Source organism: Saccoglossus kowalevskii, chromosome 15, assembly GCF_978046115.1.
Source record: "Saccoglossus kowalevskii chromosome 15, keSacKowa6.1, whole genome shotgun sequence".
In the NCBI taxonomy this organism is placed as follows: Eukaryota; Metazoa; Hemichordata; class Enteropneusta; family Harrimaniidae; genus Saccoglossus; species Saccoglossus kowalevskii.
This window is the reverse complement of record NC_140655.1, coordinates 27,934,886-28,079,064: the sequence shown is the minus strand read 5'-3', so window position 1 is coordinate 28,079,064 and position 144,179 is coordinate 27,934,886. Positions and strand designations below refer to the sequence as shown.

The 144,179-nt window shown below is 34.0% G+C and overlaps 7 protein-coding genes across 15 annotated transcripts in view; 4 read left to right on the top strand and 3 right to left on the bottom strand.

Moving 5' to 3' along the window:
* Positions 1-2,693, bottom strand: part of LOC100368817 (patatin-like phospholipase domain-containing protein 4) — a 3,517-nt gene extending 824 nt beyond the window's left edge. Inside the window, exons 1-3 of the mRNA XM_085490674.1 lie at positions 2,625-2,693; positions 1,031-1,284; positions 398-715 (exon numbers count right to left, since the gene is read on the bottom strand). Of these exons, the coding sequence (XP_085346800.1) occupies positions 398-715; positions 1,031-1,225 (513 nt within the window). The 5' untranslated portion in view covers positions 1,226-1,284; positions 2,625-2,693. The remainder of the gene's footprint in view (positions 1-397; positions 716-1,030; positions 1,285-2,624) is intronic.
* Positions 2,694-5,662: 2,969 nt separating this feature from the next.
* Positions 5,663-39,857, top strand: LOC100368661 (uncharacterized). Of its 7 annotated transcripts, XM_006811501.3 has the most exons (10): positions 5,670-6,071; positions 21,807-21,990; positions 25,925-25,957; positions 28,991-29,050; positions 31,357-32,196; positions 33,344-33,513; positions 34,112-34,159; positions 35,530-35,660; positions 36,254-36,374; positions 38,212-39,857. In XM_006811501.3, exons 2-10 carry the CDS (start codon positions 21,816-21,818, stop codon positions 38,338-38,340), a joined length of 1,707 nt encoding a protein of 568 aa, XP_006811564.2. In that variant the 5' UTR covers positions 5,670-6,071; positions 21,807-21,815; the 3' UTR covers positions 38,341-39,857. The 7 variants fall into 7 exon arrangements, with proteins under 7 accessions (XP_085346795.1, XP_006811564.2, XP_085346793.1 ...); XM_085490667.1 differs by lacking the exon at positions 25,925-25,957 and having other exon boundaries at positions 21,807-22,122; XM_085490670.1 differs by lacking the exon at positions 25,925-25,957 and having other exon boundaries at positions 5,671-6,071.
* Positions 39,858-42,771: 2,914 nt separating this feature from the next.
* LOC100368508 (tumor protein p63-regulated gene 1-like protein) lies at positions 42,772-60,018 on the top strand. 2 transcript variants are annotated; one of them, XM_006811499.3, is made up of 6 exons: positions 42,772-43,111; positions 49,693-49,784; positions 54,415-54,591; positions 56,303-56,459; positions 58,748-58,822; positions 59,518-60,018. In XM_006811499.3, exons 1-6 carry the CDS (start codon positions 42,809-42,811, stop codon positions 59,707-59,709), a joined length of 996 nt encoding a protein of 331 aa, XP_006811562.1. In that variant the 5' UTR covers positions 42,772-42,808; the 3' UTR covers positions 59,710-60,018. The 2 variants fall into 2 exon arrangements, with proteins under 2 accessions (XP_006811562.1, XP_077864478.1); XM_078008352.2 differs by lacking the exon at positions 58,748-58,822 and having other exon boundaries at positions 42,774-43,111.
* A 5,203-nt stretch (positions 60,019-65,221) lies between these two features.
* On the bottom strand, positions 65,222-67,152 carry LOC100378751 (large ribosomal subunit protein mL51-like). Its single transcript, XM_002730701.4, has 2 exons — positions 66,923-67,152; positions 65,222-66,093 (listed from the first exon to the last, which is right to left on the bottom strand). Exons 1-2 carry the CDS (start codon positions 67,005-67,007, stop codon positions 65,741-65,743), a joined length of 438 nt encoding a protein of 145 aa, XP_002730747.1. The 5' UTR covers positions 67,008-67,152; the 3' UTR covers positions 65,222-65,740.
* An 11-nt stretch (positions 67,153-67,163) lies between these two features.
* On the top strand, positions 67,164-83,156 carry LOC100368359 (WD repeat-containing protein WRAP73-like). Its single transcript, XM_006811498.3, has 13 exons — positions 67,164-67,345; positions 69,491-69,586; positions 71,627-71,683; positions 72,982-73,171; positions 73,772-73,875; positions 75,778-75,864; positions 76,187-76,321; positions 77,154-77,231; positions 77,572-77,662; positions 78,662-78,787; positions 79,738-79,821; positions 80,356-80,463; positions 81,353-83,156. Exons 1-13 carry the CDS (start codon positions 67,277-67,279, stop codon positions 81,460-81,462), a joined length of 1,335 nt encoding a protein of 444 aa, XP_006811561.1. The 5' UTR covers positions 67,164-67,276; the 3' UTR covers positions 81,463-83,156.
* Positions 83,157-84,633: 1,477 nt separating this feature from the next.
* On the bottom strand, positions 84,634-131,146 carry LOC100368061 (coiled-coil domain-containing protein 150-like). The gene is made up of 24 exons (XM_085490666.1): positions 131,012-131,146; positions 124,048-124,605; positions 114,725-114,793; positions 113,510-113,626; positions 112,964-113,093; positions 111,439-111,482; positions 111,217-111,309; positions 110,536-110,643; positions 109,570-109,673; positions 108,600-108,777; positions 106,597-106,758; positions 105,672-105,863; positions 104,850-104,912; positions 102,143-102,271; positions 100,963-101,132; positions 99,996-100,089; positions 99,704-99,873; positions 96,683-96,809; positions 96,016-96,210; positions 93,873-94,039; positions 92,308-92,458; positions 88,727-88,915; positions 87,923-88,066; positions 84,634-86,025 (listed from the first exon to the last, which is right to left on the bottom strand). The coding sequence occupies exons 2-24, from the start codon at positions 124,594-124,596 to the stop codon at positions 85,954-85,956; spliced, it is 3,417 nt and encodes a 1,138-aa protein (XP_085346792.1). The 5' UTR covers positions 124,597-124,605; positions 131,012-131,146; the 3' UTR covers positions 84,634-85,953.
* Positions 131,147-139,745: 8,599 nt separating this feature from the next.
* LOC102806502 (uncharacterized) overlaps positions 139,746-144,179 on the top strand; it is a 16,773-nt gene continuing 12,339 nt past the window's right edge. For both annotated transcript variants that reach the window (XM_006811510.3, XM_085490665.1), the window contains exons 1-5: positions 139,746-139,856; positions 140,358-140,960; positions 141,071-141,146; positions 142,237-143,082; positions 144,114-144,159. In XM_006811510.3, coding sequence (XP_006811573.2) covers positions 139,783-139,856; positions 140,358-140,960; positions 141,071-141,146; positions 142,237-143,082; positions 144,114-144,159 — 1,645 coding nt within the window. In that variant the 5' untranslated portion in view covers positions 139,746-139,782. The remainder of the gene's footprint in view (positions 139,857-140,357; positions 140,961-141,070; positions 141,147-142,236; positions 143,083-144,113; positions 144,160-144,179) is intronic.

Here is a 144,179-nt window from a genome sequence, read left to right as displayed (position 1 = left end):
CGTTATAATATGGAAATCATTGACGGATATATCAACACATCCGGGTTTAACGAAGAGTGAATATATTGCGTAACAAACATTCTGAACAGAACATTGGCATGAATACTCATTCTTCCGGAAATAGCTTAATTATTACGATGTTATTATCCTATTTTTAAATTGATGACATTAACCCCTATGAATAAAGTTTATTTTTACAATTTCCGCGTTGAGATCTCATTCTGCAATGCAAATTATGTACCAAGTCATTTGAGAAATAATTCGTATTTTTTTTATCCAAAGTGTTTTGGATTACTGAACGTTTTAATATGATTCATGCTGAAAATGAAGTATGTGTACTTTAATGTGAAGTACATGCAATATTGTGACATACAATGAATTGATGCTGTTGACTTACCTCAACGAGTTCGTCATTTGACCCGAAATCTGAAATGACTTCCTCTGAAAACTCGTGGATATCGACGAACGTTTTCCATGCTTTCTTGCCCATCTTCCGCCACTCGGCCGGGTCGTTGACGTCAAACAAGGGATCCTTTTTCCGTTCGAAAGTTATCACTTTTATGTGCAATTTTTTTTCACCAATTTTGGTGTAAGCATCTTTGGGTAGTTGTATTTTTAAAAGTCGTTTAATTCTACTGGTGAAGTCGTACGCCGGAGTCATGCCTTTGCTTTTGTAGATATCATCCACCAGTTTACGTGTTCCAGCTAAAAATGGCTGAAAAAATATACAATTTAACATAATTAATGAACTTGTTTGAGAAACATGGTGTGATTATTATACATTCAGCTAACACACCGTAGTGACGTGGATAAGTAATGTCTTCTGCATCTCCTAGGTAACACACAATATCATTATGTTTTTCACATGTGTATGTAACACTATAACTGCCATTCCAGAAACCGCTACTAACTGTCCTCTACCAAATTTATCGTTACCGCCCTCTAAATTCAAGCTGGATAGTATCGGTGGTAACGCATGCTTAGTTTTATTCATACGCCGCTAATGATTTATTGTATATCCAGTCGTTACCTGTATTTTATTGGGCGCCGTCAACAACAAAGCGCTGACGATGGCACCAGCAGACGCCCCGGCGAAGTTTCCCGTCTTTTCAAGCGCTTTCTGTCCATGTCGGTGAAAAGCCATTGCTACGCCGATCTGATATACTCCCAATGATCCGGTCCCGCCGAAAGATAAATTGATGTTATCGCTGCCTGAGTTCGCCATCTTCGAGTGTCGATGTGTGGAAGTTCCAGTGATGTTCTGCGTTATGTCAGTTGTTCCCACTATTATATAAGTGAAAGACAAGACATGGGAAGTGTCCCTCTGTGAATTGGCATGCGTAAAAGAATGTCACAGTTCCGTTAACGATACTTCCTGTTCTTATCAAATTTGGTGAAATTCAACAAAATAGTTTCCCTACTATGCTAAGGGCGTGGGATGGTTGACTAAATCGTATCCACCCTTTCTAAAAATAGCAGTGTGCAGGTCAAAGGTCATAACATAGACATCAAACAAATCAATATTTTGGTGTAAATTTGTAAACATGTAAAATTGTAAAATATTTAAAAATCAAATATACTTTGACGCAAAAAATGGATGCTGAAATCAACGGCGTCCGGGTGAAAGGCGTTATTTATAAAAGCTTATACTAGTAATTTGCTAGGATGGTTTTCCGTGGATGACCTCCCACGTTCTTGAGTGAAAACTGTTTATTCCGTCTCTATATACATATAAATTGAATTACTCATATATTCCAGAAAAGTATACATCTATCATGTTCACATGATTAAACAAACTGTCTTATTTCCATGTCAACGTACGTGGAGTCATCCAATAATGAGTGAAATGGCGATGACGGCGTCCCATCGCTGATGACAACGAAAATATGGCCGTTTCACCTCTGACTCATTCCACGATTCTCGTTCGCAGACCCAATGAATTGATTCAATTGTGACTTCAAAACACCCTACACTCGACTGATTCATGATGGTTATCACTCCAGGGCCATATATTGTGTAAATGTTAAAAGTTGCGAATAATTCCTCCCCCGATTTTAAAGGGTAACGATTGTGCTATGCTTGTGAAGAAAAAAAATACCATTTTTGAGATTTGCTTTGAATTATACGTCATCACCACTATCGAACTGGCAGAATTGGAGCCTCGTATTTATTTATTTTTTGTAAGATTCGATAATGTGCTTTAAAATATTAGTATATGTTATACATTAGAACGTCTGCTCTCGGTCAGTGTATGCCGCGTGTACCAGAACGCCTTGGCGTACTGTATTAATGATTGTCAAGCCTCAATATATAAGCAAAACTGATACGAGTATAATTTCATTTACAGTGTATTCCAAATTTATACCACGTGTATTAATAAAACTATCAAAGCGAATTCTCGTCGAATAAGTTGGAAATGAGTCGCCCGTTACTCGGGATATGTGTGGGCGGTGAAAATATGGTAACGCGTTGGAATGTCCCAAAAAAAAGTTCCCGCCAAGAATTTGTTCGGTCCCAACACCAATGTAATGTCCCAATAGCATGACATTATCTAGATCAACTGCGTTTTGTGTTGTGGTCACCATACCAGGGCACAACATATAAAAAAAAACGGGACAACTTACCTGTAAGACGAACAAGTCTATACTATCTGCGTCGGCTCGCGAGGCTGGTATATCATTAAATAGTCATAGTACACGATTTGCATATCTGTGTTCGGTTTTGTTGAACCTAACCACAAAAGCGGCATTCATATATTTTTTTTGTCGAACAACCCGAGTAAAAGAATCGCCCTTTCAAAATAGTTGTTTGTCAGCCTTTTAGCTTATTATTCTGGATGTAAATGCCCGCTGCAGCTTATCATACCTGGCCTTCATCACGCTAAAGTTATCGTGTTGGTTTACGTGAAATGAGAGACTGGAAACTCGGACGAGTCCCAGTTTACAGAGGTCACTCGGGGTCATTTAGCGAATTAAACCCTTCCACAATAGTCTCATTTTTATGGTGAATTAGACTTTTACATTGAAACTGATTAGTCCTAATTAGTGTCACAATTTTTTTTTATTTTCTACGAATATTAAACTTACCAGTGTTTTATCCTACAATCCGGCAGTCTTTTGTTCGATCGAACAATTGTTTTCTGATCACTACTTTTTTATTGACAACGGAGCAATGATCATCTCATGAAACGAGGTGAAATGTTATTTTTTCAAGGTAAGTGATAGGTCAGAATTCGGAGAACAAAACCAAAAAAATGTCTACCCCAAAAAGTGCACGCAATGAGTGCCTTGGGGTCATCACGCATGTTCCGGGCTCGGAGACATGCGGCTTTCAAAAAAAAAAAAAAAAAGTTATGGCAATAAAACATAATTTTTCCAAAAAAAGCTTACTCGCTTCTGCAATAGGAATTCGTCTTAAATCGTTCCACTATGATATGTATTCGTTCAATTCAAGTTTTAACATTTTTAAAAAGTTGTTATCTTTGTGTGTAAATTTATTGGTTGTCTGAGGTACTACGTCACACTCCGCCTTAGCGTGTTCATTTCAGAATGCTCATAAATACTGGAAGGTAAAGCACCTAAGTCTGGGCTTCTGATGACAAATACCAGTGATATATTATATCCATACTCAGATGTGTAATCCCAGGAAAGGATATTCAAGTCTTTAATTGACATCCGGGTCTTTGAGACTTTAGTCAATTGATAAGCGACTATCGAACTCAGAATGGAGTAGAATGAGTTGAACTTAGCTGAAGTCTGAATATGTGAACTGTCAGTCCACAGGCAAGTTCTTTGGAAGTTATCCCCTAAATCACTGGCTCACTACATTTTCGGGATATCATAAACATAATAATAACAACAATTTGCTGGAGGAGAAAATGAAGATTACTGACAGTATCAGAACCAGCAAAGAAATGTCAAATATATAATCATGTAACTAAAGGCATTGTATTACCATGGAATTCGTATTTATATTCATTCGTTGTTTTAAATTGTGAGTGTCCATCGGAAATTACATGGACCAGTCACTCAGTGCTACCACACCATCTTCTCACGGTATATTCACTATTTTCGCACTCAAAGTGTACAATGGTTATCGTTGAGACAGAGCGGTCTGTGTCATGGGCTATACGAACCTTTGTTTGTTTAAACCGTTCGTATGAGTCCCACGCCCTCTAACGACGTAGCGGTTTTGTAACGTAATTGAGTGTAATGAACGCTTGTCAGCTCCGTTAATGTTTTGACTTGCGGTGTCCGTCAATAAAAACAAATACCGTTTTTAGGGATTTTCTATTTTCTAAATGTTGAGCACAATACAAGTAGAGTTGTCTATTTGTACCTATTGCTAAAATTCGTCCACGTCTTGTTGACGTCATTGATGCGCTATATCGATTGGGCGCGACTAATTGGAAGATATTGAGTGGGATTAGCATATTCTTAGGGACATTTCTTGCTAACTTTACATAGGGAAGGAATGGTTAGGAAGACTGAAGGTCCAGTTGCCTAAAGTTGCATGATCATCAACTTGAGTCATTTTGAAATTTGAATTACGTGTACTAATATTGCCAGTAGTCTTTGAAAGGGTGCCTGCGTTCTTTGCACGATAAAAAAACAATTCGGTTCACGCAAAGAACGCCAGGAGCCAGCGAACAAATAGAACTGAACATGGCCGCCATAATGTGCAAGTCAATTGATATCCCCCCTCAAGCTCGGAATTTTTCCTTAAATGTGCCAACTGTTGCGGGGATGCAATCGACAATGTTGTTCGGCATAAGTTGGGGCAGTATCCCTGCATAGTTAAATGACAGGTGCATACAAATTTGCTTACTTTCCCGGATAGATACTCAGTTCAATTTGTTCTGATTTACATCAAGGGTTTATAAATCAATGACTATATACATTTTTGTCAAGATATCTACACATTTCGTTTTTTCTGAGAGTGTGATATTAACGGCAATACTGATAAACAAACAACTACATTGTAATTGCCTACACGGTGGTTGTGGGAAAAAAACGAACGGGTAACAGCAGGACAATTTACACCGCACGGGGTCGCTCGTCACAACTGGGCCGCGAACCAAGATGTCATAAACTACAGTCACGCGTTTGCGATGTTGTGGAGTCCCGGTTATAGCGAGCATCGAGAGAGGGGTCCATACTACTGTAAATTTCAGATATAACACCAGCCCAGGGCAAATTATCTGTGTGTATTGGAGGGAAAGGGGAAATATACAGAGGAAATCAGGATAATTGAATGAATAATTTTCAAGCAATATTACAGAACAATAAAGTAAATATATTCCGTGAAAACAGTGATAAAAACACAGCGTGATAGAGGGATGCGAACATACAAAACAGCTGTTATTGACGACTCAAATTGACTGACTCATTGCTAACACTCAACTTATTGTCGACACAGGGAGTGCCTTCAGGTGACGTCACATCCACTTTCCAAAAAAATTAAATACATTTTAAAACCATATTCAATTACAGTTCGAATTGATGTGTTTTATATAATAGTATTTATAATATAAGATTATATATTTACTCTAGACTGATTATTTGAATAAAGCGTTGAATTGCATTCATGCAAATGTGTGTATCTGTACAAATGCTTGGGAACGAGGTGAAAATATCAGTGACGTGTGCAAGGGTGAAGCACCACGAAGTGACATCATCATCAACATTCCTGAGATTCCCTTGGACCTCTTTGCATGTTTTGAATAAAATAGGTCCATACATTGCCAGTGCTTTGTGCAAACTGTCCGAACAATACACTGTTCATGAGTAGGAAGCGAATAAGACAAATAGATCAGACTGATCATACTGAATGAGTATTTTGTGACGTGCTTGTCGAAAGAGGTGGGCGTCGGCTCGGAGTGATTTCCTTTTTATGTATTCAGTGGTGAGTCATAAACAAGTCTAAACTGTGCAAGCGTATCACCATTTTTGGATAAACGCAACAAGTTGTGTAGGTTCCACTGCCAGCCAAAACACACTCAACGCATCGAAGAAAACACATTGCTGCATTGACACCGAAGACTGTACAGATACTACGAACCAGGTGCTAAGGTAGGCAACGAACGCGTCGAGGGCCATGGTTTCGGGAAAACTCGTAACTGGGGCTCTATCAACCGATGTTAGATATCGGGGAATCAGCTGGACAGCCCCTCTGATTAGTGTCACCATGTCTGTCTTGAATCACATGTACGCACACGATTGTTTGATTGCGTTTTCCGACGATCCGTATGTCCCAGTTTCAGTTCCCGTATCTGAGAGATCAATACCATAATGATTTCACTTACGGTGCCAGCTGACGGTGCTAGATATGTACATGTGCGTTTCGGTGATCAAAGTCCAGATCGCAATTTCTTACTAAACTCTGCTCAAGTATAAAGTCAATGACAAAAAGGTCACTTAACAGCCAGGTGTCATTATTACTCCTGCCACGCAATTCCAAGGTCTGACATTCGAGCCACACACATCGAGCTCAGCTGTCATCGATACTGACAAATCATGTTTCTAAGTGATACAATATTGTCGTGGTAACTTTATTTCATCGAATCCCGTCACCAAAAAATGAAAACAAACGAACTATTGTCTTTGAACTAGAGTAGTTACCAAATTACTAGTAGTATACTTCTTGCCTTGTATTTGCGGCTAGGGTTCAGTAACAGTATGTTTTGTTTTTTTGCTGTAAAGCATAGTAACTGTGGTATGGCAATCAGTGTCATCATGGTCAACATTTCCGTCCATGGTGTCACGAACTTTGACTGCCTGTTTGATGTAACAGCAATTACTAAAATTCCTTGAAACCAAAATAACGCTCCTATTTTCACCATACAACTTTTCAAGGACTTGCAACTAATCCAGGACAACAGAAGGTGGTTTGTTCTATATACTGACAAAATACATAGAACATTCATTTGGTGAAATAATGAACTTGAACAAATAATTCCATTGTTTGAATTTCTAGTACATACCTTTTATTAAAAATCCATCTGTGAGAAAATTAATAGTATGAATATTTATTTTCTTCTTTAAAATTGATTGAATAGTAATAACATGCAATTGTTTTTAATTCCAAATGTTGAAAGGATTTGCAACTTCTAATATAAATGACATCCAATAGATATATGTTTTCTGGTTGCTTTAATAGCTGTCATTTGTGCAAAATGGGTGAGGAACAACACTGTCACATTTCTGATCTTTGGGAATACGCAGTCTTTAGGCAGATATATTACTATACCTGCTTCAGTTTTGTACAAAATATGTTGATTTTGCATTCATTCAGGTTACCTAAAGGTTTACAAAATATTTGTAAAATATGGAAAAAATCTATTTTTTTCATTTGTACACACGCATCCACAATGAAGCAGGACAAACAAGCATGTTCTTTTTAACTCAGCAACTGTGTAAATCTAGACTTGTCTGGTATGCAAAACACCTTTCAAATGTTTACAAACTTTTGGCAAAAACTTATACAACACATTGAATATGATAATAAAACTACAATTATTGAAGACCAATAGAACATAAAGAGAATGTGTAACACTTCAAATAAAATAAATTCAGTTTTAAAAAAAAAAATAATAATATTAATTAATATTTCACTATTGGTTCTTATAATTGTTCTACTGTATTTGCTCTATTCCAAAAATAGAAGTGCACAAAAACCAAAGAACAAATTTGTTATATAGTGAATCATTAAAAAAATTACTTATTTTGACCATAAAACTCCTTTATTATTTATGTAAATGTTGGACTACTAATAGAGCAAATACGGTGGTTCAAATGACTGCTACTGCCATTAGTAAAAACACTTAGGTGAGATAGAGTACATATACTGCCAACAAAATTTGAGTAGGGTCTCATTCATATCAGTAAAAGTAAACATTGCAATTTGTCCTTTCATTCATTCATTTTTATTGCATGTGTAAATTATCCAAGAATGCAAACTGTAAAATACTTAAAAAACTGAATAGAAATATTTCACATCCCACCTAGAATATGTAATGTACAATAAATGCAATGGAATATGGGTACCAGGTAAGGACATTACTGGGTACCAGGTAAATACATTACTGGGTACCAGGTGAGGACATTACTGGGTACCAGGTAAGGACATTACTGGGTACCAGGTAAGGACATTACTGGTACCAGGTGAGGACATTACTGGGTACCAGGTGAGGACATTACTGGGTACCAGGTGAGGACATTACTGGGTACCAGGTAAGGACATTACTGGGTACCAGGTAAGGACATTACTGGGTACCAGGTAAATACATTACTGGGTACCAGGTAAGGACATTACTGGGTACCAGGTAAGGACATTACTGGGTACCAGGTAAATAAATTACTGGGTACCAGGTAAGGACATTACTGGGTACCAGGTAAGGACATTACTAGGAACCAGGCTTGGAAACTCTTGATACTGGCCTAAACATTACTGATTACCAGTCATGGAAATTACTACAATGTAGGTACCAGGCAAGAACATTATCGGGTACCAAGCAAGTATGTTACAATAAACCAGTCATGGACATTATCGGATACCAGGCAAGGATGTTACTGAGTACCAGACAAACACATTACTGGGTACCAGGCATGAACGTTATTTGGATAAACTTATAACATCTAGTTATGTTCTCAGTGACATCTTTATTTGTCTAATAATATCCCGGATCTGCTGTATTAATTATCACCTTATAAGGAGTATAATTTTTCCCTGTTTCCTGCACAGCCGTTTTCCTTTAGGGGGTTATGCTACTTGTCTTGAAACTTTCCCTTTGGTATGATAGTTAATTAGTAGCCATTAAAATTATATACAACTATTAGCCAAAAGTAATTAGCAATTGATTTGTAAATGAAAGTGATATTTACTTTTAACTATAAAGTTAATCTTGTAGGTATTTAATAGTTTCACATTACAGAAATGTTTAACGCTTTGGTTGTAATGTGCTATATCAGTAATTACCAGTACTGGTCTGTAGAATGGATCATGACTTCTCTACTTGGCCCGCATTAATGTATGCATATATTAATGCCCATCAATAGTTCTGTATATATACTGTAAATTACTTTATTTTATTCGGAATTAATTTTCACTGAAATGGCTTTCTAGGTCTTTTGTATGGAATTTATTTTCAGTGATTGTTTATGAGTTGAATGTAAAATATAAGAAAAAAAGGTATATTTGATAGATTTTATTTTCACTGAACCATCCTTTTCATAGCTAAAAAGTATTTACAGTAGATGTAAGATGCCATTGTTGGTTTTTGAAGAAAATGATGTCTGTATTAATAATGTCATATTGGATGATATAATCTTTCAATCTGTGACTCATTATTTGTACGAGTAATACAAATACTGATACGTATGAATTACAAATATCTACATACTTCCTTATTATTTCCTCATTCTTTTGTCACTGATGTGGTCTAATTGTATGCTCATATTTATTAATAATCTACTAGTAAGTTACTTTGGGGCTTGTGTTTAAAGGGGAACCTTCCAAGCCCAGGGATTGCACCAAAGAATCATGGGACACTATTGTTTATGTTGTTTACAAAGTTAATCTATCTTTTGTTATCCAATTTTAATCCAGAAAGTAAATTTGTTGTGAGATTAGGCTTAACTGGAAGTGCCCCTTTAATGAATATGTGGGTGATAACAGCACAGATGGCTTTCTGGGTTAAAATAATCAGTCATGTGTTGTCTGGCATAGATACTACTCTTAGCGTTAACTAGTCATTCCCTTCATCTTTATAAATATTTAAAAATTCTCAGGGCAATTAATTCCAACAAGCCAATCAACACACATAGTGCACACCAGATGTTCCAGTGTTATTCAGTCGGCCAATAGAAATCTCTCATTTCAGTTTGAATTGTGAAATTTATAAAAGATGAAGCAATGTACTATGAGTACATAATACCGCTATAATCTGATTAGGGTTAGATTATTTAAAACAAAATCTATTCTCTCTGCTGCCATTTGTCTGAAATGATACCAAAAAAAGTTAGGACAATTTGAATAAATACCAGAGAACATCTGAATCACTGATGAATCACAGTCCAACGTGTAATCCCAGATTATGTAATTGCTTGTTGAGTGCCAAAGTTGTCAAATTTCCATTCTCTAAAAAGACACCAAAGGCATTAAATTTAAAGGGCGCTAGCCATCGCGCCACGCATGTACGAGATATATGGGTCTCATATAAACAAAGATGGCGATTTTAAGAAGTTGTGAAGATCAACGAGCACTAACTGAGATGTTACCAAAATTTAATTAGGTTTTTTTAGGTGATTGGAAGTTATCAAAAGAATCACCGACAATAATTAGTGTAAGTCGCGCCCAGGTCAAACCTCATACGTGTGATTTCCATTAGAAGAGCGCATTGGATTGTGGGAAAATCGATGTTTATCAACACAAATGTCACATTTGCACAGCGTGACGACTACCACCCTTTAAACAAGTGTGTATATGATGACTAAAACATAGACATCAGCAGATTAATTGCTTAAAGGTGAGGGATAAGAAACAGCATGTGTGGTGTACATGTTCCTTTGCATAATCAAAACACGTAAATGGATTATTTTGGTAGAAAAAAAAAAGAGTCAACTTGACTTGCCTCTTGAGTCTACGCTTAAAGCTGTTATTTTTATCTCTATTTTGTTTGAAACCCTTGGCATGTAAAGTATTTTGCATAATTTAATAGTTGCAACGGTTACCGTATTTGTAAAATACCTGGGTTAAAATGCTCTTGCCTGTAATCAGAAATCAAAATTTGATGTTATCGAATAAGCATTTTCCATCGGTTAAAATGGCTTTTCAGGTTCTTAATTTGTTCCTCTACAATACTACTTTACATCTATTAGGTTATACTATTAAATTGTGGGTGTTTTAAATCGGTGACAAATCTAAGTTGATGTGTTTGTATGTGTACTGTTAAACATCAGGCAACAATGTTTGATTTAGTGTGTATTTCTGGAGACTAATTCCATGGATTATATTTAAAGTATTTGTATTCAGTAACTGATTTATCTGGCATTCACATGTGTGCACACTCACATTCTAAACCTCAGTAGTGGGCATTGCCCTGGTACCATAATTTAATTGGATGATTGATGTTCAATGAATGTTAGTAGTAGACCCTGGGAACTATTTGACTGACCAGAATACTGAAAAGACTGATCTAATGTTAGAGTGTTTGTTCTTTGATACACTGTATGTGTCACTTGTTGCCATGGAGGCCGGCACACTGAAAATGTGATCGGTTAGTCTGGCTGATATTTGCTCCCAACTTATGTAACATAAGAGTGCAGGTAACAATGATTCAGTGTCAACATTTCATATTAAACTTTTAATTCCATCAGAAAAATTATTTTGTTTATTTAAATTTAATGCACTGATCTTAGTATAAATAAAATTAGTGTCTATGATGGTTAAACAAAATTGTATTTCTATGATTCAGCATTCAATAAATACAATTTTTGGTTTACGTGAAAATACAATGTATAGTATAGATAATATACCTGTATATACATGTATATACAGCGAGGACTGGAAGTGGCATGATATATATCAATATTGATTGTTGCTGGATCTCAAACCCACCGTATTATAATAGTTTGGTACACATTATTTTTGTTGATCATCAATAAAACTATCATAAGCTGAATTTTGATAGTTGATTAATAAAGCATTTGAACCATAGCAGCCATTTTGACAATTTCAATATTTATGAACTGATAATGCAACAAGTCTAATTCCACCATATCTTGTATTTGAGCTGACTAAATCAGAATACTGGGATCAGAATACTTGGGTCAAAACACTCGGTTCCACACACTGCGCTATGCTCAAAATACTAGGCTCTGATTACTATTTTAAACATTCAGCGAGTTATTAAGAGATCAAGAAACCACGTCTCCCAAGAGAAACACTTGAGTTATGGCACTTCATGTGTCCACACTCTCTTGAGAACTTATCCCATTCTTTATTAGTCCCCGTTCGGACGGAGTCCGAAAACGGGGACTTATGTTTTGCCCTGTATGCGTCCGTCCGTGCGTCCGTGCGTCCGTGATCACCTGTATCTCGAACATGCATGGACCGATTATGTTCAAACTTCACTCATACATCACACATTATATGGGACATATGCACATGCATTTTTTTCATGATCCGATTAACGATAGCCGAATAGCGGCCATTTTAAGGCCGAAAATGCATCAAAATGGCACATTTTCACCATTCCGGACCCGGATCTCAGTTATGCATGGACGGATTTCGTTCAAATTTGGTACATACATTAAACATAATAGGACCTTGATGCACGTCATTTTTTTTTTCGGATCAAGTTCGAAATGGCCGACTGGCGGCCATTTTGTTTTAAAGAATTCAGTTCTGGATCCGTATCAGAGACATGTCTGGATTGATCAAGTTCAAACTTCACACACACAAGGTACATCATGTCACAAATATGTATGTGCATTTGTTTCATGATCCCATTAACGATAGCCAAATGGCGGCCGCTTTAAGGCCGAAAATGCATTGAAATCGCACATTTTCACCATTCCGGACCCAGATCTCAGTTATGCATGGACGGATTTCATTCAAATTTGGTACATACATTAAACATAATAGGACCTTGATGCACGTCATTTTTTTTTTCAGATCAAGTTCGAAATGGCCGACTGGCGGCCATTTTGTTTTAAAGAATTCAGTTCTGGATCCGTATCCGAGACATGTCTGGATTGATCAAGTTCAAACTTCACACACACAAGGTACATCATGTCACAAATATGTATGTGCATTTGTTTCATGATCCCATTAACGATAGCCAAATGGCGGCCGCTTTAAGGTCGAAAATGCATTGAAATCGCACATTTTCACTATTCCGAACCCGGATCTCAGTTATGCATGGACGGATTTCATTCAAATTTGGTACATACATTAAACATAATAGGACCTTGATGCACGTCATTTTTTTTTTCAGATCAAGTTCGAAATGGCCGACTGGCGGCCATTTTGTTTTAAAGAATTCAGTTCTGGATCCGTATCCGAGACATGTCTGGATTGATCAAGTTCAAACTTCACACACACATGGTGCATCATGTCACAAATAGATATGTGCATTTGTTTCATGATCCGCTTAGCAATAGCTGAATGATGGCCATTTTAAGGCCGAAAATGCATTAAAATCACGTATTTTCACAATTCCAGAACCGGATCTCAGTCATGCATGCATGGATTTTGTTCAGATTTAGTACAATGTGTTGTACATATGCAGGTGCATTTCGGTCATGATCTGCTTTGAATGTATATGTCACTCAAATATGAACGGAACGGGGACGTGTCATTGACAATGACTTGTTTACATATAAACCATTACTTGGTGTATATATGAATATTTTGGGTCAGATTTTGAACTCCACTTAAACATCATGCATCAGAAACACTTTATTTTTTGGTCTATGGTTTATTTCATATCCAACAAAACAATGATGTAATCTTTTGTAATGTATGATGATAATACTAGAGATGTAATAACACTATGTACTTTCCAGGAATCTATTTTTAAATACCAAAATTTACGAAAATAAGCATATTTGAACGTAATTTTAGAAGGACACCAATGCAACTTCCTTATGCATCTGGGAAATTGCCTTTGAAACCTCTGTGAATTTCAAATAACTTACTTTCAGTGCAGTTACATAGAAGTGGCTAACTTGAAATATTTTCCTGCCATATGCAGCAGCCATGTTGTTTACTGTTGCTTCACTGTTCGCTTTTTCACTGATAGAAATTCAAACTTGGTGAATATTTGAATTGAACCATAGAAAGAAAGAAAAATTTTTTTCACACGAACGATTAAATGTAACATCTACTAAAATTTACTCCCAGTGAATATTTCTCCTTCATGTTTTCTGAAAATTATAAAAAGTGAGCTTTAGTTCAGGAATGCGAATGAGCATGATGAGTTAGTCTCATTTTTATTTCTGTTCATTACTATGAATATACTACATGCATTCATGCAAAAAGTCATGAAAAAAATGAGTGATAGTTTTAAGGAAAATGGCTTCACCTTTTTGTCCAATCACCTCTCCTAGCATCTGAATTTAAATATAATCTTAAATCAATCATGATTTATATTTCCAGTCTTATATGTCCTCTTTTCAATTGTAAAATTATATGCAATGGGTGATATCCATAGCAGCTGTGCTGTTTTGTAGTTATAGGAGGTACTGGTCATTGCCATGGCAACCGTATTATGTTATCACCTGAGATTTGTTACACTGCTTTTTCACAGTGTAGACTGAGTTTTACTAAATTGCAATGCTTGAAATCCCAGATACATGTGTATCTTCATTGAAATGGAAAACTATTTATTGCCCCTGTCGCTAGAAATCTGATGTTGTAATGAAATACAGTTTGACGTCCCCTCTGAAGAACCTTGGTGAAATATTCACTGCTATGTAATTTAAAGCGAGGGGGAGTTGACACCACCACATATGGCAGACGACCATACCGCGTCGTTTACAATAAAAAAAAAACGTTTTTAGCATGTGGTGTTATTGTTGCTTAGGACTTTGCAAAATTTATGAAAATTCATTTCACAAATTTACTATGGTTTACTCTATCTTACACTTACCAGCATCAGTGTGCTACGCCAAGTCAAATCTTATATTTCTTATAGTCTTGTACTGAAGAATATTGATGTACGTTTCATACCTCTAATACATAATGCATGATGCACTTAGCGTAAGTATTTGCATAGGTTAAGCTGGATAAATAGGTATAAAGGGTCAAAAAGGGGATGGGTCACCTCGGATGTCAGCAAATTTCCTGTGCTCCTCTATGTTTACTGTAAAATGACTAATTTTCACTGGGTTTAAATTTCACTGATTTATCATTTCAGGCATATTCAGTGGGTTTTAAATTCACGGTTTTGTCATTTAGATAATGCGTTCTATGCTAAATTTTACATATTCACTGTGTTTTAATTTAGCGCATTTTTCCAGTCAGCGAAATAAGCTAAATTAAAACCCAGTGAATAATTACCCCCTTTACAGTATTTCGTCGGTCCAATTCGAGCATGCATTTTAAGGTCAGTGCAAATACTAGAAAGCATGTGAGGTACCTAGTACACATGGAGGTGCTATAAATACTGATGACAGTTGAACAAAATACTTGTCAGTTGGCTACTTAAAGGTACTATAGTAAGCAAATAACCATTATCGACTTGAATGTGTTTCCACTAGAGATACAGGAAGTGTGCGTCTGTTTCTGTAAAATATTTCTGGTAGCTTCTATTCATTGCAAGTCGGTGTGTTCTATGTATAGAAATACTTAATTTTACCAATATACTGTAGAATACTTTATTTTCGCTTGGAATTAATTTTCGCTATTTTCGGTGAAGGAATGATTCAGTGAAAATAAAATCCAGCGAATATACCTTTTTTCCTATATTTTACATTAAACCCATCAAAAATCAGTGAAAATAAATCCTATACAAAACACCCAAAAAGTCTTTTCAGCGAAAATAAATTCCAGCGAAAATAAAGTATTCCACAGTATTAAAAGTTGTCATAATTTAAATAAACTTCCACCGCTACTATTTTGCTTTGTCTTACCCTCAATCTAAAAAGAAAATTTTCTTTGGAAAAATATTGATTCTTTATCTGCGTGTATAATTTTGTTGTCTTTGCTTGTCCATATCTTGTTCACAATTTACCTTGCCACTCTATCTATATTCATTTTTATATCTGGGAGGTAATGTATCACATGTCTCAAGCTCTCTCATATAATGGAAATTATTGTTGATATTACAAGATCAAATTACTGTCAAGCTGGGTTCCTGGGTTCTTGATCAATTATTCTTTTTCACAAGTCGTGGACCATGATTCATATTGTGTGTAATGAATTCCGCACGTACATATCGCAAACTGAGATGTAGTCTCCGGGACGTTTTAATCCCCCTTGTGAACTTTGATTCATTGCGTTTGCAATGAAATTACCAAGTCACGGTAATTCAGTGGAATGTTTTTTTTATTTGAAATTTGATATTGCCGTTTAATTTCTGAATTCAGAGCTGATCAGTCTTCAAATGCATGTACATTTGTAACAGCTATATGTTCACCTATATATATATAAACGCTGACTAATAATAATAATATAATATATAATAATAATAATATAATAATAATAATAATATAATATATAATAATAATAATATAATAATAATATAATAATAATATAATATATAATAATAATAATATAATAATAATAATAATATAATATATAATAATAATAATATAATAATAATAATAATATAATATATAATAGGGCTAGAACTTCATAGAAGCATCAAAGACATTTGCCTTGGTGCCTGTCGCAAATATATATATATTTTGTACAAGGCAATTTTATCAAATTTTGAGAATCGGTGTCAACTCAATAGTTGGTCAGGCTCTGCTTAGTACAGAATCATACAACTCGGCTCTGAGCGTCAGGCACAATGGTATATATCTGTAGTTCAAACCATTAAAACGTACACCCGTGTATTAAGTCAAGGTGCAGGTCTTGTTCAGTTTACATTCACTCTATAGGTCATTGTGAACATTGAAAACTATACCAACTATAGAGCACTCATTTCTATATACTACATGTACATGTATGTATTAAGCTTATTTTATCGAGCTCATCTTTATCATCTTTCGTAAAGGTTAACCTTTTCACCACCAGTTCCCGCTTTTCATCACAAATTCAAAAATAGTCCAGTTTATAGACTGCACTTTTCTTCAGAAAGTTGAGACCAAAATAGCCAAATTTTTTTTGAGTGAAAAAACTGAAACTTTACCCAAATTTTGTTCATCGGCTCCAAAATTAAGGTTCATTTCCAGAAATATTGAAGAATACATGTACCGGTATAAGAAAAAAAGTGATGACAAATTTTGGCCAGAAAGTCTGGAAGTGAAAAGGTTAACCATTAGAAAATTTTACTGGGATATTTTTGGAGATTTCAAGAGAAAAAATCTACAGAAACAAATATATTCATCAAACAAAACCCACACATATTTGATAGAGCAAAAAGGAAAGATGAATTACAGCAATATCATGTCTCAAAGATTTTCTAAATGCTTAGTATTCTGACTTTGTTATATCGTTTGTATTGCTACATTTTACAAGTAGCAGTAATCGTTACATTGTGCTCCATAGGGACTTTTTCATTAGATTGCTTTTTGCTTTGTAAAATAACTAAGTTCAGTCAAGTGAACAATCCTCACTCCTTGCTTTCAAGATTGGGAAACCCTTTAAAGACTGAGAAACCCCCTTGAACAGACAACTACCAACTAAAGTAGTTAATTTAAATGGCATTTACTTAAAAATAGTTAATGAATGTTGTCTGATTAGCAGCGTCTCATTTCACTTCTTCACCATAGCACAGTATTGCCATGCGACATACTGGATTAATTTGGACTCAGACTTCTACTCTGTAACATAGATGTCAAAGGTCAAAAGGTCAGACTGGGGTCGCACCACAATTAAACTGTCAATGGGCAAGCAAGTTTGTAAAAAAAAAAGGGAGTCTAGTCTTGTACCCAAGGTTCACAGCAGTTCAAAAGAAGTGAAAGAATATTTGGTCTATTACAAATCCAAATCCAAGTCCAAGTCCAATAGAGGCATGTGTAAACCTCAAAATTTTTTGTTCATTTTTTTAGCTGTAATTTTTACTTTCTAGTATATCAAACTTGCATTAAACATTTAGACTAACTTTTTATAAGAGATCATATACTATAAAATACTTTATTTTAGCTTGAATTAATTTTCACTGAAAAGACATTTTGGGTGTTTTATATGGAATTTATTTTCAATGATTTTTGACGAGTTGAATTTAAAATATAGGAAAAAAGATGTATTCGTTGGATTTTATTTTCAGTGAAAACATTCCAAGCAAAAATAGGAACTTGAAGTAATTGTGAATGCTACTAAGAGTATTTTGAGATTGGAACAATTCTATCGTTATATATCCCATAATTCAAACTGATTCAGTCACGCTGATTCTGGCAGTATTGATTCTAGCAGGTGTCCACCATTTTAAAACACAATTTATTTTTTTTTTCACTAAATCCTATTCAAAAACGGTTTATTCTGTTTATCTTATATTATAAAACTTTTCAAACATATTTAAAAAGTAAAATAAATGTTTGGTTTCTGCTAAGGGTAACATATTTTTAGCCACTGTGGCAAATAATACTGTAAAATACTTTATTTTCGCTTGGAATTAATTTTAGAAATGATTGAAGGAATGATTCAGTGAAAATAAAATCCAGCGAATATACCTTTTTTCCCATATTTTACATTCAACTCGGCAAAAATCAGTGAAAATAAATTCCATACAAAACACCCAAAAAGTTGTTTTTTCAGCGAAAATTAATTCTAGCTAAAATGAAGTATTTCACAGTAATTCTATTATTAGTTGGTTACCAACCTGTATAGGTACTCTACTAACGTTGGAAATAATGTGTGTTCATGTTTAAGCAGAGGCCAAGAATTGTATACATTTTTACAGTAATTTTTAGTATACTTTATACCATTAGAATATGAAATCGTTTATGGATTGTGTGATAAATCTCAAGTCTCAAATGGAATTGACAAACTTTCGACATGTGTGCATGTGGGTTGTCAATGGCTTTCATTTGTATTTTATGTCAGCAATCTATTTGAACACTCAGGTATTTACTCTGTAAACAATTGAACAGGAGAAAGGGAATGAGAAAGTTAAACAAAAATCAAAGTAATTAATCTTTCTGATGATAAATAGCAGAGAAGTTAATGTTTCTTGTTCACTTATAACCCTGTTTGCAGGAAATCTAATCTATCCTTTAAACTTCCTATGAATTATCATCGGCAATTGAATAACCATGTCCAATTATTTGGCCCCTCCCATATACTTACATTCTTATTTAGTCTGATGTATAAAAAAAAAAAAAACTATGTTACGTGATGTATGTTCAATTGTCTTTATTATTTAGTATAATTGGGTCAATTTTAAAATTGTTTATACTTATTACTGGGTAATGTTGTAATTTGAAATGATGAAGCTCAGCATTGAAAGTAGATAAATAGATGTACATGCAAGTTATAATGGTGTACATGGCAGTTTATGTTAATTATTCTCCAGTTTAATTGCAAAAAAAATTGTTGGACTCAAGTCTGAGTAGCTATTGAATGCCAAGCCATGTTTGCAGCAATATTAACAGGCTTCTTCCAAGAGCATTGTAGAATAGGGGCCCTTCTACTCCTTCAATTTGGGTACATAGCAGAACTCAAAATCACTACAATGTATTAAATAGAAGTAATTTACATATTCTAGTGTTATGCAAATTAATCACAGGTTTCTCAGTAAAATTTGACAATCTGACAAACATTTCTATAATATTTAATACATTTTGTATTCAACTAGATATGATACATGTACAAGATATTTCTAAGATGAAATCACCTTATTTATCGGCAATCAAATTTACTTGGGGGTAAGATTGGTCATAATACTATAGTATTTTCCAGGGGAAAGCATTTCTATTTCATTATTATTTTCAATTAAATGTTGTCACAGACATTTGCTTGAGTAGATCTAATTGCAGGCATTGAAACTGACAAGTAAAAATGTGCGTGGCATGTGAACAAAAGACACAGCCCTGCACTTGCTTGTTGTTCATATCCAATCTCATTTTGGAATCAGCTGCCCACAATAGATGCAGAATCTACTAATGAATATAAAAAAGTTAAAAACAAATATGAAAGACCACAGGGATATGGCAGGCTTTACTATTCCATCTAAAATATTTACACTAGAGAGTATGAATCCTGGAGTTGAAAAAGCATGTACTATGAATAAAAATGAATTATTAGTCACTGAACAATGAACAAAGTAGTTTAGTGCATCATTTGCTATGTTGTGTGGCAGAAACTATGGTTACTGACTGGCTTTTGCTATCACAGAATCAAGCAGGTCATGTTATTAAGTTGAAATCAAGTAATCAAGTTAGATCAGTGTGACATAACGTACTGTAAAATTACTAATTTTCACTGGATTTAAATTTCGCTGATTTACCATTTCGGGCATATTTAGTGGGTTTTAAATTCACAGTTTTATCAATTAGATAATGTGTTCTATGCTAAATTTTACATATTCACTGGGTTTTAATTTAGTGCATTTTTCAGTCAGCGAAATAAACAAAATTAAAACCCAGTGAATAATAAACCTTATTACAGTACATTGTACCCGGTAATCACGTAGGTCACATTATTAGGGTAAAAGATATCCAGATGATGTAACATTAACCACGGTTACTAATAAAGACGGTTAGGAAACGCTATTGTTAAAAGGTGTGAATCTGCCTAATCCCTCAAGGATGCGTGTCGCGCTGTGTACGCCCTCTTGAGATTTCAAGGTCTACCATTTTGTTTAATTTTTGTGTCGATCACTTGATGTTCCGCGAATTTGAAATTTTAAGCTCGTTTTCGATAGAATATCCACGTTTAGTGCACAAGCTCTACAAAGAACTACACATACTTTTCGGATGAGTACTCTTTGTGACTGTGATAACATTCAGAATCGAGAATCGTCATTTATCGTTTTCACTGTCATGAAAGTAAGCTTGGGTCTCGGAATAAAAAGTAACGAAAATTCTAACCCCTAAGTCACTATTTTAAAATACATTATATTATAAAAAATACTACCAAATGAATTTTTAGTATACTACTGTGCGTACTTATGAAGGTTGTGTGCGATTTGGGGTCTGATTAGATTAAATGTTATCGTTTTGCATTCGCGTCACTTATCAGCCATTCTGTTTAAGGTCATAACACTTTTTTTGTAGACGCCGTAGAAATTGTTGAAAATGTATTCAACATTTTCCGCCAGTTTCATAAAATGCCTGTTTAATTGTTCTTGTCTGTCCTTGTTTCAGTTTTTTGTAAATTTTTCATGTTGCAATATTCAGCGTGCCGTTAATTATGAGTTTTAATACTCCACGCTACAATTTTTGAACTTTCTAGCAGTCTCTTCGCCAAATCAATTTTTCGGACCCTTTTTAATCGTTTTAATTTCATTGAACTGCCTGTTGTTGCACATTTGGTGTGCTTACATGCATTTTGTAGAGCATGGGCGGGTTATTTCAGTTATCTTATCGCATATTTTGTTTATTTCCAACAAAATGTATGTGGTATCATGGCTCCTCATTAAAACTTTCACATGGCTGAAATATAAACACTTGTATGGTTTCATTGACGTCTTTTTTTCTGATCATGTTTTGTTGGTTTTTTTATTTCAGTTTTCTGCCGATCTTGTTCTTTAGAAACGAAAATGCCATACAAGACAGGCAAATTTGTATTGAGTTTAAACCGAGCGACAGGTTTTGTCAGGATTCACTGGAACAACTTACACTTTAGTATTACTTAAAGTATCGACAGAGACACAATAAAATGGCGTGCAGTTGTTGATTGCAATGAACTCTGGGAAAATGACGTCATATTTGCGTGATTTCCTGTCTACATTTTATGTTAATGAGTTATCACAGATTAGTACGTCTTTTGTTTCAAATGTTTGCCCGCGACACGCATCCAATGAAAAGAACATGGTTTGTTTCCTAACCGTCTTTTTTAGTAACCGTGCATTAACCTTCATTCTTTGCCTCAATCTAGTAAATTAAAATCCATGTACAAACACAAAATGTCAGTGATGAAAAGCTAAAGAAAAACCATTCATGTTTTATTTTATTCTTTTTTTTCAAATGCAGATTCCTTCAATGATGGATGTACGTAAGGGTGGAACTCAACAGCGATTGGAACAGCAGCTGTCATCCCTTAACGTGACAGAGCCAGGGACGGTCACGGACACTAGTTACTCCTACTCTTACAATCCGCCGCAATTCCAGAGCCAGCCCAAGAAGTTTGCTCCAGTCACTGCCCCCAAGCCAAAAGGTCAGAAAAACGGGCGCATTACAAAATCCGTCCATCCACCACCTCCTGGGCCTGAATCATATTCCCAAATAACTGCAAGCATGTGCAGTCAGCCTAGTGCTATTACAGCAGTGACGCAGCATGGCAGCCAAGGTAGTAACTAGATAATTCACCGTTTAATCATTTAGTGCTATAGTGTTGCTTTCACTTGTGTGGATTTATCTTAACATTACCAGCATGTTTCATCTCTCATTTCTTATCTTTCTTGAGAGCCATTGCAAAGCAAAATCTTGTTTAATAATAATAATAATAATAATAGACTTCAATGCAAAATGGGTGAATTTTTACAGTAAACAAGAATTGTTTTTGATGTGGCTGCATCTTTTTTTTTTTCATCTGGAACTTTGTCTTGCTATTAATTTTTTCAGCGCCATTATCAACTTTTGGCGCCAGCAGCAGAATGATTGTGTACAGTCTGCTCATATCGTATACACATGAATGTTGATGAGAATTCACTAGAATACTGCAGTAATTCTAACTGTCCGTATGGATCAAAATGATGATGCAATTTGGTGACAATTTCACAAAATGTGAAAATATTTGCAATCCAGTTTGGGCAGGAAAAATATCTGGCACTCAAGGAGTTAAAGTCGTGCAATACTGTATACCTTTTTCTTTTTTTTCTTTAAATGTCTTTTCTGCTGAATTATGTACATGTAACCATGGTGACAGAGAACACGATGACAAGAGGAAATGGAACACTATTTTCTTACTCTCAGTCTCTTGGCCATGTTTGTCTATAATTTTATCAGTTTACAAAAGGTGACTAATGTTACCAAGACGATCGCAAAAATGATTGGAACGAGATAATCATTTACCACAATACATTCTTATGGAAATTAATTGCGTGATCTGTCAGTATATAAGTTCCAGATGAAATATATTTATAAAAAATTGTTGAAGAAATTTTCTGCGTCGGTTGCAACATTTAGGTTGAAGTGAGCTTTGGCCTGATGTCCTCAGTGTGGACCTCGCTTGCCTGAACTCTAATACCTAGTGTGAATCTACCTACTCTTTTGCATAATGAAATGCTAACTTCGCTATTTAAACCCAATAACACTTCCACTGCTTAAAAATTGCTTGTAATGTGCGAGTCCACCTAATTACATGTATACAAGTTCAAAACCACCACAGGTAATAAATTATCAACATTCATAAACATGTAAATTTTTTACTATAAAATAACTATTATTTGTTTATGTTGAAATCTTTTTAAAAAGGTTGTCACATCTCTTTTCTTCATCTGTCACATCCCACCAATTCTTGTACATGTATCATGTTCAATTAAATAGTATCAATGTGCATTTGACCCCCTAACTGTACATTTGTGTATGGCCACCTAACTGTATTAAATTGTGTGACCACCTAACTATAATAAATTGTGTGTGACCACCTAGCTATATTGAATTGTGTGTGACCACCTAGCTGTATTGAATTGTGTGTGACCACCTAACTGTATTAAATTGTTTGTGACCACCTAACTGTATTAAATTGTGTGTGACCACCTAGCTATATTAAATTGTGTGTGACCACCTAACTATATTAAATTGTGTGTGACCACCTAACTGTATTAAATTGTGTGTGACCACCTAACTGTATTAAATTGTGTGTGACCACCTAACTGTATTAAATTGTGTGTGACCACCTAACTGTATTAAATTGTGTGTGACCACCTAATTGTATTGAATTGTGTTGTGACCACCAGACTATATTAAATTGTGTGTGACCATCTAACTGTATTGTGTTTTGATCACCTGTTTTAAATTGTTCGTGACTACATAACTGTATAAAATTTTGTGTGACCATTTAATTGTATTAAATTGTGTGTAACCACCTAACTGTATTCAAATGTATTGTGACCACCTAACTGTATAGAATTTTGTGTGACCACCTAACTGTATTAAATTGTGTGACCACCAGCCTATAGTAAATTGTGTGTGACCACCTAACTGTATTAAATTGTGTGTGACCACCTAACTGTATTAAATTGTGTGTGACCACCTAACTGTATTAAATTGTGACCACCAGCCTATATTAAATTGTGTGTGACCACCTAACTGTATTAAACTGTGTGACCACCAGCCTATATTAAATTGTGTGTGACCACCTAACTGTATTAAATTGTGTGTGACCACCTAACTGTATTAAATTGTGTTGTGACCACCAGCCTATATTAAATTGTGTGTGACCACCTAACTGTATTCAACTGTGTGACCACCAGCCTATATTAAATCGTGTGACCACCTAACTGTATTAAATTGTGTGTGACCACCTAACTGTATTAAATTGTGTTGTGACCATCTAGCTATATTAAATTGTGTGTGACCACCTAACTGTATTAAACTGTGTGACCACCTAACTGTATTAAATTGTGTGTGACCACCTAACTGTATTAAATTGTGTGTGACCACCTAACTGTATTGAATTTTGTGTGACCACCGAACTGAATTAAAAAGTGTGTGACCACCTAGCCATGCATAGTTTATGTAAGACAACCTAATCTTGCCGAGTTTGTAAGACCACTTAAGATTGCAGTTTATGTAAGACCACCTAAGATTGCAGTTTATGTAAGACCACCTAAGATTGCAGTTTATGTAAGACCACTTAAACTTGCCTAGTTTGTAAGACCACCTAAGATTGCATAATTTCTGTAAGACCACCTAAGATTGCATAATTTCTGTAAGACCACCTTAGATTGCATAATTTCTGTAAGACTACCTAAGATTGCATAATTTCTATAAGACCACCTGACATTGCATAATTTCTATAAGACAACCTAACATTGCATAATTTCTGTAAGACAACCTAAGATTGCATAATTTCTATAAGACAACCTAACATTGCATAATTTCTATAAGACCACCTAACATTGCATAATTTCTATAAGACAACCTAATATTGCATAATTTCTATAAGACCACCTAAGATTGCATAATTTCTATAAGACCACCTAAGATTGCATAATTTCTGTAAGACCACCTAAGATTGCAGTTTATGTAAGACCACCTAACCTTGCCTAGTTTGTAAGACAACCTAAGATTGCATAATTTCTGTAAGACCACCTTAGATTGCATAATTTCTGTAAGACTACCTAAGATTGCATAATTTCTATAAGACCACCTAACATTGCATAATTTCTATAAGACAACCTAACATTGCATAATTTCTGTAAGACAACCTAAGATTGCATAATTTCTATAAGACTACCTAACATTGCATAATTTCTATAAGACCACCTAACATTGCATAATTTCTATAAGACAACCTAATATTGCATAATTTCTATAAGACCACCTAAGATTGCATAATTTCTATAAGACCACCTAAGATTGCATAATTTCTGTAAGACCACCTAAGATTGCAGTTTATGTAAGACCACCTAACCTTGCCTAGTTTGTAAGACAACCTAAGATTGCATAATTTCTGTAAGACCACCTTAGATTGCATAATTTCTGTAAGACTACCTAAGATTGCATAATTTCTATAAGACCACCTAACATTGCATAATTTCTGTAAGGCAACCTAACATTGCATAATTTCTATAAGACAACCTAACATTGCATAATTTCTATAAGACCACCTAAGATTGCATAATTTCTGTAAGACCACCTAAGATTGCATAATTTCTGTAAGACTACCTAAGATTGCATAATTTCTATAAGACAACCTAACATTGCATAATTTCTGTAAGACCACCTAGACCACCTAAGATTGCATAACTTCTGTAAGACCACCTACATGTAAGATTGCATAATTTCTATAAGACTATCATGCAATTGTAAGTTCGTGTGACATCACCTACACGTAGTTGTAAGTTTTATCTGAGATCGCTTAATTGATGATCTGTGTATCTTTCTTTTTTCTATTTCTTTCTCTTCTTTCTCTTTCCAAGTAGGACCCCTTCCTCCTGCACCACCTCGTAATAAAGGTAACCCTCAACTCTGTACAAGTGAATCTTTTTCTTATTACACCTAATACTTGCACAGTGTGTGTCTTGGTGTACTGTTATACTCATACATATGCATGTTGTATGTTTCAGGAAGCTTTGTTTTAAATGCGCTGTTTGTTACGCTTTGTGGAGCCTAATGTAAACAGTTTAATTTTTACTATTGGAGAAAAAATATAGAAATTTAGGATTTTGACACTCCATGTCATGGAATTTTCACTGCTACAAAATTGTTCGATTTTCACTGACCTGCGTAATTCATGAAAATGTGTCTATCAAAGATAATTATGCAGATTCCACTCGCACTCGTCATTCTTAACGGTCAACTATCAACCATCATTTTAGTTAGTCCGCTATTTTAAAACTGTTTCATAAATAAGTTTGAAATATAAGTGTATTGCATCTCTTGTGAAAATCTATAATCTAATGGTAGTGTGAACCCTATAATGTAACATGACTCATTCATAATATTACCATGGATACTTAGTAACTTGAAACTCTCTTTCTGTGTAATAAAAAAACATAATTATGACTCAAAACTAACATAGTTAATTTTCATCGCATTTCTTCTTATAAGGCTATCAATCATTATTTCTATGGATGACCTGCATTTGACCTTTGAATTTTAGGAAATATTTGATGATCTGAATTTGCACGCAATTTGGGAAGTATTTAATGGCCGTTCAAATATCAGTGCTTTTTGTGACATTCAAATGCTGACGATTATTCATTTGAGCTTGCGTGTTTACTGGTAAATTTATTTTTGAATAGCGTTCCAATCTAACATTCATTGATTCACAAAGCTTCCTCTGTTTTGAATTACTGCAAAATCCTAGTGAATCATTTCATTGTGCAAATTTAGACTATCACATTTGTCGCGTAATAGTCAGAATCCAACTCTCATAAAGTGACTGTAAAGAATGTTAATTCACACAGCGGTTATGGGAGACTTGCATACGTGTGTTAGAGTGATTTGTGTGTTTTGGCATGTGAACAGTATTTATGTAATCTTGTTTGGTGTGGAATATGTGTATTCATTGATAAATCTGAAAGAAACTTGCATTTTGTCTTTATAAATAAATTTTTGAAAATAAAACTAATTTAATTTTTCTCATTTTCTTGTCCATTATTGCCATTATTACTGGCCACCTAACTGTATTAAATTGTGTGTGACCATCTAGCTATATTAAATTGTGTTGTGACCACCTAACTGTATTAAATTGTATATGACCACCTAACTGTATTAAATTGTGTGTGACCACCTAACTATATTAAATTGTGTTGTGACCACCTACCGGTAACTGTATTAAATTGTGTGTGACCACCTAACTGTATTAAATTGTGTGTGACCACCTAACTGTATTAAATTGTGTGTGACCACCTAACTGTATTAAATTGTTTGTGACCACCTAACTGTAATAAATTGTGTGTGACCACCTAACTGTAATAAATTGTGTGTGACCACCTAACTATAATAAATTGTGTGTGACCACCTAACTATATTAAATTGTGTTGTGACCACCTACCGGTAACTGTATTAAATTGTGTGTGACCACCTAACTGTATTAAATTGTGTGTGACCACCTAACTGTATTAAATTGTGTGTGACCACCTAACTGTATTAAATTGTGTGTGACCACCTAACAGTATTAAATTGTGTGTGACAATCTAACTGTATTAAATTGTTTGTGACCACCTAACTGTATTAAATTGTTTGTGACCACCTAACTGTACTAAATTGTGTGTGACCACCTAACTGTATTAAATTGTGTTGTGACCACCTAACTGTATTAAATTGTGTTGTGACCACCTAACTGTATTAAATTGTGTTGTGACCACCTAACTGTATTAAATTGTGTTGTGACCACCTAACTGTATTAAATTGTGTTGTGACCACCTAACTGTATTAAATTGTGCTGTGACCACCTAACTGTATTAAATTGTTTGTGACCACCTAACTGTATTAAATTGTGTTGTGACCACCCAACTGTAATAAATTGTGTGTGACCACCTAACTGTATTAAATTGTGTTGTGACCACCTAACTGTATTAAATTGTGTTGTGACCACCTAACTGTATTAAATTGTTTGTGACCACCTAACTGTAATAAATTGTGTGTGACCACCTAACTATATTAAATTGTGTTGTGACCACCTACCGGTAACTGTATTAAATTGTGTGTGACCACCTAACTGTATTAAATTGTGTGTGACCACCTAACTGTATTAAATTGTGTGTGACCACCTAACTGTATTAAATTGTGTGTGACCACCTAACTGTATTAAATTGTTACTTAGCAAGTATAGGGTGTAGTTTAAACTGTAATTAAATATTTAATTCTGAAAAAATTTGTTGTCAAAGTTCTGTTTTACCCATCTATTGCATGTTGTGCATGAATTGGTATAAGCTGCAATTTATGCTGATTTTAGAGCAATTTATCAATGCATTTAATAGTTTGCCAGAAAATTCTTAGTGGTATCAAATGAATATATAGGAAACAATATCAGGATTTACATACTTTGTATAAGTAAACATGATACTTTCCTATTATTTTGTTGATCCTTTTGCCCTCTCTTTATTAGTCTGGATACATTGCCTCGATTTTCATTCTCCGATCGATGGGTGACCATGGCATTGATTAGTTGATAAATATAGATGTGACGAGTGACATCAACAAATAGTTGCTACAGAAACGAGAGTCCTACAGTCCCTTTTTCGTGACGTTGAAATAAATTTACATTGTTATTATAAAGCAAAATCGAGCCAACATTTCTAGACTAGTATATAGAAAGGGCCAAAAGACCCACGAAATAATAGAAAGGTAACTAGCCTACATTAAAAACATAAAACACTGCCTGATTTCTCATTTTGTACTACAAGAATCTTTTTGATTAATCATATTATACAAAATATTTAGTACTGACAAACTTGCAGCTAACATGTATGTTGATTTTAACACTAGACTCACAATTTAAATATTTGAATTGTTGTTCTTTTCTGTCTTGCTTCCTATAGGGCAGCCTCCACCACCGCCTCCAAAGCCTAAAAAACATCTGCCATATTATTCTAACCAAGGTATTAACCCTTTAGCTAAAAGCACCACGCACACACACGTTAAGGACAACTATTAAAGCATGCACCTTATTAACCTATTCTGCCTGCTATTTGCGTTGTGTTTATGTTGTGGGTTTTAAATGGTTGAAATTTGCTGAATTGTTTGTTTTTGAATTCATGTGTCACCAGTTACAACATATTTTTGTGTTTCTAACAACTGACTGTTGTTATTTTATTTTGACATGTTGGCTGTGAAAGGGGAACCATATAGTGCTTCCCAAATGAAAGTGTATATACACTATTTATATTTACACACTATTTATTGTATGGTGAATCATTAATATACACCCTAATTATACACCATTTATACACTTTTGTCGTCTACTAATAGAGCAAATATGGTAATTTCATAATTTCTTAGTAAGTACTGTTGTTGCAAATTGTTGTGCTATGGTATGCTATGTTATTCGTAAAATATCTGCATTGCCAATAGCGGAGCATCACTGAGTGGTTTTGATGATTCAGTTGTATTTTATCATTAGCGTCTTTTGACAGCATCGAATCACATGCTGGATTCTCTGTTCTATGATCAAATTATTATTACAGAATTAATATTCAATATGAAACTAGATTAGTCTGAGAGTCTTCAGTTATTTCGTGTATAGCCTTTAGAAATTTATAGGACGGCTATTTTTAGCTACCACTGCCAGTGAGCAAACTTGGAACATTGAGTATTGCATACTCCCTAGGTTAGTTGTGTTTAGCACACACCCAAAGTAGAATTCTAACAGCAATGCATGATGGGATTTATTGGAGTGAAGACAATAAATAAAAGACGTAATGTGTCAGCTTGCAATTAGTGAAACTCATGAAGACCGTAATTTTCAAATTTGACTTTTGGTCAAGTTACTTTTAACTGAAACTTGGTGACAATACAACTTTCAAGGACAAAAAAGAAATATCCATGTAAAATTGGTACTAGTAGATATCAACTGCCAGTTGATTGAGGCTGATACTTGAGATTTACTGATTTAACTTTGATTTATTTTGGTGTACACACTTCTTTGCATCCGTATATGCTTCAGGAAGTAAGGAGATTTAAATTGTAGAATTACAGATTGATGTCTCTGTCCCCGGAGTACTTAAATTTTTATTGCCTGTAAAACTTAGTTGAAAGCCACTTCAATTTGGGGTAACTTTGGTCGTAAATTATCTTTAAAATGTTTCGGTTATCAGGTTGAATGTTGTTGTGCATTTCTGTTTAAATTCTGCATTGTGTACGCACTATAAATGCAACAGACCAAGTAATTAGTATTTCAATGGTTGTAATTTCACTCAGACACCGTGGAAACTTGAGTAAAATAGCTATTCTATAATTTCAAAAAGACCTAATGGCTATACAGAAAGCAGTACAGTGTGGTATGCATCTCAAACTCATCTTAAATGGAAAATGCTTCACATCAAATATTGATTCGGTAATATCCTAAATACTGTGAAATACTTTATTTTAGCTAGAATTTATTTTCGCTGGAATTTTTGTATGGAATTTATTTTGACTGATTTTTGATGAGTTGAAGGAAAAAAAGTATATTTGCTGGATTTTATTTTCCCTGAAGCATTCCTTCAGCGAAAATAGCGAAAATAAATTCTAAGCAGAAATAAAGTATTCTACAGTAGTTGAACAGAAAATCCTGAAAATACCTAATATTTCAAAAGATTTTTCGAACCAAACTTTGACAACAACACTAGTTGTATGTAACACTAGTGCATAAATTATGAGATTTCCTGGTTACCATCTAGAGGGCGCTATCTCCTGGCATTTCAAAAATTGCAACATGTCTTACATCTTGGTTTATGGTGTTGTACTATGTTAATTCGTCAGAACTTTTATTTCCCCTTTCACAGCACAGCTTAAAATCGGCATTGGTGTAGTTTAATTGTGCGTAATTATCCTGTCAAAGGGATGTTATTGCGCAAGACATCATTTAGGATTATACAGTTTTCAGGGAAGGGGGATTTAGGGTGTTTATTTTAAAGATTTGGCATGGTTTGGGGTTAGAAACATTGTTAAAATAATTATTCACCAGCGTATTGTTCAAAACATATACCAAACTCTGCACTTCTCATCCTAGACCAATGCTAGTAAATGTTTTCTTAAAGTTAATGAACTTGTCTTCTACAATTGTTTTTCTTGTTCAATTCAAAATATCTTGAAATTAGAGAAAATCAAGCATTATAAATTGAACAAAGAATGTATAGTATATAGTCCACTGATTTAAAGCTCTGATGTTAACTTTTTGTCTTGTGAATTTATTTGTCATTTTCAGGTCTACAAACATACAGGCCTGCTGTGTATCATAATCCTGCAGAAAACGAAGACCTTCCCCCACCCCCTCCACCACCCGAGCCAGCAGAACCCTACCACAGTAGCCACTCGTTCCCTCCACCGCCACCTCAGGATGATCTACCTCCGCCACCTCCGCCCGCTGCTATGACATACTCGTATTCCAGTAGAACAGATACTCAGTATAGTCCGCGACAAACGTCTGCGTCCCCACCTCCACCACCTCCTCCCCCTCCTGCACCTCCAAGCTTTGATTCACAGCCCAGATACAGCCCAAGCCATCAATCGTACAATCAGCCACGATCTCCACCTACTTCCACTTACGCACCACCCCCTCCTCCTCCTCCACCACCTGCTCAAGTATATCGTCCAAAAGAGCCCCAACAACAGTCGTATGAAAGTAGACCCCAGCAGTCACCCTATTCACACCCACCTGCATCACATACCCCAACAAGGGATGTTTACCAAACCAAACCCAATGACATGTATTCACCCCCAGCTACGCAACCTACTGCAACATACACACCACCAGTAAACACTTACCAGCAGCAGCCCACCAGCAAAAACTACCAACCATCTGCCAGTTCCTACCACCAACCTACGAGTTCCTATGCTTCCCCGAGCTCTCACACACAGTCTAGCAGTGCCTATTCACCATCCTCCAAACCCGCCTTCCAGTCAGGCCCTGGTATTCATTCAATACCCCGCCCCACTGACCAACCGTTATCCAAACCAGATAAGGTAGGGACAGAAGCAGAGGTGGATGCACTCACAAATCTCCTGGTACAGAACATGGAGGGAGCTGTAGAACCAGACTTCTTTGGTAAGCAAGACGTTTTCCTATGTTAAGCGGTACTTGCATTGCATCCAATTGATAGAATGAAATCGATCGAATATTTTTGTCGTTACTCCATCATTCCACCTAGTATTATTACTATCAGTATACAGTCATAAGCAGCCACTTTAAAACATAAAATCTTGCGACAAGTATTTGAAATTATCAGAAGTTTAGTAGAAAAGGAGGGATTTAAATTTTATGGCTTGTTCTGTGGTAGAACTTGGCCTCTAAATTTCTGTAAACACAGTTAACATAAAATGCTATGTAGACAATTAGCAGCCATTGATTCTATAGTTGTTTTTTAGATTATTTTCCCATGTGGTCATAGGAACGTATTTTGTTTTTGACCTAAAAAACAAAATAAATAAAGTAATTTAAAACATAACTGAAATACAGTTGCTATATTTTTTTAAAAACGCTGGATATGTACAACCTTATCGGCAAAATACATGTGTATATAAAGTATTTTGAGTCTAGCATGTGCAAATATTTAGGAATGAGTATGGTTTAGTGGGGCACATGTTCGCCTCACATCAAGGAGGTTAAATTTCCAGAGTGGACTTGTTACTTAGTATACAATAAAGTGTGTTTTTCCTAAACCACCAAACATAAACATTACGGTTTAGAATAATAATGTTCTGTTGGAAATGGACGTAATACCTGTGTATTCTACATGTTTGTAATTTTTCAGTTCTCAGTGGTAGTAATTTGGATCCAGGTTTGAATACTGTATCACCCACAATCAAAATATTTGTCATGCCATTACATTTCTGGAGAATTTTTACTGTTTTTATTGTACTCTCTGACGAGATTCGTAACATTTTGCATACTTTCTGGCAAATCTAACTGTCGCACTGCCGTAAGTAAGCAATATGCCTGGATCTGTCCGTACATGCGAGTGGGATCTTATCTGATGGGGCCTGCATTCATCCAAATAAATTTTAAAAAAGTGTGATATTTTTGCTCGATTACATTATTTTATCAACAAGATGTTTAAGAATACACATAGTGATACATATATTAGTTTAGCTAAACTTAAAAAAAACATTTTTTTTCAACTATTTAGAAGATTTACACACCTTGACTTGACTTGATATTTCATGTTTTTTTGTTTTGTCTTTTCTTTTTATAGGTACTTGTGGCAAATGCAACCAAAAGGTCATGGGTGAAGAGAACGGATGCTCCGCAATGGATCAGATTTTCCACATAGATTGTTTTACGTGTGTGACATGCAACGGGAGATTACGTGGGAAACCGTTTTATGCGTTAGAAGGGAAGGCATACTGCGAAGAATGTTACTATGTAAGTTTTTTTTTGATATTGCCCGCATTTTAGATGGCTGTATCACCCGATTCTCTATTGCCAAAATACCAGATTTATTAACCTTTTCACCACCAGTTCCATCTTTTCATCGCACATTCACAAAATAGTCGTGTTTATAGTCTGCACTTTCCTATCAGAAGATTATGACAAAAATAAGCAAATTTTTTGAGTAAAAACAGAATTTTTTTCTGTTGGCTACTAAATTAGGGTTCATTTTCAGAAATATAAGAAAAAAGTGCAGTCAAATTAGTGACAATATTATGAATCTATTGACATGGGAAGTACCATTAATATACTTATATGACAGTTTGTTTTAAATTTTACTAAATGCATTCAATTGTGGTTGTGTACTGTAGAATCATTTATTTTCACTGACATTTAATTTCACTATTTTGATTTTGAGCATATTCCCTTTGTTTTAATTTAGTTTAATTTTGTTTTATTGTTGTTCTACATGTTCACATAGATTTAATTTAGTGTATTTTACTTATCAGCAAAATTGAAACATAGTGACTAAACATAGTTTTTACCGTATATGCAATATTAATAATAGTATGTTTGTTTGTTTGTTTTTTAGGCTACTCTTGAGAAGTGTTCAGTTTGTTCTCATCCAATCATGGACCGGGTAAGTGTCAGCTTAAAAAAAAAAAATATGTAATGCAATTATTTGTTTTTATATTCTTCATAGTTTATCCAAATCTGTAACCCTATTAGTAAGCATGAGAATTCAACTTGATATTTGAGAAATATATACCATACTTACACAGTCATATAAGCCTAGGGGCCTCAACATTGGGGAAGTATAGGGTGGGTTTATAGCCAAGGACCACCTCCCAAAAGATGAATTTTTTTGTTTGTTTAACATTGTAACCATGTTACCAAAAGAAGAAGAAAAAACCATGTTGTCAAAAATAGGACTACCATACATATCATGATTTTTATGCAATGAAACACACTTTTTCTACACATATTTCAATAAATGTTAAACTCCCGGTAAAAACACTCTGGGCCTATAACCGGGGATGCCCTCAATTTGTTAAATATCTAAAAATAAGGGGTGGGCTTATACCCGAGCAGGAGCTTATGGCTGGGGAAGTACGGTATATATATATCAGTTACACATACAAACTTGCTTTTCAAACTAGGTGTTGGAATAGGGTAGTGTATTAAACGTAAGAGTGTTATACATGTTATAGAGTAGACTTGTATGTAAAGCCGAACATTTTCCTTTTATTTCGAGCAATGTATTAGCCTAGTGCTCGTTTTGACGGGCGTAATCTGATTTTTAGCGCTGTATTTGTGAGTGTTACACATGACTGGTTGTATCACAACATCATTATTGTTCTCCGCTGTATGGTCGTTGACTGACCACCCAAACACCCTATCTGGCTGTCACTGATACATAGCTCTAGAAATGCACTCAACCGTAATATCATATCCCCAGTTAACAGTAGCCTTATGTGATATGGGTATCCAGAATATCACTACATCTTACATGTGACACGTACCTGTTCACACTCTTGACCTTTTGATGGTCAAAGTCAACTCGTGTCACTTTTTATCAAACATCCGACATTAGTTTTTCCATGTTCCTCGTAAATTTTCGTCAAGAACTGTCGATAATGGAAATGTGATGAAATTATTTCTTTGTAAAATATAACTATTTCACCTTTTTATTTGCATTCACAAAAAGATTATCATCAGCTATTGATAACGTATTTTAAAACTTATTTACCAGTTAGAAGAAATTATCACAAAGCACTCTAATAACAAAAAAATCCCAAGAATATGGGAAGTAAAAGTCTTGTGGTGCTTCACCACAAAATTGTGGTGTGTGGTGGAGAAATATTTTTGGTGTTCTACCCGCAAAGAACTCTGGGAACTCTGGCTATATATTATTAATATTACAAAAGATAGATGATTACCAATTCTACATTTAATTTCAAAACTTAATTTACCCATCTGTTAATTTTCTTCTTTCTTTTTTATATTCAGATTCTCCGCGCCACTGGCAAGCCATACCATCCAGCTTGTTTTACCTGCGTTGTGTGTGGTAAGAGTTTAGATGGCGTGCCTTTCACTGTGGATGCAACCAATCAAATTCACTGTATTGAAGACTTTCATAAGTAAGTAACTGATATTTTGATTGGTTTGATGAGTTTTATGTGTTCTAGGGTTTCCATTCAATTTGCATATTGCTTTGAACAATGTCAGCATGCTGAATTGTTCCAGGTATTGAGGTCAAAGTTCGTATAAAAATGGTCTTGGACGTGACCTACTGTAGAATTAATTCTAAATAAAATAAATCAAAATATATTTTTCAATACTATTTTCTCTAGTTACCCACACACTCATCACACGTACACATTATATGCGAAAGAATGAAAGGAAATTGTACGACCTCAACTCATTGATGACATTTAAAAAATAGTTGCATATTTTCGTAATAATCAGAAAGACATTTTCATAAATTCTGCTCTTGAAATTGGGTGCCCTTAATCCCTGTGGGCTGTATGTGTGTTTGTTATTTGTTTGTTTCTACCTTCTTGGAAACAAATTAAGCATTATGATCATTGATAGTTTTGCAGGTGCTAAAATGCCTTGGAGGAGCACTGTCACATTTTTTCACACAAGACTACGTCTATCGTATACATTTCACATGAACTGTACAAAATCCAAAGCCCTATAGGATAATTTTTTTTATTTGTTATCTTTTCAGGAAATTTGCTCCTAGGTGCTCTGTCTGTCATCAACCTATCATGCCGGAACCAGGTCAGGAGGAGACTGTCCGAATTGTTGCCATGGATAGAAGTTTTCATGTTAGCTGTTACAAATGCGAGGTAAGAGGTGGATTTTTGTCAATATTTTAAACGCAGAAGCAGCTGGTGATATTGTTATACAGTAAGCACATGATTGCATAATATCATCTTCTCAAATAACTACTAGTATGCAATTTTGAAATGTGTATTTATAAAAAAAAAAAAGAAATCTGTAATTATATTAAAAAAAAACTTCTTGGCAGAAACTTGTCTTTGTGTTAGATACGCCGTAGGTTCGATTGTGAGCAAAACCAAGAAAGAACTCATTATTTGTTGTATTTTTGTAATTTCCCCAGCATTGACTCTTTAAAAACCATAATCTTCTCACCAATATTTTGACGTACCATTTTGCTTATTATGTATTTCTTAGTATTTATTTGATAATATTAGACCAAATTAACATAATGTTCTACTGACGACAAGTCTTGATCAACATTTGTAAAAATAATAAATAAAGAAATTATACACATTTTAATTTGTGAAATTGACTAAACTTGATTTTGGTGCTCAATATGGCATTTATTTTTAATACGAATGACTGAATCTGGGATACTTATAAATCTTGAATATGATAACAAGTTTTATGATTCCGGGTTTTGTAGGGTATTACAAAATATATTATGATAAAGTGTACTTGGAAAATATAGAAGAAATCTGACAATTCGCTTTTTTCCCTCTTTCCCTTCCCTCCACACAAAGTAGTAAGTTGATATTTGCTCACTTATTTCATTAATTTCAATCAAACTCATCAACCTATGATTATTTGAAATCAGAAACAAATTTTTATAAATAAATAATATACTTAGCTTGCCTAGGTCTGGTTGCAAACTGATTTTAACAGCCTAACAGTCAAATTGCCCACAGCTGTTGACATTTGTGAACATGATGTTGATAGTCTTCTTGTCAGATTTCTGGATTTATGACGTTTTCTGGAATTTGTGACATGATTTGACATGTAGTGTGACTAACATGGATGATGAATGTTAATTACCGGTAACCTGTGCACCACCAGTTCGTTCTTTTCAACACAAATTCACAAAATAGTTCCGTTCATAATCTGTACTTTCCTTCAAAAGATTGGAACAAAAATATCTAAAAAATTTTGACTAAAAACTGAAAATTTACTAAAATTTTGTCTGTTGGCTCAAAAATTGGGGTTTATTTCCAGAAATATTGGAAAATTACAAGGAAAAAAGGCAGAAAAATATGGGCGAGAAAGTCTGGCGTTGAAAAGGTTAAAACAAGCATAGGACGCACAACTAGAATTAAGTGAAATCAGGCGTCATGTGCTGCGTCTATATTGCAGTCATTTCCTCTGATCATATATTTGTTATTCTGATTAAACTGGTGTGTTTTTCTGATATATTATTTCACTGAGATAGTAGAAAGCTTTTTACCCAGCTACCTGTATACCTATCATTTTAAACAGGCATTCCACATTTTAGAAAATAATCATAAATAATCACCAAAAATAGACCAAAAATATGTAGCTTTTATTCTGATATTGTTTTTAGATTGGTACTTTTCATTTTCTGGCTGTATAACCCTAGATAATAGGGTTGTTTTAAGTTAATTTAATATGCACCTAGTTTGTAAGAATTTGAAGTCATTTGAAATTTTGTAATAGTTTTACCCACAGTCCTCTTTTTTTTTTTAAAAAATCCTTAAGTCGATGTATTAAAATATTTAAGTTTTGCTTTGATTTTAAAAAATATTTTGGAGTTTTTACTTCCAAGAATTAGTTCAAGAGATTTTTACGATGATAAAAACAGTTTGTTTATCCTGCCTCACTGCAACCTGGTTGAAATTTATCACGATTCATACATTTCAATTTTCAAACCATTCTTTGATCTTTCAGGACTGTGGTCTATTATTGTCATCTGAAGCTGATGGACGGGGCTGCTTCCCATTAGACGATCACATCCTTTGTCGTGACTGCAATGCTCGTCGAATTCAAACGCTGACTTCAGGAATCTCGGCCCAGTGAGACATGTGACAGTGGTTACTGTGATACAGAGACAAAACAATCATACATTGGTACAAAGAAATAGCCACAAACATTGTTATGCAAAAGATGATATTTTTTATTTCTTACGTAGAGTGCCTCAACTTCATCTTACTACAGAGATGCTTCCAAAATTGAAAAGAAAGTCGGGTATCCATGAAAAAAATTGTCCAAAAAATAAAAATACTATATTCTTTAAAAATAGATTTCCAAGGATGTTCAGGTGCACTTTTATTTCTGGTGTAAGAAAAAAAATAGTTATAATTTTATTTTTAATTATTCAGATTAGTTGTAATTAGTGCTATTTTCAGTTTTTGAAAAAGATAAGTATTGAGCAGAATTTTCATGTGAAACTGATGAGATAATAAGATGGGAGTGGGTTGAAGTCACCAACTCTTCAAAATATGTCAGCAGATATTCTTTAAAACTTGTATCTGTTATATTGGAAATAAAAAAATAGTATGAACCAAAAGTCCGGAATACATGGGTGTACACCTCTGACATTTCAAATGGTTAACCTTTCAGTTTCTGGAAAGTTTGCTCATCACTTATCGCTTACAAGAAGAATGTCTTATCTGATTTGGTGAACCAGACTGTGCTCACCTCTTATCCAATCTCTTTGAAACCATGTATAGATAAGATTTTTAGTTGAATTTCAATCAGGTAGAGTAAAGTCATACAGAAATATTGAAAAAAAAAAAATATTTAAGTTTCACATAAAAAAAGAAAAAAAATTATTTTCTAATACTCCATGTCAACTACCGTATTTACTCTATTGAAAGCACATAAAAATTGCATTTATTATGTGGTGCTGGATTATTAAAACATGACTTAGTTTGATCATTGACATGCGCAAATATGTGCCACTAATAGAGCAAATATGGTAAAAGTGTTTGCAAGAAATAAATAAAAATTAAAAAAATGACTGCATGAACATCTTAGCAAGATTCCAAGACTTATGCTTTTGTATTTAGCAGTATGTTTAGGAAGCGGTGCGTGCAACAATAGTGAAGAAACAAGAACAAAAAATGATTTTTTTCTAAAAAGTGGAACAACACTAGAGTTGTAAATCATTGTAAAAAACAGCCTGTGTTGTTGTCATGACAACTACTGATTTTGTATTTGTGAATTTTTACTAGCTAAAAATAGACTATAAGGTGTTCACTGTGTAGATTATATTTTCTTATAGAACAGATGTAAATTATAGGGACAATAATTTTAGGGAAATTTGACTGGTAGGCATGGCAACAGAAATGCATGTTTGAAATTGGCATGCAAAAACGTCAAATTTGATATTATTTAAATCATATATCGTAACGTTATTGATTTGTTTTGTTTTATGAATGAATGTATGTATGTATGTGTTGTGTTGTTATATGAGACTGGCGTTTTAAACATACCAATTTCCTACCTAGAAACCTTTGTACATTTTGTACTACCAGTAGTTTATTATTATTTCCTAAAAATAAAAGATAATAAATTGTGGAAGATGAACATAATTTTATTGATGTTCTGCGTCACTGAATTGTTGAAGAGCCTCTGTATTCTATAACAGTAATCGCCTTTTTAGATGAGAAGTCAATTCTATGCAAGATACAAACCGCAAGAAACCATACTATCCAGTTTATAATAAACTTGTACAATATGGTTTATTATTAGAACAGGTTAGATGTAGTCAAAAACAAGGACTGTGTATAATAAAGCCCTCAAACTCTTCAGGGAATTTAAAGTCTGACCCAAGATAAAATGTCAAGGCCTCAGACCAAAACTTCTATGGTGGGAAGAACTTTATATCTCAGAAGAGTCTGTGTAAGAGGGCTTCATCTGACTTGTAGATATATATTTTGCCAAAATTCTCATACTTTTGTGGAATTTTTGCACAAAATTTGTAATGGAGGGGGGGGGGGTTAATCCTCTATTCTTCTATTCAAGCAGAATATGCTTTACGAGTTCTCAAACATTTGTTTTATGCAATGTGTGAATCCAGTACCTGTGTGTATGAGCGTTGACGTTTCAGAATTTGGGGTCATTGTTCTTATACAATTTGCATACTGAAATTAGGGCAGGTGGGTCGTTTACTCCTACAGTGAAACGTTTACTCCTACACTGAGACGTTTACTCCTACACTGAGACGTTTACTCCTACACTGAAACGTGCAGAAACGGTGAAAAAAGTAATAAGACACATTCTCTACATTTCAATTTGTTCAGATTATTTGGTTTTGCATTTTACATTTCAATTGAACAAATAAGTTAGACACATTAATTAATACATGTAAATACAACGTCAAATTTAGAATTTCAATATTATGCTGATAATCTATAGCAATGATATTATCGTAGAACCTGGAATATTCTAATATTTGATAGACCATCTTGATACAAAAGTTGGTTGTAATATTCCAATAATGTAAAGTAAATGTAGAAACTGTAAACAAAAAGTCTACACTGCCGCTTGGCTGTCAAAACCATAATATAACACCCCCCCCCCCCCCGTAATAGGGAGATGACAGCGCCCTCAACAGATGGACAGATAAAAACAAAAGGATATTCATTATCGTCCCATGTCAGAGTTTTGATTGGAATTTACCAAACCCACCAACGATGCATGGGAGCACTACTAGATTGGAAATTTGCACATTACAAATTCAATTTCAATGTGACCGACCAAAGATATTAGAAAAGTTGTCCTTGGACTGACATAGGGGGAAAATAAAGTATTAGTATGACTTGAACGATGACAAACGTCACGGAAAGGTGATAAACTAAACTGCACTAAACTGTTCGGTGTACTGATTGATATGAATATCGTTATTGTTTTATCAATTTAAAATGAGTAGTATAGAGTGAAATTGCTTTTTGTTGACACAGCAAATGAGAATACGCGTGGTGTACGCGTGAGTTCTAAGCTATGTAATATTTGGTTGTTTGATTACAGTAATATGTCGGCAATTAACACTTTCAAATTTCAGTTAGTGTCTAAAGCTTTACGTGAGTTTCAAGTTTACATCCATTTTTTTATTTCTGAGTTATGGTGAAATATTCCATGCATGTAGTCAGCAAATCCGATTTAAACGTTTGTGTCGTAACTGCAGTAGCTTTCAGTGTTAATTCGGACCATAAGGAAACATTCTTCCCGAATTGCAATGTTTTGTACTACCTTGTGAGTGTATGTAGACAACGGATGTAGGCAAAGTATGCAATTTTACTTTTACTCTTGTGTCGATAAACATTGATTTTCCAACTATTCAATGCGCTCTTTTAATGGTAATCACGGGTACGAGTTGTGACCTGAGCGCGACGTGCACGAATTACCGCCGGTGATAAATTCCAATCACAAACGATTACGTAGTTCAAGCTTGGTAATGTCTCAGTTTGCACTCGTTGGTCTGCGCAACAGTCAAAGTCGTCCTTGTTGTTCATATGAGCCCCATATATCGCGCATGCGTGGCGCGACGACCACTGCCCTTTAAACCATCAGCTAAATAAGCGAAAATAAAACACAGTGAATAAATGAGCCACTCACAGTATTGCTATTACGGCCACAGTTACAGACACGAGCTTTCTGTCTTTTCATCGCGACAATACATTATTTTAGTACGGTAGCATTACCAAAAATCATAATGGAAGAAAAGATACAGATGAAGTTTTTTGATACTGTATATTTACTTTGACAATTGTTAACTAAATTGGTGTTGTAAACGACATTGAATTTAATCCCCGTCGTATGTATATCTTGTTATCGCTCTTCGTGTGTGTACCTGATATATATACCACGGGGTCGATGTCCCGTGGCCATGAACTCCACTATGTTGAGCAGTTCAAGAATAGAATAGAATAGATTTGTTTTCGTTTGTTATTGTACATTGACTTATTTCGTACTAGTTTTTTGGGAGATCATTGTGTCATTTTCTAATTTTAAAATGAAATATTCCATTTTTGGTCAAGCTACACATATTTCACACTATAATGTTTGTTTTTTTACTATCTAGTAGTGGATAGAGAAAGAAAGCAAAATCATTATATATTATTAGGAATGTATAAATTCTAACAAGAGTAAAATAATCACTTGACTCATACTCACACTGCTGATAACATGCGTGTTTATTGTTGAAAACAAATGTGCAAAGTTCGCAATGGTTCGATAAACGGGTTGATGGTTGGTCGCGTTGTCAGTCATCATCATCGGATCCTTCAGATAAAGTCTGACCATGGTCTGACTGACTCACAACAAAGATTAAGACACATTTCCATGCAAAATACCAAAATAATGGATAACTTTTGCAGTTTAACTTATTCATTCCAACAAATATCCTTTTTCGTGTTTCCCAAACCATCTTCGGTGTTGAAAAACAGAGTAAAAACTTGGCGTAGAAGCTGAAGACTGGCAAAGCACGCCCCCACACGCCCATCTTGGATGCCATGACGTCACCATTTAATCGGGTTATAAAATGGCGGAAGATAATTTAGCCGAACTCGAGATACACGCAGATAGCCAGGCAACAAAGTACAATCCACACCACTCTGAAGAAAACCTTGAAGACAGACTGGTCCCGGACGTTCAGTTCAAGACCTCTAGACTAACAGTGCGAACCGACTCAATGGATAACAAGCAGAATCTAGGCTCTGGTGACGGTGGATCGTCTCCAGCAGAGACCGCGCAACAAGATCAGCCACCAATCGTTCCGAATATCGGGCGTCCTAAAAGTGCCCCGATGTCAAAATTTCAACAGAAACAATTCTTTGCCTACAGGGTAAGTAAACAATTCTATGTGAATAATGGCTGCCATGTTGTTTACACAATATGCGCCGTCGTATTGATCATGAACAGTTGAATGCACAAAAATGAAAAACGTCATAAGATACAGTTCCTGTTATTATGAATGCATGTACGCATACCAAAAAACAAAAAAACTCGTCACTTGAAAAATAATACATTTACTTCTTTTTCGATTTTCGTTAGTGTCACTCAGTTTACATAGCTGCCATTATTTAAAATTTATTGCTAGAAAATTCCACTTAAACTGTAAGTTTGAAATGAAATCTGAACCTTCATATAAACAGCAGTGTCGGAGATTTCTATGTTTCGTTAGTAATAATGCCTGGACTGACACCACAACAAGCGATGGATTAACCGCAGAGGGTGGATTAACTAACAAACAAACACCAACCATGTTTTTTTCGTTCATATATACATGTATCTGCGTAGTGATTTATGAGAATTTCCGTGACTCATGTACACATGTTGAGTATAGATAGTTCTTATAATGGGTGTAGTATGTTAAAATAATAAATAATTGCATATTCATAATTATGGTGACTTGTGCGACAGATACAATGTATGTGGGTTAATATAATGTAATAATGTATGTATGTGTATTATGAAAAGTAAACATACATTTTTGAATATTGTTGATATTTCATACTGTAGACCAAATTGTATTATAATTTATAACTAAATGTGATTGCAGCAAGGTACACAATTATAGTATATTTGTTAGATAAAAAATCAAAACTATTAATACACATGATGTGCAGTGATTGTTATTGTACGTACCTAAACAACCAATATACAGATTTATTTGAAAATGGACAAGGTGTGTTTTTCAGGTCACAATAAATCATAGTCCAATGTATCATTTAATATATGGTATTAAACAACAATACTTAAAATTACATGTTCTTGTCTATATTGCATCTTCACTGCCTATAATTTATAGTAAGTTCTGAACAATTTTGTTGTTTTGCAAAAAAAAAAAAATAACGATACTAGTGTTGCCATGTACATTCATTTTAGCCCACGAGATCACTCATATCAACCAGCCGTTCAATCAAGCAATACATTCTGATAATCTTAAATATGATATATATTATTATAAATCTAGCACCAAAAACAACATTTTTTGCATCACTGTAATTAATTTTTGTTACGGTATATATCATAGTCGAAGCATAGAAGCAACCTGTCTGTTCTGTCTGTAGTGATCTGCTATAAATAAACATGCTGGTTGGTTTAGGATTTATAAATTTAACCAAATCATTGTTTTCCATACGGCTTTATCTTGTTCTTCCACCATGTTTGTTTTTAAACACGAACATTTGTCTAGGTTGTATGGGAAGTTCAATTTGGGTTGTGGACACCAATATTAGTTTTGAGAGAACATTATAATACTAGTAATTAAAAGAAAAAGTAATATAGTAAAATAAAATGTTTCTTGCCTTCCATGGGTATTGATGTTAAAGTAAACCAACATACTTATCATCATAACAGCCTTTTAAAATTTGCACGAGATTCTGCAAATTATCTTTGGCTATAGCGTATTATTTTTTGCGGCTATTTTGGGAGTTGAAAAAACTATGTCACGGTCATATTTACTCCGTAAAACACACAAATACCATCTCTATTTCAGTTCATTTTGGGGAAAAATCACACAAAAGATAACAGGTAAACAGAATCTAAATAATATACTCTTAACAAAATTTGATCTTTTAGTAAATTTTTGTAAAATAAAGTTTATCCTAACATAAATACACCTTAATTGTCACTACATGTCAGCTTCATCATTGCCATTTGATGACATCTGGTACTTTTTCACTGTGCATCCTATGAAAAGAATAGAAAAATAAACAATACAGCTTATGTAGAATGTCATATACTGTAAATTACTTAATTTTAGCTAAATTTAGTTTTCGCTGGGTGTTTTATATGGAATTTATTTTCACTGATTTTTGACAAGTTGAATGTGAAATATAGGAAAAAAAGTATATTCCCTGGAATCTATTTTCACTGAAGCATCCAAGCGGAAATAAAGTATTCTACAGTAGTTGACTTTAAGAATTATTAAAGATGCAATATTGACATTCAATTTTTAGTATTGTTTAATACTGTATATTGATAGATACATTGATACTATGATTTATCATGTCATGAAAACGCTGTTCTTGTACCACACAATGACATTTGAATATTCATTTGATGAAACAATGAAATTTTCTAATACGGTAATGCACTGGTTGTTTTAGTACGTACTCTACACGTACGATAACAGTCACTACATATGCGTATTAGTGGTTTTGATTTTTTATCTAACAAATAGTTTTGTCTCCTGCAATCATAACATTTTTTATTTATGATAAATCATAATCTGATTTAGTCTAAAGAATGGAATTTTTGAACAACAATATTATGAAATATGTTTTCCATATTTCATTAATTTTTAAAACAAAAATTGGTTAAGGATCAAGGAATTTCTTCAAACAGCCAGTAAAGGGGCTTTGCTCAAACTAAGGCCCATCCGTCATGATGTGAATTGAGGCCTGGATCAGGTTTCATTAAAAGTACAGCACCTAGTTCTACATAAGTAAATTATTTGGCTGTCAGAATATAAATGTGGAGCATGTAGGCATGAAACATTGACCTGTCTGTGAACTCTTCACAGTGATACATGTAATATTTCATGCAACCTTACACATATTTATGTACTTGTACTGTAAAAACATTAATTATTCACTGATTTTTAATTTCCCTATTTCCACGGATACTGTAAAATACTTTATTTTAGCTGGAATTAATTTTCGCTGAAAAAACTTTTTGGATGTTTTGTATGAAATTGATTTTCATTATTTTTTGACAAGTTTATTGTAAAATAAAAGGGAAAAAAAGGTATATTTGCTGGATTATATTTTCACTGTATCATTCCTTCAGTAAAAATAACAAAAATTAATTCCAAGCAAAAATAAAGTATTCTGCAGTAACATCATGTGAAATAACAATAAAACTCATTTGTGAAATTAAAACACAGTGAATAGTGAGAGTAAATATCAGTGACAATAAATTGTTTCTATAGTACCTCATTTCAAATTGGGGTTTGCCTAGTGTTGCCATCACTATGTCAAGTCATGGTTTTAGATGACAGCTAATATGTTGAGCATAGCTGGGCCTCTCTCTCAATGTCAAGGTTCTTTGCAATAAATATTGAAATATTGAGTTGTATATTTTTGATGGCAAATTTATGAATCTGATAGTGTTTTGTGAATGAGCAGAATGTAAACATATGAAGCATACTGTTATGAGGATTTTATTTTTATATCTTGCAAATAAATTGCTTTATTGCTATACAAGGTCAAATTTGGAAAACAAAATTGGGGTCACAGACTGAACTTTTTTAGATAAACTAAATAATATATGGATTACAGATTTAATACATTGTATGGGCAGGGGGTAAAACTTGACCCAATGAATTAAAACATTTCATTGCTTTTCAAGTTAATGAATGAGACAAAGTCTTTGAAACTATCGGTATATTTAAAAAAAGAAAGGAGTGGGGTGCTGACCTTATAAAAATAGGGTGTTTCAATACTTGTCATATGTGTGATGGAACATGTTCTCGGGTAAAAATACAAATAAAAATATTGTTCTTTTTTGCATTAAAAAAAAACATTTTTTATGTGTATGTTGGTCAGCAAAGAGATTGGACATTTTTGTACATCAGATATCATATACATGTACTAATAATAATGAATTTATTGCATCCGTAGAAATAGTTTCCATTCATTGAAGTGTATGTGCAGTCTTAACCCTTAGCCAGATATTTTTCCAAACCCAAATTCAGTAAAAATATTTTCACATTTTGTGAAATTGTCCATACAGACTGTTTCAGATATTGCTTTTAGTTTTTGACCAAAAGGTTTGTAAATTTTTCTCAACATTTCATGTGGGTAAGGAGAATACTAAAAAAACATTTTGTTGATGGTGCCAAAAGTTGACAATGGCGCATTCAAAGGGTTAAAATTAGAACTGTTTGTACAAGTGGAACTCCCAAAGAGCCAAGTAAAGTGTTCTCTGCTCACCAATTGTGATTTGCATTGACTACGTGATTCATAAAAATGGGTTTTTGTTGCGGTTTACAAAACCATGGAGTTGAGTTGAAAGGGTTGAGTAGAATATATTTGCTATACATGTAATAGCAATATGTAGGAATAATGTAAACTGATTTATAATTTCACCACTGACAAATGCTGATAAAATTTGGTGGTCAAAGCAAATCACCAAATTTAACAGTCATTTCATTTTAAATCTTTAATTCTTTGAATGCTGAAGTTCATTCTTCTTTCACTTTCACACATTTGCAATTATATTTGCATGTCCCCCCCCAAAAGCTTATGTAGTTGTATTTAATCGATTGAAAAAAAAATGACATGAAAAAAACATAAAAGTATGCAAACTTATGGGAGTAAGAATAATGCCGTTTAAAGGTTAGGACAGTAAGGCACAGTGCCTGGAACAAATTTTCAGCTTCACAAATAATGTATTTGATTTAACACCGAATAAACGGCAAGGTGTTATTTGCTTACTTTACTTCCTATGTCGACAGCAACTATGAGTTTAAATGTATTTGATTTGATGTGATAGTAATGCATATGCTTACATAAATTACAGAGGTGTCAAGTAATATTTTAAGTAATAATAATAATAAGTAATATTTTAATGATTCACTACAACAAATGTGATTTTTAGTTTATGTGCACTTCTATCAGTAATGTGCTTCTCGTAGACTAAATATAGTGCTCTCAAACGATAAAATCTGGAAAAATAGCAAAAATAAAATTGTTTACAGTATTTACCTAGTTTGTTTAATTAATATTTTCAAGAACATTCTGTTTTGAAACGTTTTTCCTTTTGTCAACATTGAGTATGGGATTTTTTTTATACTTTCTCATCTATAAAATGAGGGTACACAGAATCAAACAAGGGTAAATTAATTAAGTACTGCAAGTTGGTGTATGTAAGTGATTTTCAAAATTGACAGGTTTTCTACACCCATGAGGGTGCAAAATCAAATTTGAGGGTGAAATACCCTTTGTAGAAGGTGAATGTTCACTGAACTGTAAACTGGAAAGAAAATGAGCCGCATTGTTTGGCTGCCATGTGGTGTGCAATATTCCAATTGTAGTGGCCGATAATTAATCATCAGTCAATTATAAGAAGTTTTATTATCGATTCTATTTTTAAAATGGTCATTTTTTTGGGATCGTGGCTGAAGAAAAGGTTACTGTGAGTCATAGCTAGACTAATTTGCACGTGAACATAATGCGGATGAGTGGACATAATGACATCATTGTCTGCCCATGAACCACATTGTCATGCTAATGACTTTCTAATTTGCATGACAATGCATTATACTCTCAGGGAATACATGTTCTGTCAAGCTCTGTTCTCAACCGTTTTGTGAAGTTAGGCAAGTCTTGTAGTAAAGCATAGCCAGGTACATTGATGTAAGCATGCATTATGTCCATATATAATACTGAAGATGTATTCATGATCTGAAGTCATGAGGGCGTTCATAAGGATGATACAGTAAACAGTTACATTTTCATATTGCGTTCATGAGAAATTTCAGTTGATGTGAACCCCAGTGAAATTTTCATAGCTACAAAATTTTTGTATTTTTCCTGACTCGTGTAATTTATGGAATTTTTTCTCTGGTGAAATTAAGTCATTGTAATTACACAATTTATCTCACAATATTTGCCAAAACTCGTACTGCAAAAGAACTATCGGGGTATTGACACAACAATGATACTCAGAAACTGATATTCAAGTTAAAACAGAAATGTCAACCAGGACTACATTTGTAGTGAACTGAAACATCACTTGCAAGCTGGCAAATTATAAAAAAGATTGCCTTGGTTTGTCCATTGATATAGTTACCTTTAAATACACACAGCCTACATGTATTAATTGTGATGAAAAATAAGACCTTGCCTGTAGGGTGAACTTAAAGTGAATAATACAAGGTAATTATCTAAAAGTCTACACAAATACAGCGATAACGAACAGGTTGATATAATCCTGTACTGTCAGGGCGCATAACTTAGTGATATCCTCATAATAATCTTTCAATTATTGTCATACATCTACTTGATCCAACCGTTTAATTACCAAACTTTCCTGCTCTATTTCTATTTTCAAAATCGTTCCATATTTGGAATTTGTGTTTCCTAATAAGGTAGGATGTACAATGTAGATCCCCTCTGCAATACCACAAAATTACGTCACGCTGTAACTTATGGAGATAATATGACAAATGTAAAATAATATCCTATACAGCATAACAATACCCAATTAGCCTACGAGTAATAGCATTGAACTTTTTTTTGGAGATGGGAGGGGGCATTAATTTTCTAGGCTCAAATCTGAGAGCCCCTCTTGCTTGAATAGGTTAGAGTATACATTGTATAACCATAAACATTTCCTTTTGTTTCCTTCTCGCAGATAGATTTTATTTGCATCAATCATTATAAATAAATTCAACATCCTCTCTGTTAATTTCAGCCCGGTGCCATTGAAGCTGCGGTGAATGAGTCAAAGTCAATAATAAAGCCAGAGATTGACGGTGAGATTCGTGGTGTGTGGCTGCTCACTGAGTAAGTAATACCATCTCAAATCTTTTTTTGTTTTTTCCCAACACATGTACCCCTAGTCCTTGATGCCTTCCAAATGGGTGCTTATGGATTGACCTCTGTATGTGTGTGGTTGCGTCCAGACCTGCCTGGACCGATTACATTCAAATTTCACACATACATAATATTATACATATGCATATCAATTTGTTTCACGGTCAAGATGGGTGAATGGCGGCCATTTTCGTGCTGAAAAATCGTCAAAATCAAGCATTTCTGGCATTCCAGTACTGGATCTCACCTGTGTACAGATGGATTTTGTTCAAACTTAGTACATACATTAGACATTATGGGATCTTGATACACGTCGTTAGACTTGACTTTTTCTTTAAATTTACCATATTACAGGTTTTAAATAGCTTATTTATAGAAGCCACAATGTATCAGATAGTTGGATTTGTGCTATAAAATAGCTAATTTCCAACTTTATGACCGCCAACTTTGTAGCTCCGCTGTCGACTTTGTTGAGCGAAGCTTATCATATGAGTGATTGTCCGTCATTGTCCGGCGCCGTTCGTGTCAATGTTTTACTTTTTCGACTTCTTCTTGAAAACTGTAAGCCTGAATGCTTTGATACTTGGTGTATATGTACCCTGTGTAGACCTCTCTTAGATTTGTTCATTTCATGATGATATCTTCAATTCTCTAATTTTGGTGAATATTTTTGTCATTTTTGGTAAAAAGTGATATTTTCGACTTCTTGTTAAAAACTGCAAGTCTAATTGCTTTGATATTACATATGTAGGTACTACATGTGATCCTCTCTCGGATTTGTTCATTTTGTAATGATATCTTTAATTCTCTAATTTTGGTGAATATTTTTGTTATTTTTGGTAAAAAGTAATATTTTCGACTTCTTGTTAAAAACTGCAAGTCTAATTGCTTTGATATTACATATATACCGGTAGGTACTACATGTGATCCTCTCTCGGATTTGTTCATTTTGTAATGATATCTTTAATTCTCTAATTTTGGTGAATATTTTTTGTCATTTTTGGTAAAAAGTGATATTTTCGACTTCTTGTTAAAAACCACAAGTCCAATTGCTTTGATATTACATATATAGGTACTACATGTGGACCTCTCTCAGATGTGTTCATTTCGTGGTGATATCTTTAATTCTCTAATTTTAGTGAATATTTTTGTAATTATTGGTAAAAAGTGATATTTTCGACTTCTTGTTAAAAACCACAAGTCTGATTGCTTTTATATTACATATATAGGTACTACATGTGGACCTCTCTCAGATTTGTTCATTTTGTGATGATATCTTCAATTATCTAATTTTGATGATTATTTTTGTCATTTTTGGAGAAAAGTGATATTTTTGAATTCTTGTTGAAAACAGCAAGTCTACATATTGTTCATTTTCTAATGATATCTTCTGTTCTTTAATTGAAATGTGCATTGCTAACAGCGGAGCTATCTCAGCCGACAGGCTGCTTGTTTAAAGTCAATATTCTTATATTGCCAGGAGGACCAATTATTGCAAAATAAATTAATTCTGGGTATTTTCATTTACTTTAAGCCATAAGCAGGATTTGAATTTCAGAATTGTGAGGGCAATCGTTTTTGCGTTCAAAATGTTGTGAAAATGATTTTGTCTCATTGAAAAATGTGTGGGGTAACCTTAAGGCATCAAGGCAAATGCCTTCATGACTTCGGTGAATTTTGAACTCTGAAAATGTTTTCCTGGATGAATTTATAGAAAGTTATGATCTTCTATACTGTTGCAACCACTGCTATACTGCTATTTTGTGACAACTAAACACTGTGCTTTTACATGCGTGTTTGTAAAATGATTTGATGTTGTATCTCTTAAAGTTTATAAATAAATACACAAATATGCTGGTCTGAAAAATGTATGTTTGACTGAACATGTGCATCTAATCCCATTCTCTGTAACTGAGTATAGTACATAGCTTTTATCAATAGAAAACAAAGTGATCATAATTGTATATCATTTGCATCTATCTGTATATTAATTACGTAATCGTAAAAAAAAAACTATCAATAACTATGTTTTTAATCAATAACTGAATTCCATTTTGTAATCATTTCTTGGCCAAAATTGCCAAATTTGGGCAGATTTTTCTCCAAATTTAGTGTTAAATGATCAGATAGAACATAATATTTATACTCTGGTGGATCACTGCCAGAGTATTTTATCATTCCGAGTCATAGGCTACTTGATGCTACTCGAGTGGTAATCACTGATGTCAGGCGGTAATCTGCCTAAAAGAAAATATCGTGGGATTATATATTTATCACATGCATATTTGAACAGTCTGAAATAACATCAATTATGAATATATCAGTGTGCTCGCCTATATGCAAACGCTTTCCATAAGCTTTGTGGTGATTTTGTTCCTTCTTTATCAGGGGTCAAAATTAAGGCCTGTCCACCTGTCCATATTTTACTTATGACAGGTAAATGAACAAATTGCCTGTCCCTGTGGAAAGGGGAATAAAGATATCAAGTTTTAGTTCACTAACCAAAGGGGATAGTCCCAATGTTCAGAAAATTGTTTTCAGTATTTATAATATTTAAGAAATGATAAGATGAATAATTTCACTGTGAAACTAAAAAAAGATGGGGAAAATTGATTTAATTTCAACAAATAAATTATTTAGATACTTGAGTACATTGTAGCATTGTTGTTCTGCTGGAACTGAACCAGTGAAAAATAGCAAAACATCAAAGTAACTGTGTCCCATATTATTGTACCCTTTTATAGTGACATCATTACTGCACCTTTATGTTTGTATAGTAGTATATTTATAGGTGTATCGTATATTTGATTAGTGGAAATGTCATTTAGCCATCATTTGTCATTAAACTACTTATGTATTCATTACCGCAAAAATGCGATAACAAGCACCCAAAGGCTGTATGATCAGCTTCAAAGTAATTTATACCTCATCATTTTTTAATTACCTTTAATTAATAGTCATCAGTGCATGAATAATATATTAGGGTAATCAAAAAGAATGAAATATTATGAAAGTATATGTCTTTCACTCCATCAGTCCAAACTGTGTATGATTAGTACAGTCACAATTATTTGGTGGATTTTCATAATTTATATCTTCATTCTAACGGGGTGTAAAATTACGCATATTTTTGTGCTAAAAAAATTATATCCTGCCTTTTGTTTCTTGGACGATTGTTCAAAATCTTTTTTTTTTTTTTTTTTTTTCAATGAAAAAAAAAACAAAACAAAAAGTGTTACCAAATTTATTCTAGGTGATGAAATTAATTAGTATATTATCTTACTTTTGTAGGTTTTGGGTGAACTAATGATAAGTTGCTGTAATAGAGCTAGTGCAGTATGGTTGTCATAGTTATGATACCATATTTGTTTTATTAGTATCACTTGTGTTTTAAAATTACAAACTTAAGGTGTTTCTATTGGGTTGGTATACAACACATGCAGTTTTCCGTTCATATGTATTGCTATTGGAGATGCACTTTCAAATTCAACGCTATACGTGTAGCTTATACACAACATGACATGAAGCTTGCCTGGACTGACACATTAACATGTATTATAATAGTTATGTAGATATGATAATGGTGAAAGAAAAAAATTGCCACCAATTGCAGTAACTTAAAATGGCTTGCCAGGCTAGTCCAGGCTCACCCTTTCTTGTATCTGATGTTTTGCTTGTACTGTCCTAACACCTACTGTCGGAGAATGTATCGTAACGTAATGTACCCCACGGTAAAATACTAACCACATCTGGGATTGTAACAGTTGTCTTGTCCCAAGCGTCATTTAATGAAATATATTATACCATGGTTGATGAATTTTTGACTTGTAATTCTCAAGCTCAGGCAATAGTTTTCATTGTCATTTCAAAATGACAGTCAATGTATCAAATTATTATTTATGATTATTATACACCCTACCAGCCTTTCACACACAGTGGATAATAATATCAATTTATTTGATGAACAAATACTATTTAAAATTATAATTTTGAATTAACCTTTTAACACATACACATCACACAGTCAGGCATTGAGTCTAACAGCAGTAATGGCTAGTTGTTAAATTTAATATAATGACAGCTATCAAATTTGACTACATTCATTAGGCCAAGTAAAATTAAAATTCTGTTTCTAATTTTGCTTATTTTATTGGGTTGCACCCGCAGTGTGACTACAATATTGTGAGATAATAAAAACAAAATAGTACGAGGTATGAAGCCGTGCGAATTCCAGTTGTGTATGTGTGAAGCCATGAATATGTTTTGGTATCGACAGTGATGTTATTTTCGCTGAACGTAATGTGTAATCTTAATCAGGTGACATAACATACTGAGTTTGATCCACACACACACAAAGTGGGAATGCTAACAGGGGTCAGTGAGAAGTTTTCTATGAATCGTACAAAGTCGGAATGCAGCTTTAAGGGTTGGGTCTGAATACCACCATTAGCTGATTTCATTGGTCTAATCAAACATAATCTCGTGATCATCTCCAACCAATCAGAGCATTATATTATGTGTCTTTATTAATTCTCTAATCAATATACTATCTATCTGTTTATTTCTATTAAATCATTTTTCTACTTTCTTATATTTTCAGAATTGACCATTGGGACAACGAGAAAGAACGCATTGTATTGGTGAATGATTTCACCTTACTGACATTGAAGTATGACTTCGTGGCCTGCAAGCTGCATGAGTTTAAAAGGATAATGCTGAAGGCAATTGATAAAGTGATACTTGGGTTATTTGAATACCCTGGCAGGACAATAGCAACGTAAGATTAGTTTGTTGATTATCTTTTCTTCCCTCGCCTCACTTTTGTATTTGTATTGTTAGATGCTTGCATAAATGAACTAGTAAATTTGTTATGTCAGTAAAATTTTGTTTGAAGCCTTTGGCATTACCAGTAATATGTGTACTGTAATAAATACAGCAGCCAAGGCATTGCAAGATATCCACCTTGTAGGCAAATATCACAGAGCAGTTTCATGGATTTTGTTGTAATTTGTCACCGAAGTTCATGCTAAAATCTAAAATGAATTATATGACAAAATATATATAATATTTGATGTGAAGAAGACTAGTGAGTCGTTTCCTGTATACTAGTAGCCATCCGGTCCCTTCCTTTTGAATAAATTAATCCCCATTTGGACATACTTCAAAAATGGGGACTGGTATAATAATTTCACCTTTGTGTATCAGTCTGTGTGTGCATATACCTGTATTTCAAACCTGCTTTGGCTAATTTTATTTATATATCACACTCACATCAAATCATACATATAAGCACAATTCAATATGGCCGAATGGCGGCTATTTTAGTGCTAAAAATTCATCAAAATCAAACATTTCTGCCATTCCAGAACTGGAGTCTGGTCATGCATGGACATAATTCATTCAAACTTGGTATGTTCATTGAATATAATGGGTTCTTTGATACACATCAAAGTGTATTTTTATATTGGATTGAAGATGGTCGACTGGCGGCCAAACAAATGCAGTTCCAGGGTCACATCTCTGACATACTTTGACTGATCACATTCAAACTTGACACGTACATCATATTGTTCTCGGTCACGCATAGACTTTACATTCAAACTTGACACGTACATCATATTGTTCTCGGCCACGCATAGACTTTACATTCAAACTTGACACGTACATCATATTGTTCTCGGTCACGCATAGACTTTACATTCAAACTTGACATGTACATCATATTGTTCTCGGCCACGCATAGACTTTACATTCAAACTTGACACGTACATCATATTGTTCTCGGCCACGCATAGACTTTACATTCAAACTTGACACGTACATCATATTGTTCTCGGCCACGCATAGACTTTACATTCAAACTTGACACGTACATCATATTGTTCTCGGCCACGCATAGACTTTACATTCAAACTTGACACGTACATCATATTGTTCTCGGCCACGCATAGACTTTACATTCAAACTTGACACGTACATCATATTGTTCTCGGCCACGCATAGACTTTACATTCAAACTTGACACGTACATCATATTGTTCTCGGCCACGCATAGACTTTACATTCAAACTTGGTACAGTTGTATGTCCATCAAACACATTGGGTCCTTGATGCATGTCATTTTTGCTCCAGATTTTATTCAAAATTGCTGATTGATGGTCATTTTGTTTTCAATTAATGTTGTTTTTGAAGCCATGTTGGGCTGATCATGTTCAAACTTCACACATACATTATGTAAACACATTTGCTCATGCATATGTTTAATATTTTGATTCAAGATGGTTGATTGTCATTTTTGTGCTAGAACAGCATTATAAATGTGCAGAATAAAGGACGGAATCCTACATATACACTGGCTCTACTTTGTATCATGTCTGTCATACGAGCGTAAATAGTTATTTGGCACTAAGATTGACAGTCAATAAAAACTAGAGGAGTATTTTCAACAAAGCATAATGATTAAATCTGCTGTAATATCTTTTGAGTAGAACCAGAGATGGTGTTGGTTTACGTGCATATTGGAACAACGGGATAGAGCCAACATTTGCTGCAAAGTGGAATCCCTGGAGTAAGCAAATTCCGTGGATAACACTGACTTCACATCCCCTGCAGTTCAAAGAAGATAGAGATACAGATTGTTACAAGGTTAGTTGTTATCATAGACTTGCACACTATTTCTTGTTTATTTTTTGGGTGTTTTTTTTTCAAAAAAATAAAATATCATGGGAGTGTGTAACTGGCAAAATAAACAATGGCTTTTGACCCTTATACTTATAGATGCCCTCATGGAACACCGGTCTGGGTTCAGTGCATGATGCAATGATTAATTAATATTCCACCAATCAGCGTTAACTCTTCAAAATTGGAATTGGATTCTTCTCGCGGCAAAACTGCATTATTTATCGAGATTTGTTTATGATGGCATTGCAAGACAGTAGGGAAGATGAACTAAGGATACTAAGTTATTCATTGTTTTGAGAGTTCTTGATGATATGACAGTTATGAAGGTTTTTTTTGCCAGCATGCTAGCGATTCACTGCCATCTTGAAAAAATGTAAACTTGTATGTACATGTATGCATGCTCTGCTCATCAAATCCTGTGGTGTCATTGAAATGCTTGTTAATATCAATTAATAGCAAGGGAACCCTTGCAAGGGTCACATGTCTCTTGTTTATTTCACGATAACACGGCATTCGCCATTTATACACTCCCATATTTTATTTTATTAAAAAAACACAAAAAACATAAACAAGAGACTGTATGCAAGTCTATTGTTATGACCAATATTGACAGTTCTCTTTCTTAAATTTGAAGATTGGGATTATTCTTTAAGCTTCATTGGGATCTCTAGACTATCGCATTTTATTGTCTGAATTTACATGATTACAGAAATACTTCTGCTCTTTCAAATGTTGCTGATAATCGCAGTTTCTCATAATTATTATTTGTAGGTGTTTTTATTTGCCATAATTATTATGATGGTTTTTAAACTATTCTTGCATTAACAACAATTCTGTGGTGAGCTGGAATTCAGAGCAAGGATGAAACGTGAAATGTTTCCAAGAATTTATTTATTTATGTGTGTTTTGCATCATACACCGTAGTTGCCAATAGAGCTACATGGATGATCTCAGAGTCTAGCTTTTCAAAAAGTGAAACATGTGACACATGTTGTGGTGTCTTTGATCATTTGCTCAGTTCTAAGATTCATGTAAAGTAGTCAAAAATGAGACTGAAATGCATTGCAATTTCACACTGTATGACTTTAGTTTATTTATTTATTTAGGGCAGCTGTTAAATAAAAAAAATTTTTTTTTTTTGACAATTTAACTATCAATAATTAAGACAACCTCCATGATGGTGTTCATTGTTGAACATTGGATTATGATGGACCAATACTGGTCTTGAAACTGATCCTATGGCTCCTGTGTGACATACAGCCCTGTACATACATGTATATGAAATTATGGACAAATTTACTGAGAATGAGTTGGTAATATCACTGAGCATGTCCATACCTTCACTAAGCTAGTTGCCGATGTATTCATCAAGTTGGTGTTCTCATTTGTGATGTCACTGAGCAAGTTGGTGCCGTCATTGGTGATGTCATGGTGATGTCACTGAGTAACTTTGTGATGTAAGAGCAATTGTTCCTAAGCAAGAGAGTGATGTCACTAAGCAGATGTTTATGTCACTGAGCAAGAGAGTGATGTCACTGAGCAAGATGTTTATGTCACTGAGCAAGAGAGTGATGTCACTGAGCAAGATGTTTATGTCACTGAGCAAGATGTTTATGTCACTGAGCAAGAGTGATGTCACTGAGCAAGAGAGTGATGTCACTGAGCAAGAGAGTGATGTCACTGAGCAAGAGAGTGATGTCACTGAGCAAGAGAGTGATATCACTGAGCAAGAGAGTGATGTCACTGAGCAAGAGAGTGATGTCACTGAGCAAGAGAGTGATGTCACTGAGCAAGAGAGTGATGTCACTGAGCAAGATGGAGTGATGTCACTGAGCAAGATGGAGTGATGTCACTGAGCAAGATGGAGTGATGTCACTGGGCAAGAGTGATGTCACTGGGCAAGAGTGATGTCACTGGGCAAGCGTGATGTCACTGAGCAAGCGTGATGTCACTGAGCAAGATAGTGATGTCACTCAACAAGATGTTGTCACTCAGCAAGAGTGATGTCACTTAAAAAGTTAATGTCACTGAGCAGTGACTTTTTTTTTATCAAAAGTACTAATATCATTTCTGCTCATTTCTGTATTTGCTGAAAGAAGTGATTTTCAGAGAATATAATCAGGTCTCTGGTCTAAGACTAGTGGATGGTGAACTTTTTAGTGTGATCTTATAATGGTTTTTGTGACATTCTTTTCTATCATCTTTTTTGCCACACTGTATTGCAATATTGATTGTTATGTGTTTTATGTTAGCCCATCAAGCTGAATTCAGTGCACCTTGAAATTGGGAGCAAAGTTCTGAATATCGAACAGAGCTCAATTTTTGAGGTATGTGTCCATGTTGAGTTTTACAGCTACATTGAATGTTGTTTGTGTTGGTTGCTAAGCATATGGCTCGTGGTTTCGTCATTGCCCTGCTCTTGTCTTATAGTAAAAACTGTTAGCTTCTTCTTGTCATGTAATTACTTTTTAGTCATACCAAAATCAGTTCTATATAGAAATTTAATTTTGGCAGTCTTTCCAGGCTATAACACCTTCCTAGGACTATGTACAACTGAGGACTGAAAAGCGTGTACATTACATGTACTTACAGGAGTGGATACATGTGTATCAATACTTTCTGTTTGTTATTTACCACCATACCTCATCTTATTGGCAACACCGCAAGCAATGCAACACACAGTGTGTGTTCATGGCAAAACGTGATGTACAAGATTCGGTCACGCTACTCTGTCCACGGTTTTACATGTATATTCAATTTCACAAAACCTTCAGCATATATTTCCTCATTGAACTAGCCTTTGTATATTTCTGTTCTGGACTGAATTTTGGGGTTTGTTAAGTGGCATGCTTGTGACTTCATTGTGTGTCTAATTTTGACATCTTGGATGTTCAGTTTTGTAAGAAACTTTGATCAACCTTTATAAATTCTATGTAGGATATATGCACGGTTATTTTTACTCTTCTTCAAATGTAGCTATCATAGGCGTGCAAGATTAAAACATTTTCTTTCTCTTCTTCAGCTTGAAACCTTCAAGACAGCCTTCATGCAAGCTATACAAAATGCTCAAGAACAGAAGAATTCTGAAGGAGCAACTGCATTGACAATCCACGAAGCGCCGATTTTTATTGAAAACTATTTAGGATTTGCATCAATGGTCCACAATCAAAGTCATATTGGATTCTCGCGAGAGAGGGGTGGAGTCAGTTTTTAGACATCTTGCATCTGCTTATTTCCCTCAGTAAATTGTAGCTCTGCAATGGTCTTTTTCTAAACGTTGCTGAAATCTCTGTCTCGTTGAAATGCAAGATGCTTGCATGACATTTCACTCGGCACATGTGAAAATGTGTATTTATATCGTCAAAAAACAATGTACGTTGTACAATCAAAAATAGAGGCTTTCTTGTGTATTTATCGTTACCAAAGTAATTTCTTTTTTCTGTGTTGCAATTTAAGAATAATCTTTGAGGATATGGATCGTTGCATGGAGGAATAGTAAACTTAATATAGCCTTACAACTGAAGTTACCCATGCCATTGCGGTCATTTTTCAAAGTGCATACATACGTAATATATATATATAAAAAAAAAATACATGTATGTTTATAGTAACTTGAAAAAACTTAATGCAAATTTTGTTGATGTGTGTGTTTTTTTTGCGGATAAATATTTATTTTGTATGGGTGTCTGTAGCTTTGGTATACTGATTCAAGTTAGCAAAATTTGGACATCTCTTAACACCGTCCTCCTCTTTGCTCACTCTATCATTATTATTATTGAAGAAATTGTTAGGACACATCTCTGAGGATCTCACACTTGCACTTGTTCTGCATTAGGTGTAGACTCGGAACACCACTGTCATGAGTCTTTATTGCTGTGGTTCTTAAAGTTCACCCATTGAGTATGTTACAGTCAGCTGTTTTTAATAGTATTGTATGCAGAGTGATGCTACACAAGACGTCCATCCAGTCAGACGTGTTTGTGATATTTTATTTGATGTTAGTATCTGTCATGTATATGTAAGTCCACTAGTGGTTTGTTTTTAAATTGCTCCTTCACCATCAGTTAAGGGTATCTATACGTTCAAATTTGTATCGATGATATCATTTTCACTTGCTATGAATTAATCTGGGACAAGGATGTCTATACATAAATAAGCACACAATAATAAACAAAAAAACTTGTATAGTTTTAGAAATGTAAGCTACTTTTCAGGTCAAGCATAGGTTTAGCCTGGTTTATTCTGTTTTTATTATGACAACAATTTTTTCCTGTTTTTGATGAAGGTAGTGACGCTAATCAACTGTCTACCCACAATTCCTTGTACATCTATCATGATTACCCCAAACAAGGAGAACAATTGTATACAGCAACATAAAGTGTGATGATTTTTTTTTAAAGAGTCTTGCACATGTCTGTGATGAATGAATTTGTTTTCAGTATTTATCAGAGAATTGTTTTGATATGTTGATGTTAATCGTGTTTTAGGCAAGTGCAAAATAAAAATGAGAACAAAGCCTGGCTAGCAAGCTATGACTATACAGTAAATGTCGAAGAACAATTTTGAAATAGTGAAAGAAAACTCCAGCTAGCAGTTCTAAAACTATTCAATTATTTAATACTAACCAGGGATGAGACAGTATTTACAGAATTGTACTCTTGTTCAGCATGATGGTAGTAATGCTTCCTTTAATAAAAGTATGTCACAGGTGAACACAGACTGCAGAGTTTTATTATACTGCCCTCTGTGCCATGTTATTACATTTCACAATTTGTCACCAGAGGGCAGCATTGTGCACCAAAATTAGCTCTTGAACTATTCATGCAAGACTTATAAAATGTGCATTGATGTACTTGCATTGTTTTTACTGGTAGTCTACTTTGGTGTTCAGTATAAATCACATATTCATTTCTACCAAAGAATATCATAAAAAACCAAACAAATGCCACCCAACTTTTTTTTTTTTTTGAATGTAAAAAAAAAAAATTGTATAGCACCCATGAGCAAACTTTCAACTGATTCTGGCAATACATGAGTGAGAAATTAACATGGACATGAATAAAAAACAAAATGGCTGTTAGTCAGTTACTTTTTGGAGTCTCAAACAAAAAATGACATCTGTAGCTTAATATCCATGATCATCATACAAATTTTTCATCTTCAAAAATAGACCCAGACACATTTATCATAAGTACCAGTAATTAGCAATTTTCAGGACTAATTGACGGCCATTAAGTTTGAATGTGATTGTTCAAGTATTTTTGACTCCCGTGTGCGTGCGCGTGTGTGTGCGTGCGTGCGTGTGCGCGCGCGTCTGTGTGTGCGCGCGCGCGCGTGTGCGCTACTGATATCTCAAGAACCACACATTGATTTTTGATGAAACTTGTGCAGATTTGCATTGGTTTTGGATAAAATATTAATTACCTAATTTGCAAAATGATTAATCAATTTTCGGCTTTTCTACTGATATCTCAAGTACTAATCATCACATTTCAATAAAACTTGGTACATAGATGTCATAGTACACTGCACAAACCTGATAGTTTTTAGGGTAATATCAGTACATATTAATTACCTAATTTGCATAATTAATTAATTTTTAGCTTTTGATATTTCAAGTAGTAATCATCACATTTCAATGAAACTTTGTACATAGTTACTTAAGGACTATGCAGACACCTGATTAGTTTTTGGGTAAATATTTGTACATATTAATTAACATAATTAGTTAATTTTCAGCTTTTTGCCTGATATCTCGAGTACTAATCATCATATTTCAATGAGACTTGCTACATAGATCTTCTAGGACTATGCAGAGACCTGATTAGTTTTAATTGGATATTAATTACCTAATTTGCATAATGTTCCACTGATATATAAAGAACCACAAATTGGATTTTAATGAAATTTTTTAAAGAGAACTATGCAGAGACCTAATTAGTTTTTGGTAAATATTTATGCTTATTATTCACCTAATTAACATAATTAATTAACACTGATATCTCAATTACTGATCATCACATTTGAATAAAATTTGGTACATAAATGCTTCAGGACAATAGACAGGTCTGAATAATTCTGGGTTAAAATTTGTTCATATTAATTCTCTAATAATTTTTTTGTTCTGTTCTGTTCATATTAGTTACCAGATTTCCATCAATATCTCATGTACAAGTAATTTTGAATTAATTTTTAATGTGTCTTCAATACTCTCAGCACACAGGAGTTCTTTCTAAGCTTTCTTTGATTGAGAAATGGCCCTCGATGCATGCACAGAGGGTGGGACAAATGATGTAGAACCCAAATTAAAAGTCTCTGATTTCTGAGTTTGTCCAAAACTAGGATTAAAAAATTGGAAAAAAACTTCAGAAAAACGGTCCAACCACAAAATGTATTTGTAGCTAAAATAATCAATAAAGTGCAATCCAAAAAATAAAGAATATGATCAACACCCAGTAAAAACATTTCTTACTAAAATTCAAACATTTAATCTGGTATTGTGAATTTGCCATTGCTATAGTCATGAATATTACCTTAGCTATGTCTGAGTTTTGATACTTCACGATGAACATTAGTTAGTATTGTTACTATCAGCATACTGTAGAATACTTTATTTTTGCTTGGAATATATTTTCGCTGAAGGGATGATTCCGTAAAAATAAAATCCAGCGAATATACACTTTTTTCTATATTTTACATTAATCTCGTCAAAAATCAGTGAAAATAAATTTCAAGCAAAACGCCCAAAATACTTTTTCAGCGAAAATAAAGTATTCCACAGTAATATAATTTATCAAGTTAACGCGCATGACAGAGTGGATTTGCAATTAGCATAAGCAAGTGGAAACCCCCACTTCCCAAGGCTAAATCAAATTTGTAATTCAATGGGTCAAGCAAGCTCACATAAGTCTTCAACCCTCAAGACCACAAATACAATGACACTCTATTAATTTAGTATAGCGCCACCTAGCAATGCAGTGTATTTTCGGTTTGTTTTTAGGTAGATTAGGCAGGGTGCAATAACGTTCATCACTCGACATTTTATGACTACATGAGTGAGTTAACTTGATGAGTTATATGGGACGACTCGAGGAGTTAACAAGTTGAGTCATACAGTACGAGTTTACCAGATGTGTGAATAACACAGCATATATGTTGGTGAACTTTATTATTAATGAACGGCATAAACTCATTCGTTGACAACTAGAAGTGTGTTACTTATAACTGAACAGAACGTAGCACCTACACTTTCATTCTTGAGAGGTGCTGTGTATTTGAGGCGATACTTAGTAACCATTGGCTCTTTATCCTGCATCATAAAAGCCAAACCAAAACAAAAATAACTTGATTGTATTTGCATTATTGTTTAAAAGCTGGTATTATGAAAGATGTACATGAGTAAAATTAATTGCATACATCAGAGGAAACCAGGGGGGAAAATATAAATTAGATTCTTCTATACTCTCACATAAAATGGAATGAAGTATAATTCCCAAAGGAGCTTTTAATTGAGGGTTTCACATCTGTTCAAATAAACGACAAAAGATGACATGCATGTAACACCCAATACTAGCACTAGTCATGTAGCCGAATTTGTTTTTTACTGTAGAATAATTTATTTTCGCTGAAGGGCTGATTCCGTGAAAATAAAATCCAGCGAATATACTTTTTTCCTACATTTCACATTAAACTAATCAAAAATCAGTGAAAACAAGTCATGGAAAATGACACACTCCCCGTAAAATTTTTGAAAGTTCTCTTTGTACTCGTCATATTAAAGCGAAGGGGTTGTTGCGAGAGTGTCCTTGAAACTTGAGTTCCAAGTGGCGTATACAGAGATTGTTTATTTACATTAAAACGCGTGTTCCGTGTAGTAGTAATATGGCCAAAAATAAAAACAGCTGTTATTTGACCATCTTTGATCTGATATTGAAACAAAGTGACATGTATGATGTATGTGCCAAATACGAATGAAAATGGTACATAAATTGTGGAAGTATAGTAGTAAGGCCAAAAAGTCAGATGGCTGTAAATCGGCCATATCCTTGACCAGATTTTGAAACAAATTGTCATGGACATGCATCCTAACATGTATAAAGTACATGTATGTGCCAAATTTGAATGAAAACTGACTGAGCAAATCTAAGATACTGCATAAAAAAAAAAAAAAAGATGCCTGCCAGTCAACCATCTTTGATCCAATTGCGAAATAAATCGTCATGGACATGTATCCGAACATGTATAATCTATGTACCAAGTTTGAATGACAACTGACAAAGCATGTCCAAAATACAACATTTTTAAAAAACAAGATGGCTGCCAGTCAGCCATTTTGAATCGAATCACTAAACCACTGCCAGTGCATATGTCCCACATAAGGTACTAGGCACATGCAAAGAATGAACGGAATCGGTCCACAGGATTCTGAAATATGACACTGGACAGACTGAGGAACTCATTAACGGCCGGGGACATGTATCCTAACATGTATGATCTATGTACTAAATTTGAATGAAAACTGACAAAGCATGTCCAAAATACGACATTTTCCCTTGTCCATGTTTTTTCAATGGGGTAATGACAATCTATTCTTCAAAATACCGAGTTTGTTAATTAAAACAAATCTGATGCAAAAATTGCATGTTCATCAGGTAATATTATTTGAAATAATGGTATAACATGTATATTCTAGGTGGTTCACTTTCAGAGCCATACAGCTCAATAACTTGTGGTGCAGAAACGAAAATATAATTTTATTCAAACCACAGCATCAATATATCGTCCTTTACTATGCAAATATTACACTCAACATGCTGACCAGACATTGTACAGAATGGCAGAATTGATGTAGAAATACCTGCCTGCACATAGAAAATAACTCATACTATGATAACATCTCAAATATGCTGAATTAGTACAGCATTCATCATATATTTCTAGTAGTTTTACATCGTGGGCAGAATCATGCGTATAGTACGGGGGGAAAAAACCTTAATTTTTTTCAGGGACACAAATGTATTACATGTATTCCAGTGCAACCAATGCAAACTCTGTGGACATTGAAGTTTTTGATTCTCATATGAATTACAAGCTCATAGCTCTGTGCTTGTAGGAGAGGACCTCTTGAAAATAAAACAGTCAGTATAAGATATCTGTACACAGAAATCCCCAACAGTATTCACAGGTCAGTGTTCCAAGTATGTTACAGCCGCAGCACCAATATTAGTCATTTATCAATGTAGAAATTAGAATTCATATGCTTTTCTGTTAGTCATTCTCGTTTTGCCAGTGCCTCTATTTTTATTCATTTTTTTGTAAAGAAATCTAATTCTCTTGATCATTTCTTTGTGTTCCATTGGACCCATGGTCGGTCCGATCATCTTCTTTTTTCGCACCAGACGTTCGAATTCATTACCACGCCAGCCTTTCATCCACCATGGCCCTGTAGTTATATTCTTTTTCAGGTGATAGGAGCCATCTCCTAGAATGTCCTTGAAGTCATTTTCACCAAACAGAGCGTGTTTTTCATCCCATCTGTCCACTACTGGTTTTATAGGACGAGGATCTCCGCGTGGTCTCTTTCCCAGCAATGAGTAACCTATCGATAGATAAATGTAGTATAGTATAGTATAGTATATTTTATTTGACACTAAATAATATATTTTGTTACATTATCTGTGGTCAAAAGACATTAAATATAATAAAACACAAGTACACACACGAGACAAAGAAAATACATAAATAACTAAAGTCTAAGTAAAATTACTTATAGTAAAATGGTATGCTGTCAATAAATTTGCTAACACTATTGGCAATGAACCCATCTCTTGAACTTAAAATTTTTGTAAATTGTATGTATATTGTAATAAATAATTGGAGCTTGAGTATAGACCAAATAACATTTTGGTTTTGCCGTAACTGGCTAAAAATACTGGGAATGGTCGACAGGGTCATTTATTTCTAAAAATTGAATGCATTTATAGTTATTCTGCTCTAACCACAGACAGCCTGGAATCTAGCCATTCTGAGTACCGGTACACTCAAGAATGCATGTGCAAACCAATTCACTAGATTAAGTCTTATTCATTGATTTCCGAAGCCTAACTATCACAGACAGCAACTAGTCTAAATCACAGAATGTTTTTTTGAAACTACACCTTATTTATTAAGAGTGCATTTGCGCAGTAGTGGATGTTGAACATTATTTTATCTTTCTCAATGTGGCCATCACAAAATCACACTACCCCCCCCCCCCCTGCCCTGTCCGGGCACTCACTCAGACGTGATCAAATATCACGACACCTGCAAAGGTGTACCCGTAAGGGCTGAGACTCAGACAGAAACCATTTGAGTCATTGCAATATTAGCATTTCACGGGTTAATTTGCATATATGCAAATACTTCTCGAAAATAAAAACAAGACCTACCGACTGAAAATGCTCTTGTAATTTGACTTGACGGTCGAAATGCATGACTTGCAAATCTTAAAAGTGACTGCAGCGTTCCTGTCATTCTATGACAATCGCGTATGTACCGAACGATACAAAATAAGTAAAAAACAACTTTATTCCAAACGCGAACGTTCTCACATGGTCGCCGACATTTTTGTATTTGTCGTTTTCCGGTCCGTTATTTCTCACCTCCATTCTAGACCCAGAATCCTTTGCAGGTCGCGGTAGGTTTGAACATGACTGTACTTCCGGTTGGCAGTGTTTTAGAGTCGTGGTGAGAAAAAAAGTTGAATACGTACTATTCCGAGAATCAGATTGAAAGAAACCAAGATGAACTTTTCAGAACTATTCAAACAGACTAACAATCTGTGCAAATTTTCTCCAAACGGCCTGTACTTGGTGAGTATTTCGACGTTTTTTTCTGACGATGACTTGCTATGACAAGGTCGGACATGTTGTTATGTTTACAAATTTTAATGTACGTACATCAACTGTTTTTAGTATATATACTCGTGTTGACTGCTGATATTCTACTTGAATTTGGAATTCAGAGTGAAAACTGCCATCGTGATGTTTTGCATTTGGCACGAGAATTTACTTTCACGATTTTAACAGACCTAACCCAGGCCACAGGACACCTTCCAAACTCTGGTACTGTTTTAGTACGAGAGGGGGCTGCATGTATATATATATATATATGTATATATATATCAGAGGTACATTACTTGGGGTTTGCAACTACGATGACATGATACCAAGATCCCGTTACAATCTCGCTCTCGCATAAGCGTTCTAACTAAAAAAAAATGTGAATGCGCATGCCCGAGGTAACTAGGATACTGGGATGTCCAGGTGGATCAAAATAGCTGCTTACGACATGATGGATTATGATAGCTATATTTTCCATACATTTTCGATGTATTACATTTTTTCACTATCAATGTGGTAATACATGTTTTATTGTTTTATTACAAACCGCCTATGTCATGTCAGTCTCGCTATCTATGAGATGAGACTTGAATGGGATCTTGGCATAATGTCACCATACAGTACTATGCGCGTTGCAAACCCGAAGTAGTGTACCTCTGATATATATATATATTGTTTGATTAGTCAGCACACTTTTACAATGATTCATTCCCGTGTTGCATTATGGACGTATGGGAGTTAGTGCGGCACGCACCTCTAAATCTACCCCTTCCTGTATTTGTAGTTTACATTACAGCCTACAGGTGTTCGCTAATAACCAGTGTGCCCTCTAAGTAAAAGAACTGATTTTGTCAAAATGAAATCCTTCAAAATTAGGTTGAGTCAGCTTGTTGACTGCTGGGAAGGTCGTTCTTCAAGAAAAAATAAAATTATATATGTGACTGTTTAGCTGACTTGAGGCACAAATAAAAATGTTGTGGTTCCTTATTTCCTTCGTACCGGTATTTACTTATTTTGTTTATAAAATGTGAATTTCATTTAACAAAATTATAAATTTCATAACTATAATAAGATTTTTTTCAAGATCACTATATCAATGTATGCTATTCTGTTGCACCAGTGAGTCAGCACAACTAATTACGTCACAGAAAATATTTGTGCATCAGTGGCACGCCTCATTGGCTTAGAGGCAACACTGCTCTTTGTGTCACTTAATTATTAAAAGTGTTTATCTATGTTACGTCATTATATGAACCTTCAAACAGAAATGATCCCAGTTTGCCTGTTATGACTGTGAATATGGTTTTTCATTAATTTAAATTGTATTTACTGTCACTGCCTTATTTTGTGCACCAAACATTCTTAACTAAGTTGTAGACTGGTTTGCTATAAACGTCTCCAGATCATTACTGATTATAATGGTAAGATCAAACCATTGTTATAATGGTGTGCCATTCGCTAAGTATACTGGCAGTAAACCACAAAGTCAGAGAAGACAGTTTATGGAAACTTGAAACAGATCAACAATCAACGTTCAAAATGAACGAGACGATCACTGACAATTTTTTCATTAAACTCAAGAATAACAGTGGCTACATTGGAAATAAAATTATGATTTTACTTGAAGATAAAATTTTACAAAAGTTTGTGACACTTTGTGTCGTAGGACCTCAGTTAAATTGTCACTATTACAAAATTCCACAATTTTTACTGACATGACATTTTGAACACATTGCCTTCCCAAACTGAATGGGAAAAAATGGCTTCAGCATTGGGGATGTGTTAAATTTCACAGTATTTCTACTTATAATGTTGCTATCCCATAACAAAAAAAAATGCTTACTTCAACGAGTAAGAAGTGTGATTTTCTACATGTACTGTGATGTTTAAAATTTCAAGGTTGGATGATGATGTAACATAGATAAATGCTGTGTTAGTTAACCTGAAAAATTCTTACGTGTACCTTTAAGTGTACCGGTATATATGGCATTATTAGTGAGTCCCACATAAACGTCATGCTGACTGACATCAGTGGACAATATTGGCTCTGTATGCATGTAGCATATTTTGCGGTGTTAATTGATCATCACAATTTACCATTGCGTTCATTTACAGGCCAACTGTGTACAATACCGATTAATAGTTCGTGACATAAAAACGCTGCAGATTATACAGTTGTACACGTGTCTGGATGCTGTTCAGTTCATTCAGGTAAGAGCCACAATGACTGATATCACTACATTAAGGATGCTGTATACGTTTTTTTTGCTGGACTACAAGGAGCAAGCACTTGGCTTTCTGTGTTTACACAGAGATCACGTGACTATACACGTCCATACACACACTTCATATTCAGTGTGAAATAGGCTTTCCGTCAATATTTTATATGAAAATATCAGTTTCGAAAATCAATACCAAAGACATATACAGCATCCTTAAGCTAGATACATCCTTATTATATCTTAGTCAAACCAAGAAACACCAGATTTTGTCTTTTAAATAACAAACTAATGATAATTAAGAGAAAGGAAATATAGTGAGAAAATTCTATTTTGGCTATCATGCATTGAATGCTGGTAAATACTGCCAAAACTTATCTGTGGGTAATTTAAGGAGTTGTAGACTTAATTGAAGATTACATGGTTTTTTTTCATGCTTACATGTAACTGAATTGGGACAATTGACTTTTTTGTGTGCAAAATTTATTTATAAATAACATTATGAAAAAAATCAAGTGAAAAATGTACATAAATTAAATAAACAATCAATAATAATGTTCTGTATAAGGAAACGCCCACGTCCAATCTCTTGGCGAATAATTTGTGACGTCGCAGGAGAATTTGTCATTGTTTCACAATAACCGCTATACGCATGTAGCGCTCGGAAAGCGACACGGAATATATGTTATCATTGTCTGACGAGAGTTATGAGATCGAGGAATATGATGACAACGACAGATGTCACGATTTTGTTTTAGAGTGACAGGGACAAATTGGCCCATACAGGTTTGCCCCTGCGAGAAAAGTATGTGATGTGGGTGACCGTGTACCTCCCCAAAATGACCGTGACGATTCAGGCACAGGCACAGAATTTGAACAAAGTGACCAGCTTGGCAACTCAGATCAGTGTTTTGTAAAAATGCAATTTTCAGTTTCTTGATCTTCTGATGAAATCATGTAAAAAAGACACAAAGTACGTGAACGGTGAATGCGTCCAGTGCCAACATTTTCCAATCGCCATTTTGTGCTCTGTTATTCCACAATCAATCTAGTCATTTTGACTCCGGCATAATTACCTGAATTCATTCTAAACTTTTCAAGCAAATTAATATTCATATTCAACATAGAAAATATTGTTTTTCTGGTTATTTACTTTGCAAAGCTGTCATCTGTCAGTGAAACATGTACTGAAACCGGAAATACTCCACATCTTTTGAGAACGCATAAAGACTTGCGTGATCACCATGTGTGTTGCTACACCCGCCACGCGATTGCCGAGTGTGTTTTCTACACCCGCCTACAACACAGCGTTTCCCCATGATAACGATCGTGGTAGCTCGTTGTATATGCTGGTTTACTAAACGCGTGCGTATGGAAAATGGTAAACAACCCTGTCTGCTCGCTATCTCGTGCTTTATAGTCTCATTGGTGGCGCCATTTCGACAACACCCATAATGCCGAAAAAAATCAAAGGTGACGAGAGATGGGGGCGTGGCCGGATTTTGGAATATCATTGACTGTTTACCCAATTTATATACCTTTTTTTCTAGAAACAAGAGTTGTTGTGTCATGGAAAGTCGTAAACGTTTTTCACCAGTTTCTATGATGATTTTGTTTCTCCTATTCAATTCATGGGATAAAAAAAGACAGATGTAAAAAAAATAATTACCTTTAATTTAGTGAGCTTCTTATGTCATAATCGTTGTATACAATGTGAACTTCTCACCCATAATGCATTGCATATATGTTCTGTAACATGCTTAGTGGTGGATGATTTGAACTACCCCGTTTTAACGTCGCTTTATATCAAATGTTTTACATTCACACATATTGAAATGTATACTTGTGGTTTGTGAATGTAAGCGTGCATTCTGTGCAAAAATAACGTATTTTTCAGGAATTTTTTACATGTTCTCAGTACTTCCCTCTGTGTTGTCACTATTTTTCGATTTGTTTATTGATAATAAAATTGTATTAAAATCTAATTAATTTTGCTCAAAACTAACCTTCATCTGTTTGTTTTCACTGACAGTGGTCGTCAGATTCCATGTTTATTTTATGTGGTATGTATAAAAGGGGAATAATACAAGTAAGTACAAATGTTTTTTAGTTTTTTTTGTCACATGCGTTACTCTGATACCTGTGTGTTCCTATTATGTTACCTTTAATAATTATATCAGTGTTATGATTTGATCTTACAAATATCTTGTGACCTTGGGTCCAAAGATACCCAGCATGCAATGAAAGCACTGTGTACCAGCAGTATAGCTAAGCTTTCTAATTGGTATACACTCCAAACTACTCTCACTTACTAGGCCAAAAAATAGATTTGTTTCAGTTTGAAAGACGTATGTAACACCTTTTTTCTTTGGTGTTTACTAAATTATTGTAAAAAAAAAACAGAATTTCGTGGCAAAAAAAAAAAAATGTTTCACCATATCTAACTAAGGCTCAGAAAAAAAGCTGTTTTGGGTCCTATCTATTTACCGGGGTAAGTACAGGTAAACTCCTGCATGTATATGTGTCAAAGTCAAGGATTACAAAGTTGTTTAATTTAAATTTAAATTTAAATTGATTATATATTCACTAAAATTGAGGGGCATCTTTTCACCCTCAAGTTTACACATCACCTGCTTTCGTCATTTTGTACTATTACATTTTTGCTACCTGTGGAGGTTTTTAACAGGTAATGTGTTAAAACTTCATCCTATAAACTCCCATGAGTTTACCAACTGTATTTGTGTTTGTTAACTGTACATGGAAAGAAATACAGATAATGCAATATCTTTAGAAACAAGCTCAGAGTTTAATTTTCTTTTTCTTTTTTTTTTTGCACACTAAATTAAGTGACAAAATTGTTTAAGAAAATTTATTATTCATACTGCTAGACGTAAAAACAGTATGCTAGTCATCTTTGAAAACCTGTGCGATCATGTTTAAAATTAGTTATTTAGGAAATATGTGTTACCTTAGATCACATTTTAATATAGCGTGAAAGAAATGTATGTCACTGAATATAAATGATTGCACAGGTATGAATTTATTAAAACGCTTTCTTTTGCTGCTGTATCTCATAAAATGGTGACTACGACAAGCAAAGATTTTTATTAATTAATATTAGGGCAATTACAAGAATATCACAAAGTAGGCAGTACAGGATCGCATCGATTTCCACTGTGTTGGTTGATACAATTATCGTACAGCCATAAGTTACAGTTTTTCAATCTTATTAGTGTTAGAGTTATCAAGTAAATGGCAAAATTTATTGTGATCTAATTGCCATAGCAACATGACTACCAACTGCAGTTACGTACAACTTTAAAAATATCGGATAATATAACATTTTTGAAACAAACTTAAATTTCCCACCTTTATCATTCATTGCAGGTATGGTCTCTAGAACAGCCCGAATGGACGTGTAAGATTGATGAAGGATCGGCCGGATTGACAGCTGTTCAATGGAGTCCAGATGGCAGACATATTTTGACCACAGCAGATTTTAATCTCAGAATCACTGTATGGTCTTTAGTCAATAAATCAGTGTCATATATCAAGTATCCTAAAGAGGCTAAACCAGGTAAACGTCAACGAATTAAGTTACTCCCTTGAGCAAGAGAATAAACATAAAATAGGTGTCAATAATGACAAATATTGGTACAACAAAACAAGACTTCAAAAAGAAGACAACAAAAGAGAAATAGAATAGAATAGAATAGAATAGAATAGAATAGAATAGAATAGAATAGAATAGAATAGAAATAGAATAGAATAGAATAGAATAGAATAGAATTGATTTATTACATCCTTAAAGAAAATTGATATTTCTTCTTTTTGTTCATAGCTTAGTAAAGCTTAATTATAATAAGTACAGAAGTTACAATAGAAAAGAAAATGTTAGTGTAACAATACATAACAATTGTATTTCAAATGATTATGCAGTGATAACAGTTGATTTCACTTGTGTCATTGTCGCAGTGAAATTATAATGTTAGTGTATGAATGCGGTGAAATTCATTCAGTAGACATTATGTCTCCACCTTTTTTACAGTATTTAGTAAATGTATAAAGCATAAAAATAAAACAAAATTGCTGAGACTGGTCCGATTCTGGTCTAGATGTATCTCCAAGACAAGGACTGTTTGGTTATGGTTTCTTTTGCTATTTATTTATTTGTCAGGTATTGATTTCAGTAAAGATGGTAAATACATGGCACTTGCTGAGAGAAGAGACTGCAAAGACTTCATCAGTGTTTTTGTTTGTAACACATGGCAGCTCGTCAAAGTAAGCACGAATGTAGAATGTTTTGAATGGAGTGTGGTTTTACTTCAAATCAATATAAATCTGGAACAAGATGGAGCAAATACAGTTCACCAATTAACTACGAATATGTTATTTACTTCGTTTAGAGAGAGCAAACAGGTTGCTTGTTAGCGGAGTAGAGATGAGGCAGTCCCACTAAGGCAACTGCCATCTATGTTGCTGATTTTGCATGGCTTTTATAAATGGCTGGGTTAAAAATAAACGTACTGAGCACAGTAAATGATTAGGAGAACTATGTTTAATAATCTCTTTAACCTTTTCACCACCAGACTTTCTCACCCCAAATTTTTTCAACTTTTATCCTATATTCTATAGTATTTCTGGAAAGGAACCCTAATTTTGGAGCCAAGACAAAATTTGTGTAAATTTTCAGTTTTTACGCCAAAAAATTGGATATTCGTGTCCTAATCTTCTGAAGGAAAGTGCAGACTATAAACTGGACAATTTTTACCTTGCCTGTATCATCAAAGATGGAAGGGAAAGGTATATTAAGGGAAAAATTTCTGTCATCATTGTTGTCGTCGCCGTTATTGTCGTTGTTAATAATTGTTAATGTGTGCACAATAACTTTACTAATTCTATTCAAAACTTTATCAAACTTGGTCACCTAATTCATCAGTATAAAATGTTCCCTTAGTATGAACAACAGATGTCCTGTATGAAAATATCATGCAAAAATTGAGAAAATCTGATAAAATATTTTGACTTTTTCTGTCTGTCTGACTGATCACTGATATACATTCTCATTGGAAATATGCATTGTTGTAATAATATCATTGGTAATGTATTTCCTAAATCCCATGGGAATACTGTAGTGGGTTTCAAAACCAACTCCTGGAGAGAGTTGTTGCACAGTCTGATACACATTTACAAACCTACCAATAAAATCTTAACAGAAAACAAGTTGTCAGATAATCAATATAAGCAGATCAAAAATCTGTATTCTGTATTTGACAAACAGTATATAAATTTTGAAAATCAAAATTCGCAGGAATTTCTTTCAGCTATTAGGATAGAATTAGAGAACTTTTAAAATTTAAAAACACACTTCAAAAACAAAGAGAGCAGTGTTTGAAGATGTAAATTCTCAGGAGGCAACAGTACTGTTGATTTCTCTCTCTACTGGAAACCAGCTAACTATTTGCTTACTTCGGAAATTCAACATCTGTCCAATGTCATATGCTATGTCAACTTTGATTAGCTGTATGCATGCATTCCAATCACTATAACTATTTGAGTTGATTTGTATATAAATGTTTTTTTTTCAAATAATACAGTAGTCGCACAATGAATATAATAAGGCAGTTCATATTTGTCTCAGTGAATCTTTAATTTTTGACAGACACCTGTACAAAATACTTGGGCAAAAGCCAGCTAAGATTTTCTGTATCTTCACGTCTAAATGCAGCACTTTTTTTGAGATGAGACATTTGTTTTTATACTAAAATATCTGAATTACTTATATAATTACTTATATTGAATAAATCTGGAAGTTATGAATAATTAAACAAATTAGACACCAATGTTTTCATAAGATATTTACATCAATCAAGGGCATTTGGTAGACTGCTTTCCCACTGCTGTTTCAATCCTAAAACTAGACAATGCATGTTCATATTGATACAAACTATGATAAAGGGAATAATATTATACAACAAAGGGCAAGGTCACCAGAGTTCAACTATGTTGTAAATTTGTGATGAAGAGAGGGAACTGGTGGTGAAAAGGTTAAAACAGTATGGTTTTGGGGAGGGATAATTGAAGCACAGAGGTCTTGATTTGGGTGAGTGACGTGATAACTCTTTTTTGGATTTTAGATGTAATATTATTGTCATTAACAAATTCTTACAACTTTGTTTTCAGCACTTTGAAACAGATACAAGGGATTTAGCTGGTATTTCGTGGTCTCCCGACGGGAGAGTGCTATGTGTATGGGATACTCCACTAGAGGTAAATTTCTTTTGTATTCTTCAATTTCAATTCCTATAGGCCACCACTCGTTGTTTACGTTCTGCGCGCATACATGTACACAGTGGATGGTTGAAAAGGACCGGTCATTTGCACCCAAGGATAAAATAACGTCGTTGTCCGCTGCTGTTGTTGTTGGAAATGGAACTTGGTTCTTTCTTGTGGCAAAATGCACTCTAGAACTTGCAATTTGCACGTTAACAAAATCTGGAGAGACAACAATGACATTCAATGTCAAAAAGAATTTATTTATAAATATCATATTTTAGAACCAGGTTATCCAAATATCTTAATTGTGTTTCAGTATAAAGTATTGCTGTATCTAGCAGATGGTAGATGCGTCGCTACATACAGTGCATATGACTGGGCATTGGGAATCAAATCAGTTGCATGGTCCCCAACTAGTCAGTTTCTGGCTATTGGCAGCTTTGATGAAAGGGTAAGGTAGCTATAATAGTATATAAGATAAGATAAGATAATTCTTTATTACAACCTTATAGAATGAATTACATATCTATTTTGGTTTATGAAATGCAATAAAGGTGTTAAAATAAACATAACAAGTTAGATATCTAAAATCTACTACAATACAATATATAATTAGGCCCTTGATTCTCCTACATGTACCTTCAGATTAATCTGTACACAAGAAGTAATTTCCCAATCATGGTGCATAATTTGTATAATAATATTATTAAGGTTATTACGAGGATACCTCAAAGTATGCACGAAGACAGTACAGTGAGAGTATGCGATGGTGTACTGTATGAGTGCATACTTTGACGTATCCTCGTAATAACCTTATTATTATACATCTTTTCCTTCCAAGGGTACATCATGGGAATGCCGAAATTCAAAATGTTTAGAACAGAGTCAGCGAACTTCTTTGTGTGGAGTCCGGTCAAACCCTGGTGGCAGCCATGTTTGTTTTTATTATTAGATGACGCTTACGTGCATAATCATTCCATATTTAGAATTTGCATTTCTTTATATGGTAGGATGAAAATACCCCGTAAAATACCACAAAATTACGGCAAGCTGTAACTTTAATGGCGTTACAGTGACAGATGTATAATAATAATATGTAGTTTGCATATGTATATAGTCAGATATATTTACATTAATCGTTTGTTTCTTTATTGTTCTGTGGTCAAGTATAGGGAGAACACATGTCACTTACTTGGGATAAAATTATGTGTCTTTGGTGTAACCTTTCCTTTGTGCAGTGTTTTGCTTTGTAACATTGTAGATATCTTGTGTTGCAACTGTAGGTGCGAATACTGAACCATGTGACTTGGAAGACTGTAGTGTGTCATCCACATCCAACAACAGTTGAAAATGGTGCAGTGGTAAGTCTCTCATTCTGCTGTTAAACTTATTTAGAGCGGGTTTCAAGCAGTGTGTCTTCTAACAAAACTGATTTTGTAGAGATTTCAGAATTTACAGCCTGTGACATCTCAATCTCTTATTCTGGTCATAATGCAGTCATTCAACTGTGTACACATGATGTCTACTATCCTCAGGTTCAGGGTTTCCCATCGAGATAATACATTAAACCTGATTGGTCGTAGAATTCTAGGAGTGGCATCCTCAACAAATCACTGCCAGCTTTACATTACATTACAAAATTACAATTCTTAGCTATTGCTAGCAGTATACATCAAATAATTCTTTTCATTAATTTTGCAGGTTGTTTATAAGGAAATTGAGAAGAAACCTCCAACGCTAAGAGGAGAGTTAGTCGCACCTGATAGTATGATGTTCAACATCCAGAGTAAATGTATGTAGACTGGTAACCAAGTATTAAACTCTTTTGGAAGACACACTGTACAATTAGTTTGTTATAATGAAGTGTTCACTATAATGAAGCACATAATGCATTGGGTTTGTTATGGTGAAGTGTTCACTATAATGAAGCACATAATACATTGGGTTTGTTATAGTGAAGTGTTCACTATAATGAAGCACATAATACATTGGGTTTGTTATAGTGAAGTGTTCACTATAATGAAGCACATAATACATTGGGGTTTGTTATAGTGAAGTGTACACTATAGTGAAGCACATAATACATTGGGTTTGTTATAGTGAAGTGTTCACTATAATGAAACACATAATACATTTGGTTTGTTATAGTGAAGTGTTCACTATAAGGAAGAACATAATACATTTCGTTTGTTATAATGAAGTGTTCACTATAATGAAGCACTTAATACACTGGGTTTGTTATAGTGAAGTGTTCGCTATAATGAAGCACATAATATACTGGGTTTGTTATAGTGAAGTGTTCGCTATAATGAAGCAATAATGCATTGGGTTTGTTATAGGGAGCCATGCAACCAGGAAATTCATTATATAATATGAGATATACAGTCAAAACCTTTAAAGTGACCACCTTAGACAGTTATTTTGTAAAAACTGGAAATTTTCAGTCAAACATTGACAGGTTTCTAAAAATTCAGCCTGTCTGTCAAATGATTTTGTTGTTTCAATCTAAAATGCCAAGTGGCTGACAGAAAGGCTGTTGAATAGTCTGGTTCAGTTGATATGGTTTATTGTATGCTGCATAGAAAATGAGAAACACAGAATATAAATTTGTTATGCAGTTGTGATCAGTAGCCATGAGCAAATATTTAGAAAAAAACCAATATATTCTTCTATATAACATGTGTATCGATAAAATAAAATAGAACTGGTCACAGAGTAAGATAATGAAATGAATCACACGGTTGTATTACATGGACAAATATTTACATTTCTCATTATTTGTCATTGATAGATGACGTATTACAAGGTTCTGTCGCCGTGCCAACCATTAAACCAGATCCCGATAAGGCAAATCCAAAGATAGGCATCAGTAAATTAGCTTTCAGCTGTGATAATAGATATCTCTACTCAAAAAATGGTAAGTAATGATCACTGCTTATCTGTTGTATACTTGTTTTCGCCCTCTAAGTCCATAAGGTGTTCCTTCATCTTTTGCCATCATGTCCACCATCTCAAATACTATGTTTTTTCTGACAGTGAACATGATGAAATTAGAGAATGGATCTCTATTTGAAATGCAAAAACAACTCACATAGTTGTCAAGAGCAATTTTGATATACTGTAAAATCTGTATTAAAAGCTGTGGCTTCTATTAAAATGGTACAATGCAACAGAGGGGATGTGGCTTCTATTAGAGCATCTGCACATATGAGAAATGATGAATTTTTGGTTCTCAAATATTCAAAATGAATGGGTGCGACTTCTATTGGGGATGCGGCTTCTAATACAGATTTTACGGTAGTTAGAATATTGCAATGTAATATTCCCCTCTCGAAGATCGGTTTTTCGACATTAAGCTTTTAAAACAGAAATCTGAATTCAAAATCAATTTAATTGAATTTTAAGACAGACTTTTGGTCCAAGCATTTTATGGGTGAGATCTTGTAGTGATCGAAAAATGATTGATTGAAAGCCATAATTTTTAATGATGGTGCAGCATTTTGTACCTTTTTCTATAATTTATTTGTTAATTTTGGTCTTGATGGAAAATTGTTAAAAATTGGGAAAAATTTTACAGTTGTGTATATACTGGTAACTTGAGAAAGGATTGAATGCTAAGTCTGCAGCTCAGGTACCAAATGTCATGAATGGATATGTTGGACCATTGTAACAAATTTAAAACTAAAATTCCCCTTTCTATGAAAACGAGTGTGACATCAATAGCATATCATATCGGAACAATTTTGGTTCAGAAGACAATATCGTGAAAGTTATGGTTTTGTGAATTTTTGTTTTTTCTACCAAACTTTAAACATCAAGCACTCAGATTTGTGGTATTGACTCTTGCGTCTTTATTCGCCATTTCAGATAACATGCCATGTGCCTTATGGATCTGGGATGTACATAAATTATCCCATATTGTACTGCTTATTCAGGCCAGGCCAATCAAATGTAAGTACCCAAAGTTTATTTATATTTTAGTTTTTAGTTTCTCTGTTCAGTCAAAGTCTGTTAAGTGGATATGACTATTATAGTTGTTACAGTGGAGCTTTGAACAGAACTCTTGCTTCAAATGATCGTGTACTTCTTTTATATAGTTGGTTTAAAAGGTTACTTGTGAGATTATGAACACTGAGGTGATTGTTATCAGTTTTGAAACATTGTAGTCAAATCTGTAGACTTGACTTGATGTCACTGAAATAGACAGTATGGCTGCAACCAATTTCAATTAAACCTGGTATAATAATATAATATATATGGGATTTATACATTTTTCCATTTTCATTATGTCATTATTTTTTCCCTACTAGGTCCTGTTTCTCATATTGTAGATTTAAGCTTCAAATAATATTAAAACACAATTTTGTATACTGTCTATGAGTTTTAAAGTCAGGTTTCAAATGTCTCAGATTGTGGTCTCACCACAGATGGCAGTAGACTGGGGAGTGTCAAGTAGAATTTCATTATGTTATATTGTGTTTTCAGGTGTTGAGTGGGATCCATGTCATCCTAGACTAGCTCTGTGTACAAGTAATAACAAATTATATATATGGTCCCCAGCTGGCTGCGTGTCTGTAGAAGTACCATCTGAAGGTAAGACTGGCTCATCCTGTGTGGTCAACAGTGTCAGAAATTATAGATATGTTAATAAATGCTTCCTCACACCTCAGACACAGTATATCGTCTTACAATTTTTGGGAATCCCAAATCAAAATGGTAATCTGCCCAAAATCAAGTCAGCTTGTTGACTGCTGAGGAGGTTGGCCTTAAAAAAAAAATGAAATTTTGTGTGACTATATTGGCGACTTGGTCCCTGATTTTCCACATATTTACCATACATCATTTCTTCTGTTTATAAAATGTGAATTTCATTTTACCAAATTACAAATTCCATAAATATAGTAAAATGAGATTTTTTTACAATCACTACATGTATATCAATGTATAACTTTCTGTTGCGTCAATGACATGCCCGTGAATTAGCACAATTAATTGCTTCAAAACAAATCTTTGTGTGTCAGTGGCATGTCATATCGGCTTTGAGGGGCACACTCTTCACACATCTGTACCTAGGTGTAATACAATGGATAGTGTTTACTTTGCTTCAAGGAGGTTGTAGAGTCGATCACTTCAGTCGCTTGCTTATTAGGTTTAGAAGACTTGCATCATATTGGATGGTTACCATAAAAACAGTTGAACATGCATGCTGTTGTTCATGTTCTTGATTTACCCCGTCATGCACTCCACAAAGTGAATTCCCTGTGTGAAAAAAAATTCTGATGTTTGATATATTTTATTTTGTGTTTATGTATTCGGTGCAATAAAATATTTACCCCAGTGTCGGTCAATATTCAGTTATAATGTCCCTCAGGGTTTATTGACCTCAAGACAAATTAAACTGAATATTGACCTCCACTTTTGTGTTTAGTACATGTACGGATGTCCATGTATATAATTTTGTACATGTTTGTTTACGTTGCAGCGACCTTTGCCGTTCACTCCTTGAGTTGGCATCCCGACGGAAATGCTATAGTCATGATTGGAAAGGATCATATGTGCATGTGCTTTATCGACACTGACGAGGAAAGCTGAAAATACACATTTTACAACTCAAGCCTGTATTTGTGGAAGTAATTGTTATTTCTAACTTAATGTACATATTCTCTGTAGCCTTTAATTGTAATAATGATGAAGGATATGCGAGGGCGGGGGTGTAAATAAAGCTGTTTTGAATGTGTGGAACTGCAAGATAATCAGAACTCGAATGTACGTAAACAGTGTGAGCGCCCTCTATCAGCACAAATTAGATTACTATTTTGAAGGGCTGTGGTAGTCAGGCAGCACTTGTTTGAATTTTTTGTTAAGAGACAATGTATTTCTTGCATGCTGTATATGTCACATGGACCCATCAAACCCTTAAACTTGAATTTGTGATCAAATTAGACATTTATTGGCTCATACAACAAAATTCATGAAACAGTTGAACATTTTCCTTTTTTTTTAGTTAATTGTATTTGATACTAATTCACTTATTTACACCAATCACTTATATTTAATTATGTTTACCAGTTTTAACTAGCAAGGCACTATTTATATTTTGAAATGCTTGATATATTCTTCACTGCCAAACGATCTCTCAGGTTTTCCGTTAAATCGATGTTTGTTCCGTTAAAGAACGTGAATGTAAGACGTACACAAGTTATCTACTGTACAGCAAGTACTACAGTTTGCTAATGAAATGATCAGGTTGGAATGGGCTATTCCACTTTCTATTTACACCCCCCTCCCCCCTTGTTGATGAGTCTAGAAAACGTAGATACTGTTTAACAGAAAAATATCATCTGGATTACTGGCAACACATGAAGAAGCAGACCATGAAATCTCACAACCTATGCATGATTTTCTCAACTAGCTTAGAATTGCATCTGTAAATGATGGCTAAATTAGTGGTTGAAAGTAAAGTATGTATGTTCCAGGTACAAATGGACAAAATATTAGTGGGGATGCAGATATAAAGTAGAATGGCTCATTGTCACGATGCTGGAAACTGAAATAGTTTGTATGTGGCAGAGTTAAGACTGCTTTTGAGTCCTTTTGATGTAAAAATTACACTACCTTTACTGTATTTGTATCTATAACATATACTGTTCATTTTTATCTAAAATTTACAAAATGTTACAAATGACCTTTAATATTAAAGTTGGAAACTGGATATTTTGAAATGACACTGCCCAATATTAGCAATACTACTGTCAAGTTTCAGTGAAAAGCTTGTTTATTCTGTCCTCTTTTTCACCAGTTATGCTCTAGCATATTGTACATTATTATAAATACTAATACACAAAGACAATATTAATACCCAATGTTGCATACATGCACATACTATTCTGTCCACGGTTGTATTAGACTTCATTTCATTATCTAGAAGATAGGAATGAATTGAAATGATATTTAATATATGCATTATTTTGTATCTATATATAACATGGATATATATATGCGGTCCCTGTGCATTAATTCAAACGTAATCCTCCACTTCCATAAACTTGTTTTCAAATGGTTGCTGATCTCTTACGAAGAGCAAGCGGGCCAGACTTGTTTTTGCCCCCCCCCCCCCCCCCCCCAAAATGTTCCATTCTCTATCATCATTGCATGTGCTGTCGCCCTGATCTTGGTAGAGATTGGAACACTATTGGAGGGGGGGGGGGCATTTGCGAATGATATCTATTCAGGTTTTTTTTCTTTTTTATGATAAAAACTGTTTTAAATAAAAAAGAATAAACAAACATGTGTATTTGTGAATGATCTCTTGATTGCTTCCTTAAAATATCAGTCATCTATGCAAATGCTGAAATATTTTTATTAAAACTAAATACAATTGGAGAGCAAAGTGAATGATGGACATGAAATAGGGCCGAATCCTGAATGTTTTTGTAACCAGTTCACGAAGATGACCTGCTGATATCAAACTCTGTATGATAACAAGACATTGTGTTGTAGGTGAACATTGTTATTCACGATGGCTGACCACCTGCCATTATGCTTTTACTCAGAACGTCTATTCTCTCAATCGAAAACTAACTCTTGTGGGCGCAATAACACAAATAGTTTTTATCCAATCCATTATATTAACCAGTTGGATCCCGGTCTAGTTTGATCTTGCTATGTGTTCGATGTATTTTCAACATATTGGTGAAATTTCATCTGAAAATATCTTCTGTTAATTTATCTGATTATCTTATAATTGGATCACCCACCAGCAAAGTCTTCGGCCACATCATACTGCAGTGCATAAGGCAGCGGTTGATGCTCTACTTCACAAAGAGCAGGCAGACTAGCAGTCTCATGAACGGAACAGCCCACTTTACATGGTTTTCGTTGACAGTTTGCACCACACTTCTCTGTGGAAGATCCCAAGACAGTCAATTCACAGAAATTTGTCTATGCCATCCAGTCTGACTTTTTACACACCCGTAGAGACCTTGCAAATAGCAGTTCACATAACTTTAGACTTTCCCACATCTTTACCGACCTTCCAGCAACTTTTGTTTATCGAAGTTTACTAACTCACCACAAAAATTTATCAACTTTCCGGACTTCACCGATTTTTTTTATAAAAATGTTGCCACTTTCCATGCAACTTTGTAGACTGTTCACATATATTTATCGCTTGTGTAACTTTATATCAACTTTCTACACAAGTTTGCATCAATCCCAGCAACAATTGCACATAAATTTAACTAGACTTTCCACACAATTCTTTTTTGCCTTTCCGTGCACATATACAGACTTTGCACGAAGCGCCAACTTTACTGCACACTTGTAGACTTTCAAAGAAAATTTACAAACAAGTTTGCAAAGTATTTTTACTTTCATACTATCCATGTAAATTTATATATAATTTTCTCAATTATCAACTTTACACAGTTTTACTTATCGCATTATTTTTTACATAAGATTTGCAATATTCCGAGCAACGCTTATACACTACTTTGTGGACTTTCCATGCAATTTTACAGAATTTTCATTCGATTAGACCAAATTCCATGCAACATTTGCATCTTTCAACACCACTCTTAGTGCACATATTTACTGTAGTAAATTTATTTTGTTAGTCCCAGTTTTTTCACGCAAGAAAAATGTCAACTCACAATGATACATGCCATGTTATGGTAGGTTCCATACAACTCAAAATCCTTTCGTGACACCAATCCCAATAGATGTATTCAAATATTACCGGGATTACACGACTTCAGAAACAAATTTGAAAAGATGAAATAAGTGATTTATTTACTATACAAAACAAAATACAATCAATATAGACAAACATGCACACACAGTTCATTTTTGTAAATCCACTTTACAATGATAAAAATAAATTACTCTAATTTGTACAGGATCTTAATTTATATTAAACTTTGCATTTTTTATTTTAAAAATCATTCAGTGAAGAGAATTTGGAGGTTACTTTAATAAATTACATATAAAAGTATAAAAAAAGAAACCCAGAATTACCATTAGATGTACAGTATTATGTATGTAAAATTTATCACAACTAATAATATTTGGTATTCATGGTTTAGCGTGAATGTTTGAAAAATAATTTATTTGACATGCGTTGTATACGTCTCATGGGACCCATATGAATGTGATGTGTCATGACAAATACTACTCTTTAAACTAAATATTTTGTAGAATTAATGATATTCATTAGTTTGACGGGATAGGAGAAATTCTCAACACATTCACTAGATATCCAGAGGTCATCTTACTGTGATATTCAAAATTATTGCATGCTTTTGATTTTCAGTGCAGATTTTGAATATTAACAAGTGAATTTACATAAATATCACATCACATCACAGCATAGCATAGCAGCATGCTCCAAAAGGCAATCAGGACAGCATGGCAACAACATGCTCCAAAGTGCAACAAAATGTCTGAATAAAATCATCATACATAAAAAACATTCGCTGAATATTTCTATTAATTCTTTTTCAATCTAAAAATATTTTGTATATTCAGCATTATACATATATTTACATATGGTATATTTAACACCAACGGAACAAATAAGGTCACTAATACCAATATCAGCATTTATATAACAAGAATTACTGTACCGTGTAACAGTAAATTGTCACTGCTGGAAAGTTTTGGCCGACATGAGAATGTTGACTTTAAGAGAGGGGTCTTGACATGATTTGAATTCACCCATTATGTGTTGTATGTTCTGTAGTTTGCCACATTTGCTGAATTAGAACCCCCAATTTGTTCACTGCTATGAAATTTCATAATTTCCCATGTGTGTTACGCCTAAATATTTTTCTAAAAGCAAATGTCATATGTTAAATCAATAGTCACCATCATCATGCAGTATATATGCTTGAATCACACGTAAACAAATAATGTATTATACATGTGTGGCATGGGGCCCACATAACAAACAAGACATGGCCTGAGGACTGGTCGATTAAATCCAATTATCGATGAGCATTTTCACATATCTTCGGCATCTGTTTGACAATTGTAAGTTTCGGGATAAGTGAATAGTGATGAAGACCAATCTAGTGGAGATAATTGTTACAGCGGTGACAGACTTCGATAATAACCAAGCTCAGTTGATAAATCTTCAATATATTGCCCACTGGAATTCTGAAACACAAAGCAACATTTGCAATAAATGTGTGAATGTTAACACAAATTTTTGGAGTTGAGAATAAAAAAAAGAACCATGATATTTGTATTTGCAGGCTCACATTATTTATACAATCCCAGGAAGCCAGACATGTTCTTGTATTACATATTTGCTCTTAGTCTATGAGTAGCACATGATATTAGTCTATAATCAAAATAGTTGCGTTCACGCACAGCTCCTTAGCAAGGGCTAAGAGATCAAATTCCTTAGCCCGTGCTAAGAAAACGTGTGTGAACGCTTAGCACGGGCTAAGGAATGCTAAGTACAGGTTAAATCTGATCCGAATTTAAGACGCGGTCTAGACCCTTAGCACGGGCTAACGAAGTATGCACGAACGCTTAGCCCAGGGCTAAGCGCCCTCTGCGGCGACTTTTGGGTGTGAAAATTGTCCCATGTTCGTATCCTCGGGGGCTGAGCTACGTCACAAGGCGTTTCATGTTGCTAAGACGCGCTTCACTGTACATGCATTTCTATGGGCTCTGGGCGCGCTGCTGTGGAACGCCGTTCAAGCCGGTGAAAATTCGAGAAAACAACACAAACTCAACCTTGAAGTAATCCTGAACAACCAAATTTATATATGTTACACACTTAGGGCTAATCTTGTTACACTGTTCAGGGGACCCTCAACAACCATCCCAAAGTACCGTTTTCTGTGAGTTTTGGCCTTTGTTTTCACCACGAGGGTTGCCAGGCGATAGAAAATGCCCGAATGTCCGCCCCCGAGGATAACCATAGATCTAAGGTCTATGGTATAACGACTCTATTCCACCAGTCATTACTCCGGGCTCGCTTCCACACTGATCGGGTCGCTGTAGTAGAGCGTACAGCAGCTCCAATTGTAGACAAAATAAATTTGGTTTGCTGTCTACGACATGCATTAATGAAACTCTGTATTCTGTTACGCCCGTTGTATACTGTTTCTGTGCATCCAAATAAGTTGGGTCCGTCTTCTCTCGCGTTCCTGTGCACGTTGCGAACGAAATTAGAACTTCGCGCGTGTCATCCATTTTTGTTGTAAATAGCGGCTTACCAAAGGTCACCGACTAATGGCACCCCTTAGCCCGTGCTAACGACTGGCCCTCCCTGTGCGTGGACGCAATTGGGTCTAGCCGAAATGCAAATATGCTAGATAAGCCTAAATCAGCTTAAATCTTAGTCCGTACTTCGTGTAACGTGAACACAACTAAAATGACATATTACAATGATTTAGCATACAATACATGCATGCTTTTATCAAAGATGCGCTTCTAATAGAGTAAATATGGTACATGTTGCACTTGTTTGTCATGATTGTTGCACAGACAAAAAAGTAAATAAATATTTTACATAATTTGATGCATTTCCCCCACATTTATAAGTGCAGTCGCGGCATAACAGCTCACTAATAATGTTAATTTGTCGACTCAAAGCAAGCGTTTTTGACCAAAGCAAATTTATATATGGGTGCTTATATTGTTTGGCAGTTTCTGAGAAATCATCTACGGGCAAAAGTCCGGATGCCGAGACAGGCACAAAACGCAGCACCATCATATTAGCTTATTGGACCTATGGTTGGTTAATAGTGTTAAAAAATGATGCAACTGGGATGTTAGCAAAACTTCAATTTCCAAAAAGTTTGATGTCCCTAATAATGTTTGCTTAAAAATGTTACTTTTTTAAAATATTTGTGTGCCAGACGACATTTATGGACATTGAAATCAGTGCTGTCTCTTCTAGATTTTTTTGGCTGAGGCTGCAATTGCAAGTGCATGTGTGCAAACCATTCTCCCAAACCTAACATCGTGAGGCAAAAACGCTAACTACTGTACCATTCCCCAAGGTTTGCGTATACAGTTGTCAAATTACGGTACATACCATTAATCTTTCCATTTTTTGTTCCAAATATTTTGATCGATCTCTTTCTGCTTGTAGCTGATTTGCAATATGATGATATTCTGACTTGTCTTCCATTGTGGACGATTCTATGTACCGAAGTTTTTTAGATGGGGTTCTACTTGCCTACAATTTGAAAACAAACCATTTGGGTTATAAAAGGTTGCAGATAAGGTCCTTGCAATTTGTGTAAACCTATGTACAATTAACACGGCCTGCTTGAGATGTGGCCTGCTCAAAGCAGGGACGTAGCCTGCTCCAGATACAGGGAGGTGATCTGCTCCAGGTACAGGGAGGTGACCTGCTTCAGGTACAGGGAGACGACCTGCTCCAGGTACAGGGAGGCGACCTGCTCCAGATACAGGGACGTATAGCCTGCTCCAGATACAGGGAGGTGATCTGCTCCAGATACAGGGAGGCGACCTGCCCTAGATACAGGGAGGTGACCTGCCCTAGATACAGGGAGGTGACCTGCTCCAGATACAGGGAGACGACCATAGGGAAGATAAGTGCAAACCTAGTATGTTACTCTCGTAAAATAAAGTTTAATGGTTTTGAGTTTAATGATGTTTAAGATAGACTTCCAAATATGCTCAAAATATGGATAATAAATTCATTTTCATACAAGATTTGCTGATATTAGGAATTCAATTTTAGGTAGGGTAGGGTAATTGGATACACACATACTGGGACATTTGGTCATATCAAGAATGGTTGCAGCAAACTAAAAATCACTAACCATACAAATTCGTCACAGAAAAATGTTGCTGATGAAAGACAACTTACTCTTAACAACTCTCTTGCTTTTTGTGCAGTGTCTTGCACTCTCAGCTTTTCCTGCATTAGTTGTTCCTGTGTTTCCATGGTAGCCCTCTCCAAGGCTGCTTGGCTCTTTTTGGATCTTTTCAACTCAGTTTGCAGGTTTTCAAATTTGTTTTTAAACCACTCATGAGCATCTTCTAGATTTTGAGAAATCTGTGGTTGCAACAAAAAGTGTTAACATTATTAAAATTGATTTCCCACATCACTTTCAGAGAAAGCTAAAAACATAAAATATGTTCAAATGATGACGTTATTGATAAAACTACCCAATTTTTGTTTTACTGTTTGGGGAGTTTTATCTTATAACGCAACTGACTACTAGGGTAAAACAAAGTCCCCTAACTCAGTGAGTGTATGCTAACAAATTGAGCTTAATTTAAGAAGCTGCTTAAATTCATATTTGGAGTTGCAAGTTACAAGCAATGGGAAGTTATACCGGATTCTGCCGTAAATTCGCCCAGGGCCGTTAAACGGCAGTTCGGGTTATTAAAAAAAAAAATTGGGACCAAGAAACCGCCCAGGGCAATTTTTCGGCAGTTTTTTTAAGGTGTTATTTTAATCTTTTCTGATGCCTTAAAGTTTCGCTGTAGTCATTGACGCCTGTTCAAGAGTACTGATGTTTATTGCGACTAGCACGAATAGGTAAGCTTCGTTTCGACAATGAGCTGTTATCGCTATAAACAATGTTAAATTATACTTCAAATGCTCAGTTTATCTTTGGAAAACAACTAATTTTTTTATTTAAAAACAAATCATGTCGCTTTTCCATCAAAATCCAAGCCAAAAGATCGTACAACAACATTGGCAAAACTCTTCCGTGCTGCGTTCAATAACATTAACATATTTAAATGAGCTATGGTATTTTGAACACGTTGGCATCATCCATCGTTTTCATTGGTTAATTATCGATTTGACCTGTCAGGTCAAAGAACGCAGTCTCAGGGCAAACATGGCGGATATTCATTTCTACAGCATCAAGCGTTGAAAATGCGATCGGAATCATTCGCTTACGATGGAGCAAGTTGAAATTTATTTGCATTTCATAACAATTCAACAAATTTATTTTTTGCACGTTATTATAATCATTACTAGGTAATAATCAACAGTTGTAAAACGCAGCATGACCGGATTGCGATATCGCGATCACTTGCTACTAAGCAATGCAGTTGCAGTTCGTTTTTTATTTGAAACGTCTTTTACTAATAAAATGAAACAAAATAATTGTATTTGGCGCACGAGGTTTGTTAATGTGATTTTTTTGGAGAAAAGATGCGCAGTCTACTTTTTAATCCAGCAAGAAAAAAATGTATAAAATTTTACACTAGCTTTGTTTTGGGTGGTCCAACTGCCGGCGTTGAAAATCGGTGTAGGTGGATTTTTCAATGAAAATAAGCCCCCTAAAAATATTTGATGATAATTTTTTGAAAACCCGGTATATATAAACAGCAAATGAAAATTTGGCTTGTGTGAGGTCAACATTTGATTGTGTGTATATTGATGAGGGGATGGTACCGCGTACAAGTGGGACTGCACTGTTAAGGGTACCAAATTTGGAAAAGACATAAAAATATCCCTAAATACTGTATTTTATTACATATGTACTGCAGTTTATTTTGATTCGTCCCTGAAATCAAAATCGGTATTTCCACAACCCATATGCAAATGAGGTCTAAGAGCAAACAAAGTAGTCCCTTCATGAGTACCGTTTTTGGAAATAAACAATATTTAGAAGTACGATATTTTCCCCTTTGGGTACATGAATATACTTGCCGAGTGAAATGAAATTTGAACAACAGAAATGGTACTTTTAAGCAGTCACTTATTTTGAGTCAAACTAATTTGCATATCACCCATGCAATAATGTTTTCGGTATTTTCACGGTCGATATGCAAATGAACATGATATTTCCATTGGCTACCGAACTATTTTTATTTTGTGAACACATTTTCGTTCGTTCAGCAACATTTTTGGCATGTCAGGTGTACATCACATAAAATACTACGATTGGGAGAACTTAATGTATGTTGATCACCTGGAAATTAAGTTATATAAACCTTGAAGGGCTCTGGAAAGACCCACCCACAGTAAAATCAGCGATTACTATAGAGCCGCAACTGTTGAACATCAAGATACCAGGAGGTTTCTGCTGGCGACGTTGCAGCGTTACTGAGTTCCAAATAAAGATTATTAGCGCCAAATGAGCAACATTTTAACCGGTAACCAAGACTCATTCAATCCACGACCAGCAAGCAATATCACAAAAGAGGTTGTAGCTTGCAGCTCAGCGACGACCGCTGTCGACGAAAGTCATCCCGTCTGTGGAGTACCGCAGTTGCACGGCATGTTTGCCAATGCAAAATTCTGTGGAGCAACTTTTAACTTCAACATAAACTGTGTATCATAATCGTCCAGTTCAAGTTCTGGCTCTGTCGTGGCCCCAACTAAACGTTCATGAGTAATTTATTCGGACAGTGATTCAGATTAGACGTATGATTATTTTATTTCCACGCAGACATTGACACGCGTTCTACATGTACACTGTCACGCGCTGCTAGGGCGTAACACTGTCTAGGAACATATTAATGGGCAATGGGGTTCCCGATCTAAATTCCATTCGATTTGTTGCACGTTCTTTCTTTAATATGAAATAATCAAATATGGAACATATGTAATAATAACAGAACCCCACACCCTCCCCGTGGCTTTCGTTGCGTATGCAAGTTATTTTCACTCGAGATGCGGTATATTCTGCTGTACTTTCACTCGCTTCGCTCGTCAAAGTATGGCCGCAGGATACACCGCATCACTCATGAAAATAACTTCCACACGCAACGAAAGCCACGGGGAGGGTGTGGGGTTCTGTCATATTATGCAAGAGTTCCAAGACTCTAATGGGGATTTAGGATTGAAAAATTAGTTACCCCACATTTTGTTTGAAGTCTTGGGTGACATCAAGTCACTGATTTGCACATACAACTGTAGGATTCTATGATGACTGAAGATGAACTGTTTGATATTAATCCAATAATGGATGTGATGCATTTAAATTATGATTATCCAGACATAAAACCAAATTTTCAAGCAGACAGGCATTCCACTTTTTGAAAAGGTACAAAATTTCATTTGACTTTCAAAATTTCTACAAACTTGTCTAATTTTCAGTGAAAATAACTAGTAAATTAAAAAATAACCACAAGTAATAAAAAGCAAAAAAAAGAACAATAATTGTGAGTCTGTAGTTAAAGACTGATAAAGTTTTTATCCAAGCACTTATGGCTATTTGGTTTGTCCGTATAGGACAAGTATTTTATGCATGTTATCACTGAGTCTGAAAAAATATTACATTAAAACTCAAACAGCAATGCATGATGGGCTTTATTGTAATAAATTGTCGATAAATGACACAATACGACAGCTTTCTATCAGTATAACTTAGTAAAATATAACTTTTGCCTAGGTTACTGCAAATCAACTAAATTTTACTGTCAAGACAACTCTAAGAAAACAATAAAACAAACAGAGCCTCTCCATGATGTACACATTACCTGAATTGATTCATTGTTTGCTTCCAACAATTTATCTTGCGTCTGAGTTTTAACTTCTTCTAAAGCCTCCGCCTTTTTTTTAAGAGCTTTATATTTTTTATAAATTTCTTCTTTCTTTGCCCTTTCCTTCTCCGTGATTTTTTCTTGTTTTCTAAAGTTGAAAATATTAATATGTGAATACAGTATGGTCTGAGTGCAACTGAACACTGAACCAAGTTGGTTTAAAACTAGCTTAGCTTGTTTTCAAAATTACTACATATCCTAATTACTGGTATGTAGAGTAATCTTTCTAAATATATCTCAAATTAGTAACAGGTAAACATTTCAAATACTGTAGAATACTTTATTTTCGCTTGGAATTTATTTTCGCTATTTTCGCTGAAGGGATGTTTCCGTGAAAATAAAATCCAGTGAATATACTTTTTTTCCTACATTTCACATTAAACTCATCAAAAATCAGTGAAAATAAATTCCACACAAAACGCCCAAAAAGACCTTTTCAGCGAAAATTAATTCCAGTGAAAATAAAGTATTCCACAGTAATAAGTTGAAACTATTGATTACAATGATACTTACTTTAACCTTTACACCACCAGTCTTGTTTATAGTCTGCACTTTCCTTTAATTTTTTGAGTGAAAACTAACTCAAATTTTGTCTGTTGGCTCCAAAATTAGGGTTCATTTCCAGAAATATCAAACCAATATGAGAAAAAAGTGCAGAAAAATTTTGAGGAGAAAGTCTGGTGGTGGTGATAAGGTTAAAAACAAATTATGAATAGACAAAAGCCAGCTTGGAAGGTAAGTTACGCTTGGAATGCACTGTACTAGCATATGCTATATATAGGTGTGATAGATACACTGTAAGTAGTTTTTGTTATTTATCTAAAGGTATTTGTATTCATGTTAGGGCCAACCAATTTTGTTTCTTGTCTCAGGAAAAAATTATTATAAGCAGTTTTTTTTTTTATAGTATTTTGAACATCTCCCTGTTGAGTGCCTCCATCAATAACCAATATGAATGTATATAACAACATAACCATGTGATGTTTTACATGTAATACTTCATCAACAATATGATTAACGTTTAGCAATTATTAAATACATGCTTTTGAATACATACAAGTAACATATATCTAATATTGTTCATTTTTACTGTTCATTACATTTCTTCCTCCCACTATTTGTTGCCTTAGTTTCCCCGACAAGATTGCGATACTTCAATTGACCTGTTTGAATCAAATACCACTGACATTTTTTTTTCAATCTGTTATTTGAAAATAACAAAATTCTTATCCGCACATCCTAATTTAGTAAATTTCATGCTCTTAACCGTATAAATTGTTGTGAATAATACTAACATGAAATCAACCAGAAAAACCACAGAGGATTTACGTACATATACAAAGTAATATTTAACCATGCACTTTCTATCACTCCCCTTCGAATACCACATTTATTTTCTGACCAAATTTCAGAAAATTTTTGCATGTTTATCTTGCGACAAATTTTGAAGGTTTAATTGCGACAGAAATGTGTGATACACAAATAATATTGAAAGTCCATACCTGCATCTCTCTGATAAATCAAATTGTGACTGGGATAACGTTTTCAGTTCGCCTTGTAGACTTGATATCTGGGATACAAATGTACTGATAGTCTTGGATTGCTGTGTATTTTTCAACATATACTCATTCTTCACCTTCTCTAGCCCTGCAAGTTCACTGCTAATAGACTGTGACATAACTTAAATTTAGTATTATGATCATAATAATCTTATTTCGTAGACGTAAAAATTGACGTACATTGTAGTCTAATATAGTAATAGTTGAAACAAGTCATTGAAAATGACACAGTCCCCGTTAAGTTCCCTTTGTGCTCGTCATATTAAAGCGGAGGGGTTGTCGCGAGCATGTCCTTGAAACTTGAGTTCCAAGTGGCGTATACAACAGATTGTTAATTTACATCAAAACACGTGTTTCGTGTCATAGTAATATGGTCAAAATAAAAACAGTCGTTATTCAGCCATCTTTGATCTGATTATGAAACACACTGATATGTATGATGTGTGTGCCAAATACGAATGAAAATGGTACATAAATTGTGGAAATATTATAGTAGTAAGACCAAAAAGTCAGATGGCTGTCAATCGGCCATCCTTGACCAGATTTTGAAACGAATTGTCATGGACATGCATCCTAACATGTATAAAGTACATGTATGTGCCAAATTTGAATGAAAAATGACAGAGCACGTCCAAGATACTGCATAAAAAAACAAAAACAAGATGCCTGCCAGTCGACCATCTTTGATCCAATTGCAAAATAAATCGTCATGGACATGTATCCTAACATGTATAATCTATGTACCAAGTTTGAATGACAACTGACAAAGCATGTCCAAAATACAACATTTTCAAAAAACAAGATTGCTGCCAGTCGGCCATTTTGAATTGAATCGCTAAACCACTGCATGTGCATATGTCCCACATAAGGTACTAGGCACATGCAAAGAATGAACGGAATCGGTCCACAGGATTCTGAAATATGACGTTGGATAGACTGACACACGGACAGACGGCCACACAGACGGTCGGACAGACAAACTCAGGAACTCACGGACGGTCGGGGACATGTATCCTAACATGTATGATCTATGTACTAAATTTGAATGAAAACTGACAAAGCATGTCCAAAATACGACATTTTCAAAAAATAAGATGGCTGCCAGTCGGCCATCTTTGATCCAATTGTGAAATAAATCATCATGGACATGTATCCTAACATGTATAATCTATGTACCAAGTTTGAATGAAAACTGACAAAGCATGTCCAAAATACAACATTTTCAAAAAACAAGATGGCTGCCAGTCGGCCATTTTGAATCAGATCGCTAAACCACTCCATGTGCATATGTCCCACATAAAGTACTAGGCACATGCAAAGAATGAACAGAATCGGTCCAAGGGATTCTGAGATATGACCCCGGACGGACGCACGGAGACCGAATTATAAGTCCCCGTTTTCGGACTTCGTCCGAACGGGGACTAATAAAACTATGACAATGAGAACAAACTACCAATAAATTTGCCATTTTTGTTTATTGCCCTCAAAAAATTAAATAATTTTTTTGTCATTGCAAATGATATTTGGCCAATTTTGAAGAAATAAAAACAAATTTCAACCAAAAAATACAGAATTTCCCACAACAGTTAATTGTTTATAAGTAAGATACAAAGTATGTGATTTGGTAAAATAGTGAACTTACACAAAAACATAACAAAATGACATGTTTCAAAGTTCAGATTTAAAAAAACAAATGTGACAGAGTTTTATGTGTAAGTAAGAACCAGAGTTCGACAGTATACTGTAAAAATGACTAATTTTCACTGGGTTTAAATTTTGCTAATTTAGCATTTCAGGCATATTCAGTGGGTTTTAAATTCACGGTGTTATCATTTAGATAATGTGTTCTATGCTAAATTTTACATATTCACTGGGTTTTAATTTAGCGCATTTTGCAGTCAGCAAAATAAGCAAAATTAAAACCCAGTGAATAATTAATTCTTTTCCAGTAAACTGTTGAACCTTTTGAAGACTTTTTCAGATAGCACTTTTTAATTTGTCTTCAGTATGTTTTCATGCTACTAAAAAAATTATACATGCACATTTTTTTTTAAATTTGCATTTTCATATCCATAATATTTTTTACCTTCAATTTGTCGCTCATTTCATCGTTATTTTTCTTATTCTTTTGGTAATGTTCCAACTGTGCTTTCAGACTGCGTATCCTTTCTTTCTGTCGATTATTTTGATGTTCCAGTTCGGTAACGCGATGCCTCAGTTCGGTATTAGTTCGGCTCAGGTCAGATACTTTACTCACTGTCTCATCATACGTCTTCTTTAACTGTGCTCAGCAAATCAGAAATTAGAAATATGAATAAATTTACTCACATAAAAACCAAATAAATATACTCATTGAATGTCATTAACAGTTTACTCCATGCGTAGATCTGTGGTAACATTGGGAGTTGGCCAAAATACATAACAAACATCAGTATTTATGACTGAATTTCAAATCCCACATGACACCAATGCATCATGGGTAATGTTGGTGTTATTTTTTAACACTCATACGCCATCAATGCCTTATGGGTTATATATTTTTTTAAACTCACATGACAGCAGTGTATTATGGGTAATGTTGGTGTGTTTTTCAACACACATGCCATCGATGCCTTATGGGTTATATTTTTTTTAAACTCTCACATGAGAGCAATGTATCATGGGTATTATGTGTTTTTGTTTTCATCTCGCATGACAGCAATACGAGAAACAGAGTTACAACTTTACTTTACTTTGATAATGGACTATCTTACCTCGTTCAACTCCCTCTGCACTCTCTTCATTGACGACTCCCTTTGTGTCTTGGTTTGCTCCTTTATGTTGGACAGCCTCTCTTCATAACTGTTTATCTGCTGTTCTACTTGCGCTCGGTCCTGTTCCCTGGATTATTATAGAGAAACACAAGTGTAATTATTAAAAGTATTCAATTAGACACTACTTTGTTGCACTTTCATTTCACGGTGGTGCTTATTTGTGGTTAAATTTGGGCAACTTTGCTTCAAATGGCGCTTATTTCAAGCCATTGTTCCAACTTATTGGTAATATTTTACATTACAGTCTGACACTTAGTCACTGTAGCCTTTATTTTAAATACTAAGTATTTATGACATGTTTCCAGACAATCTAGAAAGTATCATCCTTTAGAAAACATTCACAGTTAACTTTACGATCAAAGGAAAAATAAAACAAGTCATTGTCAATGACACGTCCCCGTTCCGTTCATATTTGAGTGACATATACATTCAAAGCAGATCATGACCGAAATGCACCTGCATATGTACAACACATTGTGCTAAATCTGAACAAAATCCATCCATGCATGACTGAGATCCGGTTCTGGAATTGTGAAAATACGTGATTTTGATGCATTTTCGGCCTTAAAATGGCCATCATTTCGCTATTGTTAAGCAGATCATGAAACAAAGGCACATATCTATTTGTGACATGATGTACCATGTGTGTGTGAAGTTTGAACTTGATCAATCCAGACATGTCTTGGATACGGATCCAGAACTGAATTCTTTAACAAAATGGCCGCCAGTCGGCCATTTCGAACTTGATCCGAAAAAAAAAAAGACGTGCATCAAGGTCCTATTATGTTTAATGTATGTACCAAATTTGAACAAAATCCATCCATGCATAACTGAGATACGGGTCCGGAATGGTGAAAATGTGCGATTTCAATGCATTTTCGGCCTTAAAGCGGCCGCCATTTGGCTATCGTTAATGAGATCATGATACAAATGCACATACATATTTGTGACATGATGTACCTTGTGTGTGTGAAGTTTGAACTCGATCAATCCAAGCATGTCTCGGATACGGATCCAGAACTGAATTCTTTAAAACAAAATGGCCGCCAGTCGGCTATTTCGAACTTGATCCGAAAAAAAAAATGACGTGCATCAAGGTCCTATTATGTTTAATGTATGTACCAAGTTTGAATGAAATCCGTCCATGCATAACTGAGATCCGGGTCAGGAATGGTGAAAATGTGCGATTTCAATGCAGTTTCGGCCTTAAAGCGGCCGCCATTTGGCTATCGTTAATGAGATCATGAAACAAATACACATACATATTTGTGACATGATGTACCTTGTGTGTGTGAAGTTTGAACTTGATCAATCCAGACATGTCTCGGATACGGATCCAGAACTGAATTCTTTAAAACAAAATGGCCGCCAGTCGGCTATTTCGAACTTGATCCGAAAAAAAAAATGACGTGCATCAAGGTCCTATTATGTTTAATGTATGTACCAAATTTGAATGAAATCCGTCCATGCATAACTGAGATCCGGGTCCGGAATGGTGAAAATGTGCGATTTCAATGCATTTTCGGCCTTAAAGCGGCCGCCATTTGGCTATCGTTAATGAGATCATGAAACAAATGCACATACATATTTGTGACATGATGTACCTTGTGTGTGTGAAGTTTGAACTCGATCAATCCAAGCATGTCTCAGATACGGATCCAGAACTGAATTCTTTAAAACAAAATGGCCGCCAGTCGGCCATTTCGAACCCGATCCAAAAAAAAAAATGACGTGCATCAAGGTCCTATTATGTTTAATGTATGTACCAAATTTGAACAAAATCCGTCCATGCATAACTGAGATCCGGGTCCGGAATGGTGAAAATGTGCGATTTTGATGCATTTTCGGCCTTAAAATGGCCGCTATTCGGCTATCGTTAATCGGATCATGAAAAAAATGCATGTGCATATGTCCCATATAATGTGTGATGTATGAGTGAAGTTTGAACTCAATCGGTCCATGCATGTTCGAGATACAGGTGATCACGGACGCACGGACGCACGGAAGCACGGACGCACGGACGCACGGACGCACACAGGGCAAAACATAAGTCCCCGTTTTCGGACTGCGTCCGAACGGGGACTAACAAACACAAATGCATTGCTTAGTAGCAAATGATCACGGTAGCAAAATTTGGTCATGTTGCGTTTCACAGTTACGATTATTACTACATTAAGTAGATGATGAAAGATACTGTGTAGTTATCATCTGATATCACTTGTTCGTAGAGCTAGTTGATACAAGTGACGTCATGGACAAGTTTTTTAGCTCCACTGTCGACTTTGTCGAGCGGAGCTTATCATACGAGTCATTGTCTGTCGTCGTCCGTGTCAATGTTTTATTTTTTCGACTTCTTCTTGAAAACTACAAGCCTGAATGCTTTGATAATTGGTGTATATGTACCTTGGGTAGACCTCTCTTAGATTTGTTCATTTCATGATGATATCTTCAATTTTCTAATTTTGGTGAAAATTTTTGTCATTTTTGGTAAAAAGTGATATTTTCAACTTCTTGTTAAAAACCGCAAGTCCAATTGCTTTGATATTACATACATAGGTACTACAAGTGGACCTGTCTCAGATTTGTTCATTTTGTAATGATATCTTTAATTCTCTAATTTTGGTGAATATTTTTGTCATTTTTGGTAAAAAGTAATATTTTCAACTTCTTGTTGAAAACCGCAAGTCCAATTGCTTTGATATTACATACATAGGTATTACATGTGGACCTTGTTAATTTCGTGGTGATATCTTCAATTACTTAATTTTGATGATTATTTTTGTCATTTTGGTGAAAAGTGATATTTTTGAATTCTTGTTGAAAACAGCAAGGTCCGTTGCTTTGATACAATGTACTATACATATTGTTCATTTTCTAATGATATCTTCTGTTCTTTAATTGAAATGTGCAATGCTAACAGCGAAGCTATCTCAGGTAAGAATTATATTACAAAGATCTTACCGTTGATCTTTTAGCATTCTCAGATGGTAATCTTTTTGCTGAAGTTCATTTTGTAGTTTTTCCACGCTCAATTGCAGTCTGCTATTTGACTGTAGAAGTTCTTCTAACGAGGACGCCATCTTTAAATTGTCCTTCTTTGCGGCATTTACAGCCCGTCTCAACGGTTCAACCTGAATAATGAAAATATAATATATGGTAACAATAACAACCTTTAAGTAAAGAGACTGGAAGGTTAATAGGGTTTAGCAAATATTCTTATTTATAGCATACTTAAATACTGACTTACGCTTACCTCACTGTTTTCCATAGATTCCATATTTAGTAATTTACTTTGTAGGGTCTCCACCTCCTTCTGTAGATCCTGTACGGAATGTTGACCACTACGCCTAAACAAACAAACAAACAAATGTAACTGATGTGTTCCATGTGACATTCAGTAATTGTCTTTCACTTGAATGTTGACCACTACGCCTAAATTAACAAACAAATGTAACTGATGTGTTCCATGTGACATTCAGTACATGTCTTTCACTTGAATGTTGACCACTACGCCTAAATTAACAAACAAATGTAACTGATGTGTTCCATGTGACATTCAGTACATGTCTTTCACTTGAATGTTGACCACTACGCCTAAATTAACAAACAAATGTAACTGATGTGTTCCATGTGACATTCAGTACATGTCTTTCACTTGAATGTTGACCACTACGCCTAAATTAACAAACAAATGTAACTGATGTGTTCCATGTGACATTCAGTAAATGTCTTTCACTTGAATGTGTGTTTCTATGAAACTTTTATTGATTTGTATTTGGCATTTACTAATCATTGCTATGAAACAAACAGTCTTACAAGATGGTGTGTGTCGTTGCTTTGGAGTAAACTTAACAGATGTTGAATGTAACATTCTGAATATATATTGTGACTCTGTACAAGTAATGATTATTCACTGGGTTCTAATTTTCTTTATTTTCGGTGACAAGTGAAATCAGCTGAACTAAATCACGAGGACGCCGACCAAAAGTGGAAGTCAATGTATAATAATAACAATATTATTAAACTTATCAAATTTATTGAAAATCTCTCACTATCTTTAAACAATGTTTAATCATTTTGTATGGTGTGATGTATATACCCTATGCCATAGAATTACGAAACACTAACTTACGGCAAAAAAGTTACAGATGTATAATAATAGTTATTATTCTTAAAATCAGGAGAGCTAGCAGATTGTATAAATGTCAAGTCTTACATACCTGTCTGACTTGAGTGCTACAATTTCACTGTCTTTTCTGCCAAGCTCTGTTTGTAAGTTTTCGACCGTTGTTTGTAGCTGTGCATGCGATGACATAATACTTTCCAGTGTACGAGCTATTTTATTATTGTCCTCTTTAGCATCTGACAGACTTCGCTGTAGATTACTAATCTGAATTTATGGAAAAAAAATAATAATTTTGTTTTGTCATTTTCTTTAGAAAAGCGTAATAAAAAAATAAATGTTTTGCATCAATGTTTGTATAACCATTTACTGTATTTTCTCTCTTATCTAACATTATAATTCAGTTGTTCCAAATATTGTGTATGATTTTCATATCCAAAGTGAGTAGAGAGTGCAAGCTTATTTTGAGTGTAAAAATGATACAAATCTACTGTCTTTTTTTGTTGCCATGTTAGTGCCATAAAACCTGTATTAGAAGCCACATCCCTAATAGAAGTCGCACCCATTCTTTTTCACCAATTTGGAATCAAAAATTCATCATTTCTTATATGTGTAGATGCTCTAATAGAAGCTGCATCCCCACTTTTGCATTGTACCATTTCAATAGAAGTCGTGGCTTCTAATACAGATTTTACAGTAGTGGTATTTTAACATGGTGACATCTACAACACAACACACTATAATCTCTTAGTTTGCATGCATGTTTACGAGTTATGACAGAATTAATTATATGCATAGCGACAGTTCACTGTACACTATAATAGAAGCACATCTACAGTAGCGTACACCAAGCGAACTCTGAACCATTTACGTGAGCGATTCTAATAGACCATTTTCCAATCACTGCGAGAATCACGCGTTATGCGTGAAATCGAACGTAAAAACAGGACAAACAAAGGTCATAGCGTCGTAGTGGCGTCAAACATCGCGTGGGATTCGACAAACGCGAAGTATTTTGGAGGACATTTCCATGCATAATAATGTGCTGTTCACATTTCATGATAGGCAATTTCGATTAAGTAAGGGTATTCGGAAACAATATTCCTCTGTCGAAGATCGGCCGGTCGATATGAGTTACGAAATAAAGAAATTCTAGTTCAAAATCAAATCGTTCAACTTTTGCGGCAGACGTTTGACGCGCGTCTTTCATACATCTCGCGAGATCTCGCAATTGTACGGAAAATCACCTATTATGCATAATTATAAAACATACTTACTTTTTGTCTTTCTCTTTCTTCAACAGCCTCGATGTGTCCCAATAAACGCTGTCCTTCTTTCACGGCTTCATCCCTTGCATCAATAGCCATACTGAAGTCTTTTTCTTTCCGCTCAGCCTGTGAATTAATCTAGACAACGAAGTACAGGATTAAACAAATAATACTACAATGCATTGTGGTTTTGTTTGTTTTTTACACGTACTGCAAACCTGTGTACAATGAGTTTCTTTGCCACATGCAAAAAACAAATGGAAACAAAATTTTAAATGCCATGAGCTAAGGGGCAGGTAGAATGATTGGAACATTAAGGTTGAAGCCTACTTATGAAAGCAAATACCCAGAATTTATTCATTTTCCAATAAATTGTACTTCCAGGTAATATAAGGATATTGACTTTTTTAATAAAAAAAAGTTGAGGGTCACCAGTTTAATTTTTGAGAAAATGGTGGTTGTATTTTAGTGGATAGCGGCCATTTTAGCAGTATTATAGTGCTTTTACCATAGGTTAGTAGCAGGGATATTATGCCATATCTCAAATTGTAGGATGGTGACATAAGCTGAAAATATTATATATTGTAAATGATGGGATACTTTTTCCTGTCCTCAATTATTTTAAGAATCCGAGTTTTAACAAGCAGCCTATCGGCTGAGATAGCTCCGCTGTTAGAAATGCACATTTCAATTAAAGAACTGAAGACATCATCAGAAAATGAACAATATGTATAGTATCAAAGCAATCGGACTTAATTTAACAAGAAGTCGAAAATATCACTTTCTACCAAAAATGACTAAAATATTCACCAAAATTAGAGAATTGAAGATATCATCACGAAATGAACAAATCTGAGAAAGGTCTACATGTAGTATCTATATATGTAATATCAAAGCAATTGAACTTTTGGTTTTTAACAAGAAGTCAAAAATATAACTTTTTACCAAATATGACAAAAATATTCACCAAAATTATAGAATCCAAGATATCATCACGAAATGAACAAATCTGAGAAAGGTCTACATGTAGTATCTAAATATGTAATATCAAAGCAATTGAACTATTGGTTTTTAACAAGAAGTCGAAAATATCACTTTTTACCAAAAATTACAAAAATATTCACGAAAATTAGAGAATTGAAGATATCATCACAAAATGAACAAATCTGATAGAGGTCCACATGTAGTACCTATATATGTAATATCAAAGCAATCGGACTTGTGATTTTTAACAAGAAGTCGAAAATATCACTTTTTACCAAAAATTACAAAAATATTCACCAAAATTAGAGAATTGAAGATATCATCACAAAATGAACAAATCTGAGAGAGGTCCACATGTAGTACCTATATATGTAGTATCAAAGCAATTGGACTTGCGGTTTTTAACAAGAAGTCGAAAATATCACTTTTTACCAAAAATGATAAAAATATTCACCAAAATTAGAGAATTAAAGATATCATTACAAAATGAACAATTCTGAGAAAGGTCCACATGTAGTACCTATATATGTAATATCAAAGCAATTGCTCTTGCGGTTTTTAACAAGAAGTCGAAAATATCACTTTTTACCAAAAATGACAAAAATATTCACCAAAATTAGAGAATTAAAGATATCATTACAAAATGAACAAATCTGCGAGAGGTCCACATGTAGTACCTATATATGTAATATCAAAGCAATTGCACTTGCGGTTTTTAACAAGAAGTCAAAAATATCACTTTTTACCAAAAATGACAAAAATATTCACCAAAATTAGAGAATTAAAGATATCATTACAAAATGAACAAATCTGAGAGAGGTCCACATGTAGTACCTATATATGTAATATCAAAGCAATTGAACTTTTGGTTTTTAACAAGAAGTCGAAAATATCACTTTTTACCAAAAATGACAAAAATATTCACCAAAATTAGAGAATTAAAGATATCATTACAAAATGAACAAATCTGCGAGAGGTCCACATGTAGTACCTATATATGTAATATCAAAGCAATTGCACTTGCGGTTTTTAACAAGAAGTCGAAAATATCACTTTTTACCAAAAATGACAAAAATATTCACCAAAATTAGAGAATTAAAGATATCATTACAAAATGAACAAATCTGAGAGAGGTCCACATGTAGTACCTATATATGTAATATCAAAGCAATTGCACTAGCGGTTTTTAACAAGAAGTCGAAAATATCACTTTTTACCAAAAATGACAAAAATATTCACCAAAATTAGAGAATTGAAGATATCAACATGAAATGAACAAACCTAAGAGAGGTCTACCCAAGGTACATATACACCAAGTATCAAAGCATTCAGGCTTGTAGTTTTCAAGAAGAAGTCGAAAAAGTAAAACATTGACACGGACGACGACTGACGACGGACAATCACTCATATGATAAGCTCCGCTCGACAAAGTCGACAGCGGAGCTAAAAAGTGTCAAAAAATGCATTTTTTCTCATAACATTGCGTCTATAGAGTTATTCTTAAAATAGCTATTTTTCAAAAAATATTAGGACTAATTTCTCAAAAGACGGCACTGTAACAAACAAAAGAATGTTATTTCATGGTTACATGAAACAACAGCTTCATGATTTCACACAATAAGCCAGTGAACATTGCCATGCGATTTATGAACAACTTTCTCAGAAATATGAGAAAGGTTCATGATTCTGACCGGGATAAGGTAAATCTTCTACCTTGTTTGCTTACACGTACCTGTTTGAGTTGACTTTCTAGTCGTTGAATCTGAATCTTTGCTGCAGCAAGGTCACCATTAGTCTGAAGAAAAAATAATTTTGGTGAACCAAATAGCAGAATTCATTGTCTATCATGACAATCTCTTCTACTAAAGTTGACAATAAAACCAATCTCAGAGCAATCAGCTCCATCAAAATAAACGAGAGTCAAAGTTCATGCTATCAACATACTGATCAGAATATTTTCTCAATCAGAAACATACCTCAAATGGAACTCATTCCCCCAAGTAAATTTAGTGTTTTTGAGAATGTTTTATTAATTTTGCTTCATATTGCAATTCATTTTTGGGCAATCAGTGCACAGTCAAAATTTATGAAATTCTGAAAGGAAATATCTGAATATTTTTAAAGGCATAAATGCCATAAATTTTGATTTCTGTATAAAAAAAATAGTTGCAGTATCCAAGACAGAAATTCAAAAATTTTCAAGTGGTCAAAGAAATATTTCCCCAATTTACTGTACACTATAGCATTGGCTCATATTGTGGTATAAGGAAATGAAATAAAAATTATAATTCAATTTGAAATTCCTTGAAAATTAAATAATGTATTATATGTTTACAATTTCTCACTTCATTTTAATGTCGCTATTTTTGCAAATAACTGAACATTGCTAAAATAAATCCTCATGCATGAACATATTAAATTATAGTAAAAGTAATTATTTCACTGGAAAAACTGTGAATTTAAAATCCAGTAATAATGCTTGAATTAATCATAAAATTTACCAGTGAAAAATTAATACTTTCACAGTACAACATCAAGCAGTGCGTTTTCTTACCTTGGTAAATTTCCCTTCCAATGCTGAATTCGTTTTCCTTAGCTGTACCACTTCAGTTTTGGTGTTAGCCAGTGAACTAAGTTCTTCTTGTAAATGATCTACCCTTGTTTGTAGTCTTCCCTTGTCATATGCTAATCTGTTTTTACTCTCTAACATCTCATGCATAGCACTGTCAAGCTGTTTCTGGGCTTGCTAAAAATAAAAATATCCCAAGGTGAGGAAACAAATCAAAACAAACGACTGGTCAATGTTTGATGAAGAGCATTCAATACTTTTTTCAAGGTGCTCAAAACTGTAACTGCTGTGCGTAAGACGGTGTTTCTGGCATATATAAATTTGAAGCATACGAAAGTGAGCCTGCCCAATTTTCCAGGTACACGCTGATTGCTATTTCAAATACTCAACTGACAGTGCAAGGCAACAAACTCCAGAATCGGTTGCCTTACAAACAACTGTTCAAAAAGATGTATAATAATATTATTATTGATAAAATATCAAAATTTTATGTTTCTTGCACATCATATGTTTATGTGTGTGCATCATGGACAATACATATTATATATTTTCTAGAAGTAAAAAGTTCTTTGAATGGTTGAGTAATTTTGTGATTACACGACTGAGACTTTCTACTGGAGTTGATCAGCTGTGGCTGAATGTATAACAGGCAGAATTTAAAGATAATACTAAACGCTCACTCAATGCATCTGATTGGCCAGAAAAAGACTTTACTGCCCAAGTTTGATCTGTCTCACATGACGATCAACAACCAAATGATAAGACAGTTACAGTTTAAGTAAATTAACTGAATCAACCTTATAAAATTAAATAGCATGAAAATTATATCTGTTGGAGTAACCCAAACATTGAGCATGAGATTTCTATTTTTGTTTTTTTCTGAAGAATAAACTACTGTGCATATCCACACCTGGTGATGTTCAACAGCCCCTATCCGCTCCATCAACCTTTCATTTTCTTGTTCAAGTTGAGCTTTGTCCTGGGTAAGACTGGTGACATCCAGCTTAGCCTGTGCTAGATCTTCTTCTAATTTAGTTCTTTCCTCTGACATGCCATCAACAGCTTGGTTCACCTACATCAAACAAGCAGTATTGTTAGTTTATAATATGACATCACTATAAATGTACTCATGACATCACTATAAATGCACTCATGACATCACATGTACTCATGACATCACTATATTAAAATGTACTCATGACATCACTATAAATGTACTCATGACATCACTATAAATGTACTCATGACATCACTATAAATGTACTCATGACATCACTATAAATGTACTCATGACATCACTATAAATGTACTCATGACATCACTATAAATGTACTCATGACATCACTATAAATGTACTCACGACATCACTATAAATGTACTCACGACATCACTATAAATGTTCTCACGACATCACTATAAATGTACTCACGACATCACTATAAATGTTCTCACGACATCACTATAAATGTTCTCACGACATCACTATAAATGTACTCAAGACATCACAATAAATGTTCTCATGACATCACTATAAATGTTCTTATGACATCACTATAAATGTACTCATGACATCACTATAAATGTACTCATGACATCACTATAAATGTACTCATGACATCACTATAAATGTTCTCATGACATCACTATAAATGTACTCATGACATCACTATAAATGTACTCATGACATCACTATAAATGTTCTCATGACATCACTATAAATGTACTCATGACATCACTATAAATGTACTCATGACATCACTATAAATGTACTCATGACATCACTATAAATGTACTCATGACATCACTATAAATGTACTCATGACATCACTATAAATGTTCTCATGACATCACTATAAATGTACTCATGACATCACTATAAATGTTCTCATGACATCACTATAAATGTACTCATGACATCACTATAAATGTACTCATGACATCACTATATTAAAATGTACTCATGACATCACTATAAATGTACTCATGACATCACTATAAATGTACTCATGACATCACTATAAATGTACTCATGACATCACTATAAATGTACTCATGACATCACTATAAATGTTCTCATGACATCACTATAAATGTACTCATGACATCACTATAAATGCACTCATGACATCACATGTACTCATGACATCACTATATTAAAATGTACTCATGACATCACTATAAATGTACTCATGACATCACTATAAATGTACTCATGACATCACTATAAATGTACTCATGACATCACTATAAATGTTCTCATGACATCACTATAAATGTACTCATGACATCACTATAAATGTTCTCATGACATCACTATAAATGTACTCATGACATCACTATAAATGTACTCATGACATCACTATAAATGCACTCATGACATCACATGTACTCATGACATCACTATATTAAAATGTACTCATGACATCACTATAAATGTACTCATGACATCACTATAAATGTACTCATGACATCACTATAAATGTACTCATGACATCACTATAAATGTACTCATGACATCACTATAAATGTTCTCATGACACAGTAGCACATACACTTATGTAAATTACAAACTTTCTCTATGTTCAAAATAAGTAAATATTTTAATGATTCAGTAGATATCAAATGCAATTTTGGGTTTATAATCCTTCTATTGGAGATTTCCTTCAAATAGAAACAATACAGCACACATACCGATGACATCACTATAAGTGTAGACATCACTATACATGTGATGACGTCACAATACAAAAACTGATGACATCACTATACATGTACAAAAAGTACTGGCTGGAAACTAACTACTAGAAATGCAATAATGTTTGCAAGTTTATTGTCTAAATATTAAGATATCTTGACTTTTATACCACTCAAAACACTCCCTTAAACTGAACCAGGCATAAAACAACCACTCACCTCTTCCAGTAAGGTCTCTTTATCCTTCATAGCAGTTTCCTTATCTTTCTGAATATTCAGTAGTTCATCTTTGAGTTGATCTAATGCATGTTCCAGGGCCTCTCTGTCCTTTGAGGCTTTCTCCTCAGTATTTTTCAGTTCAATTTTGTTGATTTCCAACTCAGTCTTCATCTCAGAGCTAAACCCATACAAAAGATAACATTACTTATAAAAGTTGAAGACTAGTCTAAGAGTTCATTATCAAGTACATGGCAGATATTGGCAGATGTTTTTTCTCTAGAGGATGGTTTACACATTCAGATTAATGTAATGGCAGAGTTCAGTTCATGTACTCAAAAAATCAATATGAATTTTAAAAAAATCCTAATGAATTTGAGTAAGAATCACGAACGAGCAGAATCGGCATACAACATTTGCAAGGTGTTTGAGTGAAATAAAACAAAATTAGAATACAAGGCGGATGCAATGATATATTTGTATTCAGTACTATTACACAAATAGTTCCACTGTCAACACTTCGCCGTTTCACTTTGTCATACTATGGAAATATGCATATGATAAATATATAATCCCACTATCTTTTAGGTTGACGTCAGCAAACACAAAGTGATTACCACCTGTGGTACAGATTGATATGAAACTCTTGCAGTAGTCACTTATTGGGACAAAAATAAGAAACATTTTTTGAGTAAAAACTGAAAATTAACTGAAATTTTGTCGGTTGGTTCTAAAATTAGAGTTCATTTCAAGAAAAATTTAAGAATATAGGGGAAAAATGCAGAATAATTTGCACAAAAAAGTCTGGTGGTGAGAAGGTTATGGAGGCTTCCATATTTTACTTCAACAATGCATCATACCAAACTACATCACTCATACCCTGAATCACAATGGAGAAACTTTGATTAAAGCATGACAGTAAAAAGTATGGTGAATAAAATAAATAAATTGAATATTTTCAAAAGACACCAACCATTTTTTTTCAGCAATTTCCTTAGCTTGCACTGCAGCTTTTAGTTGTTCTCTGAGTGAACTCAGTCCTTCCTCAATCTCAGTAGAAGATCTTTGTTTTTCCATCTAAACATGAAGCAGAAACAGTGTCACTAACACGGAAACAAACAATGGACAAATTTGTCTGAGAGCAAAAATACTATTACATATATGTACATCCACTAAACTAACATAAGTCTACTATTGTGACAAGGCAGGATTATTCTCTCAGTAGTCAGAATACGAAAAGTTACATGATCAAGAATGGTAACAGGTTATCCTTTTCACCACCTGAATTACCGGTACTCAAATTTGTCTGCACTTATTTCTTATATTCTGGAAATGAACCCTGATTTTGGAGCCAACAGACAAAATATGAGTCAAGTTTTGCTCAAAAAAGGTGGCTATTTTTGTTCAGATCGTCTGAAGGAAAGTGCAGACTATAAAAACAGGACTATTCTATAAAACTGGTCATGAAAAAGTTAAATTGAAACAATATAGCATTTATTATGGATATGTGTAGAGGAAGCAAAGTTTTAAACAATGTATTGTATTCACTGTAAAATCCAAGTAATATGTGTTTTTGAAAACTTAACCTTTCCATGTATTTTGTATGTTGATCCTGTAACTTTTTATGACCAAACTGGTAAGTAGCCACTTGATTAAACCTACGTTATCATGTAAAATAACAATAAAACTCATTCATTCCTTGACAAATTTGTGAAATTAAAACACACCGAATATGCTCAAAGCATCAAAATAGTGAAATTAAAAGACAGTGAAAATAAATGCTTTTACAGTACCATAATTGGTCTATTTGTAGTGCATGTGCTTACATAAATAATAAATTTGAATCTAATATCAAATTAAGTCAAATGATCCAGCATAAAAAACAATGCATTTCTATTAGACATGTACATCTAATAGAACAAATACTGTATATGAATACCTGTAAGACTTTCATGTGTTCCACCATCATAGTATTGTTTTCACTGGACACAGTCTTCAAAGCTGTATGTACTTCCTTGTTTTCGGTCTCCAACTGCTGAATAGTAGCCTGTGAGCAAATAAATATGTTTTTGAAAATAATTTCGATTTTTTTTTCATATATTTTTTTATTCATGTTTTCTTACCTATGATTTCCCCCCAAAAAAAGGTTTAAAAAAAATTTCAAGGTAAAATTATAATAAAGTGAAAAACTTTTTCAGTGACCATATTTTAATTTTCATTACCAAATTTGATACCAAAACACCCAGAATGCACTTGTTGTTAGTGTCAACAGCAATAATAAATGTTATTTTTTAATTTTCTGTGCATTTATATTTTTTATTCATATTTTTTGTCTGCTTATATTAGTCATCAGAATTACAGTATTCTTATTTAGTGCACATGGTCGACTTATCTCCCATCCTTTCTGAAACCGTCAAGTCATGAAAAGTAAAGTCACTGAACATCACTTTGCTTTTCCGAATAATTACAGTGTCCATTGTGATTTTTGTCGTAATTTTGGACTGACTAAATATACTTTCTTATAGGATACATATTTTAATCAAAATCTTAGAAATATATGAAAACAAAATTGTGAAAAGTGACACAAGTCGTTCCGATTTTAAATATAAGCTTGTCTTACCTGTGATTCATCTTTTATTTTTCGTAACTGTTCCATCTCAGATTTCATATTGATATTATCTTTTTTCAGAGCTGACAAATTGCTCGACAAAACCTGATAATAAATACAATAATCTTAAAAACAAACTTTGCTATGTGGTTATTAAGAACTGTATATTCAGGATGACTGAAGGGATAAAAAAACCTGCATAGTTTCCTAGCAACAACAAAAAAATCTTTTTACCTTATTTTCTTCAAAGACATCTTTTAATTTGATATCTTTAGCATCTAGAGGAAAATAGAAATAGTTATGTTGTGTTTTCTGAAAAACTAAATCCCATGCATGTGACACTTTATAATACTGTGGAATACTTTATTTTCGCTGGAATTAATTTTCGCTGAAAAGGCTTTTTGGGCATTCTGTATGGAATTTATTTTCACTGATTTTTGATGAATTTAATGTGAAATATAGGAAAAAAAGTATATTCGCTGGATTTTATTTTCACGGAATCATCCCTTCAGCGAAAATAGCAAAAATAAATTCCAAGTGAAAATAAAGTATTCTACAGTATGGTGTCGTTAGAGATACATGTACAACAGAGAGAGGAGGAAGCCGGAAATGATATGCAAAGTAAGTACAAGTGGTTGGAAATCAAATTGAAGAAGTTAGCTGCTTTCTCAATAACCACCGGTCAGTATTTTACGAAAGCTAAAAACAAGTCCCTGTACATATTTGGAAGTTTAGTTAGTTTGAAAGTAGGGTTGCCAAGTTTCTGAACAACTCATTCTAGACATGTAAAGGTGTATTGAAGCATCAGAGGACAAATCAAAGCCAGCAGTACATCATAGAACATGCATACCAGAAATGAGAGATTACAACAAATTGTAATAACAGACTTCAAAACATGAAAGAACAAGTCTGAAAAAAATATATTTAAGTGACTAGTCGACTTCACTGACAATACAGGAAACTGCGATATATGGAAAGACGAGATTACTTAGTACTAAGTATATTGTAAGAATATTTCAAACAAAATCTAATCTGAATGGTTTCCTATTCAAGCTTGTTTAAAGATTGTATGTTGGGTTCACTTCTAGTGAACCACCATGGCTAGTCTTTCATTGTACACTACTGCTCCGAGATTGAAAAGTTGACTGTTTGATGTAGTGGTTAATATATCAGTCCTGTACAGTAAAGGTTGTGGGTTTGGAGCCTGTATTCTACTCAAAATAGTGGTTCTGACTTTTTTTTTAATATACTACTCAAAACAATTTAAGGAACACATGAGTTTTTACATCAAATACGTTTGGACTATGTTAAACGATGTCATGTAACCCCAATATTGCCACAATGGCAGTTTTGAATCTGCCACACATGTCTAAATTCTTTCTTTTTTTACAGACTCATCTCAATGGCCAAAGCATTCCTATACATGTATCAACATCCAGGGTTACTGAGAACCATGTACACAATTAGCTTTTGGCTATGTAGATTGTAACTTATGTAAGCATACGCTACACACTGTAAATCTTGCACTTTGTAAATCAGGGGAAACCATGAAACAGAATCATCATAAGAATACAGATTGAGTGAGTTAAAGATGAAGTCACACATTACTATATGTAAACTGGCAAAATTATAAATGTCAAATAATCCACATGAGGGAGTGGACTGTATTCTACAACAGTGGGTGTGCATGGGGAATCAAGGCAGAATCTACCAGCATATATACTGTAGTGTGTACCCTGATAACTAAACCTTGGCATACCTATTTCTAATGTGAGTCGTCTGACAGCCTCCTCCATCTGTCCTCGCATAAGATGCTCTCTCTTGTTTTCGTCTTTGACTCTGACACCTTCTTTTCTGAGAGCTTCACAGTCTTTAGCCAGTGTCTTGACCTATAGTGGAAAAAAAAAAAAAGAGTGAAATTCTGCAGGTTAGACACAATCAAAGTGTATCGATATACGAATTGTACAGCAAAAAAAAAATAGAATTTCGCCATACATGTAGTATGTATCTTGTAAAATGCTTATCGCTGGTATTTCCAGCTGTTAATTTTCACTATTACAAGTAAAGTAAGAAATAATATAATATAGGTATAATACTATATACTACAAAGTATGCTGCATGGGATCACACTGACTTCTGGTGCGCCTTGCATTCCTTGAAATATTATTTTAATAATCATTTTTAATAATAACCCATAAATATATGTATTGTAATTCTATGAATTACAATTAAACTATTTTTCATATCTAGGTACATGCATGTGTTTGTATTTATATTCTATTAATTTAAATCATTTTTTTTTTACCTCACATCTTTCACATTCAACAGCTTCTTCTGTATCCCGTATTCTCTCTAATAACGTTGAGTGTGACTCCTCTAGACTTGCCCTTAAGCTCACTTCTCTTGCCAGTTCCTCTCTCATCTGAAATGAAACATTATATCATCATCCTTTCTTACCCATGGTTACCTCCACTGTGAGGGGGTGGGTGGGGATTAATGAGTTTGATAAGTTTTAGTACTGAATACTGGTATCACAAGCAGACCTGGTAGACTAAAATGTTAAATAACTTTTAATTAAATAATATTGGAAAATTTCATACTGCAATTGATTATTTACTGTAAACACAAATTCTGTAATAGGGAATATTTTTCTGGGGTTTTACGACAAAGACTAAGTGTCAGCGACTATTGCCTTCATAATTTTGCCATAGGATTAGGAATATTAACCCTTTCACCACCAGACTTTCTCGTCCAAATTTGACTGTACTTTTTTCTTAAATTCTTCAATATTTCAGGAAATGAACGCCTAATTTTGGACCCAACTGACAAAATTAGAGTCAATTTTCAGTTTTTACTCAGTTTTTGTGCAGACTATAAACAAGACTATTTTGTGAATTGTTATGAAAAGAGGGAAGTGGTGGTAAAAATCTTAATATTCCTAGCAGTGAAAATTAAGCAGTTTACAGTATTTAATAATAGTATGCTCGCAATTGCACACTGAAAACAAACAAAACTGATTTTGAAAAATTATGTCATCTTTGTTCTACAAATATCGTATGCGCATATATAACAATTAAAAAGGCACTTCGATGGCAAAATAAGTTATATTAATGATTTGTTAAACAATTAATGTAATTTTTGGTTTTTATCCACTTCTACTGGAAATGTGCTTCTAATAGAGCAAATACGTTACTTCATCACTGCAGAATAGTATTCAGCAATATTTTACAAAAACATTCTTTATACATTAATGGTTTTACAGATTGTAATCTTTCCCTTTTCCTCAAAGTGCTCAAACTGTGCAGAACTGATAAAAAATTAAACCAATTAAAGCAACTAAATTATTGGTTTGTCTTGTATATGTATACAATTTAATAAGATTTGTTTGTTCACACAGAAAATTTGGAGAGAAGTTGGGATGGCTTCTTGGGTGCAAACACATTTTGGTCTATTATATATTGTTCAGCACCCTTCGTGAATGACATTCAGATTGAACATTAGATTTAATGCTGTTTCTTACCTCCTGTAATCTCTTGTTCAGTCTGGATTTAGAAGATTTCAACTCTTCATATTTGATGGAAAGGTCAGTCTAGAACAACAATTTAAAATGAAACTTGTGAATACTAAAAAGATCACAATTTAACATATGATGTAGAGATGTTGGATTGATCGTCTTTTTGGTACAATTAACAAAAATTATCATAATTATTATTAATTATAGTGATGTCATGAGTACATTTATTGTCATGAGTACATTTATAGTTTTATTAAAAACAGCAACAAGTCGCCTGTTGACTGATATACCGCTTGAAAATAGCATTTTTTTACCCAAAATTACAAGAATATTAATTTAAAATAGGAAATTAAACTTATTCTCATAAAATGAACAAATCTTTCAGAAGTCAATTTTGAAGTGGAAAATAACACTTTTTCCCCAAAATGATAATATTCACTAAATTTATAGAGAATTGAAGGTACAAATCAAAGCATAGTTTCACATCCACAAATGTGTATGTAGCTTTAATTAGCATTGAATATGTGTGAAAATCATTCCATATGAATGTCAGTCACAGTCTTTAAAAGTCACGTTTAGTTCTTGAGATTGATGTCAAAATGCACATCTAGAAATATCCATGAATTGAATTGTATGGTTTAAATTTGTTCTGTTAGGTATATCTGTTGGTAGACAGTTTTATCATTAATGCTACGGCAAACGGTGCACTGGGCATCTGACAATATTATCATATGAATAGAATAGAATATTGAATCAACCAATCACTGAACAGAATTGTAAATTAGTTCATATTCATATGAAGATCAAAGAGTTATGACTTTCCTGACGATTTTCTGGGAACTTTGTATGCAATAATTACAGAAACGTCATGATACATGTACCACCCTGACATTTGCGAAGTATAGAACTTATTTTCATAATTTATGCAGTGTTTTTACACTTCGCTCAAGAAAATAAGGCATATTCTGTATAACCAGGGAAAAGAAATTCAATAACCAACAAACGAAATAAGATCTCGTCAGAAAATGCCATGATAGAACTTATTTTCATGAATGACGCGGTGTTTCTACACTTCGCTCAAGAAAATATGGCATATCCTGCATTACAGGTGAAAGAACTTAACCAACAAACGAAATAAGATCACATCAGTCATTGTTGTCTAAGCTATATTTAAGATCTCAGCAGTCATTGTTGTCTAAGCTATATTTAAGATCTCGTCAGTCATTGTTGTCTAAGCTATATTTAAGATCTCGTCAGTTATTGTTGTCTAAGCTATATTTAAGATCACATCAGTCATTGTTGTCTAAGCTATATTTAAGATCACATCAGTCATTGTTGTCTAAGCTATATTTAAGATCTCGGCAGTCATTGTTGTCTAAGCTATATTTAAGATCTCGGCAGTCATTGTTGTCTAAGCTATATTTAAGATCTCGTCAGTCATTGTTGTCTAAGCTATATTTAAGATCACATCAGTCATTGTTGTCTAAGCTATATTTAAGATCACATCAGTCATTGTTGTCTAAGCTATATTTAAGATCTCAGCAGTCATTGTTGTCTAAGCTACATTTAAGATCTCGTCAGTCATTGTTGTCTAAGCTATATTTAAGATCTCGGCAGTCATTGTTGTCTAAGCTATATTTAAGATCTTGTCAGTCATTGTTGTCTAAGCTATATTTAAGATCTCGTCAGTCATTGTTGTCTAAGCTATATTTAAGATCACATCAGTCATTGTTGTCTAAGCTATATTTAAGATCTCAGCAGTCATTGATGTCTAAGCTATATTTAAGATCTCGGCAGTCATTGATGTCTAAGCTATATTTAAGATCACATCAGTCATTGTTGTCTAAGCTATATTTAAGATCACATCAGTCATTGTTGTCTAAGCTATATTTAAGATCTTGTCAGTCATTGTTGTCTAAGCTATATTTAAGATCTCGTCAGTCATTGTTGTCTAAGCTATATTTAAGATCACATCAGTCATTGTTGTCTAAGCTATATTTAAGATCTCAGCAGTCATTGATGTCTAAGCTATATTTAAGATCTCGGCAGTCATTGTTGTCTAAGCTATATTTAAGATCACATCAGTCATTGTTGTCTAAGCTATATTTAAGATCACATCAGTCATTGATGTCTAAGCTATATTTAAGATCACATCAGTCATTGTTGTCTAAGCTATATTTAAGATCTCGGCAGTCATTGATGTCTAAGCTATATTTAAGATCACATCAGTCATTGTTGTCTAAGCTATATTTAAGATCACATCAGTCATTGATGTCTAAGCTATAGTTAAGATCTCAGCAGTCATTGATGTCTAAGCTATATTTAAGATCTCGGCAGTCATTGATGTCTAAGCTATATTTAAGATCTCAGCAGTCATTGATGTCTAAGCTATATTTAAGATCTCGGCAGTCATTGTTGTCTAAGCTATATTTAAGATCACATCAGTCATTGTTGTCTAAGCTATATTTAAGATCACATCAGTCATTGATGTCTAAGCTATATTTAAGATCACATCAGTCATTGTTGTCTAAGCTATATTTAAGATCTCGGCAGTCATTGATGTCTAAGCTATATTTAAGATCACATCAGTCATTGTTGTCTAAGCTATATTTAAGATCACATCAGTCATTGATGTCTAAGCTATATTTAAGATCACATCAGTCATTGTTGTCTAAGCTATATTTAAGATCACATCAGTCATTGTTGTCTAAGCTATATTTAAGATCTCGGCAGTCATTGATGTCTAAGCTATATTTAAGATCACAGCAGTCATTGTTGTCTAAGCTATATTTAAGATCTCAGCAGTCATTGATGTCTAAGCTATAGTTAAGATCTCAACAGTCATTGTTGTCTAAGCTATATTTAAGATCTCAACAGTTATTGTTGTCTAAGCTATATTTAAGATCTCAGCAGTCATTGATGTCTAAGCTATATTTAAGATCTCAACAGTCATTGATGTCTAAGCTATATTTAAGATCTCGGCAGTCATTGATGTCTAAGCTATATTTAAGATCTCAGCAGTCATTGATGTCTAAGCTATATTTAAGATCTCAGCAGTCATTATTGTCTAAGCTATATTTAAGATCACATCAGTCATTGTTGTCTAAGCTATATTTAAGATCTCAGCAGTCATTGATGTCTAAGCTATATTTAAGATCTCAGCAGTCATTGATGTCTAAGCTATATTTAAGATCACATCAGTCATTGTTGTCTAAGCTATATTTAAGATCTCAGCAGTCATTGATGTCTAAGCTATATTTAAGATCTCAACAGTCATTGTTGTCTAAGCTATATTTAAGATCACATCAGTCATTGTTGTCTAAGCTATATTTAAGATCTCAACAGTCATTGTTGTCTAAGCTATATTTAAGATCACATCAGTCATTGTTGTCTAAGCTATATTTAAGATCACATCAGTCATTGTTGTCTAAGCTATATTTAAGATCACATCAGTCATTGATGTCTAAGCTATATTTAAGATCTCAGCAGTCATTGATGTCTAAGCTATATTTAAGATCACATCAGTCATTGATGTCTAAGCTATATTTAAGATCTCAGCAGTCATTGATGTCTAAGCTATATTTAAGATCACATCAGTCATTGTTGTCTAAGCTATATTTAAGATCTCGGCAGTCATTGTTGTCTAAGCTATATTTAAGATCTCAGCAGTCATTGATGTCTAAGCTATATTTAAGATCACAGCAGTCATTGTTGTCTAAGCTATATTTAAGATCACATCAGTCATTGTTGTCTAAGCTATATTTAAGATCTCAGCAGTCATTGTTGTCTAAGCTATAGTTAAGATCACATCAGTCATTGTTGTCTAAGCTATATTTATGATCACATCAGTCATTGTTGTCAAAGCTATAGTTAAGATCACATCAGTCATTGTTGTCTAAGCTATATTTAAGATCTCAGCAGTCATTGATGTCTAAGCTATATTTAAGATCACATCAGTCATTGTTGTCTAAGCTATATTTAAGATCACATCAGTCATTGTTGTCTAAGCTATATTTAAGATCACATCAGTCATTGTTGTCTAAGCTATATTTAAGATCACATCAGTCATTGTTGTCTAAGCTATATTTAAGATCTCAGCAGTCATTGATGTCTAAGCTATATTTAAGATCACATCAGTCATTGTTGTCTAAGCTATATTTAAGATCACATCAGTCATTGTTGTCTAAGCTATATTTAAGATCACATCAGTCATTGTTGTCTAAGCTATATTTAAGATCTCAACAGTTATTGATGTCTAAGCTATATTTAAGATCACATCAGTCATTGTTGTCTAAGCTATATTTAAGATCTCAGCAGTCATTGTTGTCTAAGCTATATTTAAGATCTTGTCAGTCATTGTTGTCTAAGCTATATTTAAGATCACATCAGTCATTGTTGTCTAAGCTATATTTAAGATCACATCAGTCATTGTTGTCTAAGCTATATTTAAGATCTCAGCAGTCATTGATGTCTAAGCTATATTTAAGATCACATCAGTCATTGTTGTCTAAGCTATATTTAAGATCACATCAGTCATTGTTGTCTAAGCTATATTTAAGATCACATCAGTCATTGTTGTCTAAGCTATATTTAAGATCTCAACAGTTATTGATGTCTAAGCTATATTTAAGATCACATCAGTCATTGTTGTCTAAGCTATATTTAAGATCACATCAGTCATTGTTGTCTAAGCTATATTTAAGATCTCAACAGTCATTGTTGTCTAAGCTATATTTAAGATCTCGGCAGTCATTGTTGTCTAAGCTATATTTAAGATCTCAGCAGTCATTGTTGTCTAAGCTATATTTAAGATCTCAACAGTTATTGATGTCTAAGCTATATTTAAGATCACATCAGTCATTGTTGTCTAAGCTATATTTAAGATCACATCAGTCATTGTTGTCTAAGCTATATTTAAGATCTCAACAGTCATTGTTGTCTAAGCTATATTTAAGATCTCAACAGTCATTGTTGTCTAAGCTATATTTAAGATCACATCAGTCATTGTTGTCTAAGCTATATTTAAGATCTCAACAGTCATTGTTGTCTAAGCTATATTTAAGATCACATCAGTCATTGTTGTCTAAGCTATATTTAAGATCTCGGCAGTCATTGTTGTCTAAGCTATATTTAAGATCTCAACAGTTATTGTTGTCTAAGCTATATTTAAGATCACATCAGTCATTGTTGTCTAAGCTATATTTAAGATCTTGTCAGTCATTGTTGTCTAAGCTATATTTAAGATCTCGTCAGTCATTGTTGTCTAAGCTATATTTAAGATCTCAGCAGTCATTGATGTCTAAGCTATATTTAAGATCTCAACAGTCATTGTTGTCTAAGCTATATTTAAGATCACATCAGTCATTGTTGTCTAAGCTATATTTAAGATCTCGGCAGTCATTGTTGTCTAAGCTATATTTAAGATCTCAGCAGTCATTGTTGTCTAAGCTATATTTAAGATCACATCAGTCATTGTTGTCTAAGCTATATTTAAGATCTCAGCAGTCATTGATGTCTAAGCTATATTTAAGATCTCGGCAGTCATTGTTGTCTAAGCTATATTTAAGATCACATCAGTCATTGATGTCTAAGCTATATTTAAGATCACATCAGTCATTGTTGTCTAAGCTATATTTAAGATCTCAGCAGTCATTGTTGTCTAAGCTATATTTAAGATCACATCAGTCATTGATGTCTAAGCTATATTTAAGATCTCGGCAGTCATTGTTGTCTAAGCTATATTTAAGATCTCGGCAGTCATTGTTGTCTAAGCTATATTTAAGATCTCAGCAGTCATTGTTGTCTAAGCTATATTTAAGATCACATCAGTCATTGTTGTCTAAGCTATATTTAAGATCTCAGCAGTCATTGATGTCTAAGCTATATTTAAGATCTCAGCAGTCATTATTGTCTAAGCTATATTTAAGATCACATCAGTCATTGTTGTCTAAGCTATATTTAAGATCACATCAGTCATTGATGTCTAAGCTATATTTAAGATCTCAGCAGTCATTGTTGTCTAAGCTATATTTAAGATCACATCAGTCATTGTTGTCTAAGCTATATTTAAGATCTCAACAGTCATTGTTGTCTAAGCTATATTTAAGATCTCAACAGTTATTGATGTCTAAGCTATATTTAAGATCTCGGCAGTCATTGTTGTCTAAGCTATAGTTAAGATCACATCAGTCATTGTTGTCTAAGCTATATTTAAGATCTCAGCAGTCATTGATGTCTAAGCTATATTTAAGATCACATCAGTCATTGTTGTCTAAGCTATATTTAAGATCACATCAGTCATTGTTGTCTAAGCTATATTTAAGATCTCAGCAGTCATTGTTGTCTAAGCTATATTTAAGATCACATCAGTCATTGTTGTCTAAGCTATATTTAAGATCACATCAGTCATTGTTGTCTAAGCTATATTTAAGATCACATCAGTCATTGTTGTCTAAGCTATATTTAAGATCACATCAGTCATTGTTGTCTAAGCTATATTTAAGATCACATCAGTCATTGTTGTCTAAGCTATATTTAAGATCTCAGCAGTCATTGTTGTCTAAGCTACATTTAAGATCTCGTCAGTCATTGTTGTCTAAGCTATATTTAAGATCTCGGCAGTCATTGTTGTCTAAGCTATATTTAAGATCTTGTCAGTCATTGTTGTCTAAGCTATATTTAAGATCTCGTCAGTCATTGTTGTCTAAGCTATATTTAAGATCTCAGCAGTCATTGTTGTCTAAGCTATATTTAAGATCACATCAGTCATTGTTGTCTAAGCTATATTTAAGATCTCAGCAGTCATTGATGTCTAAGCTATATTTAAGATCTCAACAGTCATTGTTGTCTAAGCTATATTTAAGATCTCAACAGTTATTGATGTCTAAGCTATATTTAAGATCTCGGCAGTCATTGATGTCTAAGCTATATTTAAGATCACATCAGTCATTGTTGTCTAAGCTATATTTAAGATCTCAGCAGTCATTGATGTCTAAGCTATATTTAAGATCTCAACAGTCATTGTTGTCTAAGCTATATTTAAGATCTCAACAGTTATTGATGTCTAAGCTATATTTAAGATCTCGGCAGTCATTGATGTCTAAGCTATATTTAAGATCTCAGCAGTCATTGATGTCTAAGCTATATTTAAGATCTCAGCAGTCATTATTGTCTAAGCTATATTTAAGATCACATCAGTCATTGTTGTCTAAGCTATATTTAAGATCTCAGCAGTCATTGATGTCTAAGCTATATTTAAGATCTCAGCAGTCATTGATGTCTAAGCTATATTTAAGATCACATCAGTCATTGTTGTCTAAGCTATATTTAAGATCTCAGCAGTCATTGATGTCTAAGCTATATTTAAGATCTCAACAGTCATTGTTGTCTAAGCTATATTTAAGATCTCAACAGTTATTGATGTCTAAGCTATATTTAAGATCACATCAGTCATTGTTGTCTAAGCTATATTTAAGATCTCAACAGTTATTGATGTCTAAGCTATATTTAAGATCACATCAGTCATTGTTGTCTAAGCTATATTTATGATCACAGCAGTCATTGTTGTCTAAGCTATATTTAAGATCTCAGCAGTCATTGATGTCTAAGCTATATTTAAGATCTCAACAGTTATTGTTGTCTAAGCTATATTTAAGATCTCAGCAGTCATTGATGTCTAAGCTATATTTAAGATCACATCAGTCATTGTTGTCTAAGCTATATTTAAGATCTCAACAGTCATTGTTGTCTAAGCTATATTTAAGATCTCGGCAGTCATTGTTGTCTAAGCTATATTTAAGATCACATCAGTCATTGATGTCTAAGCTATATTTAAGATCTCAGCAGTCATTGTTGTCTAAGCTATATTTAAGATCTCAACAGTCATTGTTGTCTAAGCTATATTTAAGATCTCAACAGTTATTGATGTCTAAGCTATATTTAAGATCTCAGCAGTCATTGATGTCTAAGCTATATTTAAGATCTCAGCAGTCATTGTTGTCTAAGCTATATTTAAGATCTCGGCAGTCATTGTTGTCTAAGCTATATTTAAGATCTCAACAGTTATTGTTGTCTAAGCTATATTTAAGATCTCAGCAGTCATTGTTGTCTAAGCTATATTTAAGATCACATCAGTCATTGTTGTCTAAGCTATATTTAAGATCACATCAGTCACTGTTGTCTAAGCTATAGTTAAGATCTCGGCAGTCATTGTTGTCTAAGCTATATTTAAGATCTCAGCAGTCATTGTTGTCTAAGCTATATTTAAGATCTCAGCAGTCATTGTTGTCTAAGCTATATTTAAGATCTCAGCAGTCATTGATGTCTGAGCTATATTTAAGATCTCAGCAGTCATTGATGTCTAAGCTATATTTAAGATCACATCAGTCATTGATGTCTAAGCTATATTTAAGATCTCAGCAGTCATTGATGTCTAAGCTATATTTAAGATCACATCAGTCATTGTTGTCTAAGCTATATTTAAGATCTCGGCAGTCATTGTTGTCTAAGCTATATTTAAGATCTCAGCAGTCATTGATGTCTAAGCTATATTTAAGATCACAGCAGTCATTGTTGTCTAAGCTATATTTAAGATCACATCAGTCATTGTTGTCTAAGCTATATTTAAGATCTCAGCAGTCATTGTTGTCTAAGCTATAGTTAAGATCACATCAATCATTGTTGTCTAAGCTATATTTATGATCACATCAGTCATTGTTGTCTAAGCTATAGTTAAGATCACATCAGTCATTGTTGTCTAAGCTATATTTAAGATCTCAGCAGTCATTGATGTCTAAGCTATATTTAAGATCACATCAGTCATTGTTGTCTAAGCTATATTTAAGATCACATCAGTCATTGTTGTCTAAGCTATATTTAAGATCACATCAGTCATTGTTGTCTAAGCTATATTTAAGATCACATCAGTCATTGTTGTCTAAGCTATATTTAAGATCTCAGCAGTCATTGATGTCTAAGCTATATTTAAGATCACATCAGTCATTGTTGTCTAAGCTATATTTAAGATCACATCAGTCATTGTTGTCTAAGCTATATTTAAGATCTCAGCAGTCATTGATGTCTAAGCTATAGTTAAGATCTCAGCAGTCATTGATGTCTAAGCTATAGTTAAGATCTCAGCAGTCATTGATGTCTAAGCTATATTTAAGATCACATCAGTCATTGTTGTCTAAGCTATATTTAAGATCTCAGCAGTCATTGATGTCTAAGCTATATTTAAGATCTCGGCAGTCATCGTTGTCTAAGCTATATTTAAGATCTCGGCAGTCATTGATGTCTAAGCTATATTGAGAATTGATTGACATTATTACCTTCATTGTGGTGGAAACTTCCAGTGCAGCAGTAATTCGTCTTACATCTTCCTCCAAAGCGTTCCTCTCCTCACACACACCTTTCAGTTCCTTCCTGGCTCTAGCTAAGTCTCGATTCAACTTCTTTGTATCCTTATCATACGCCTCAGTGGTGATCGCCAATTTCTCAGCCAATGAACCAGTTTCTTTTTTACTCAAATCATGCGATGCTTGGACTGAGCACAAGTTTAGTTTCAAAGATTGTATTGCACTTTCTGTTTTGCACACTCTGGAGACGACGTTCTCATAGTTCTTCAATAGCACATTGGTGTCTGGGTTTTTAGGCACGAAAGGAGGTAGTGGGTGGTCAAAGCCAGTGTCTTTCGTTGGCGAGTCCTGCACATCTTCAGGTTGAAATCCCATGTCACTTAATTGCTGGACGAGACTGATAGTGTCTAGCTCAGCGGAATTGAGTCTTTGTTGTAATACTTCCAATGTACGGTTACCAGCTGGCGAACCATGGTGCGACTGATTCCCGGGACGCAAGTTATCTGTCATGTTTATACTCATGGTTGTAATCTATAAATAAAATAGTCGAGATAATCAGACCTGGGTATCACAAAATGGCCACCAGTTGGCCATCTCGAATCAGTTCACGATGTACTCGGATATATTGTGATTGGTCCAAGCATGTCAGACATAAATTTACATAACATACCGGTAGTATGCTACATGTATTTTAAATTTTGCACCAGGTATTTATCACATTATGATCGCACATTCATTGCCTTGTATCATGTTTTCATCACGCAATTGCACCACAAAATATAACCAATACTGTGGCCATCTAAACTTACTCTGAGAAAATTACAATTTTCACGAGGTCGTTTATTTAATGAAATAATGAAATGATTGAGTCAAAATGATTGAGTCAGACCACCAGTGTGGTGCAGTAAAAAGCGCGATGAACGTGTATGATACAATCATGAGCTATAATGCAATAATAAGTGATACAAACGCTAAAGTCTGGAGACATGAAGGTGTGCAACCGAGTTGGTAAAAGCCATCTTGTACATGTACAATGTATACATGCATACAAACGAACAAACAGACAGACTCACGAGGTAAACTACACACTATGAACTTAGTCTGTACTAGCGACAGTTGAAAGCAATAAATATAAATGCAACCATATTAGCTAAATTTGTGAATGAAACAGACCACTGTATGAGGTTGACGGAGTTCACACAACTGATACAAATATTTCTCACATGCAAACACATACCTATAATAAATATTATCAACGATGATCAAAATTGTCTGCAGTTATCAGATGTTGCTTCAGGTATGCCACAATAGATATATACATATAACTGGAATGAACAATGCTTATCTTTATACAATCAAATTTGAATTTACGCCGTAAATCAACATACATGTACTATTAACCGTTGAATTTCAACTGCCAGAATTATTCGCAGTTACGTGTACATAACTTTAGAGTACATGTATATTGTATTTGTCAAAATTAGAATTCACAAGTCTTGGTCTAAACAATCACCAGTTTGCAGACCACACCCCATCAGATGTGTGAAAATGTCTCACATGTGAAAGTAAATCTTATTCTCTATCATAAATAAAGTACAATTTCAACACAACATGTAGATCGCTTACAATAAATTGCTTGCTTTGAAAACTACTATATACATGTACATTGTACATGCGGGCTTGAATTTCACAGAGGCTATGAACACAATACCCTTGATGTGCTACCTGACTATATCACAGTGCCTTTATATGTTCACTATACAGTTTCAATGAGATCAGGACATTTTCAAAATGTTTTGCCTCAAAAATGTTTTAACAATTTCAAAATTCAAGCCCTTTACATGTATGTGCAAAGTAATCTTTCTATTATATAAAATACCAATCTGATTAAAATAAGATCCTAGTTTGTGCTTTTTTTTTTCCTTTTTTTTTTGTTAATATAATATCATAGTTTTGGTAATCATCTTATTTTAATCAGCTTGATAAAATACATTAAGTCACAAATAATTTTGCAACTTAGGTAAATAATACAAAGAATAAGAAGGAATTATTGATGATAATTATTCTTCCAAGTTTTTCTGCACCAGCAAGCCCAGGAGTTACTGTGGAATACTTTATTTTCGCTGGAATTAATTTTCGCTGAAAAGGCTTTTTGGGTGTTTTGTATGGAATTTATTTTCACTGATTTCTGATGAGTTTAATGTGAAATATAGGAAAAAAAGTATATTCGCTGGATTTTATTTTCACGGAATCATCCCTTCAGCGAAAATAGCGAAAATAAATTCCAAGTGAAAATAAAGTATTCTACAGTAAGTTATGCTTTGACTGTACATGTATTACAATAAACATTACTATTCAACAGAGACAGATAACATATGACAATATATGGGAGCAGGGTGTGGCCACTCTTTTTGGTCTCCTAAGTCATCAGTTTTAAGCCATATATATGCAGGAGTGTTACTACTTGTGAAGATTCAATCCAATGCTGATCCCCAAATCAGTAAAATAAGTTGTACGTCATTATCTCGGCTGTACTTGAATGTAATCACAACTGAATAGACTAAAGCCAAGGTGACTATCAGAAGTGATGGACACTACAGCCACTCTACTCTGACACTACTATTCAAACCGTCCTACCCCCTAACACACTGCATATTGTATTTGTGCGTGTTTTTTTCAGTCAAGTGCTCTTATCTGCTTCTTAATTAGCCTACTAGTAAATACCTCAATGGTAACTTAGGAGAAATTACTCCAGCCTAATTAATTAAGCTCAGTTCAAAGCAGTGAATATAAAATGTGAGGTTTCCGTTAACAGGAATCATTATTTGTTTGGAAAACACTAAATGCTCAAAATGATGACTGAATTACATTTTTAAATGTTGAATTACCGGTAGAAACGTTAAATTTTTTTACATAGTAGGAGCTGTTGATAATAATAATGTAAATTTCACACTGACATCATGTTTATCTTCACTGGGATTACAGTTGCGTCAAAAACACGAGAATTGAAAAAATAATTGGAATACTGGACAGGTTTAGTTCAAAACCCAAGCAATATCAGTATCATGCATTACAATTCTCTAAGACAGACCGGAAACGAGACAAAAACAAAAGATTTTTCAAGTTAGCGTGGGGGAAATAACGTTGCTAAGTATTATCGTCAGGGAAAGCTACATGTATTGTTTAAGCTAGTCTGTGATTGGTTGCTGGCAATGTTTGGGGGATTTTGACCAGTTTGTGACGTAGGCTTGTCTTAGAGAATAGGCAGACTAGTCTACTTAGGTTTCTTCTATCCACAGACAATTACTTGATCGCACAAGACTGTTATTGCTGCATATTTTGGTTTAGACGATGAGGAACAGTTGTGTGGGTGTGAAAATCCCCCAAGTGTACAGTATGGTCTGAATGTAACTTGACATTAAATTGCTTTCAAAACTGCCACAGATGTAAGTTGTATAGAGTAATCTGCGTAAACATGTCTTCCATTGGTAACACGGGTAAATACTATAACGAACAAGTTGAAAATATTGATGGCAATGATACTCATTTTAAAAATTGTCTTTATGATAAAGCCAGCTGATACATGTAGTCAGCTTGGAAGTTAAGTTAAGCCAAGACTGTACTGAACTTGATCATGAGAGACTGTTGTACTGTTATTTACTGTATATTTTAGTTTGAATGGTGAAGGACAGTGATGACGGTGTGAAAATAACACCAAGTACATGTACATGCTCTGATACTATGTAAACAGCAGACTATTCCATGTTGACTCTTACTTCATTATTATTCAGTCAGCAGAGTTCTAAAAAAAGTCAATATTAACCCCCATCAATTGTAAAAAAGTGATCACATCAGATTAGAGGCTAATCTCTACAAAATCATTCACCAACCACTACAGAAAATGACGGTTAACTCCGACAACAATCCACAAAAAGGTATTTGTGTCTCAATTCAACACACACAGATAAAAGCATAGTGTACGTGATATACAAGACAAACAAACTATTGTACTTAAAGTAACACACAGCAACATAATGAGATAAATATTCAACTGTCAGATTAAACAGTTTCTATGGTTACTTAATACTATTCCATCCTGTACAGGAGGTCCTCAAATGAATGCATTGGCAGACTGCCAGAACTTGATTTTTGTACAAACTTGTCATGTTATGGTGTGGTTCCCACTAATGTTCAGTTGAACCTTTGACTATTATACTAACAACTGTTTATATAAACACCTGTAATTAGATGGAGAATAAAGTGACAGTCTTGTACAATACAGACATCACTACTATTATTAAGTGTGAGGTGTGCCCATCAAATCGGTTAGAGACCTGTCTACATTGTCAATTTCCAGAGATATATGTAAACCACTATATTATGAAGAGACCAATGTTCACGAATTTTAAGCTTTTTTTGTTTTGTTTTGGTTTTTTGGGAGGGGGGAGGGTAAAATCCAGAATATTGCAATTGTGAATACTTTACCCAGTCTGAGTGGCTTCCTGAAAATTCATCATTTTAAATTGCCAAAAAATGTACATGTAGCAGCAAAAATGATTTTTGCAAACTTTAGTCAAATCTATTGTATTCAGAGAAACTCTGTAAAAATGAAATAGTTTTCCTTTATGTTGAAAATAATTATAAGTGAAACAAAATAAATGACATACATGTATTGTAAATTGAATTATTTTCATGAGGGAGGGAGGGAGGGAGGGAGGGACAAAGTATGTAACCCGGTAGAAATACATATGCCTCTACATGTTTATTTTGTAAGTACAAGTGTAACCCGTCACCACTCGGGGGAAACTAAATCACATACCACAATGAAGTCTTCGATGAAAACAAGTTACAGCAAAAAATATACATGTAGTACAGTGCTCTTTCTGAGGGGGAAATGCAACACCAATCATGACAGGGTGTGTTTTTTTTTAGAGAGTAAGTGTTCATACTACGATTCCATCACATCAACAGCGTTACCACAAATACATGAATAACTGTTTACAACTGAATAAGGTAGACAGCCATAGAAAGTACAGCTACAGTACAGTCAGAGCGTAACTTAACATTTAGTTTGCTTTACACTGAAATATAGCCAGCTTAGTCTGCTTTAAAAACTGACAAATATCTAAAAGGTGACGAGTAATCGACTAATACCTAAATATGTCTCATATGAGTACCTCAGGTAAGTACTGTAAAATCTGTATTAGAAGCCGCGGCTTCTATTAAAATGGTACAATGCAACAGAGGGGATGCGGCTTCTATTAGAGCATCTACACATATGAGAAATGATGAATTTTTGGTTCTCAATTATTCAAATAGAATGGATGCGACTTCTATTAGGGATGCGGCTTCTAATACAGGTTTTACGGTACTACCCAGGTACAAAGAATGGTGGAACTATTGATAACAATGGTTCTTACTTTAAAAACTATGTTTTGTATGAGAAGGCAACGTCAGCTGATAGCAAGTTTGAAAAGTTAAGTTACACCAGACTCACTGTATCTGGTTTCCCGTCACTTACATGTACACAATCAAGTACTTATACAAGTATAGTGCTGTCAGTACATGTCTGTTTTAGATTTTATAAAAAAAAGTTAACCAATGACAGTTGATTACAGAAGCAATACAATTGTGTAGGATTGAATGAATAAGATTCTAACACGAATAATTTACACTTGTAATATCTAGAAGTTCAAACTACTGTAAACAGATCGCAAGTATGAATTTTCACGATTCGCTACTGTGCCGGTAATTTGTGAAGAAAAAAAATTCTCAAAAGTATTTGTGTTACTGCATCTCTTAGAACCTAGTACAATTTTGACTGTGACAAATGTCTCATTTCCATGACATTTAGTCTTTTTTTCTTACTAATTATAACATTTTTCTATGAACCAATAAAAGTGTTAACCATTAAATGATTTGTCATAAATAAAGTAACCTATATGTACCCACTTCTCAATATGTTTGTAGAAAGAGTTGCACAAGACAACGACACACCCTCTATGATTTGCAGGATAATGGTTGAATTCCAATTGAGGTGATGGTGCTGACAAGTTGAGTCCTAAAGTATGTGATTAGATCTGTATTTGTTGTTTTCCTGTTATTTCACTAAGTGAACATAAACTCGGTGAGCTGAGAAAGCCCATTAGGAGATAATCTAGTTACAAACATTTTTTTTTAATAAATAACAGTGACAATATTTCAAAAAGACAATTTCAGAATCTGTATCTGTACATTCAATTGTAATGTGTAAAGAATGCTGTACAATAGTAATTGAGACAGATGGTTGATTTTGAAATGTGTACAAACAATTTTTGAAAAACAAAAAAATCCCACACACATTCAATAGAGAAAATAAAAAAAAAAGCAATGTCATGAAACAAGAAATCTAGCTCATACCATGGAACTATGGGGTTTATAGTTCCATGCTCATACCTAAGTGAAGGAAAAACATTATTTACCATGTCTTATCTAAGAATTAATTCAGGTACATTTATATATGAAAGTGAATAAATGACAACATACAGGTACGTACAAACTTGTTTCACTTAATCGTATTTAATCGTACGTTATGGCAATTTTGTTGATGTAATCAAGTAGTATTACCTCCTATCGCAGTCCCTCATGATAGAGGGACTGTGCACAGATAGTAAGATTACTTCGTACTTTAATGCAAGACGTCTGTAGATAGCCTTGGTATAACACTTGATATACTGAATCTCATGTACTTAATTTCGAAAATGCGTGGATACGAATTGAAAATACATGTATTCCCGGACTTATGGTTCAACAATCACTGGCACTGCAGCGAGTTACACGACAAGTAACAGCTGACCGGCTCGAACATGTTCAAGCCAGGTGTTCAAGTTGACAAATATTCTTACTGTAAACTTTAACGACCAACTGGGAAACGTAATAGTAGCACTCGATGACTTACCGTAGTATAACTTAGTGTGTCTTCCTGCCCAGATGTGAAATCGTTGTCAATGTCATGCGAACCTCAATAAAACAGATATACAATTCATGATCGGAATTCCAACGTAAACTTTAGCGCCATTGTATACTTTGAATGTACTCTGGGCATGCGCAGATTAACCAAATAAAATCTCGCAATGTACTCTCGTAACACGAAAAACGGTGTTTCTTACAAACATTCAGTGTTTTGAATTCTTTGTAAGTAAAAACAAAATATATGGGATGTTGTTTCGTTTCACATTGTGTGAAAACTGCATCACATGACTGAGTTTGCGTAATACTTCAACCCTGGAAATAAAAACACCAACTGATTACATACAAAATCATTCGACCCCACAGTATATCGCCACCAGCGTTAGAATAAGAGTGTAACATTTTTTAGTTCCCGCGACCCGAGTGTCAACAGAGCGTACTTTCGCAAACACGTCTACTAGTATTCGTAGTACGTCTCTTGGAATACCGGATATTGAAGATAATAAAGTAACGAATGATGTCATCATGTTGATAAAACAAACCAAGACGTCACGTAAACCAGTTATTATATGGTGTAAACACTTCGCGCGAGTAACCTGACACTGTAGTCCATTTCATTTTTAATCTTGAAGACCCCGTCTCATGGATTTCTGTAAGTTTCACTTTGAACAATAATATTGTGTTTCATTGTCACTCGATATGATTATTTTTTCTATGTTGTGTATTGTAATCCGCGAGACACATGCTGTTTTACAGTCTATATAAACTTGTAAGAAATTATGGGTGTGTCGAAAAGTCAACAGGTGTTCTTTGATTGCTTTTCTTACCGCCACTTCGATTGTCACGACGCAGGAAGATATCGTAAGTGAACTCACGCACTACGGAATCCGAAGTGACGCATTTCTATGCGAGAAAGTATCACTGTATAACTTCCATAGAACTATTTTTTTTATATTCATTCATATATTCATTTATTTATTTTATTCATTTATTTAATTAATATATGCATTCTTGATTAAGTTTATCAAATTTAAAAAAGAAAAAAAAAAATTGCGAAAAAAATGTCTGTATGTGAAATCTTTGCATTTGAGCAATAATGGTTTTCATTGCCAATTTTATTTTTGTCGCACAACTTACAGGCCATCTCATTGAGAAAGATATGCTTGTAACACCCTTGGTTCAAGTGATAAATTATCTTAAGGTAGCGAAACTATTATTTGTGTTGAAAATTACGATTTTCACATTTATTTATTAATTGATGAAATGCACTATAAACTTTCATATGATAAAGTTAACATAACATAGAATGTCATGTAAGTTGGTTAAAATGTAGATTTTCTGAAGGAAAGCAAGGCAGCCTCAGTAGTGTTTTCCAAAATCAACAACACAGGTTTAATCTGTGTGCCTATAAGTTTCAAAGATAAACTCAAGACAAAGCAATGTTAGGATGTGTTATCAGTAGTTATCTGACACACAATGAGTGTTTCCAAACATTTGAGTGGTTTGTCTCCGCCCCTGTTTGTTTCACAGATTAGTCATTTGCATATGAATGTGTCAGACACAAGGTCACACAGCCACTGAAAAAAATCATTGATTTTGGTGTTTTCATATGCCGAATTTATCCAAATATAGCTATCCCATTCCTTTATTTTTTTGGTTTCCAATAGCCTTACACATTTGGATGTCCCTACACATGTTAAAACAGACCTTGATGGGAAAACAAATTGATTGTGCCGATAAACAAGCTTAAAAATCTTTGCTGTTACTTCATGGACGTTTTCTAGGAGTTTATGTTTTTCAAAATACAAGGTCTTTAATAAAAAATAACGTATACTTATCGTCGTCAGATTAACACCAAATTTTCACAGCTTTAAGGTGACAATGAGAGGAACTTGAATGTGTCCAGACAAACTATTTCATCGATTATTTACCAACGAGTTGTGGTTTGAGTTGGGGGCAATGCGACTAAAACAGTAATTGAAATTCAGCACACTATTTTTTAAAACGCGTTGCTTGAATAAAACTGACCAGACACATTCAATTTACCAGACTATTGAGACTATTGAACAACTAGGAAAAGTGAAAAAAATACTTCTTACCGTCAGCATAAATGCGTAATTATTTTTTTTACAGAAAAAGTAATTTTTCACCTTTGATTGAGTAACGCGTCGTAGAATGCAGATACGGGCATGCAAAATACACTTGTGAAAAGCTTGAAGTCTGGCGATTCTAAAAATGTATACTTTCCTGGGTCTATTTGTAGTCATTTAGTCACAATTAGAAGATGAAAACAAGTATGCAAATAATAGTCCCGCTACCTTAATTTAGTAATTGTTCTCCTAATTTTAATTTTTCAATTGATTTCAGATAGTGTAAATTATTTTTAAGTTGATTGTTAATATTTTGGTCATTGTCTTTGTTTGGGTTGTTTTTCCAGTCTTGCAATTTTGCAGTCTTGTCTTATCATACCTTTCCACTGTCCTTTTCCATTTAGTTCAGTTTCATTTTTTAGGGATATTATGGTTAGTATTGAAACTTTAATTGTCGTGTCGTAATCTTGCCCAGTATGAGAATAAGTTACTGATTGTTTCTTTTCTATTGGTTAGTGACTGAATCCACCTTGAATTTGTGCTTTTCTTGATTATTTGTTTGATCTAAGTCACTTCTCTTAATTCTTCTTAAATTCACTGATAATTCCCTGTAAATCATTATTTTAATGTTGTTAATTACAAATGTATGAAAAATGGTCAGTTTGCTTGATTGATTTCTTCACTAATTTTTGTAGACATCTCTTAAGTTGCCTTCAAGTTCCACATGAAACTGGGTTTATCAGCGGTATTACAGGTTTTAAAAAAGTAAGAAAAAGCAACTACCTTATTTGTTCTATTAGAAGTGCATGTAAGCCCAATCTGATTAAATCTGATTAAAGTCTTTCTAATTCGTACTGGATCTATAACCGTATTCCCAAAAATGTATACGTCCAATCATTCATGTCTATATCTATATCAATTACCAACTGACGAAAAGCCGGTTTGTTTTGTCATTTTGTTATTTCTATATATATATATTCAACTCAGACGCAAATAAAAAATTCCCATGAACTGTACCTTTCTGCCATGAGGAATTTTCATACTTTTTTTTTTCAACAAGTCACAAGTCTTCACAAACACATGCATGCTGATTACTGTAAAATACTTTATTTTCCACGGAAGGGATGATGATATATAAAACACTCAAAAAGTTAATTAGTTAAGCGAAAATTAATTCCAGCTAAAATAAAGTATTCTACAGTAGCTGTAAAATGTTTGCAAATGACAATTTCAAATCTTAAAAATGTTTCCACCAAAATTCTCTGAATGTATCTGGGTGTGTGGCGTTATATGAAACACTTTCATTGTAACAATTGACCTTACTAAGGCAACAGTCTGTATCTGCCCAGCGTTAGGTCATGTAAGTGCATGAGTCTATCAATGTTCTCAGGAATACCGATATATCATTTTTTAGGCTGAAAACCAACTAGAATTGTTCACACGGATTTCTGGAGGCTGAAAGCTTTAAGTACCAGTGTTCCACACACTGGCAGACTCCTCATCAATTATCCTGTATCACCTTATTGTATTGTCAGTTGGTTGCAGTGAAGTAATGGTCACATTTTCAGCAAGTCCGTAAATACAAAGTTCCGAGTTGATCATGCTTAATATATTCCATTATTTCAATTGTTTAATTTGTCCAATTAATTTGAAAATGTCAGTTTTTATCTCCCATATTTTGTCTTTTTTAAGTGTAAGGTTTTACTGGGAAATTCAATGTTTTTTACTTGAAAATAATGATGAAAAGGGCAACAGAGGTCATTTGTTATTGATAGGTTTTGTAACATGTGGCTATAAGCTACTTAATTATGTATTTCCTTATAAGGAGCTTTGTTTGGTGACCTAATCTATATACTGTATTCATTATTAGCATATTCATTTATGTAAATGACAGTGCATCTGAAGTGATAATTTATACAAAAGTTTGAAATATCATCGCTTGCATAGATAAAATTCTTAGACTAACATTACAATTATACTAAAACGTTCAGATATACACAAATAAAAATGTAATAAAATAATGCCTGGTAATTATGCAGGAAATTTCCTACACTATTGCCCCCTACATCTACTGTACAATACTTTATTTTAGCTGGAATTAATTTTCGCTGAAAGGACTTTTGGGGTGTTTTGTATGGAATTTATTTTCACTGATTTTGACCAGTTGAATGTTGAAAAGATAGGAAAAATAGTATATTCACTGGATTTTATTTTCACTGAATCATTCCTTCAGCGAAAATAGAGAAAATTAATTCCAAGTGAAAATAAAGTATTTTACAGTAATTTCTTTTTTCTGTTTCAGTTTTTGGACAACTTTTTCCCCTATTTCCCTAGATTACTTTGCATAAAATCTTGTGAGTATCTTATGAGCAAGGTAAATTTGCATATACACGAGGGCCACCAAAAAAAAGATAAAGACTTTTTGTTTTGTTTAACATTGAACAATTATCTATGAAAAATTGTTTTTCACCACACCAGAAGAAAAGGAGTATTGTGTGTTTTTTTTTTTTTAAAAATAAATCATGATTGCAAAATATATTGCAGCGATATTGATTTCCACAGAATTTTCACAATGGAGAAAGAAAAATGTTCACAAAAACTATTATTGACATACCATCTAAATTTATGGTTAAAAATTATTAGGGTATAGGAAAACAGTTAAAACAACATCTTTATCATTATCAAAGTCATGGAATTTTTTCGATCAAATGCAAACTCCAAAGCAATTTCCGCCATGATTTTTTCACAATTTGACCTGAAACTATGTCCTCTAAGGTGAGGTAATTTAATAATAATAACTTTATTACACTACTAAAAACCTTTCGAGGGTTTTTGTATGGTAAGGAACATAAATACAAAGAAATACAAAAAACATACAATACTAAAGAGATAAAAATAAATTAATTACTTTCTGTGGTTTTAAAAATTGTGCTCTTTAAGTATTTTCCTGAAGCTATGTTATTCTCCATAATCTTTTTAAATATGGAATTCACATCCATTGTGTAAATATTTATTGAACACTCATCAAACAGTTTTTTTCTTTGTTCTATATAGCCAGTACAAAATATATGTTTTTCATCTCCTAATGCTTCAGTGTTACATTTTTTACAGTGTCTACTTTCTAATTCTATTTTGGGCTTTGTTCTTCTACCTAACTCTATCTCTAAGTTGTGGTCACTCAGACCGAATTTTTTAAGCATTTTCCTGAGGCTGAAATTTGAAATGTTTTGCAAATAATTTTCCATATTATAACTTACTTTGAATAATTTGTATGTTCTCAGTTTTGTTCCCCTAGTTTCATTGATATTTAATAATTGATTACCAAATGCAATAATATATAAGCACTTCTACTGGAGATACATTTCTAATAGAGCAGATACAGAATGTTACATACATATAGCTTATCACCTCTTATAACACCCTATTATCAAAACATATTGATCATGAGTGATTGATTAACTTCATGATAATAGTCAGTCATTTGCTATTATTGGCTAATTATAGTTTCTGTTCGGATATACATTTTGTAGTTCAAACAGAAACTTATAGTTTGACCTCCATGTGTTGGTGTCTGTACGTACGCTATACCAGTACTTAACGACGTAACATCTAGTTCTGATATAAACAAGGTAAAGCGCTTTTTAAGAATAACTGTATAAGTAAATCGTATCTGACGAAATCATGGCAGTTATCACGGCAGTTTACTTTGTTGCACCCGTGAAAGTATACTTGTTGCTTGGCGATATGCAAATTAATATGTTATTTAACGACTGATGTGCAAATCACGCGAGTCGAAACTCTGGATGTCGGAACTCGATGTATATTTGAAATACGTGCATATTCTTTGATGTCATTGTTAATGTTTTAAAATAATGTTGCCATGTCTCATGCAATGGCGGTGCATTATAATACTGTGGAATACTTTATTTTCGCTGGAATTAATTTTCGCTGAAAAAGCTTTTTGGGCGTTTTGCTTAGAATTTATTTTCACTGATTTTTGATGAGTTTATTGTGAAATATAGGAAAAAAAGTATATTCGCTGGATTTTATTTTCACGGAGTCATTCCTTCAGGGAAAATAGCGAAAATAAATTCCAAGCGAAAATAAAGTATTCTACAATATATTGTTTTTATTTTGGTAAGCCCTTGAATTGTGCAGGGTGTAAACAAACGTTAAGGTAATGCCATGGTGTTCTGTCATAATATTTGATAATTAATATATTGTTATTCTATTAGCTATTGTGTTGTATAAATATATACCAGACATATATTAATATGTGTAGGCACTGTAAATCCTAGTATGTGCGTTGTTCATAAGTTCATTATGCCGAGACATGCATTAACATACGATCAAAGATATAATAGACAGTTTATTTTTATAGTTTTGCACACAAAAACTGAAAATTTACTAAAATTTTGTCTGTTGACTCCAAAATTATGATTCATTCCAGAAATATTTAAGGATACAGGAAAAAAGTGCAGAACAATTTCCTGCTGGTGAGAGGGTTAAGTCCAAAATTTTGTTTATTCATTTTATCAGGAAGTATTTTTAGTAATTGCTCTTACATATATGCAGATAAATATTTGAAATAAATTTTCATTTAAATACAGTATATTCTACTTCTGCATTTGTCTGTCTGTACCTTCCCTCACAGCTGGCTATCAGGTGGCGTTGCTTTTTCATAAAAAATTTTAATTTTTAAAGAGAGTATCTTTGTCATCAATGATTTCAACTTTAAAATTCTTTGTCGTATTACTAATATGAGATATGTTTTCAAGAGTACTCTACACAATTGTGGCAGTTTTAAAAGCAAGTTAGGTTAGTTTTAAACCAGCTCAGAGCTAGTCTAATTTCTGTTCTTCTCCGGCTGTAGTACACTGTGAGATTTTTGAAACAATTACCTAGTTACTGTTAAAACACTGAGTATTAAACATACTAACCTTTCTCCCATACATTATTTGACTATAAGGTATATGTCAATGTGTATCTCAATAGTTAATTTTTTATCCATTCAATTCACGTCTTTTTGGATGAATTATCATTTAAACACAATATATTGTGTATTTTTGTGTATCGATATATTCTTGATTACGGAAATACTGTAAACTTTAATTTTCACTGCTATTTTCATTATATATCATCTAGTGATACCGCATGCAATGCATTAAGTTATATACAAGTATTTTATGGGTTTGTTATTTAACAGGTGGTTGCTATGGAAACATAATGGCAGATTTATTTTCACTCTACATTTATATCTTTTTTCTGAAAGACTAAATGTATTGTGTAAATGCGTGTTTGAATAAATTATAATATTAATGAATATGCAAATTATATAATTACCATATTAGGATCAAATAAAGATGCGCAGATTATCGGCATTTGTTTATTTTGATATAAAATTTGTTTCTTTAGTTTTAAAATTTGGAATAATGTTTCAACTAAATTTCATACATTTTGAAATGGAAAATACACTAGTGGAGACGAGAAAGGCCAACTCTTAAGTCTTTTTATTGGAATTGACCACTGGTCTATACATTGTGTGTCATTATTTGAAAATGTGCTCAAGACATTTATAATAAACCAAGTTCTTTTAATACTAAGAATTTTATGAGAAGATTTTTTTGGGGGGACCAATGAGTTAACACATGACAAATAGTACAGGTAGTACCACAGGGAGTTGGACAAACTTATGTATTTTAATAAATTATTAAATAATAAAATGTTATATATCTATTCTTCCCCTCCCCTTTTCCTGGTATCGATTTCAAATAATCACTGATCTCTGTTTATACCACTCTTTCCTTTATCACAATCTTTGTTACGCGCTAATGTTATATGCAAATTTTAACATCCGATGTAGACACGCACTATTTTACTATATTAGGGTGTGTCTACATCGCGCGTGAAAATTAAGTCATATATTTGACTTAATTTTTGCTCATACTCTTTTCTAGTTTTATGGCTTGCAGGTAATATCGTTAAGAAAAATATACTTTGAAATGTGACCTGCAACATTTGTACACGTACGTATACCTTACGGATGACCTGCCTGACCAGGTATGCTAGATTGCGCAATAGAGAGGGGGAATTCTACAATCTCTATATATAGCCCACATATACACAATGGCTTTGTTCGCCCACTCATGTGTACATTGCAAAGGTGAAAAATGTGGACCAGTTTTATTACTGACACTCGTGTTCACTGAGTCATAATGCAATTACGTTTGACTCCACTATAATTTTGTTTGTTCATTGTTCTGTGTTTTTTAATAATTAGACTTAATTAAAGATGTTATAAAGATTTTTAGAGAGAATTTAGAAAAAAGTTGCGTTTTTGTTCAAAGGGCGGTAAATTTCCATGCTTTAAAATAAAAACATTCATGAAAAGTATGCTAAAGCTTTTAAATTAAAGGACGGCAGTCGCCGCGCTGCTTGGTGTTTGATATAGTACTCATAGCGACGTATACAATGCGTGTAAAATACATTGTTTATTTACATGAAATTCCAACACGCGCTGCTGCGCGACGACCACCACGCTTTAATGTACATTACAAAGGGATATTGTATTCAGAAAAAAGGTGGGCCCATTTTTGTTATTAACACTTTACTTCCTAGTAAACAACTGATGACGTCATAATGTTTTTTTTAACTTTTTTTATGGAGCACAATGACAGGTTACTCGGAAGTTTCTCAGAAACATTTAATGCGTGGGCATGCAGTTAACAGTAGATCCTATTTTAGGTATTTTATTCAGTATTTCCTTCTTTATAATTCACTGTGTGTAGCTGTAATTGAGATTCAGATGCCTTTTTAATATCAAAGGTGTGTAACTATGAAGTACTGTGTGGATAGCACAATCGTCTATTAATGGCTAGCTGTACACGTAATGCTGGACATATAAATGCCAAATGTCGCTTATACTGTGTTACTATATGTATATTGGTAAGTTATAAAAACTAGTATTGTTTTCTGTATTGTAAAATACTTTATTTTAGCTGGAATTAATTTTTGCTGAAAAAACTTTTTGGGTGTTTTGTATGGAATTTATTTTCACTGATTTTTGACAAGTTGAATGTAAAATACAGGAAAAAAGGCATAATCGCTGCATTTTATTTTCATTGAATCATTCCCTCAGCGAAAATAAATTACAAGTGAAAATACAGTATTCTACAGTATATGCATTTTTGATGGGATATTCATTTTGTGCGTACTATTTTTTTATATTTTTTTTTTTTTTTTTAGAAGAATAAACTTGTCAATAATGGCATTGGACCTATCAAAACGCAAACCAATTCCTGCTCCTCGAACAAGAAAAGGAAATGTAGTTGTTGAATGCCCTGTAACTGCAGATGAGGAGACTACAAAGACACTGACCCTCAAATCAAAGTCCAAGCAACCACCTGTTGTTGCTAAGAAGCCGTCAGTTGGTAAACGAGTGACAGGGAGAGTCGTGATTCCTGATAGGCCAAGACCGGCTGTTCCATTAAAACCGATTAAAAAACCTGTGGTTATTGTGAAACCAACAGTCGGTATTCCTAGGAGGTATAATTCAAAAAAAAAACCAATATCACTGCCCGAAAAAAAGAAACCTGAAGTTCTCGTAAAGCATGAAAACAGCGAGGACAGCACAAATGCGAAAGTTGATGATGTTATTGCTAAGACTGTTCCAGTGGTACCTGTGAAAAGAGTGCCTCCAGTACTGCCTCCAAAACTGATCAAATCACAGCAGAAAGACCAAAACACTAAACTGACTGAACCAGAGAAATCCCCTAGACCTGGTAGTTCTAGCAGTGAGGCTGATTGGGAAGATGTAATTAAGGACCAGAAAAAAGCCCAATCAATTGGGTAAGATAATATATGTTCTGAAAGCTATTTTGTGCATGTTAATAAGCAGCTCATAATTTACATACCAGTATTATAGCTTTATTCATATCACTGACATTTTGTTTTCCCAGGACAAATGTAATAGCGCATGCAAGGAGACACAGCGAGAAACGAAAAGCAAAGTTAGCAGCAGGCAGATTGAAAGAGGTAGGTTTAGATATGTAAATGTTTCATTTGTAGGCTGGGTGGTTATCCATCCATACCTGGTTCACATCGCACTTTAATATCAAGAATTTGCATGATTAAGTGGGCATGGCATAACTGTATTTGCTCTATTACATGTACCGGTAGTAGCAAATGAGCTTATCCTAAATGACAAAATAAGCTTATTTTTAATAATCCAAATCAGTAAATTCAATTTTTTAGCTACTATGTATGCAAAACACCAAATAAGGCCAAAAAAAAAAAAACTTATGTTGCCCTCTAGTCGAAAAATTGAAAAAATTGGATCGGTCACCACTTACGAGGACTCAAACAACGGTCCGGGATCCTTAATTTTTAAAAGAAACACTTTTTTACTGCTTAAAATGGTGAGTTTTTAATATTTGGGCCTATTAAAAAAAGAAAAAAACTTGATATATCATATTTCTCGGTTTCGGTCGCTGAGGGCAACAAAACAATTTTTTGTTGGGTCTAATACTGATGTCTGTTAATCTGTTTGTTTGTTTGTATGCATGTAATGGTTACCATTTGTGTAAAATAATTAAAATCTAATAACAGCTTCTAATTAATATGTGCATATTAATTAGCTAATTTGCATACTAATTAAAGGTTTTCTTCCTATTTGTTCTGTATTATACTTGACTTGAAAATTTTTACCTGTTACAGTTGCTCAATTCAGACATTTTCAACTTTATCATATACCTTGTATTGTCCAGCTTTGAAACGCTATGGGAAGTGCGCCCTCACATAAGGACAATAATTTCCCATATCACGCCCGTCCCAGCGCAACCGGTTTCATCAATCAAAACAAAATGCATCATTTTAAATTATGTCATGTGTTAGAGGTCGCACCGGGATAGAATTGTAATTGCACCTATAAGGTATATGATAAAACTGTTATGGATTCGCCGACCTCGGGTCGCAAAAGCCATATCCAGTCCATAAAGATTTTTGTTATCATGATTTGTCATCCCAGATATGATATTTCCATTATAATGATGTAGATTTGACACAGCTGTGTTTCTTCTCAATACATTTAAAATTCTTAAATGCTAAATGTTCCCTTTTCTAAAAGTTTTCACAGAAAAAGAAACAGAACAAGTCTGCCAATGTCACACCAGTCAGTGAGGCTGATGATGACGTCCAGTACCAAAAAGTTGTTGAAGAACACAATATTAACACAAGAAAACAAACAAAAGCTAAGGACGGTGTCACTATTCATGTCAAAACTACTACAACTACCACCACTAGGAAAACTGTCCGTAGAAAAACGGAGATTAAAGCCAAAAAAGACGATGATATTTATGTTGATATGGAAACTGTCGAGGGGATTGACAGTGAGGATGATTATGAGAAAATCGCTGCTTTTCTAAATCAGACAAACACAGAAACAAAACCAATATCTATGCAGAAATTGACACTAGCAAGACAACAAAGGACCTATGTTAACATTGAACTACCTCCAAGACCTCCAAGACCTCCAAAACCAGAAAATAAACCAAAACTTTCAAACAACGATGAGTCTAATGATGGTTCCTCCAGGTATTCTACTGATTCTGACTGTAGTTACGTCGAACCAGATGCCATTGACGAACTTAATGCAAGCAAGCATACGACAGATACATTACAACCAAAGGAGGAGACATCTTTACATGTGCCTAAGAACCAGACATGTGTATACGAAGTGAACCCAGTATTTACAAGGCCTTCACCCCCTAAAATAGTACATTCTTTTGATCAACAACAAGAAATCGGCAATGATGATGTCTTTTTAAATATCATGGATAATAACATGTTATCACCGCAATGTCCTCCAAGAGGAAGCAGTCTCAGTTCTAGTTTGGGATGGACATCCGATTCATCAAGTGTCAACCAATTTCCTGGTCATGATGAAAGCCCTACAAACCAGAAAATAAGCCAGGTATGGAATGCTGTCCATTATATTATATATCAGTTTCAGTGTCACGAAAACCTGGGCGATGCTACAATAGTTATAGCGTGTTCACCTCGCATCTTGAAGGGAGTTCTGGATTCAATTCCCAGAGCTCATGACTGTATAATCAGTGGTATAAATGCGAGTACAGTTGGTCCTTCTTTCCAGTCATGCGTTATTGACCGTTTCATCACCAGTTCCCTCTTTTCATCACACTCAAGCACTTGCAATTAGAACCTTAGACAAAAAAAAACATCTAGAGAGACTTATTCAAAGTCTAGAAATTTCACCTGACACAAAAATATTGGGAAAAAAATCAGTGTAATCATTACACTGTGATTGGACCTTGTTTTAATATATGTTTTACTGGTAGCCAACTAACTTTATACCTTAATATAAAACTACCTTAATATGGTGAGATATTTTTTTTTTTCCCTTTTAATGTAATATTTTGTACAAAACCCACATAATTTATTCCAAATTTATTCATCATTACCCATAGCCAAGAAAAATAATGATGACCATTTTGTCAATTATAGAAACATTTACAAAAATATGTGACATATTATTGCACAAAAATGAGGGTTAATATTCATAGTGACTTTTGAGAATTTTAATCAAATGCCCTGAAATTATTGAATTGCAGAGATTACTATCAGTGAAACAGATAAGAGTATGTCCAAGAATATGTTAGCAATATCAAGTGGAAAATGTTATTTTATGGCTCCTAGAAAATAGTGAAATTGTACGTAGTAAAATTAGTGAAATTGGCGTCGTTGGGTAAGGGACAGGAATATCATGTGAATTTGTCAGTGGGGCTTAAATTCACTCGACTTGATTAATTTTTCTAACTATTAACTGTGGGGTTCGGTAGGACCACCACTTAATTTCAATCCTGCTAATTTATATCAGAAGCAATTGAACGGATTCCAGTTTTCAACTTTGGGGTTTGGTTATATCCATTAGTGTGTATTGTGTTTTTGGTTTACATTTTTGTATCTTTGTTTGATTCACCACAGACTCTACCGCAGCGAGGACGAAACCAGTCACGGTACCTTAATATAGGTTTGTTATTAAATATATTT

Coding starts and splice junctions, on each gene's coding strand:
- LOC100368661 (XM_085490667.1), top strand. CDS start 21,816: ATGATGGATGTACGTAAGGGTGGAACTCAACAGCGATTGGAACAGCAG. Junction 22,123..28,990: donor GACGCAGCATGGCAGCCAAG/GTAGTAACTAGA, acceptor TGCTTCCTATAG/GGCAGCCTCCACCACCGCCT. Junction 35,661..36,253: donor TGTATTGAAGACTTTCATAA/GTAAGTAACTGA, acceptor TTATCTTTTCAG/GAAATTTGCTCCTAGGTGCT.
- LOC100368508 (XM_006811499.3), top strand. CDS start 42,809: ATGGCGGAAGATAATTTAGCCGAACTCGAGATACACGCAGATAGCCAG. Junction 43,112..49,692: donor AACAATTCTTTGCCTACAGG/GTAAGTAAACAA, acceptor TGTTAATTTCAG/CCCGGTGCCATTGAAGCTGC. Junction 56,460..58,747: donor GAGATACAGATTGTTACAAG/GTTAGTTGTTAT, acceptor GTTTTATGTTAG/CCCATCAAGCTGAATTCAGT.
- LOC100368061 (XM_085490666.1), bottom strand. CDS start 124,596: ATGAGTATAAACATGACAGATAACTTGCGTCCCGGGAATCAGTCGCAC. Junction 113,094..113,509: donor TTGAATGTGAAAGATGTGAG/GTAAAAAAAAAA, acceptor TTTCCACTATAG/GTCAAGACACTGGCTAAAGA. Junction 109,674..110,535: donor AACACATGAAAGTCTTACAG/GTATTCATATAC, acceptor CTTCATGTTTAG/ATGGAAAAACAAAGATCTTC.
- LOC100368359 (XM_006811498.3), top strand. CDS start 67,277: ATGAACTTTTCAGAACTATTCAAACAGACTAACAATCTGTGCAAATTT. Junction 69,587..71,626: donor ATGCTGTTCAGTTCATTCAG/GTAAGAGCCACA, acceptor TTTCACTGACAG/TGGTCGTCAGATTCCATGTT. Junction 78,788..79,737: donor ATATCTCTACTCAAAAAATG/GTAAGTAATGAT, acceptor TCGCCATTTCAG/ATAACATGCCATGTGCCTTA.
- LOC100378751 (XM_002730701.4), bottom strand. CDS start 67,007: ATGACAGGAACGCTGCAGTCACTTTTAAGATTTGCAAGTCATGCATTT. Junction 66,094..66,922: donor TACAAGAGCATTTTCAGTCG/GTAGGTCTTGTT, acceptor ATCTATCGATAG/GTTACTCATTGCTGGGAAAG.